This window comes from Dipodomys merriami, unplaced genomic scaffold, assembly GCF_024711535.1.
Source record: "Dipodomys merriami isolate MVZ:Mamm:240054 unplaced genomic scaffold, mDipMer1.0.p SCAF_9, whole genome shotgun sequence".
NCBI classification, from domain to species: Eukaryota; Metazoa; Chordata; class Mammalia; order Rodentia; family Heteromyidae; genus Dipodomys; species Dipodomys merriami.
Window position 1 is genome coordinate 60,218,871 of NW_027206512.1, and position 144,179 is coordinate 60,363,049.

The 144,179-nt window shown below is 40.4% G+C and overlaps 1 protein-coding gene across 3 annotated transcripts; it reads left to right on the forward strand.

Moving 5' to 3' along the window:
- The first annotated feature begins 32,257 nt into the window (after positions 1 to 32,257).
- On the forward strand, positions 32,258 to 98,307 carry Rab28 (RAB28, member RAS oncogene family). Of its 3 annotated transcripts, XM_070012240.1 has the most exons (8): positions 32,258 to 32,553; positions 37,072 to 37,168; positions 42,910 to 42,998; positions 52,920 to 53,049; positions 85,472 to 85,575; positions 89,111 to 89,188; positions 96,076 to 96,170; positions 97,382 to 97,467. In XM_070012240.1, exons 1-7 carry the CDS (start codon positions 32,479 to 32,481, stop codon positions 96,163 to 96,165), a joined length of 663 nt encoding a protein of 220 aa, XP_069868341.1. In that variant the 5' UTR covers positions 32,258 to 32,478; the 3' UTR covers positions 96,166 to 96,170; positions 97,382 to 97,467. The 3 variants fall into 3 exon arrangements, with proteins under 3 accessions (XP_069868341.1, XP_069868340.1, XP_069868342.1); XM_070012239.1 differs by lacking the exon at positions 96,076 to 96,170 and having other exon boundaries at positions 32,259 to 32,553; positions 97,382 to 98,307; XM_070012241.1 differs by lacking the exon at positions 96,076 to 96,170 and having other exon boundaries at positions 32,508 to 32,591; positions 97,382 to 98,307.
- The last annotated feature ends 45,872 nt before the right edge of the window (positions 98,308 to 144,179 follow it).

The window sequence follows — 144,179 nt, forward strand, 5'->3', positions numbered from 1 at the left end:
TGTTGGCCACACATATTGCTCCCCACTGCAGAGCGGAATGGAGGAAGAGGTCATTTACCTGAGAAACATTAAGGCAGACAGCATGGCTAACTGAATGCCCATGATGCTTTGCACTCACTAATTCTCAGGAAGGCAACAAGAAGAGGTGAGCCAACCTGCAGATCTAAACGGCAGCATGGTGTTCAGGCTTTGGAGGAAGAACCAGCCATAGCTCCCACTTGTTTCTTTCCAGCGTTGGGGTTCTGGGGGAGCTCCCTAGAATCTGGCTCTTAGTCTCCCCATGGAACTAGGAAGACACACATTTTCTTGGAGATGAAAGGAGACAACCTAAGGGAAATAAGTAGTTGGCACTTGGATATTTGGGCCCAGGACTGGAATCTGACTTTTTAGGTTCTGTGTCATTTCTATATCCTCCATCTTCAGAAGCTGTAGGAATCTATCACACACTCCCTGCTGGATGGGCTTTAGGGAATGGTGGATTATCTTTGTCTCCAGTGTGTGTGTGTGTGTGTGTGTGTGTGTGTGTGTGTGTGTGTGTGTGTGTGTGTGTGTGTAGGGGGGAGGCAGCTGCATGAAAAGGAAGGTGTCTGAATCCTGCTCCATTTACCACATCTGGGTGACTTGTGGATACTTGTGGTCAGTTGTGGGCCCAAGCCTAGCAAGTCAAACCATTTACACTTTTCTGATTCTAGATGTGTGTGTGTGTGTGTGTGTGTGTGTGTGTGTGTGTGTGTGTGTGTGTGTGTGTGTGTGTGTGTTGCCAGTATTGGGGCTTGGACTCAGGACCTAGGTGCTGTTCCTCAGATTTTTTTTTGTTCAAAGATGGCACTCTACCATGAACCACAACTCCACTTTTGGCTTTTGGGTGATCAGTTGGAGAAGAATCTCATGGACTTTGCTGCCCAAGTTGACTTGGAACCTCTGTCCTCAAATCTCTGTCTCCTGAATAGCTAGAGGATGTCAAGAATGAGCCACCAGTTCCCAGACACATTTCCAATTCTGGTCACCTTTCCCAGCCCAGAGCGGGGAATTTCCAGAAGGCAAGGAGTATCTCACATTGCCAGCTCTCTACTAGTCACTGGCTAGACCCTCTTCTATCCAATTCTCAGAAGAACCCGATACAAGTAGGTAGGATTATCCTTCTTTTACAGGTGAGCAGAGTTCAGAGGGGTCAAGTGCTCAGGGCAGGGTCACACAGCACTGGTGAGGACCCTAGGAACTGGCCCCAGGGCTGGCTGCAACCTCTAGGTACCTAGCCCAACTTCCACTCCTAGGGTGGGGACTTGGGGGACTTGTGCCTGGCAGTGGTTGGGGTGCAGGGTGTGGGAGTGGGGAGGAAGGGGTATTAATTCTCCGAGCAAGTTTCCTATTAAGAAAACACCGGGACTCAGACCCACCTCCTCCCCAGGGCAGCTGCTCAGCCTCCTGAAGGCCGGGCCTGTATATTTGTAGTTTGATTCTGCCCGTCAAGGCTAATTTCTCCCTACAACTTAATGGACGCAGCTTGACGTGCATAATGATTCCTAATCACCAACGTTATTTTCCCTAGGCTGAGACATGTTCCAGTTGTTGTGACAGATCGCGTTTCAGCCATAATGACGGAAAATTACCATTTCTAATTCTCCGGTTTTTGACACCTAAATCCACAGACCATATGTGGCGAAGAGAACTAGGGATGTGTGTGTGTTGGTGGGGGGCGGGGGGAGGATGGTCTTCTCCGCATCTCAGCGCAGCCTTGCTGAAGTCCGGAGCTTCCATTGGCCACAGCAGCTGCACCCAAGCCCAAAGCGGATCCAGCCGGCCTCCCAGCCCCAGGAGCCACCCCCCTCCCTGCCTCCACCACACCCCCGCCCCCCCCCCCCAGTGAAAACCCAGGGCATCTTCAGGCATCCTTCATTTACTGTGAAGGCTGGAAGCAGACAGGGGTGAGACTGTGGTGTCTTTCAGCCAGTGAAAATAGACCTAGTTTCCACCTTTATTTGAAAGCCTCAACAACATCCCTTGTCATAAAGTTGCTGTTGTTGTTTTGTTGTTGTTGTTGTCCTCCTCCTCCTCCTCCACTACAACCTTCTCTTTTTCCTCCTCCTCCTCTATTACCACCACCACCACCTCCTCCTCTACCAACACCTCCTCCTCCTTTTCTTCCTCGTCCTCCTCGTCTTCCTCCTCCTCCTCCTTTTTCTCAGTACTGGGGCTTGAAACCAGGGCCTTGCACTCTGTCATGGCTTTTTCCCATCAAGACTGGTGCTCTACTGCTTTAGCTCTGTGTACCCCCCCTTGCAGCTTTTTGCTCATTAACTGGACTTTCCTTTGGAGGCTGGCTTCACACTGTGATCCTCAGATCTCAGCCTTCTGAGTAGCTATGATTACAGGTGTGAGCCAGCAGCACCTGACAACCAGAGCACTTGAGGGGAAACTCCAATAACTTTGTGTGGGCACAGAGGAGGAAACTGAGGCAAGAGAGTGGATGTGCTTTGCCCAAGAGTACAGTGCCCCTCTCGACATTGTGAGAGCCCAGAAGCCTTGCTTTTCGGGCTTTCTTGATGATATAACTCGCTTTAATCTCACACTCAAAAGCAGCCAGGTGGGACTACTGCTTCTTTAGATATGAGGAAACTGAGTCTAGCAGGTGGAAGGCCCAAAGCTTAGGCCCATGCCCCCATCCATGCATTTCATGGGCCTGGGGGATGCGGTGAGCCTCCTTATCTGCCAACATTATCCGGCCTATTTTGGAAATCCCTTCCTCTTCCCCACAGGTACTACTTCCCGCTGGGCCTTTGGGATGGAGAGGGGGAGAGAGAGCCCTGCCCCCTAGGGTTTACAGCCCAGACTAGCCAACCTAAGCCAACCTAACCGTGGGGGGAGGCATTTTGGAGAGTACCGAGCTTGTGCCAGAGGATTGACAGCCCCCTCTCCACTAGTACTGCCTCGGGATGGGGGGGGGGCAGAGCTTCAGATTCCATGTCTAGGAAGCGGCTGTAAAGACCCTGCCTCTCAACAGAGTTAAGGGGTAGATCCATAGGCCTCGGGTGCTGCCCATTTTCAAAGGCCTGGGTGTGCTGGCAGCAGGCCTCCCTGCTGCGCGGTTGCTTGGAGGATTGCTGCCAGTGCCAGGAGACCCAAAGAGCCAAAGAAGCAGGGCCAGCTGGGCTGGAGACCCCTCAGAGAGTGCCGGCGACTTTCAGCAGGTGTTTGCACTGAGTTCTGAGCTCCACTCGGTGTGGAGTCGATGGGGGAAGGTGTGGTCTGGTTGTTTAGGGCATGACCCAGCCAGGGAGTCTGGATTCTGGCAGCAGTGTGTACCGTTCTGCATTGACACCCTGTTTTGAAGCTGGGCTAAAAGCAATGCTTCCTGCACGGGAGCAGGTTTGACCCAGGAAGGTCAAGGAGACCAGAAACCCAATAGAGAAATGAAAAGGCGGGGAAGTGAAACCACTCACACACCTGTTTCCTTCAGCAAGCTCTGAGAGTCAGGTGCAGCTCTCAGTAGAAGGAGGAGAAGGTGAAGAAGAAGAGGAGGAGGGGGAAGAGGGGAAGAAGGGAGAGGAAGAAGGAGAGAGGGAAGGAGATGGAGGGAAAGGGAGGGATATATACCTATTTATCTACCTCTCTCTCTCTCTCTCTCTCTCTCTCTCTCTCTCTCTCTCTATATATATATATATATATATATATATATATATATATATATATATATCTCCTTCATTAGCTAGATGCCCTTGTATCAGTCATAGCCTCTCTGTCACCTGTCCAAGGAAGACAACTATTTCCACCTGACAGAGGGAGGCTCCAGAATTCCCTGATAGAAAGGGTTTTGGGGTGTAGCTTGTCTTCAAGCCCTTTCTGTAGAGAAAGCAGACTGGATAAGTGTGTGTGGTTTGTGGGAGAGGTATTAGCTATCCACCGCTGCCCAGCCCACTCGGGCAGGACAAAGTGACATGCTGACCTTCCTATTGTAATGCCCTGGGTCTGGGATTGGGGCAGAAAGGCTGCTTTAACATCTGCCTGAGACTGAGTGGGGCATTTGATAATCAATCCTCCATATAATGCCCTTGAAAGGTCAGTATTCACCCAGGGCTCAAAAAGCCCCTTCTGAAATTCCAGAACACAGCCTAACAGAACCATGACTTCTGTGCTGTGGGTCACTGAGATCCTGGAGCTTTTATATAGATTTAGATTCTTAGCATGTAAATGATGGACAATGGGTCCAGCACAACAGTCCTGGAAAAGATAGGAGTTCCTAATATTTAGTCACAGCATAAATGCCTGAAAACAAAAGGGGCCTGAACAGGACTGTTGGGGACATATTCATAAGAAAGCTCAGGTTAATGCTCACTATTCCACTGAAGGATAGCCTGAAGCTGAGAGGTTACTCTATTGGAATTTCAGACTGAGAAGCCTCTTGGCACTTGCTGCCGGATCCCCCAGGGCCCAGGGCTGGCTAGCTTCCAAAACACTGGGAAGAACGAATTGGAGGCACCTGTGGCCTCCCTACTTCCTTTCCCTGCCTCTGACGCTGCACCTGCGCTTAGTTCCAGGGCATTTCCGGTCCATCTCTATCTCTGAAGCCACAACTGGTGACCCAGGGTTGGCTTTCGTGGAGCATGGAACAGCCTAGTGCTCTTCTGGTTCTTCAACCTTGTCTCTTCCTTTTGACCCCTAGGACAGGTTGTTGGCCAGACTGGTGGACACCACATGCAGACATAAACAAGGCAACTAGAGAGACGGAGCAATGGTTGAACTTTCTGATGCAAGCCACTATGTCCATCCATTAGGTAAAGTTGGCGCAGCGGCTCTACAAGGGCCAGAGTCCCACCCCACCTGGCCCCACCCCGCCATTTACATTTGGCTGAAGTACAGAGGACCAAACTTATCCATGGTCTAGTCTGGTTTGAGGTCCTATTGGTAGTTTCCCCGCCTTGGTCCATGTCTCCATGACCAGAAGTGCGGGCACTTCTGTGGATATTTGCGGGAAGAGAAAGATGTTGTTATCCTAGGCTTACCGATGTCCGCACTGAACTTGTAAAGAGAACCTTGCTTGCTGGCGAGCGCCTAGCAGCACCCAGGACGTGCTGCTCGGTCCCCAGCGTCTCAAAGGGCAGAGGCTGCGGGAGGTCTTGACAAACGTCTTCCCTCCCTCGTCCTGGGGGGTGGGTAGACACCCTAGAACAGTCCTCCTCGCAGGACACACCCTGCCATGGGTACCCTGATTCTTCCCTCGGAAGCAGAGCACCCCCTAGAGAAGGGATGGATGATGTCCCAAGCTTGGTTAGGAATGAGCGAGCTTACCTTCATTTCTGGCGCGCTCCAACCGCGCGTGACCCTTCGGTCTGGGGTGCGGGAAGCCGCGGGGTGGTGCGCAGGAATGGAGGATCCTCTCGGGGAAGGGTCGTGCTGTCGGCACCTGCCAGTTCTGCGAGAGCGGGGAAGGACCTGGAGGCCCGATGTGGGGAGGTCGGGCGGGCGGGTGGATGTGGATGGGTGAGGATGTGAGGGCGCTGGTGGGCAGACGTGGCGAGGCCCTCTGAGATAGAGCCAGGCCAAGGTCCTCGCTCTATCCCCCCCCCCCGTGGAGGGAGCAGGACAGAGGGGTCCTGGGTGGGACTGGGGAGGGAGCAAGAGGAGGTGGAGTGGGTTCAAGAACGCAGGACGCAGAACGGGTGGTGGTGCTGATTTTCCTCCCCCCCCCCCCAACCCCAGTCGTTCTTGGCCCCTCGGGGACTCGACTTCCTTCCTTTCCAAAGGAAGCCTCCAAAGTGCAGACGCGGCGTGTGCGGCTCCAGCACGCGTGGGGGAGGTCAGCACGCGTGTGTGCGTGTGCGCGCGTGTGTATGCGTGTGTATGTGTGTGTGTGTGTGCGCGCGTGCGTGCGTGCATGCGCGCGGGTTTGGACGGCTGCGGTGGAGGCGCAGGTGGCTCTGAGCTCTGGGCATTGCCTGCCGAGCTCGGGGGGGGGGGGCAGGCTCCGGGTGGAACCTCCGGTCGTGGGGGCTACTGGGCCCCCGCGGGCTCCCTGATCACGAGGGTGGCCAAAGGACAGGCTCTGGGGTGTAGCAGCGGGGCGCCAGGCCCCGAGGCCCGGGCCGAATTGAAGCTGTGTCAGTGCCAACCGGGCCTTTTCCGCCCCGCGGGGAGCTTATGCGCACTTGTGGGGGACACAGCACGGGTCGTGGGGGTCACAGCACGAGTCGTAGGGGCCGCGCCGTCGATCCCAGGGCCTGGCAAGGAGGGGAATATGGCCTGGGGCGAGCTTGGATGGGGGCGTGGAGAGCGGCTGATCTGGGCGTCTTTGGGGGAGAGTTGGGGGGGAGGGGAGGGGGCGTCGCCTCCCCCGGCCCCGTCTGCGTGCTGGGGAGGGGGTTGGGGAAGAGAGCGAGGGGGGACTTTTGTCTCCCTCGGATCTTCCAGCGCCAGGCCCCCAAGCCCACGACTCCGGCTGGGACCCAAGGCGCAGCCACCACCTTTCTCTTCCCTTCTGGGGTAACAGGGGAGTGGCGGTTTGCAGCAGCCTTGGCGAGGCCAGGCCGGGCTGCCCAAGCCGGCTGGCTAGGTCCGGGTCCCCTTGGCCCCCGTGCGCCCCCGTGCGCCCCCGGCCTCCCCCCGCCCCCCGCGCCCCTTCCCTTCGGGATAGTCTTTTCCAGAATGGTCTAAAATAGAGCGAGGTCATGAAGTGGTCAGGCACGCGAAGCAAACACTGTGTACCTGCCCAGGTGAATTATTTGCGGTAACTTCTAATTTCCTCCCTCCCCCTCGCCCCCAGAAAACCATCCCCTTTCCATCCTCTCCCCGTCCCCCCACCAACCTTTGCCTTCAATGTTTATTTAAAAAGAAATGAATGGAAAAAGACATCGCCAGTAGCCTTTGGCTTCTAGAAAAACAACCCAAGCCCCCAAATCTCACCAGGAATGGTGAGACATTCAAGATGTAAGCCTTTAGGCCAGCCTTCCTTTTACTTTTCAAAATGACAAGAACACGTTTGGACTTCTACAGCTCAGCGTTGGTGTCTGGCGGTTTGATCAAGATGACATAGCAGAGATCTGACTGAAACTGTAGAAGGTCAGTTCCAAGAGAAGGGGAATGTGCAGTCCCCCCGCCCCCGTTTACTTTGGAGAAGCCATGGGTGGGTTGGCTTGCTGAACGATTATGCTAGAATCAAAAGTTCTTGGACAATGTATCGAGAAAGTTTATAAGGGAAAAAGAAGGTAGAATATGGAGCTCATGAAATTCAATAAGAATATATCACTAGAATGTTCCCTTATTTGTCATTCCCGCTTGGTTTCTTTTACATGAAATTCCATATAAAATATATGCTATTTATATAAAATTTTGCAGTGTTTTATTAAGCAGAAAAATACAAGGAATGAAACAATTAAGGAGCACAAGTAGGCATATTAATTAGCCCACCTTGCTCACGAAGCTGCATGTTGTACATGGCGTTTTTCACGACTACATGAGCTGTTAAATGTATAAAAGAGGTATATTTGTGGGCACATTAACACACTATGAGAACTTAAACGTATTCATTTCCTGGCTTTTATGGGCCTAAGCTGTATGGGCATGTTTTACATACATTCATGTGTTCTGAACTCCCACTGACTTCTGGAGACCCACCTCCATGGGTGGAGGGAAGCAAGAAGAAAACCGTACAATTAAGAATAAGCTGGCCAAATCTGACTTGTCTGTATATGCCTGAGGTTATCTGGATCCCACAATGGCCTTGGTGCCAGGAGAGAAGGTGGGCTCGTGGTTCCTCATGTGGAGCTGGGGTCCCTTTCTTCAACCACTGCTCTTTTCATAGGCCACTTGGCAAGCCCAGCATTATGGACTGGAAACTTTGTCTTACCTGGCCTGTCTTCCCGTTTTTCATGATGAATAGGATTTAAAGCTGCCTGGCTCTATCAGCAGACTACCTGGTCCTTTCCCTCTGTGCAAATGGATTTGAAATAATTCTCCTCCCCTCCCACATTCAATAGACCACTGTGGCTTTTCCATCCTCCTTTATTCTCAGTCACAAAACTGAAAATAATTCTAATAAATTAGAATAAAATCTAAAAATAAAATAAATCTCAAATAAAAGAAAACCTAGAAATGGGTTACCCAACGAAGAACAGGTAACCTGGCAGAGGAATAAATCATGTTAGGCTCTGTTATTAAAATAATTTATTTTACTTGTACTGAAAAATTGCTTATGTACTGAACAAGACTGAAGAAAGAAACTGAGCATAGATATGCATACATGTGAAAGGAATCCAGCGAAAGATGTAGTTTGTTTGGATCTTGAATTCGAGTAAAAAACAAGAAGTCAGAATTCTGCTTGACAGTGGTCTATGTAAGGAAAAAATTCAAGTCAGCCTAGAGATGAATCTTAAAATAAGTACTGAAGTACCCATTTGGTTTATATGCAAGTATCAAGAGAAGGAGCAGACTACATTTGTTTTTAAAATGGCAAAATAATTTGAAGAAAAGGGAAAATTTGAGGTCTTTTAAAATCTGGTGTACTTATGTACAGTGACAGATTAACAGGTATTTTGGAAGGTAAAAAATAGTTCTTGTACCTTTTTTTGTGAGTAAAGCATTTAAGAATGATCCGAATTTTCACATTTTATCAGGCTAATATTGACATTTGAATTTAACATTGATAGTTTTAACAGAAATTTGTCATTTTTGATGTAAGATAATTTCTACTTAATAAAAAATAAAAGTAAATATGTAGATAATGACTGAGGGTTTATGATAAGCTAGGCTTTTGCCTGATAACATACAAATGTTATTTTATGACCTTGTGAAAGTTTGTGACATTATCAGCACTTAAGGATTGAGGAAATTGAGGCTTAAAGGGTATAAGTGGCTTGCTTCTGATCATATAGACCGTAAGCAACAAACTTGGGAACAGTTGGCCATGAAACCCAAGTTTTAGCTACTACATTAGGTAGCATCTTACCATTGAAATAGCTGTTTCACTGAAGAGACCTATGAATTCACAGCAGTTCATGTTAAAAAAAAAAACTGTTTACTAAATTAAAATGATTTGGGTTGAAATGGCAGATTTGGCTATGAACTTGGACTTTGAGAAAATTTAACTGGCTTTCAAGAAGGTGGTCTTACATGCTAGGTTCAAGATGTTTTACTTACTTTACTGTTCTGTTTTGAAATATTTTCTTGGAACAGAACCAGTGGGTAAGGTTCAGAAATGAAAATGCCAATATAAAAGATGACATGCTGGAATAATTTCAATTTGTAAGCTGGGGGAGCTTAACTGGAAAGTTAATATGCATATCAACTCCATATCAGACAATTCAGAAGTCTGATAGATTTTGTGTGTTCTCTCTTTCTTTTGGAAAATATATATGCATATTTAAAAATATTTGTTTTCTAAAATGTGTAACTCTGAGGACAAAATTCCTTGGCTTGTGTACTGAAGATATTCAGGGTTTTTGAGTGTTAAGAAGAGTTACGAATTAATCCCTGGGAAAAATTCCTTCCATTTCCACGTCTGCCAAAGCAGGCATTTCAGAAAGCATAGTTGACCAAGGAAATTACTATGCAGATGTCAAGAAAAAGCATGCTTTTCTAAGGAAAGCTGCAAGACAGAGAAATACATTTTCTTCTTGGTATTTGGTATCTAAATCCCTTTTAAGTTTTCGATGAAAGTTTAATTTTTTTAAAGGTTTATCTATACTCTCAAAAAACAAACTACAATGAACACAGATACTGTTTTGGACTGGACTTTAAAGATTGTCCTAGCAATCCAAGTACTCAGTAGAAATTGTTGTGGCAGAAGCTTCTTTATTTAATCGTATTTATTGAATGTGATGAATGCTGACTGAGCAGGCTGGTGTGCTCTGTTTTTGCTAAGGAGGTATTGCTACTGACTCACCTGCCATAGGCATGCGCTCGCAGTTGTTTTGCAGTGCTCTGAGAGCACTGAAGGCCAATGAAGGCCAATTTAAAGCAATTTTCTAGGAGATTGCTGATCAATGCTGTCTGACTTGTAATTCCAACACTTAGGCTGGGCAGGAGGGAGTAGCTAGAGGTTAGTAAATACCATTATATTAATATTGATATTATTTTAGTTACTTAGTGTTCTGTTATCTTGTAAACAAATAGATAAATGACTGGATATGCTCAGAACATGCATTATACCAATAAGCCTCACACTTCAACAGATGTTGAAACTGAATGTATGAGAATGAGTTTTTAGCCGTAGCTTGCTTGTTGCTGCTGAAATAATTTTCTCTCTCTCTCCCTCATTCTCTCTGTCTCTCTCTCCCCCCCTCACATTATCTTTAGTACGTGTTATGTGATGTACATCACTTCTATGTTTACTAAAAATTGTTTTTAATTTTTTTGAGAGCTGGAATCACTCTGTGGAGAGCTGGAATCACTCGTCGTAGATACTACTTTTGACCCCATGTCCTGAGTAGTGTATACTCTCAGAAGCACTTTATGTAATGCAAATACACAATTCATTTAGAGGTAAGTCCAGGGATCTGGGCACAGAAAAAAAGCCAGTAGGTCAGTTGCTCTAGTTCAGTCACTTTATTGCTGCTGGAAGGAAGGAAAAAAGACAACTTTTTCTACACTCCTCTGTCATTCTGTAGCCTCTCAGCCATTTTCAGGTTTCATTTTTCATTTTAAACACAAAAATTCACAGGCTTCTTTTCAAAGAACTTCTAGCAACTAACTATAAAAAAAGGAGTAAAATTGTGCTTCTGGAACCTTTGATAGCTGTTATTACTGCACATATTATTTCCTAGAACTTAATATGGCCTAGGATAATATTTTATGCTTTTAATTTCCTTGAGAAAAATTTGAAATGAATTTCTTTTAGGAATGAAAATATACAGGCAAGTGACTTCAGAAACAATAACTAGAATGTAATGATATTTTTCACTTATTTTTAATGATTTTACTTTGTCTAGCAGAAAGTATAAAGCTTTTGTGAAAAAAGTCTAAGGATACCTAATTTGCAACAAAAATCAATGAATTGGTATCTGTACATTCTTTTACAGTTTTCAAACTGTGAAATGGAGGTTATTGGTTATCAAATACATTTTGTGCCATGTAATATAAAAATGTGATATTGAAAGCAAATATTACCTACCATCTTTATTCTCCAAGTATAGATACATTATAATTTTCCCTTTTCTAGGAATGCCATACTTAGAGATAATGTAAATCTAAATAAGACAATTTGAATTTCTAAGATTAAGTCAGTAGTTCATACTTGTTGAAATAATTTAATTTTTCCTCTTGCAATAATGGTCCAGATAAAACAAAGTGAATTTTTCACCTTGGGTCCCCTTTTTTTTCCAGTTTGTATTTTGACCTCGATACAAAATAAATGCTTTCCAAAATTTACAGTTGTTTGAGTTTGGCATTTTAGGCTTTTTGATTATTAAGAGAAGTTATGTATGTTGTAAACATACATAAGTTATGTATGTTGTAAACATTGTGAGCATTTTCATCTGATGCCCATTGATAAAAAATTTATTTATTTTGATAGTAAAGAATCTGAGAAGATATAATTAAAGGAGATTTTTATAAAGTATGAGAATATATGCTCTGTTCAGAGTTTCATTTTGTCTTTCCATTTACATGGAGAAATAGGATGTAGGTATTATTTATTATTATTTAGAAATCTTATGAATGGTCTTTCTCATATTTCCCTTTTGGAAGCCATTAGACAGATGTGTGTGTGTGTGTGTGTGTGTGTGTGTTTTAATACTGAGTCTAGATTCAGTTTCATATTGTTTCATATTTGTGTTCAGAATACATCGCATAATCATAGGATTATTAAACATATCCCAATTTTCAGAGCTTTCTTTTTTATTGTCAAGGTAATGTACAGAGGGGTTATAGTTACATGAGTAAGGTAATAAATACATTTCTTGCCAAACTTGTACACCCTTCCCTCATTTTCTCTTACTTTCCATCACCCTCACCCCCAGAGCTGTCTTTCTTAACCCAGTGCTTGTGATTCCTGGGCTGAGTTTTCTAAAGTTTGCCAACCTTAATTCTTGTTCTCAAAGAACAAACAAACAAACAAAAAATTTCACCCAAGATGCATGTAAAACATGCATTAAAGGCTTCCCTACCCTGGTTTTGTTTTTACTATTCTTGTACCTTACCACCCACCAGTGTTGTGGATTTAAGAGAGTCGACATAATTGAGTAAGTAAATTACCCAAAACTTAGGCAGCGAATGCAGACACCTAGCAATGGGCTGGTCCTGAGTTCCAATGTTCTCGTATTAGCACGTTACAACAAGCAGAAAGGGGCTCTTAATTATTGTGCTCTTTATGGGAGCTCAATAAATTCCTTTTGTTGACCTTACTGCCGACTCAATGGTGTTTTTGTGCAGTGTTGAATTAAGAGATATCAAAAGTCATAGATTGAAGGATTATTCGGAGTATTTAAGGAACATGTAAGTAGGTAGTAATGAACCCACAGCACAACCAAATCTGCTGTCTGAATGCAAAAGTACCAGTTATTCACTGTTTCAAACTGACAGCTTGTAAATGTAAATTTTATTAAATGCACCACAATAAAAATTTGTAGGTTTCTGTCACTTTGAATTTTAGTGGCTCAAAATGAGGCCTTTAGCCTTTTAAATCACAGCAGGTAAAAGCAGAGCTCTCATGCATTCAGCATTTAAAAAAAAAGAAAAAGAAAGAAAAGAAAACCCCGGGAAGCTTTTCAGGTTTCACTCTGTACATTTGCTCACATAATATCCTTTGCAGGATTCAAGGGGTGTGTTATGTCACCAACAGGCCTGCGTTTCCATTGCCTGAAAAACATTTCCTACAACCCTGGTTTTGTTTTGTTTTTTGTGGGGGTGGGGGAGGAAAGAAGGGACACTAAATGGAAATAAATACTAAAGAGATATAAAGAAAAGATTATTTAAGAAAGAAGAAATAGTATATGTAATAATTCACAGCATGGATGAATTTGTGTATTAGCAAAACAGTCAAGCCCATTATTATGAAGGCTAAGGAAATAGAACACTGAAGTCCTATGAAAAAAAAAGCATATAACGAGAAAATACTATAGGGAATAAATTCTTGATTAAAGTTTTATAAAGAGCTGTAAAACACAGAAGGAAAAATAAAAGCTTGTGCATATCATAGCTCAGTTGCTAAGCAAGATGATAATTAATTTCTATTTCTAATGTTAGGTGTAAATAGCAATTGTTTCTTAATGCTCTAACTTTGCTTAACAACAGATGTGTTTATTTTTGTACTTATTAGACTATTGAGAGCAGTTATAACTGATACCTGACTAATACTAGAGTTTAAACATGATAATTGAATATGCAGTTTGTCAAAGAGTAATATTTTTACTGTGGTAAATATCGTTGCTCTAAATGACTTTTCTGATGAGACCTGGGAAGAAAGCATTTGGCCACCTGCAGTTGTTAAATGTCCCCCTGGCACTTTTTCTAAGAGTTGAAGTATTACCCTGTGTTTTGGCCACATTCCAGTTTGGTCTAATGGCATTCATCCTCTGAAAGTTTCCTTTGCAGTTTTAATTGGATTTGACCCTTTTCTTCAGTTTAAGGAGCCTTCCCCTGAAACATTCCCATTACGGCGAAAGAGCAGACAATCATCCTTTCTTTCACTAACTTTCTGCAGAGCATTACAGAGTTCTGTATATTATCAACATGAATTCCAACACTGTGCAGGTTCAAGTATTAGAGGGTTTTTTTTTAGCATTTAAATTACAAATATTCCTGAAAATATACCTTAGATTCCTAATGGTTTTTAACTTTTAGAGCACTTTAAAGGGTGATGTAAAGCAATGCTTTTAAATGCCAAGACTCAACATCTTTTTTGTTTGTCTGTCTGTTTGTGGTGCCAGTCCTGTGGCTTGGTCTCAGGGCCTGGGCACTGTCTATGAGCTTTTTTGCTCAAAGCTAGTGCTATCCCACTTGAGCCAGGGCTCTACTTCTGTTTTATTTTGTTGTCTGTTTTTGTTTTTGGATATGTTATTGGAGATAGAGCTTCCCAGACTTTCCTGCCTGGGCTGGCTTTGAACCACAGTCCTTAGATTTCAGCCTCCTGAGTAGCTAGGATTACATTAATATCTTATTTTTAAAATGGTAGACAACAAGAATACCTTAAAATAACTTACAAATATTTAAAGAATGTGCTTACCAAGACAGTCATCATTTTAAGAGGCCAACTTTGCTTTCCATATTGAAAGTCAAGTTGGGCGCGGGTGGTTCATGCCTGTGTAATCCTAGCTACTCAAGAGGCTGAGATCTGAGGATGGTGGTTTGAATCCAACCTGGGCAGAAAAGTCGGTTAGACTTTTATCTCCAATTAACCACCAAAAAGTCAGAGTGGAGTTGTGGCTCAAGTGGTAAAATGCTAACCTGGAGTGAAAGTGCTCAGATACTGCTCCCAGCCCTGAATTCAAGCCCTAGAAAAAGCACACACCCACAAAACCAAGTCAAAACTATTGCAAGTCTAGTACTTTTCATTATTGCTACAGCTGCTAAATTGAAACTCAAGTTTACAGGGCATATCAGTTATTATTACATTTATTGTTGTTGTTGTTGTTTTGATCTTAGTAGGGTTTGAATCAAGGGCCCTACACTTGCTAATTGGGTCCTCTACAACTTGATCCCTACCCCTAGACCTCTGTTAAGGAGTTTTGTTTTTGTTTTTTTTTTTTAGATTTTCTTACCAAACAGATTGAAATTGACAGTCACCTTATAAAGATCTATTTTGAGTAGCTCACTGTCTCCCATCACTTCTGATTGAGTAATATGTCAAGGTCAATTTTTAGTCTCCTTAGAGTTACCAATACAATCTGCCTTCTGTATGTGCCAGCTGTGTAGCATAGATTCAAGTAAAGGTAGATGGAAACATTGGGTAGTGGGCCTGTACTGAACAGACCTTTAGTTCTTGTATTATTCCCTCAACAGTGCGGGATTTTAACTGTTTATGCAGGGCTTCCATTGTGTTTGGTAGTAAAAATCGTCTAGAGATGATTGACAGCCCACAGGAGGGTGTGCACAGTCATATGCAAACCCGAAATCATTTTACATAGGGATTTGTGCATCCTTGGATTTTTCTATTCTTGGGGATTCTGAAATCACATGGGCACCAAGTGAAACTGTATTTTGGGGGAACATGTATACATTCACATTTTCTTGATACATTTGTCCATTGAAGGAGACCGGGCCTGTTTCCGCAACTTGGGTATGGGAATAGGTCAACAGTGAACATGGTTGTGCAAGTGTCTTTAGTATATCCTAACTTTTTATCTTCTGGAAACTTGCCCAGCTGTGGTAGTGCTGGGTCATAGAGTAGTTGTATACATATTTTTTGAAACATCTCCAAACTGCTTTCCAGAGTAGTAGAACAGCAGTATACTACAGTTCCTTTCCCCCCACATTTGTGCCAGAATCTGCTGTTGTATTGCTTTGATTTGCGTGTCTTTTATAGCTAGAGATGTTGAGCATTTCTTCATGTTTGTCTATTGGCTACTTTTTCTTCTTCTAAGAAGCCTCTAGCTCCTTTGCCCCTTTGTTAATTGGGTTATTGATTCTCTGAGGATTTTCTTGAGCTCTTTGTATATTCTGGACATTAGGCCTTTGTTGGATACATAGCTGGGAAAGATCTTTCACTTGTACAGGCTATCTTTGTAGCTTAGTAACTATCTCTTTTGTTGTGTAGAAACATTTTAGCTTGATGCAATCACATTTGTCAATTCTCTCTCCAACTTATTCAGAACTGTATTCAGAAAGTTGTTGCCTAGGCCAATAGTTCTAATGTTTCTCTTACTCTTTCCTGTCCTCTCTCCAACTTATTCAGAACTGTATTCAGAAAGTTGTTGCCTAGGCCAATAGTTCTAATGTTTCTCTTACTCTTTCCTGTCCTCATTTCAAGGTTTCAGGTCTTATATTAGGTTCTTTGATTCATTTTGCATTAATATTAGTATGAGGTGACAGGGATCTAATTTCAGTTATCTGCATATGGATATCCTGTTTTCCCAACACCATTTGTTGACAAGGTTGTTTTTTTTTCTAAGCTATATTTTTTGTCTACTTTATCAAATATTAATTTTGGGGTGTTCCATTGGTCTTCAAGACTGTTTTAGTCTCTGGGTGACTTCAGATACAGGATCATAGCATGTGTAAAGACCTTCTCTATTTGGATTCTCTTTGTCACCTTACTGCTCTGGCTAGGAATTCCAATACTACATTGGGAAACAACAGAGAAAATAGATATTCTTGTATTGTTTCTGATCTTAGGGGAAGTGATTTTAGTTTTTGACCACTAACTATGATCTTGGCTGTAGGTTTGTCATAAATAGTCTTTGTTATATCCAGGTATGTTCCTTCTATTACTAGTTTCTTCAGAGCTTTTTATCACAAAAGGATATTGGATTTTAAGATTTCAAGTCTGGGTTTTAAATTTCCTACTCTCGGAAACAGGGATCTTTCCCTACCATGGGCCATCAGTAGAGGGTCTTTACATGCGTTCACATCAATAAGTATTTTTCTCATTAACTAACAAGAATATGGATCTTTGGGGCAAGAACTTTGGCAGAGACAAGCTAGAGTCTCTTGGATCACACAATGGAGCTCAGAGATAGGTGATTTTCCCTGAAGTACTTCATATGTGACCCAAACTACTGGAGTTCAGCTTCGACATAATTGCTGCACAGCGAGGGGTTCCTTCTGGTAACCAGCTGCTTGATTGAGGATTCATTTATCAGGGGGATTATGACTCCAAACATTTTTCTAGACTGTTGTGGCCATTTAAATGGAGAGAGAGAGAGAGAAAAAAAAGAGGAGTCTGGGGAACTAATTAGGAAGGAGTGGCTCCCCTCAGAGTCTTGACCTTAACCCCACTGAGAAAGTATGGGATTTACTTTACGCAAGTAAGGAAAGAACATAAGTAGCAGGCAAAAATGCTTTGTAATATGACTTTCAGTAAGCAAGGCAGCAGCTTGATACAAAGAAAAGGAGGAAGAAAGAACCAAATACGAATGCTTTAACACTCGCAATATATAATATATATAACATATGTATATATATTATATATCATTGTGATACATGTGATTGTTTTACACCTTTCTGGTAACAAGAAAATACATTGCAGCAAGTAATTAGCATATGGAGAAGTGATTACACATTGAGTTTTTTTCAGTCTTTGATCAGGTATGAAGTATTACTATGTATGAGTGTAAGTATTGCTTTAACATTCTGATATATATGCCTATGTATAAACAAATACGTATATGATATGTGCACAGCCAAGGGTTCAACTCAGCATGCTCAGCAAAGTCTCAGCCCCTGAACTGTAACCCCGGGCTAGTTTATTGTTTCTTATTCATGCATTGCAATGTCTTTTTATTTTATTTAAATGAGTTTTGCAACAAAGCCCCATAGTTTGGAAGAGTGTTTCTTCCATGTCTTCTCCGATTCCAGTTGTGTGGTACACCTGCTCATCTGATACTTCATGTTTTTGTTTTTGTTTTGTGCTTCTGGGTTTGAACTCTTGGCAATGCTTTACCTACCACTTGAGCCACATTCCCAGGCTCTTTTTCCTCAGCTTGTTTTTCAGGTAGGGTCTTGTGCTCTTGTCTGGGGCTGGCCTTGAACAGTAATCTTCCTATATCTACCTCCCAAGTGTCTGGGAGCCATGAGCCACTACTTTTGGCTTATTTGTGTGTGTGTGTGTGTGTGTGTGTGTGTTTAAATCCTTTTTCCATGATTGTGTGTGTGTGCACACATGTGTGTGCCAGTCCCAGTACTTGTATACAGGGCCTGAGCATTTTTGCTTAAGGATAGTGCTCTACCCATTGAGCCACAGCTCTACTTCTGGCTTTTTAGTGGTGCATTGGAAATAAGTCTCACAAACTTTTCTTCTTGGGCTGGCTTTGAACCAGCCTCTCGAGTAGGTAAGACTGCAGGTATGAGCCACTGGCACTCAGCTTTTGCCTGAGAAATATTTGTGTTCTATTCTGAGCAATTAATTATATCTATATACTAGCTACCAAGCTCTTGCAAATGTACCATTTTACTAATTCGCTCATATTTTAATTTTGCCGATTATAATTTATACTTCTAAAAGTTCCTTCTAAAAACACCTCTAGAATTTTAGATTTTAACGTTTTTAGCTTTGCATTAAGGAAATATTTTACAGTTTATAGTTTAATAGAACAAAACCTTAGCTTTTGTTGAAGTCTTCCTCTGTTATAATTAAACTGTAGGAAAAAAGAAAATATAATAGCTAGAAAATTTACACAAAGAAACATACATTCTTCAATACATTTGTATATATGAAAGGACCTTTAATATACTAGTATTTAACTTGATCTTTGTAGTATTCTTGTGAGGTGTTTGTTCTTGTCATTTTATACATAACAAAGCTGAGGCTGCAGGCCCACTCAAGGCCACCAAGTTAGTGATAGCTGGACCTGAAATGAAACTTATGTTTTATTACTCTCATTATATTCATATTTTCTCTATTATAAATCATTTAATTTGTATGAGCATGCCACAGGGTGGTGGAAAGTTGAGTAATTAAGGAAAAATATACTTATTCCCTCATGTAAAAATAGAACTTTCTTTAGAAAAAGCTAAGGCTTTTAAAAACATTTTTCCTACTTTTTGTTCTTATTTCTACATTTTCTTAATTTAAACTTTTTTCTATATTTTCAATCTCTTCTTGAGTATTGCATGTTCTGTGAGGTGATTTATACATTACAACTTATAATAATGAAAATCTACTTTTGTTGGAACATTATGAAATGAAATTAAATAATGCATGTGAAAGTTCTTGATTTCTAATGGATGTTCAAAAAGGATCATTATTTTATAGTGCAAAGGAAATTGTTTGGTGCAAAAGTAGGATCAATGCTCAACAAATGAAGTCCTTGTGTCTCTCACAATGTGTATAAGTATTGAAAAATCACTTTCTTAACTGCTTACTAGATTTTTTTCCTACTGGGGATTTTTTTTTTAGTTATAAAGTAGGGTTTATGAAAGTTATTCTAAGTACCATTGGGTTAACAAAAAGTTCCAGAAAGGTTGTTCACTGAAACATTTCTTAGAGTATGAGATAATACAGTGTACCTTTGCTTTTCAGAAATGAGAAAGGTAGAGCTATTTCAAACTTTATTGGAAAAACAAATCATGGGACTAATGTCCTAAAGAACTAATTTCTAAGAGTTACTATTCCCAGGTTAAAAAAAATCAAAACAAAAAAACCAAACACCCTTGATAACATCATCTCACTTGTCTGAGTGTCTGAACACAAAATTCACCAGCATGGATAAACTTGGAAAGCCCGGATGACACAGCGAGATGCCATCATAGGTAAAGCAGGTGTCAACAGGGGAGATGGGTCTAACGCAAGGTTCAAAGAGGATCAAAGGGAAGGATGTTATGTCTTGGAGAACACACTAACCGGCCACAGAATCTGGAAATGCTGTTGCCCTAACATCTCTGAATTTTTTTTCCGCTAGCTCTTGGTGGTCAAACTTTCGGCCAGATTCACGTCCTAAAAGCTCTCACAATCAAAATATTTTGCATGTGTGTTCTAACTTTTGTTTTTCCAAACGCTGCCACATATATGACCTTATTCAGCCACGCCACCCTTGCTGCAGACTTGTGCTATCAGTGTTTTTTCAAAGCTGTAGAGGTGATTTGAGAACTCCCGGGCTCTGCAGTTTTTGGGTCTTGTCTGGAGCTATGCTTTAGAAACCAACGAAGCACGACCCCAAGCAATGAGGCAGAACTGCAGGCAGTTGGGAAACTGTGGCCCCGACCTTGCCTGGAGCCCCCTGACAAGCACGACTTCTTTCTCTTCAAACAAAGACTTTTAGATTGTGAGATTTCTGTGTTGTGGTAGAATATGTTAATTGCAGGAGAGTTCTTCATCCACTCACTGAAAAGGGTGATTGTGAACTGTTACTCCTCTGTTTCTGTCATCTTTTTCTTTTCATTCTTTCCTTGCCAATTCCAAGGCACATATATGTTTATTGTGAAAAATTCATACAACACCAACATATATCACATAAAAATGAAAAATTCCCTGTGGTCTCACTATCATTAATAACAATTAATAATGTGGTTTATGTTCCCCTAGATTTGTTTACTGTGCATTTGCTATCAACAATATATGTATATATTTATAATTTTAGTATAAGCATAAAATGACACAAAATTTAAATGTATATTATTTACTTACATTAATAAATTTATTATTTATTTACTTATTTAGCATCCATCTTGGAACTTGAACTCAGGGCCTGGGTGCTGTCTGTGAGGATTTTTGCTCAAGGCTAGTGCTCTTATTACTTGAGCTACAATTCCTATCTTCAGTTGGAGATAAGTCTCACTGACTTTCCTATTCTAGCAGGCTTTGAACTATTCTCTTCAGATCTCAGTCTCCTAAGTAGCTACGTTTACAGACTGGAGCCACTAGCACCTGGCAACTTTATTTTGAAGATACAAATGAAGAGCCTGGTGCAGAGTGTGTGGGGTGAGGCCAGGAAGTGCAGGCGCTCCAGTGTAAAGCTCCAGATGTCATTGCTCAAGAGTTTTTCATGGAGCTGAATCTCCAGCTGTCATCCTTTCATTCGCTGGAGGTGCTGAGGGGGGAAGGAAGTGCTGATACTTCCAACATTCTGATCACTTGATCTTTCTGTGACCAGCCTAAGTCTGCTCTTCAGTCATCTCATTGGCATGAACTGAGGTAATAAAAAGGGGCTTCTTATAAATACCAAAAGACTGTTACTCAAGAAATGCTAAAGGTTTTAGGTGCCAGGGACAAAGATCAAACGCATTTCCTATTATGTCCCATGGATCATTCAATGTCTTGCTAAGACAATTGCCTCTCTTAGAAGGAAAACTTCGGTCTATGAATGAATTGCCAAAATTGAGGGGCTGGGCATGGTTCCTTGAGCCTGTCATCCCACATACCTCTGAGTTCAGAAATAGGAATATCATGGTTTGAGGCTAGCCAAGGCAAAAATTTAGTGAGAATCAATCTCAAAAGCAAAGCTGAATGTATTGGTGCATATATGGAATCCCAGTTCCTTGGGAGGTAGAGGTAGGGGGCTCATGATAGCAGGGCAGCCCAGGAAAAAGGAAGAAATCCTAGTGAAAAATAAATGGAAAATAAAAAGTTCTTAGGGTATGACTCAAATGGTAGAACACTTCCCTTGCAAGTGTGAGACCCTGAGTAGCACACACACACACACACACACACACACACACACACACACACACACACACATGTCCATATGATAAGTCAAGGAATGGAATATATTGCCAGTATTCCAAAAACTCCTTTCCCCAAAGTCATCATTATTTTGACTTCTGAGACCAGTGGGATAAAGATTTTGTTTTTACATGAATCAAATAATAGAAGTTGTTCTCATTTGTGTCTGGATTTTTTCCATTCAGTATTATACTGATGAGCCATATTGCAACACACAGCAATTCATTGTCGCATAACAACCCATCATATGGTGGACATTTAGATTGGGTCCAAATTGGTGGAGAGGGAAACAACATCTATGTCTGGTATTGTAGATGGCTTTGGTGGAAGGATTGGTCTAATCTAATCTGTGTTTGTTGAAAGAATATGCAGTCCTAAAAGGGGGCTGCCTGAATGTTTAACATTTAAAAAATTTACTTTTGTTATTCAAGAGATGATGTACAGAGGGATTATAATTATGTAAGTTAGGTAAAGAGTACATTTCTTTTTGGACAATGTCACCCCTTCCCTTGCTCTCTCCCTGTTTTTTCACCCCATCCTTACCCATAAGATATATACATCTTATTTTTCAACATAGTGTCCAGTGAGTTCCACTGCTGCATTTGCTCACCCTTTGTCCCTCCATTTCTGCGCCTCCCTTGAGCTTCCCAAGACATATAAACAAACAAACAGAACAAAAAGGAAAGAAACCAAAAATAACAAAAAAAGGAAAAAACTCTCTTGTTTTCATTTCCTAGAATTCATTTTGATGTGTTGTTTTGCGTGATCAGAGGCACATAGCACTGTGCCTTTCTGTTCCTCTCCCAAGGGTAGCTGCCTTTAGTCTCACTGTATAAATTATTCTGTCCTAGTATTTTAGATCTAGCTTCTGGATATGAGAAAAAAATGCACAATTTGTGTCTCTGAGTTTGGCTTGCTTCACTTCACATGATTTGTTCTAGGTTCATCCATTTCCCTGCAAATAACAACTCTTCTTCTTCTTCCTCCTCCTCCTCCTCCTCCTCTTCTTCTTGTCCGTCCTTCTTCTTCTTGTTGTCGGTTGTGGGGCTTGAATTCTGGGCCTGGGCGCTGTCCCTCAGCTCTTCAGCTCAAATAAAGTGCTCTACCACTTGAGTCACTGTCACTTCTGGGTTTCTAGTGACTTATTGGAGATAACAGTTTCACAGACTTTCCTGCCTGGGCTGGCTTTGAACCATGATCCTCAGATCTCAGCCTCCTGAGTGGCTAGGATTACAGCCATGAGCCACCTGCGCCTGGCATAACAAAATACTATTCTAATGACTGTTGAAAATTCCATTGTGTATATTTTTTGGATTCACTCATCTACTGTAGGGCATCTGGGCTGTTTCCACAACTTGGCTATTGTGAATAGTGCAGCAATGAACATGGATGGGCACATGACTTTATGTTATCCTGGCTTGTGATAATTATGACCTCTAAAGAGTGACATAGTCCTTTGAGGCATGGTTACAGGTGTTTGTGGCTCTCCAGGGGGCTGGGCCATGGGGCCACAATGATTATTGGGGCCCACTGATTATTGGGGCCCTGCTGGTTATCACAGTGATGTTCTTGGGTAGGTCCAGGGGTGGTATGGCTGGGTTGTAGGAAAGATCTGTATTTAGTTTTGGGGGGAAATTCCAGATTGTTTTCCACAGTGGTTGTGCTAGTTTACACTCCCATCACATCCCCACCATTTGCGGTGTGCCAGTTCACAATGTTGGCCAATCTAACTGAGATGGACTCTCAGAGTTGTTTTGATTTGCATTTCAAAATCATGCACTTGATCACCTATGTTAATCTACTGAAAATAGTCCCTCCAAATAACTGTATCATTTCTAATGATTAGGACCAGACACCCTCTTGGATGTAAATTCATGGAGCAGGATCTTCCCAGGGTTTGTCCATTTCTGTGTCCTCAGTGCTCAGATTACTTGTGAAGAATATGGCATTCACTAAATGTTAGTTCAGTTAAGCATTAAGTAATACCAAGTCACTATGAGCCATTTTGATCATCTTCCTTTACAATGAGTTTTTATTTGAGAAGGCATACTTTGTGCCACTAGTTAGAATGTATGTGCGCATGTATGTATCTTTGTTTGCCTAGTTATCTATTCAAATTTTTAAATTACTTTTTCTTTATTATAAAGGTGATATACAGAGGATTACAGTTACATAAGTAGATAATAAGTACATTTCTTTTTGAAGTGTCAGCCCCTCTTTCACCATCTCAGTAATCATGCATGAGTTTCTGCGAAGTTTTCTGACACATTCCAAAGTTGCAATGTTTTATGGAGTTGAAGATAGTCTGGTTACATATCCTCTGTCAGACACGTTATTTCCTGAGTGTTTTCTTGTAGAGAGCTGCGAGAGGCCGCACCTGGAAGATGGCGCCGGCTTCCGCCCTCCGCCTTCCCGATGGCGAGTGCTCTCGTGGTAAACAACTCCTTATATGGCTAAGGCAAAGAATCTGGCTTGCTTCCACGCACCTGAACCTATTGGTGGTTCCCACCTGGCGTATCAGGGTTGGCTACCCAGCGGGTACTTAAGGCTGTGGGGAATTCTCCCCGGGGTTGGGGTCAGAAGATTACTCAAAGGTCCTGAATAAACTGCAGAGAGAAGAGTCCGGTGTCGCGTCTTCCTTGCTGGTCGAGGCGGTAGCGACATTTTCTCCCAGTATGTAATTCACCTGTTCATTTTCTTGCTGTTAGAAATAATTTCTAATTTTGACATTTGAACTAACCATGGTATTTTTCTCTATATCTATGCCTGTTTTTGTATCCTACTTTAAAAACTTTTGGCTACTCTCAACTTTTTTATTGTGAAAATACCATACAGAGGGGTTACAATTACATGGGCAAGATAATGAATGCATTTCTTATCAAGCATTGTTGCCTCCTCCTTTGTCCGCCCCCCCACCCCAGCAAAAGCTGTAAAGTTCATTTTCAACATCACATCTTGTACATCTCATTGGTGCAATGGGTAAATACTGGATTTCAAATCTTCATTTCCATTTCATTTTGTGGCTTTCTGGAGAGAATTTCAACCTGTTTGAATTATTTTGAGTCTAACTCCTGTTTTCTGCTGTATAAGATATTGCTTTCAGCTCTGTGTCACAAACCAATTTGGCAAGTTATTGAATTTTGAGTGGGAAAGAAGCTTTTTCAAGTGTAATTTGAAACAAAGATTCCATTTCCTCATTTTATTTTCCAGGATATCATAGGAGACAAAATCAAATGTCTGCCAAAATCAGTGACATAAGGGACTCTTTAACAGTGACCTGTTTTTGCCACTTGAGATTCCTGTTTCTGAGATTTGACATTATTTTCTTGAATTACCTATTAAGAACTGTTTACCACTGGTTTTTCATGTTTTTTTTTTAATTTTATTTTGCTGTAAAGATGATGTACAGAGAGGTTACAGTTACATAAGGTAATGAGTATATTTCTTGTCAAATACTGTTACCCCCTACCTCATTTTTCTCCCACTGCCCCCCAACTCCACCATCCCCCAAGTTGTAGAGTTCATTTCTAAGCTAGCCTCTTGTGAGTATTGCTGTTGCATTAGTTCACCCTTTGTCCTTTGTTTCACCATTTTGTTATTCCCTGTCCCTTCCCCAAGTCAGATAAACATATATACAAGACACAGAGTACAAACACAATGACTACAGGGGATGGGCCAAAGGGAAAAAAAAAAGAACTTCATACAGTACATTAAAAACATCAACAACAAAAAACCCCCTCATTTCCAAATCTTGGAGTTCATTTCAATTAGCATCATTTTAAATGGTCATATGTCCATAGCGATTGATCTATTTTGATCCTCTGCTAGGACATATACTAATGGTTACAAATGAGAGAAACCATGGAGCCTATGTTTCTTTGGGTCTGGCTTACTTCAGAAAATGTGAATGGGGCTTTATGAATGGGGCAATGCCATTCTTTCTGATGGAGGCATTCATCTACTGAGAGGCCTCTGGGTTGGTTCCATATCTTAGCTATGGCAAATAATACTGCAATTAACATAGTTGTAGCTTTAGTGTGGCCTTGTTTGTGATCATTCCTCCTTTCATTCATATTTTCCATAAAAGCAAAGGGATTTGTATTTTTCATTGATGCATACTGTTCCAATGATTACTGTTCCAAGGATTAATATCCACTCTGCTACTGATGGACATATAGGTTATTTCCAGTTTTTCAGTATCATGAATAATACTCCTGCATACATCCCACTACTTCTCCAAGGAAATCTTAGTACAAAAATACCATTCTCTCATAAAAATCCACCATCCACGTTTTCTAGTCTATAGATAGAGGAGACATTCACCAGTCATGGAATTGACTCTTAGATGTACTTTCTCATCACCTGAATTGCAATTTACTTTTTCTTTCTCTCTCTTTCTTTTTTTTTTTTTTTTTTTTTTTTTGGTCAGTTGTAGGGCTTGAACTCTGGGCTTGGGCGCTGTCCCTCAGCTCTTCAGCTCAAGGCTAGTGCTATACTGCTTAAGCCACAGCGCCACTTCCGGTTTTCTATTCCTTTATTGGAGATAAGAGTCTCACGGACTTTCCTGCCCGGGCTGGCTTTGAACCGCGATCCTCAGATCTCAGCCTCCTGAGTAGCTAGGATTACAGTATGAGCCATGGGTGCCCGGCTGCAATTTACTTTTTCTTTCCACTCTTTTTTTTTTAATTGTGAAAATACCATACAGAGGGGTTAAAATTACATGAGCAAGATAATGAGTATATTTCTTATCAAGAGTTGTTGCCTTCTCCTTTGTTTCCCCTTCCCATCTCCCCTCTCCCTCCCACCACAGCAATGTTGTAAAGTTTGTTTTTCGACATAACATCTTGTTCATCTCATTGTTGCAATGAGTCCACCTGTAGCCCTATTTAAACGGTTTGTTTTTTCCCTTCCCCTCCACAAATTATACCAACATCAAAGAGTGAAAGCAGGGGTTATACTGTGGGGGAGGGACATACAAAGCAACAAAGAAATAATCTTATAAATGTTAGAAACAATCGCATGAAAGAAAAAGAAAACATTTGAATACTTATCATGGGGTTCATTTCACCTACATCAACTTATTTTACCTTTTCTACTTGTCTCAGACATATACTAGTTATTGCAAATAAGGGAAACAATGGGACCTATGTTTCTTTGGGCCTGGCTTACTTCTCTTAATATAATTTTTTCCAAGTCTTTCCATTTCCTAACAAATGGGGCAATGTCATTCTTTCTGATGGAGGCATAGAATTCCATTGTGTATATATACCACATTTTCTTGATCCATTCATCTACTGAGGGGCATCTGGGTTGGTTCCATATTTTAGCTATGGTAAATAATGCTGCAATAAACATAGTTGTGCTGGTAGCTTTAGTATGGTCTTGTGATTATTTGGGTAAATGCCCAAAAGTGGGATTGGTGGGTCATAGGGGAGCTCTATGTGTAGTCTTTTGAGGAACCTCCATACTACTTTCCAAAGTGGTTGAACAAGTTTACACTCCCAACAACAATGCAGTAAGGTTCCCTTCTGTCCACATCCCCTCCAGCATCTGTTGTTATTAAAGTTCTTGATTATAGCCATTCTAACTAGGGTGAGATAGGGTGATTTGCATTTCTTTTATGGCTAGGGAGGTTGAGCATTTCTTCATGTGTCTATTGGCCATCCTTCTTTCCTCTTCAGAGAAGTTTCTCTTTAAGTCTTTAGCCCACTTATTTATTGGGCAATTGTTTCTTTGAGGATTTATTGTTGGGGGATTTAATTTTTTGAGTTTCAGGTATATTTTAGATATGAGACCCTTGTCCATTGTATGGCTAGTGAAAATCTTCTCCCAATCTGTGGGCTTTCTATTGATCTTGCTAGCTTTGTCCTTTGCCATGCAGAAGCTCTGCAATTTCATGCAGTCCCATTTGTCCAACCTTTCTTTGATTTGTTGTGTTTCTGGGTCTCTATTAAGAAAATTTCGGCTTGTGCCAAGGAGACTAGGGTTTCTCCTATTCCATCCTGTAATGTTTTCAGAGTGTCTGCTTTGACTCCGAGGTCTTTGATCCATTTGGAGTTGATTCTGGTGCAGGGTGATATATAAGAATCTAGCTTTAGTTTTCTGCAAGTAGTTAACCAATTTTGCCAGCACCATTTACTGTCTTTCTTCCATTCTATTTTTTTAGCTCCCATATTGAAGATTAGATGGCTAGACATCTGTAGGTTCATTTCTAGGTTTTCACTTCTATTCCATTGATCCTGAGGTCTGTTCTTGTGCCAGTACCAAGCTGTTTTGATTACTATGTCTTTGTAATAGAGTTTGAAATTTGGTATTGATATTCTACCAGCAGTGTTCTTTCCGTTGAGGAGCGTTTTTGCTATTTGGGGTCTTTTATTGTTCCATATGAATTTTTGGATTGCCTCTTCTATTTCCTTGAAGAATGAAGTTGGAATTTTGATAGGTAGTGCATTAGATTTGTAGATAGCTTTGGGAAGTATTGCCATTTTCACGATGTTGATCCTTCCAAACCAGGAGCATAGGAGGTTTTGCCACTTTCTAAGTTCTGTTTTGATTTCCTTTTTCAGGTTTTTAAAGTTTTCATCATAGAGGTCCTTCACTTCTTTGTTTAATTCCTAGGTATTTTATTTTTTGTGAGGCTATTATGAATGGAGTTACTTTCCTGATTTCAGCCACGATTTTCTCATTGTTGCTATACAGAAAAGCCATTGATTTTTGAGGGTTAATTTTATACCCTGCTACTTTGTGTAATTTACTTTTGAAGTAAGACATGAAACTGAAATTACTACAAGAAAATATATGGGGAACACTTCAAGATAGGCAATGACTTTCTCAATAAGACTTCTATATCCCAGGAGACAATGCAAGAATTGACAAATGCAACTGAAACCAATTTAAATTTTCTACACAGCAAAGGAAACAATGACCTGAGTGAAGAGATAACCTGAAGAATGAGACAACATTTTTGCCAACTATTCTTCCAACAGGTGTTTACTATCCAGAAGATATAAAGAACTCAAAAAGCCAAGCATGATGGTACACACATGTAATCCAAGCAGTTGGAAAATGAAGTTGAATGAAGCCTTAAAAACTAGAGAAAAACAAGGATAAATATTTATAACTAGAGAAAAACAAGGATAAATATTTATAACCTACAGTGAAAATCCCTTCCCAGGTCCAATATGAAGCTCACGTCACAAAATTAATGGCCGATAATTGGTGGGTGAAAAATTTTAAACATGCTAATCATCCCTGGCCATAAAGGACATGCAAATCAAAACTATCTTGAGATTCCACCTCACCCTAGTTAGAATGACCATTATCAAAAAATGATACAGTAGTTGCTAGTGGGGGATGTGGCCAAAGCGAATGCTACTGCATTGTTGGTGGGAATCTAAACTGCTTCAACCACTCTGGAAAGCAGTATGGAGGTTCCTCAAAAGACAAAGCATAGAGCTTCCCAATGAAGAAGACATCTTTTTTGTTGTTGTTGTTGGTTGTGGGGCTTGAACTCAGGGTCTGGGTGCTGTCCCAGAGCTCTTTTGCTCAAGGTTAGCATTCTACCACTTTAAGCCAAAGCACCACTTCCAGTTTTCTGGTGGTTAATTGGAGATAAGAGGCTCATGGACTTTACTGCTCAGGCTGGCTTTGAACCCCAAATCTCAGCCTCTTGAGTAGCTAGGATTACAGGTGTGAGACCCCAGTACCTGGCAAGTACATATTTCTTGTAGTGTATTAACATGAACCTCAGGAGCAGCTAAGATTAGTTTATCATGACAGAAGTGAGGATGGTAGTTACTTTGAGGGGCAATGTTTGAGAAAGCATGAGAAAGTTTTCTGGGATTCGGAATTATTCTATAAATGTATGTTTGCACATAAAACAGAGAGGCAATTTGAAGAAGACAGGTTTACCTGTTTTGCTTGCTTTTTAGGATTTAAATGAACCAATAAGTGTGTGGCAGTCACTTTTGTGTTTTTCTCATATTTGCAGCAAAAATACCAAAGTCAGACTTGGAGCAGTGTTATTATTTGGCCTCACTCCCAAGTTCTATCTTCACATCATCTTCAGTCATCAGTTCTGCATCTTCAAAAGTATGAAATCCTTCACAAAGATGAAGAACATTGATGGAAAATTACTTCATTTGTTAAGAAGATAGCAGAGTTGGAACTTTCTGAATCAGTTTGCTCTGTAGTTGTCAGTAGTTTTTTTGGGTCTTGTTTTCTTACTTACGTGATGAATAATAATGTTTAGAAAATTTTGTGCTATCCCACTCATCACCTGCTTTATTAAAGTTTTCTTGTTGATTTAATATATATTTCTCTTCTTCTTTGCATTCATTTCCAGTGGCTGTTCTATCAAGTTGCTATAAACTTGGTACCTGAAAACAACCCAAATTTATTTGCTTTCAGTTCTGGGAAGTCCTAAAGCAATGTTGCTAGAGCAAAATCATGATGTGAGCAGGGCAGTGTTCCTCGGAAAGCTCCAGAGGAGTATTTGCTCTTTGTCCTTTCTGGCTTCTGTTGGCTACCAGCATTCCTTGGCTTGTGGGGGAATCACTTCACTCTCTGTTTTTAGGTTATATTGCTTTCTCCTCTTCTGTCTGATCCTCATCTTCCACTTTTCTTTCCCTTGTAAGGATACATGAGATTGCATTGAGGGTTCACTGAGACAATTACAGCATAATCTCCACATTTCAAGATCATTTGCTTGATCTCATATGCTCATCCACTGAAAATAGTCCCTCTAAATAAGATAATCATATCATTTCCAATGATTAGGACCAGACATCCTCAAGGGACTATTCTTCTGCCAATTTACACCCTGCTTCCAGATGTAAACTCCACGGAGCAGGATCTTGCCAGGGTTTGTCCACTGCTGTGTCATCCATGCTCAGATTACTTGTGAAGAATATGGCATTCACTAAATGTTGGAGCAGTTAAGCATTAAGTAATACCAATTCACTATGAACCACTTTGATCATGTTCCTTTACGTTTTGAGCAGGCATACTTTGCGTCATTAGCTGGAATGTATCTGTGTATGTAGTGTGTATGTATGTATGAACAGGCATACTTTGTGTCATTAGTTGGAATGTATCTGTGTATATATGTGTGTATGTACGTATGTATGTATGTATGTATCTCTATCTATCTATCTATCTATCTATCTATCTATCTATCTATCTATCTATCTACTTACCTATCTATATCTATGTGATACTGGGGTTTGAACTCTGGGCCTTGTGCTTGCTAGGCAGATAGTTTAATAACTTGAGCTACAATCAGATATCGTTAGTTTATTTTTTAGCTGGAGTTTCTTATCTAAAGGGCTGGACTTAGACCATACTCTTAGACTTGCCTCTGCCTCCTGCACAGTTAGGAATTACAGGGCTACATTACCATGTCTGGCTATATAATTTTCTTTCTCTGAAACAATATTCTTTTTTTTGGGGGGGGGGTCTGGTTCTGGGGCCTGAACTCTGGGCCTGGGCGCTGTCTCTCAGCTCTTCAGCTCAAGACTAGCGCTCTACCACTTGAGCCACAGCGCCACCTCTGGCTTTTTTTTCTGCTTATGTGGTGCTGAGGAATCGAACCCAGGGCTTCATGCATGCAAGGCAAGCGCTCTACCACTGAGCCACCTTCCCAGCCCCTGAAACAATATTCTAATAACCAAATTTTATCAATCTACAGTCTAGATTGCTTCATAGAGGAATATGCTTTTTGAATGTGAAATTATTCACATAAACTTTGGATGATCATCTATCAGGGACACCAGAAATGATACTTTAAAATTAGGATTCTAGTTCTAAAGAGCCTTATTTTCCTGAAATATCTAGACTTCAGAATTAAAATATCTAGAATAGCTAACAGAACTTAATAGTGTCATTTTCATAGTAATATTCCTAGTAGATGGGCTGAAAACGGCTGGAGTTGTTCAGAAGGGCACGTTCTCACCCAGCAATGACAACAAAGGCAGGGGAAGGAGGGCTCCCTCTGGTTTTCTTTTGTTCTTCACCCACCCCACCCCCTGTTTTCCCCTAAATCATTTACATAGGACTAAAGGTCACAACGAATGTGAAATGTTTGACACTAAGACGGATGGAGTCTGGTGCTGGCCTCCTTACTACACAATTTCCCTGTTAGTCTACAGTTCAGTGTAAGTCTACCCTTTGGACTGAGATAATTCAGGAGAGTTCTCAAACTTTTTTTTTTTTTTTTTTTTTAATTTTCTGGAAGGACTCTTCCAAGCTCTTAAGAATTAACGGTGAACTTGGTGAGGCCTCTCATGAATCACCACCGAGGTGGGAAAAGTTTAAAAAGCAGAGCCACAGGCCGTCCCAGCGCGGAGACTGTGCTGGGAGACGCGGCTCCCGCTTCTGCTGCGGGAGGAACCTTCGCAATCCCAGCGGTGCCGGGGAGGAAGAGCCTGGGAGTTTCGGAGCCCAAGACGAGCCGCGGCGCCGGCGCTGTCCCGCGCATCTCCCAGCCGCCCCGCAGCTTTGCGGCCCGGCAGCGCAGCCGGAGCAGGCGCCTGTGTGTGTGTGTGTGTGTCTGGGGGGTGGTGGGGTGCTGGAGCCCCTTCTCTGCCCGGTCCGCCCGGCTACGCGTCCCCGGTGCCGGGGAGACAGGACCTGCCCACCCCCTGGGCCTGCACTCCGACTCCTGTTTCTATGGCAACTGTGCATCAGCCTGCTCCCCCCCCCCACCTTGGATTAAACCATCCATCCAGGGGGAACCTTTCCAGGCAGGGACCGAAACCAGGGACTTTCACAGAGTTCTCTCAAGAGCCATTCTACGCACGTGTTGGTCTCCTTAACTGAAGTGACAAAGTGCTTCTGTATTCGAGTCAACTGCTCCTGCGAGGGTGGCGTTCGCGTCCCTCTGACCACGCTGGTCCTCCCCCGCCGCGGCGCAGTGGTCCAGTCCGCCGGGTCCCGCCGAGAGGGGCGCCGAGGCCGGGCGTGCGCTACACGTGACGTTTAGGGGGCGGAGCCTCGCGGGAGGGAAGGGGCGGGGGGGGGGCGGGAAGAGGGCAGGCGGGCAAGATGGCGCCCGGCGAGTGACTGTCTCCGGGTCCCTCCAGCGGCTGCGGAGACGCCGGGGCGGGGAGGGGTTCTGCCCCCGTGCTGCCAGCCTTCCTCCTGGCCCCCGCCTCCCCCCGCTCCTCCGGAGGAGGCCTCCTCCTTCCCTGGCCTCCTTCCACCCCCGGGGGGCGGGCCAGGTTTCCCGGGACACCATGTCGGACTCGGAGGAGGAGAGCCAGGACCGGCAACTGAAAATCGTCGTGTTGGGGGACGGCACCTCCGGGAAGGTCAGTCCTCGAGCGGGGCCGCCATGACCTCCGGGAAGGTCAGTGCTCCGGCGGCCTGCCCCCCCGCGGCAGGCCCGACGCCCCCCAGGCCGCCGCCCGCGGTGGGGTCCCCGGCGCCTGGTAGGCCCGGCGCGCCGGCGGCCGGTGGCCCGAGCCGGACCCGCCGCGGGCCGGCCCGCGAGCGCGGGCGAGAGCTGTCCAGCGCGGCCCCCGTTCCCGCCGGGCCGGCCGCGCCTCCGGGCTTGCGCCCCCTCCGCCCCCCACCCGACGCCCGGGCTGCCCCGGGGCTCCCCGCGTTCCGGAATCACCCTCCCTGGATCCGTCGTGGACGGATCGGGTCATTCGAGGGCACGCTGCCCCCCTGTGGACCCAGGGGTACGGGGTGTCGGGGGGGGGGTCACGGCCCGGGGTGGGACCCCCTCCCCCCAGCGTGAACACGTGCACCGACGACGTTAGGGTCCTGCCTGCCCCCCTCGGCCGGACCGGACCGGCGCTGCACCTGTCGCACGAACGCCCGTCAGCCCGGTGGCGCCCAGTGGGAGGCGGGGGCCGGGCGTGGGGCGTGGAGGGATTCCTGCCTTAAAACCCAGCCCCGGGGCGAACCCGCGGCAGCCTGAACCAGTGAATGAATGAATGAGCGCGCGCGGGGCTGGCGATGGGGCCCGCACCCGAGCCGGTTTTCCTTTTGGTGGTGGTGGTTGTTTGTTATTATTATTACTAATCTGGCCCCAAGCGGTGGACCTTCGGACGCTGAGATCCACGCTCCGAGGCGAGGGTCCGCCCAGGGACTGCCCCCTGGCCACCTCCACACCTGTCACTCGTGTCCCAGGCCCCGCCCCTGCGTGTCTGCCTTCTCCCCGCCAGGCTCCTGGGGAATGCGGGGTTCCGCGGCGGCCGGTTTCCCCGCGTCCCTGCTGGTGCGCCGGGGTCCCGGTCTCTGGGAGGCGAAGGCTTCCCTTTGCATCCTTCCGCGTTGGACGCGGCCCAGGCGGCTCCGGTACTGGCTGGGAGAGCAAGAGCTTCCAGAGCTGGATTGCAGAGAGCTGCGTGAATTTCTCCCTTCTTTTCCCAGGGTGCTTTGTTATGAGGTTTACGGCGAGGAAAGCAATTGAACACATGTGATCACCCCTACATATTTGGGGGAGAACTTGGGGGTCACTTTTCTTTAGCGAGTATTATGTGAAATACTTGTTCGTACGGAGCATCACCTAGGTTCTGTGCCCCTTGGACACTTTTTGGAAGAGATGGATTGTTAGGAATAATTCTGCATTATTCCCAACACCTACAGTCAGTAAAAATTGTTAGATTTTAAAAGTATTTTTTTAACTAAGTAGTTGTACAAAGGAGTTGCCATTCGGCAAGGCAGTCTGTGAATACAGTGTGTTTTGGCCAATGTTGCCCCTTTTAACATTCTCATCCCCCCTTACAACCCACCCCTTCCCCCACTTTTCTTAATTTTTAGGTTATGTACTGGAATTTTTTTTTATATTTTTAAACATAATTTTCTTATTCCTTTGAAGGTCACTTAATTTTTTTGGTTCAAACATTTTATTGATTTCAGTTAATTGTTTACTTTTCATTGTAAATTATAATGACACTATAATGCATTGGTGAAAACCCCCCCTCAAATTATCCATTAACCTATGTAGTATAATTCTTTAAACTTTCCTTCAGTTTCTTCTGGTATTTGTTGGGCATTTATTACTCAGTTGAAATTTATTCTCTGTGTTGTTAATGCAATTATTGTTTTCCATCTCTGTTCAAAATTCTAACTTGTATAGGACAATATATTTATATATATATATACTATATACACCATATGTATTAAATGCACCATATATATTATATGCATTGTATATATAGATAAATATTTAACTTCCAAATTGTTGAATTAGGACTATCATTTGTCTTTAGAGAATCAAAGTGATACATTTTTTTTGTGGTTCTTCATCTTCTTGACTAGACTGTTTTAAAACAACTTTTTCCTGCTATAACTTTTCTGAAACAAGCATCTGAAACCTAACCTTCTGTTACCAAGTATTATTTTCTCTGTACCTCATTCAGTGCTCAGATTGGCTGCAAATTGATAGTTTATCTCTTTCTTTTGTTGTGTTTTTCTTTTATGAATTCATACTCCCTTCTTAATTGTATTTTCATTTAAAACTGTGCCCTTTTCTTTCTGCTTCTCCTTCCTGCTGGTTTTAATTCTGGGTATTTTTGTGTGCACTGATGAAGCAATAGACAACAGTACTGGAATGATCACAATACTGGAATGATCACAGTATTGGAATGATCACAGGTTTTTTTTTTTTTTTTTTTTTTGAGAAATTTAGCTTTTTTCCTCCATGTTTCTATTCTTTCTCTGACTCATGTTTATTACACATTTTCTTTTTTTTTAACTTATTTTTATTTTTAATTTTTTATTGTGAAAATACCGTACAGAGGGGTTACAATTACATGGGCAAGATAATGAGTACATTTCTTATCAAGCATTGTTGCCTCTCCTTTGTTTCCCCTTCCCATCCCTTCCCATTATCCCCCCCCTACACATTTTCTTTAGACTATTGAAGCAGACATTTTTTGGTGTCATATCAGTGTTAGTAACTATAATTTGGTTAAAAAATGCTAGAAGTTTTCCAAACATCATGTTTATGTATGTATACACATAATTAAATAAAATGCTTCAGCTATGCTGTATGCTAGCTGGTTGTTTAAGAAGGACATTTACATTGTACCTTATGAAAAATTAATTATAAAAGTTGGCACTAAGTGTAGATACTTGAAGAGAAGCCTCCCACTGATTCAGTTGATTCTGTGAAATTTTTATAGTACGATCTCAGGAGATGATACAATAAAAATACTACTGGATAGCTAGTATTTTTGATTATTACTCTATTATAATTGAAAATCCTGTGATTTTTGAGGCTTAATATTGGCCTCAAATGTTTGAGGGTAGGGCTTTAAATTTTTGGAAGACCTATTGCCAAGAGAAGAACTTTGAGATTTTCTGAGTATTAACAAAAATACTAAAATTTAAATTCTTAAGGGAAGATTACCTCAAATGATGTTATTAGTATCTTAAATTTCTGTGACAGTCTATGACAGTATGAACTACTTATAATAGTGTAAGTAGTGATAGTTATTCATTGGTAGAATTCTGAGCCTCTTCACAGGTGATTTAGTGCTGTTACAATAAGCTCATGCTATAGTTAAGTCTAACTAAAATCCAGGAAGTCCTTACCTTTTTGTTCTGATCTCTCTCTCTCTTTTGATACTGTTATATGATTCAAGGACATAATACCTGGAGCAAGTTTATTTCTGAATGCCTAGTAGAAGAACATCTTTCATGTAGTAGTGCTCAATAAACACTAGATGACATTTCTCACAGGAATTTATGACAAATACTTAAATAATCAAAAAATTGGGTTTAGGTGTGCAAATTGTCATTTGTGTGAAAAATATGGTTCTTGTATAAATGCAATTTTGAGTCATGCTGTTAAAAGGAATTGAAATTGGGGCGAGCTTTTCTTGTGCACTGCTATCCTTACACCACAATTGACTGTAATGAACCAGCTTGGAAATTTTATATTAGTTTTCACAATTGTAAGAGTGGACATCTAATTTTAACTTTAAAAATAACTAAATCTTATAATTGAAGATTATAAAAATGTAGCAAGCTTGCCTTTCTCTCTGGATAGTTTTCAAGTAACAATAGTACATTTAAAATGCTTGGGAACTCTGACATAAGGAGTTATTTCAGTTGATACCAGAATGGTTAGTCTTTTGCTTTGATAAGAAATGGTATTCTGTTAGAAAACTCTAGAGTTCTTAAATGAAACTTTTCGTTACTATTTAAAAAAAAGTAGATGACAATCTGTTTTGGTTATTATATCTTACAGCTTTCTGCATTACGTCCTTGGATAAATGCCATCTTGCCTAATTCATAATAATCCTTCAGAATATTAGCTTCTTTGTTTCAGTGATGCATATGATTAGGGTCATTCTACATAGTTATTTTTATTTATCATCCCTAATACAGAGAAAATGAGATCATAGGGATGCTTTTCTTGTAGGGCAGAAGAACTTCTATAAGCAGCTTTCCTCCTTTGATGAGTGCTGCTGCTGCGTATTAGCTGAGGGCACAGAATATTCAGTCTTCAAAGTGAAACTTAAATTCTCTGCACTTTTTATTGAAGTGATATGTAAAATTCACATCTTTAGTAGTGTCACTGTGTTTTCTATTGATAATTTTCAAAATCTAATTTCCATCAGCGTGAAGGAGCTTGATGAAGAGGGAATCTAAAGAGCTTTAGCTGATTAATTGGTTGTTTCCACTGTTCGCTGCTTGCACGTTTACCTGCTGATATTAATTCCCTCCTCCCCTTGCAAGAGTGGCTAACAGTTATTTGTTGGATTACTCTAAGTAAAATTATAAGGGTTATTTAATATGATTTAGTAGTGGACTTACATGTGCATTTCTTAAATTAATTTTGATATTCCATGCATCAATTTTTTTAGACCTCCTTAGCTACGTGTTTTGCTCAAGAAACTTTTGGGAAACAGTACAAACAAACTATAGGACTGGATTTCTTTATGAGGAGGATAACATTGCAAGGTAAGAGATTAAAAAGTCTTAACATGGGAAACTGTATAAATCTTACAATAAGAAGCATATGGCAGAAATGTGTAAAGTCAGTTCCAGGGCTGCTTCTGCTTGGAAATATATGTAATCAGTAAATATCCCAGGAGGTTAATGTATGTCAATGTCTGCCATGAATATGAAGGCATAGTGTCCGTGGGTGAGAAAAAGTTTATATGTTCTGCTGCTGCTCCCTGTTTTTGGCCACTCTACATTTTTTGAGGATAAACAATAGTTGCATACAGAATTTGAAAGGCTTTTACAGAATTAAATGTTATATATTTGTTAACATACTCTATTAACTAAATGTGAAAAGATTGAGAAGAGTTATTTTTTAAAATATTATTTTGATTAGCTTCTGCTTCAGTTTTTTTGTTTGAAAGTTGGAACAGAAGTATAATGTAGCTATGGAACTTCTGTGCTCTAATATGTGAATGCTGTTTTATGCAAGGCAGCATGAAATTGCTGGCATTTAATAGACCACTAAAATTTAGGGTCCCTAGGCACTCATAAAAATACAGTTTGAGCATTCAAGATGTTTCAGTTCACCATGCAAAGAAACTATTTAGATGCCAGTTGAAGCACATTTAGTGGGAAATACAGGGAAATAATAACACAAAACGAGTGGTTTATGTTTTAAGTTAGTTTCTGAACAATTGGGGCTTTAAAATGCTCTGTTCAAGTCAATTTCAGTGGTTAAATTTTATGATTAGAGTATTTTATTAAAAACAATTTATCTTGATTGACTTTTTAAATAATCTAACCTTTCCTTCATAAAGAAAAATACATTTGTATGACATGGTTGCAAGTATAATTTCAGATTCAGATATTGGAACGTGAGTAATACAATAGAAGAGGTTTGACAGATTGAGTATTATCAAAATATGGTAACCTCTCCAACACCCCATTGATTGTATGACTCCCCATGAAAGTTACAGAACAGCTTTGGAAAACTTGGTAATTGGAGGTAGTCTTCATATCTCATTGCTGATATACTCAATTACCTTTTATGATGCTTTGTATTTGGCTCTACAAAGTGGATTAGAAGATACAGCATGAGAAAAATTATTATTTTTTCATTACTCAGTTATTGTTCAGCAAAAGGTTTAATGAGATGCATATGCACATTCCATCTATATTTTATTTTCATGTTTTTGAGCTTAACATGTTTAATTGCATTAATTTTATTTTTATGAAAAAATTAAACAGAAGAACACTTAAAAGTAGTCATGAGTGAGTGTGTGTACCATCATGTAACATACATGCTGAAAACTAATTTGTGCAAGTTTTTTTTTCCAGGGGTAATAGCTGTTTGTAGAGAACCACATTCTAGTTATTACTAGCTATTTTGTTTTGATGTTTAATTGACAAAAGCATCAAAACATCAACTTATTGTTTCGTTATTTTTGTTTATGTTCCTTACTTTTTTTTTAGTTAAAGGGCTTACAAGAACAAACAATATTGTCAACAAGACAGGTTTGGACATACGTATATGGTATTTGTAGTCATTCCTGACCTGTTGCATAGGACTACCATTTTAAAATTTTAATTACTTGGTGAAAAACATTGGTATTCTTGCAATTCAAATTTGCAGTATAATATGTAGACTAGGTAAATTTAAAAGATGATGTTAGGGAATGTGCATTCTTTTTAAAAAATTTTATTTTATAGTAAAGATGTTGTACAGAGGGGTTACAGTTACATGACTAAGGTAATGAGCACATTTCTTGTCGAGCATTGTTACCCCCTCCTTTGTTGTTCTCCCACTATCCCTTCCCTCCCCCCCCCTTAGCTCCCCACCCCCTCCTGAAGTTGTAAAGTTCATTTCCAATATACTGTCTTGTGGCTATCATTGTTGCATTGGGTCATCCTGTGTTCTTGTTTCAGTGTTTTGTTATTTCCCAAATGAGATAGCAAAATCAAGTACAGTGACAACAGGCCATATACTATAGGGGGAAGAACATACAAAGGAAACAAAAAAAAATCACATAGTACATTAAAAACAACAAAAACTACAAAGAAAGATCACTTGTGTCCCTATCTTGGGGTTCATTTTGCTTAGCATCATCTTATATGGTCATATGTACATAGCTTTTGAGCTTTCTGCTCACCTGATAAAGTTATCCTAGACATATACTAATTGTTGCAAATGAGGGAAACTATGGGATTTATATTTCTTTGGGTCTGGCTTACTTCACTTAATATGATTTTTTTCCAAGTCTGGGAATGTGCATTATTAATATTTAATTTTTCTTAATTTTCTCTTGATGATCATAGTTCCAGAAAATATTCTGTATTTTCAAATTGCAGTTGCTTTCGTGCTAGTTAATGAACTAAAAAAAAGGTAGAAAGTTCAGTAAGAAAAAATTATCTTAGTGTATCTTGACCTTAAATAATTAGTAGGTATGTTAAAAAATGATATGCATAAATTACAAGATTACTTTATGTGCTTTAACATTAAATCATTCTGTCAAATGTAGGATGGTTGGAGGTTGTGTTATTTGCTACATAAAACAGTAAGACAACATTATTGAATTTATGAAATATCACAGTGTATTAACAGAATAGTTCTAGTTTAGTGAGTCTTATAATGAAATATCACAGTATATTAACAGAATAGTTCTAGTTTAGTGAGTCTTCTGGCCAGATTGTTAGGTGTGGAAACCTTCTGCCCATCTATTCACATTCTCTTCATGCAAGTTTTCAAGGTCATTACTTTGCAAATACTCATCCATTTTGGTGTATTTCATGATCCGGCATGGTGTATAGTCTGGATGCAACCACTGTGAAGATTTTCCTGCTTAAAATAGTGTATCTGTTAGTCAGAGCTTCTGCTGATAGAGCTTCTTAAGAGCCTTAGTCAAAATACTTTCAGGAAGCTTGTGGGTACAGTCCAGTAAACAGCGTTCTACTGTGAAAGGGATTTCTAAGTCTTCAGTACAAGAAGTGGGTAGTCTTGTGTTTTTAGTTCCATCTTTACTATGCAGCACTTTAAGTAAGGTTAACCAAGGCACCACGTGTACTTTTACAAGGTCACTTTTGAATCCTTTTGGTGGCTTTGATTCATACAAGAACAGCTTTCTATATTTTATCCTTTTATTTTCCCCTAATTACTTGTCTTTTTTTTTTTTTTTACACAGAGGAGCAGGGATTTTTAAAGCATTTTGTGTTTGGGATTAGGTTGTTATCTAGTTGTTAGAAATTTGTGTTAGATGGAATCTTGATTTAAAAATGTAATATTGAAAAAAATGTAATATTGATTATATGAATAACCTTCTGTGTAATCAAATTGGAAGATTTCATGTTTATATTTACAGAAAATAAAATCAGAATCACTTTCAGTTACATCTTTATTTCTCAATCCTCATTTAAGTTTTATATGTTAATAAGCTTAACTGTAGAAGTTAAAATCTATTTCTTGGTATATGAAATACCTATGAAGTTAATATCACTTGATGGAGGTATAATGATAGCAAATGTCTTTGTTAGTGTTTTAGAAAAGTATATATTTGTGATAATTCTAGTGACTTTTTTAAGTCATTAGAACTTGTATCCTAAAAAAAAACTCAACAAAAATATTCAGGCAAATATCAAATATTGTTTGGGAAGGTGTAGATTTAAAAATGAATATAAATATCCTGTGTTGAACATAATTGTGTGAACTATGGTCTTGAAACTGTTGTAGAAAACTTGGGAGCATTTAATAAAGAACATGCTCTTAAATTTATAGTTGAAACATTCACAATGCCCAATTCAGATCAGTTCCAAATATTAGAATCCAATGAAAGAAAAGGCAAAAAAATTCCTTGTATCTTGATGTGAGATTAAGAAGTAGGTATTATTGACTATGAAGAAAAGGATTACAGTGCTACATAAAATGTAATTATGAGTTAGTATTGTTAAAACACTTTTTTTTTTTTTTTGTTGGTCGTGGGGCTTGAACTCTGGGCCTGGGCACTGTCCCTCAGCTCTTCAGCTCAAGGTGAGCGCTCTACCACTTGAGCCACAGCGCCACTTCTGGCCTTTTCTGCTTATGTGGTGCTGAGGAATCAAACCCAGGGCCTCGTGCATGCAAGGCAAGCACTCTACCACTGAGGCACTTTCCCAGCCCCTAAACACTGTCTTTTGAAGAGTGACTTCAAATGATTGTAGAGCTTTCTGTATGTAAAATGAATAGGTCCCTTCCTTCCTGCTTATCTACAGGCTTCTGAAACTTTCATGTATCTCTACTGATAGCTCCTCACCTGATTAGAGATGATATAGGATAATGACTTATGCTTTGCATCTTACAGAACTGGATAAATTTTAACCTGTGGCAGTTTGTTTTTCACATTCACACAGCTTTAAGACTATTTTGTTCATTACTCTGAGCATGGGAAATGTGTGTCTGTGGGAATGAGGCCAGGTGATAAACTTCAGTAGCTGTCATTGGTGAGAGCCCATAATTAGTTGTCTGCACAGTGGCAGATGCAGCAAGCGTATATCCAGTAATGGAAAGACTATCATACAAACCTACCAAAACAGACTTCAAGATAAACTTTGCCGGTGAATCCAGTAGTATACTTTCTGTTCAGTTTTGTAGTTAAATGATAGCGCATTCTCTGATCTTAGTGTTTTATAGTGGCGTAAAAATCATGTCTTGGCGGGGGGGGGGGGTAGGGGGGGAGAGATGGGAAGGCAGGGATGGTAAGGGGAAACAAAGGAGGAGGCAACAATGCTTGATAAGAAATGTACTCATTACCTTGCTCATGTAACTGTAATTCCTCTGTACGGTATTTTCACAATAAAAAAACTTATTAATAGGAAAACAAATCATGTCTTTATAGTTCTTTTTTGTTTTTGAAGTAAGTAGGTTTCTAAGTTTTAATTTTAGATATTCCTGATTGGCAAATCATTCAGTAGTTGAAAGTTTAGAGAAAACTATAATCTTTTGAGGAGATATGGTTCAAAATGTTAAATGGACATGGACTTTGAGATGTAGCCAAGTCATAAGAGGGACTTGGCATACATTTTTATTTAACCCCAAAATTTTGTAAAATGCACAAATTAATTTTAAGGATTGCCTTTCAGTGTTCTAGTATGCTTTTATAAAGCTTATATAGGGAAGAATATTAATTATGTGATGAGGTTTAGAACACATCTTGTTTGTTTCTATGCACATTCTTTGACCAGATATGAATCATAACATTTAGAGAAATTCTGGGTCTGTGTATCCAATTTTAGTTCTGAATAGGGATATCAGATACGTTTATATTTTAGAGGTTAAATTTACAAGCATGTAATTTCTGATTAAGATTACATGTAATAGCAGGTATGTAAATAGTCTGTTTATTCTGTGAGTTTTAGAATGTACAGAGTTTAGAACAGACAGCAGTGTATGAGGCTCCAATTTTTATTTCTAAAATGTTTCTTATGTCTTACACATGTGTTTTATTCTCTGGGGCTTTTTTCCATAAAGCTTAAGCTTATAAATTAAAGCTTTATTTTCTCTTGTTTTGAAGGTAATTATAAATATGGTTCCATAGAAATGGAAGAAAGGAATAAAGCTAGTTCTATACTGTGATTTTTGACATTTTCACAATTCATATATGTGATCATGTATATTTTCAGAATAAAAGGCAAATTAATTTATCATTGTGACTTAATGTTCTATGAAACCATGTTCACTGGTTTTACTTAATTTTTTAATTTTAATTTTACATTCTCTTATATTCTAGGAAATCTGAATGTTACTCTTCAAGTTTGGGACATAGGAGGGCAGACAATAGGAGGCAAGATGTTGGATAAATATATCTACGGAGCACAGGTATGATATGAGCTCTGTTGTTACTTTAATATTGATGATGTCCTGCTTATGGACACATGTGTGGGCACACATACATATACGTTTCTAATTTGATTTTTATGTGACCTGTAGAGAGATTAATTTTGCATTTATGCCAGTTCTTCTAGTTTCATCTTTCCTAGGTGTTTGGAAGGATTTGAGTGAGAGAAATGGTGACATTAACTATTGGGAATGGGAAAACCTTTCCAGCCCTCACATACTGCTTGCATTTGTAGATGTTATTGTCAGTAGTAGGATAAAAGCAGTGATAATTTTTTTTACATTATGAGCTTATTTGGCTATAGTGACTACTATCATAAACTGAAAAATATTGAAGGGGAAAATTTCAGTTTTCACTTAGAAGGACAGAAGGTATATCTGTGTGTCTATACATTTGGCATATGAATTAAGCTAAGTAATTTTAGCTTTTTAGATTTGTAGACAATAATACTTCATATCAGATAAGTATGACTATATGTTGGAGCACATATAATAGTTTCATAGGATAATGATGTATTTAAGAAGAAAATTTATGTAAAGTGAGAAAGTCACCTGAATAAAAGAATTTGCTGGAAAACTGAGATTGTAATAGACATAATTTGTTTTCTTAAACAAAATTAGGCAAATTAAACTATATATGGTACTAATATACTTTACCGATTAATTCACCCAACATAGTTAGTGAAGAGTAATTGCCTTTTTAATGTTTTTGATTTAACAATAGAGACTTCAGGAATACAGTATTTCCATTGAACATCATGGTCTGAGGAGGCAGACTATGGTATAGTGCTGAAAATAAAGTGCATGTTCTTTATGGAGCTCTGTGCACAGTACTTACTAATTTGCTATTTATTTATTTTTGTCTGCCTTTCTACTTTTAATTAGTCTGTAGTTTCCACATTATTAGGAGACACTGTGAGTGAAGTATTCAAAAAGTTTCATTTAGTTTTCTAATTTGAGTTTGGCATTACGAGTAGCAGAATCATAACTTTTTTCTAAGAAATGAATCTGTGGAACAGAATTTTAATTTTTGTCAAATAGATTCTCACTTATTTTGTAAAATATTCAGAGAAGTATAAATGCTAACATGGTTCTGAAATTTTAAAATTACATATATTTGGTTCTTCAAACATTATTCCTTGACTTTTCTGCATTTGTAGAATTTTCTCCTTTATTTCCTGAAGAATTTTTGCTAATGTTTAACATTTCTACTTGAGATTATATGATCCTGTATTTTATGAACATTTATTTATTTATTTATTTATTTGGTCGATTGTGGGGCTTGAACTCTGGGCTTGGGCACTGTCCCTCAGCTCTTCAGCTCAAGGCTAGAGCTCTACCACTTGAGCCATAGCACCACTTCTGGCTTTTTCTGCTTATGTGGTGCTGAGGAATTGAACCCAGGGCCTCATGCATGCAAGGCAAGTGCTCTGCCACTGAGCCACCTTCCCAGCCCAATCATTTGCATTTTAAAAGGTACATCTCAGACTTTGTGTCTAGCTTATTTTTTTTTTTTTTACTGTTGTTTTAAATTAGTTATGTTTAGAATAGATACTCACCTAAAGAAAGCAGACTGTACAGAGACGTGCAGGAGGCCACAGTCCTTGTTTTATTCATGTCATTGGTTGCATTGGATATAAAATTGGTACTCTTTTCTTTTTTGCTCAACAAAATCTGCCTTTAGGCCACTATAGGTTTTATTAAAATGAAAATTAAGACTGGTGTAACTTCTAGTGACATTTGCCTCTTACTGTCTAATAGAATAGCTTTACAAACCAAGTGCCAGTGGCTGATGGGTATAATCCTAGTTACTTAGGAATTTGAGCTCGGAGGATTGTGGGTCAAAGCCAGCCAGCCTAAGCAGAGTCTGTGAGACTCTTATCTCCAAGCAGCAATAGAGCTGTGGTTCAAATGGTAGAGTGGTAGCTTTGAGCATAAAGAAGCTCAGGGACAGCACCCAGGCTGTGAGTTCAGGCCTTAGGGTGCACGTGTGCGTGCACACACACACACACACACACACACACACACACACACACACACACACACACACACACACACACACACACACACACACACACACACACACACACACACACACACACACACACACACACACACACACACACACACACACACGAGTAGCTTGTCGTGGAACAGTTAATTAGTGAAGAACATTATGTATTTCGGTATAAGTAATTATGGAAATTCAATTTTTTTTTCACTTAAAAATTAGAGGAATAATTCATGACTAATTGGAATCTGTTCATTCTTCATTTAAAAAGTGTATTATATAGGTGTTAAATTTATTTAAAATGTATTACTGTGATTTGAAAAGTGACATTATATGAAAGTCACAAATCATTTAAAGTGCATAAGCAACAGAATTTAGTATGTTTGTAATATTTGTAAACATTCACTTAAATCAGCATAAAATATTTTTTTATTGCGTAGTTGCTTATAGTCAGTAAGCATTTGTGTAAAAACTTTTGTGGGAGATCTTGGATTTCATAAAATGTTTCTGTTTTCTGTTCATGTATTTTTTTCTGTTCATGTATTTTATTTCTTGAAGGTACCTTTTTATCATATGATTATGTTTTAGGTGTTTATACTGTATAAATTCTTCTATGAGCCCATACCCTGTATTAAGCAATAATATGGTACCTGAATATTTTCATTAAATTGTCCTAGGAAACTGGGAATTTTTAGATGATAAAAATGAATTGTCATAAATGGCTTTACAGAGATTCCTAAAGATACGTAAAATACATAAAAATACTCTCCTTTGTATTTTGCTAAACTGTACATATAATTTATCCAGAAGTTCTGATACATTATTGGGGAAAATGCTACTTTTCAATAAAACCATTCTAATACATAATTACGTAATTATTCTCTAAAGAGATCTATTTGCTTCATGAGTTGACTGTTTCATGAATATTTTGGATTTTGGTACACCTTTACATGTTAGAAATCTTTGATAAATAATATTTTGACAAACTGTTTTCAGGATATTTTATGTGTTACTTAGAATTTTGTTTAAGTTTTCCAACAAACTATGTAGTGTATAGAATTACAGATGTTTCAATTATTAAGCCAATAACATAGATGTTTCTTTGTAGGAAAAAAGTTAATTTTGGCCTAAATAAAAATGATTAGTTTCTTTTCCCCTGTAGTTTCATTAAACTATTGAATACTGGTGAATACTATTGAATACTGTTGCCTGAAATCAAATTGAATTGACACCTGAAAAGAATTCCTGAGATATTTTTGACAAGAACTAGTTGTAAGAATTGAAATATGTCCCAGTTAAATCCCCAGATTTTAAATTAACTTGAAAATTTCTAGGAGTCTTCAGAAAGATGTTATATGCTATTTTTCCCAGTGGTTAGAGGCAAACACACAGTACCTAGTGTTTAGTGCCATGTAACTTGTGGCTAACAGAGGCTAATAACAAACCTCAGAGAAGGACTGGATGTTTCATTTTCATAGCTCCTTCCATCCTGGAATCTAAGTGGTTTGCAAACACTGCCCCCACTGAGCATAAACTCAATGAAGTGTAGTCATTTGTGAGGTAGAACATAACTGTTACTGTGCGCCAGTGCCCCACGCAGACCAGCTGCCATCAATGCCAACAAAAGGGGGTGCCTGTGTGACAGCTGGGGGGAAGGCGCATCCCCAAACCAGCTTCCCTGGGGCCTCCTGTTGTATCGTATGGTGAATTCAGTTGGATAGTTGCCAAATTATTGCTGTATTTATATCTTTTTTTCATTAGTGTCTCCTGTAGGTTGTACTTACATAGCAAGTTACTATGTTATGACTGTTGTATAACTAGTATGGATTATAGATCTCTAGATAACTACAAACTAATAGTTGGTTTCTTTTTCAGGTCAGTGTGAAAAAAATATCCTGCATTTTTGGAAATGAGGGAGCCTTTCATTTTTGAGGTTAAATAATGTGTGTACTGTGTTTGGCATCCATTAAATTGTGGAATGAAATCTATGTAATATTTTATCTTTACAATTGTGAAGTGTTGCCACTGGTGTTTTTAATTCAAGACTGTTCTTAACTGTTACTTTGAGAATAGTATCCATTTGATACTTTTATATATGATGATAAGCCAGATGCCTATAATCCTAGCTACTCAGGAAGCTGAGATCTAAGGACCGCCGGTTGAAGCCAGTCCTGATGGGAAAGTCTATGAGCCTCTCATCTCCAATAACCACCAGAAAACTGGAAGTGGCACTATAGCTCATAGTGGTAGAGCACTAGCCTTGAGCAAAAAAGCTCCAGGGATAGCACTCAGGCCCTAGGTTCAAGCCCTACCATCAACAGACAAAAAGGATAGATGAAACAAAATGCCATATAAAGTAAACTTATTTAATATATATAATATATACAAGTCTTAATTTATAGAAAGAGGGGTACTAATACCTTCTTAGAATTAGAGGTGCAGATAATGTGCAGTTAATGCATAAAAATTAAGAGGAGCGTTTTTGTAGAAGAATTAAACGTGAAATCTGATTTCCAAAAGCCATGTAAAAAAACGTGAAATCTGATTTCCAAAAGCCATGTAAAAGTGGAAGAAGAGAACAAGTTCGAGGCTAAATTGAAGGGAGAAAAACACAGTTGTGTTGGGATGAAGACACAGGAAAAAAAATAAAGGGCATGTTAATGGGTAGAAACCAGAGGTGACAGACATGAGCCATATGGGGGGAGGGTTACATGTTTATAAGGTTGGAAAGATTAGATCTCTCAGTCCCCAAGAAGATTGCTTTCAGGCTTCCGTTGCAGTTATGTGTTATGTCTAACCAAGTGGTTGTACTTGTTTGTGGCCAGCTAAGGCTTTGCTACATCTCACAAATTTTGATAGGTCATGCATTTATTAGTTAAGAAAAGTAATTTTGTCTTATGCCTTCTTAGAGATCCTTGTGTTATTTAGAAATACGTTGTTTAGTACCAAAATTCATTTTGGGTTTTATAAGCTACCTATGTAAATTGATTTCTAGTTTTATTATAGTTTGAGAGGGTACTTTGTACAATTTCCAGTTTTGTAAGTTTGTTAGCTTTTAGGACTAGAATATAGTCTATTTTGGTAAATACTCCATGAGAACTTGAGAAGTTTTTTGATGTTGGAGGAAATAAAGTTGATTGTTACTTTTGTTTGAATTTGCTATATACTATTTGCTTGGTGTGCCAGTTAATGAACAAAGGGGGTTAAACCCTCCAGTTACAGCAGTTCTGAATTTGGAATTCCTTGCAGTTCTATCCATTTTGGCCTCATATGTTTTAAGCTCCACTTTTGGGTACATATACACTGAGGATTATTATGTATTCTTGCAGAATTGATCTCTTTCTCATTATGCCAATCTTTATAATTGATATTTCTCCTTATTCTAAAGTTAATATGGCTGCTTCAAGCTTTCTTTTGATTTGTATTTCTGATACTTATTAATTTGCATTTTCTTGATGATTAATGATAAGCATTTTTAATCTATCCATTGACCATTTATATGCCTTTTGAGAAATGCCTATTCAAGTTCCTTGTCCAGTTTCAGCCCCCAAGTGGATATTTAACTCGTAGATATTTTCTCCCAATTTGTAAGTTATCTCATTAACTAGTGTTTTCTCTTCTACATAGATGCCTTTTTGTTTGATGTAATCCTGTTTGTCTACTTTTGCTTTTGTTTCTTATGCTTTTGGAGTCAGATCGAAATCAACTGTTGCCCAGACTAAAGTTATGCAGCTGTAGTTTCTCCTGGTAGTTTTAGAATTTCAGGTCTCATGTTTTAGTATTTTTTTTTCCTTTGCCAGTCCCAGGGCCTGGGCATTGACCCTGAGCTCCTTTTGCTCAAGGCTAGTGCTCTACCACTTGAGCTATCTCTCCATTTATAGCTGTGATTAATTACCCAGGCTGGCTTTGAACCTTGATCCTCAGATCTCAGCCTCCTGAGTAGCTAGGATTACTGGCATGTTCTACTAGTGCCTGGCTATCTCCTATTTTTTATATCAGTCCTGAATGACTCAGAACAACTTGCAGGAAATTACTATTTCAGTTGCAGCTATTTAACTTTGCAGTTTAGCACAAATGTAACCATTGATAATGTTTAAGCAAGTGATTACAACTGTGTTTTAATAATAGCTTAACCATAAATACATATGGGCTGGGTTTAAAGCCACAGTATCCTAATCTCTTTTTTTTAGATCAATAGCTTTAAAGTTTTATTCTATATCACTAGTGTAGCATTGGTCATTAGTAGATGGGTAACTGTGTTCTGTTTATGTGTATCTTATCATATTTATGTATTACTTTACCTGAAGATAAAAGTTTCATGTGTTAATCAGAATGGTTCCAAACGTTTTAGGGCAATATGGGTCTAGATTCTATTTAACAAGCATGAAATCTGTCTTCAAATGGTCATGAAAATGTGATTCTTGTTTTCTAAGAATAATAAAGGATCCTGTGCTATTTTATAATATATTAATTTAAAGTCATTGTTTTAAAAAAGTGAGATAACAGAACATTGTCCAAATAATATAGATGACTTGTCCAGGACTGCCATCTAAGAGAGCTCTTTTCAATGAAAAGTTATGTAGTATCACCTATAGCAACTGTAGCTGGGGTTAGTAAATTGAGAATCTTTCTCAGAGGTCAGTTTTGGAGCTTTATTAAAGAAAGTGCAATTATGCTCCTTATTTCATATAATTCTTTTTTTTCTCTCTTTTTTTTTTTTTCTTTTTTTTGGAGGGGTCTGGTTGTGGGGCCTGAACTCTGGCCTGGGCGCTGTCCCTCAGCTCTTCAGCTCAAGGCTAGCACTCTACCGCTTGAGCCACAGCACCACTTCCAGCTTTTTTTTTTCTTCTGCTTATGTGGTGCTGAGGAATCGAACCCAGGGCCTCAGGCATGCAAGGCAAGTGCTCTACCACTGAGCCACCTTCCCAGCCCTTCATATAATTCTTGATTGAGCATCTTGGGTAAATGTCTGAGTTATCAGAGTGAATCAGACAAGTGATTTTGTATAAAAATTAACGAATATTTATGTTGAGAGATTCTTAAGAGACCATCACATTCAAAAGATTTTAGAAACAAGAAACTTGAGGCCAAGAAAAGCTAGATGACTTAGGGTCATTGTAGTATGTTACTTCCAGCTTGTTCTAGCTTCAGAGAATCAACTGCTAAATTTTCCAGCAATTCAATGATTAAATATATTCAATTAAAATTTTATGTAAGCTCAAAAATTTTGTAGAAATAAAGATATTATGTGTCCAAAATACATTACTTAGTAATTATTACTGTTTATTTCTGCTATACATTTGGTGTATCTGTATGTTAGAAGTGATAACTTATGGTGTCTTCCCCAGTTTTATGCTCAAGAGACTTCACATTGATAGCTAAATATTCCAACACCATTCCCACTGAACCTTGAGCCAGTTGATTAGTACTTACCAGCTTGTTAATGGGGATGACCAGTGTTTTATGATATTTATTAATTTATTTATTTGTCTGGTTTTGCTAGGATTGTAAGTCTTTCGAGATTTAGAACTTTTTTCTTTTTTAAAAAATTATTGTGATGAATAGAGGGATTATAGTTACATAAGAAAGGTAATAAGTACATTACAGTTACATAAGAAAGGTACCTCCTCCCTCATATTCTCTCATTTTCCTGTTCCCACTTCCCTGTTTCCCCAAGTTGTAAAGTTCATTTCCAATATAGTGACTAGTGAGTATCATTGTTGCCATAGTTCATCCTTTGTCCTGCTGTTTCTGTGATTTCCTTTCCCTTCTGTGGATCAGATAAACTTATATGCATGAGAAAAGGTACAAAGGGTACAGAAAACTAAAAAACAAAACAAAAACAAACCCCCAAACTGCAAATAGTACATAATAAAACCTTGTTTCCAATTCTTGGAGTTCATTTTGATAATGCTTTATTTTATATATATATATATATATATATATATATATATATATATATAGTCATATGTACCTAGTGATTCGGCTATTGTGATCCTCTGCTAAAAATATCATAGATATATTCTAGTTTTTTACAAATGAGGGAAACCATGCTATTTACATTTCTTTGGGCCTGGGTTGCTTCACTTAATATTTTTTTTTTCTAACAAGTGGGCTAAAGACTTAAAGAGAGACTTCTCTGAAGAGGAAATAAGAATGGTCAGTAGACCATGAAGAAATGTTCAACATCCCTGGCCATAAAAAAAATGCAAATCAAAACAACATTGAAATTCTACCTCACCCCAGTTTGAATGACTGTAATCAAGAACTCTAATAACAATAGATGCTGGAGGGGATGTGGCCAAATGGGAACACTACTGCACCGTTGGTGGGAGTGTAAACTTGTTCAAACACTCTGGAATGCAGTATGGAAGTTCCTCAAAAGACTACATATAGAGCTCCTCTATGACCCAGCAATCCCACTCCTGAGTAGTTATCCAAATGACCACAAACAAGGCCATGCTAAAGCTACCAGCACAACCATGTTCATTGCAGCATTATTTATTATAGCTAAGCTATGGAACCAACCCAGATGCCCCTCAGTAGATGAATGGATCAAGAAAATGTGGTATATATACACAATGGAGTTCTAAAAAGTCCATCAGAAAGAATGTGGTTTAATTAGAACTTCCATCCCTAGCATCTAACACAGTGCATGTTGTGTAGTTGGCAGAGACCTTTTTAGTTACTTAGTCTGTTACTCAAGTCCTGGATCAATCACTTATCCAGCTGTGTAACTTCAGCTGTTACAACTTCTTTTTTGTGGCGGTGCGGGGGGTGGGGGGCAGTACTGGGTCTTAAACTTAGGACCTTGCATATGAAGATGCTAAGCCTTCAACTGTTACCACTTTTTCAGTAAGATGGAAATAATTATGCCAGCCTCTTGTGAATGTTAGGAGAATAAGTGAAACAACCTAGATATGTGTTTGATACATAGAGGTACAGAAATAGTTGATTATTATTACAACCTAAGCAGTAGAAGTAAATGTTATTATAGTCCAGACTTACACTATATCTCAAACTCTGTATTGTCTGATCCTAAGCTGTATGAGAATCAAGAATGTAGTACTCATATTTTTCTGTATGCATCTATTTCTCATTCTTTCCCCACAAAATAATGGGATAAATTAAAAGTAATATGATATATAAGAGGCAGGAAGCAATCCTTTTGTTATATTTGGCTTTGCTCGCACTCTTATTATGGTATCATGTCCAGTTTTACATTGCTCATTTTAAAGAGGATGTCAGAAAACTATATGTACTGTGTCTTGAGAAGAATCAACAACTATGATTAAAGGAGAGAAAATAGCTCCTTTGAGACAAGTTTAAGAAATTGAGTTTGTTTACTCTGGAAAGCAGACGGTAAGGGAGTTACTTAACTATCTTCAAGAATATGAAGGGTTATAATAAGACGAACAGTCTCAAGTTCTCCAAATGCACTGAGCATCAAAGAAGGAAGCTAATGTTTCATTAAAAAAATTGTGTGAAACACTGAAATTGTCAAGGATGTCAAGGAATATCCATTTTGGTAAAGTATTTTAAAAGATTAACAGCAGATGGTCCATTACTAAAAAGTTTAATGTTTGACCTTGAGTAAGAGGCAGGATTATAGACCTTGTAGCTTTCTTTTCAGAAGTCATTGAGAAACCACTTGGGATTCTGATAAAATTTTATCTTAGCTTGCATTTGCATTTTAATTGCTAGATTTACTGTGAATGTAGACATTCCACATTATCTGCTAGAAACTTAATTTAAATTGAAACCAATCTGCATATAAAACATTTCACTTTGTACTGTTGTGCTGCTTGACCTGTCTGAAGCTCTGCTAAAGAGTATTATTAGTATCTTTTCAAATAATACTTGACAGATATTTCATAACTCTTTTGTGACAGGGGATCCTCTTGGTATATGATATCACAAATTATCAAAGCTTTGAGAATTTAGAAGATTGGTATACCGTGGTGAAGAAAGTGAGTGAAGAGTCAGAAACTCATCCACTAGTGGCTTTGGTGGGCAATAAAAGTAAGTCATCATTACTTATTTGTGTATGGTAAAGGTTATTTGCTGCTATGGACTGCACATTTGTGTCTACCCCCTAATTCATATGTTGAAGTTGGAATCCCCAATATGATGGTTATTATTGGTGGTTGTTTTGGGCAGGAAACTCACTCTTGAGAGTGGAGGAGACCTCTTGAGTGGAATTACTGGTAAGACATACAGAGAGAGATGGTATCTTTTTCTGTCAAGGAGGCACACAAGGTGGTCATTTTCATACAGGAAAAGGTTACCACAGACATCGAATCTACCAGCACCTTAATCTTGGACTTCTTAGTCTCTGGAACTGTGAGAAATAATTTTGTTGTGTAATATATAAGTCTGTGGTGTTATAGTGTTCTGCACTGAAAACATTTGTAGACGTTTGTAGATTATATTCCCAAGAATATTTGGAAACAGCCTTTTTGGAAGTGAGCAGAAAAACTCGAAGGGTGTGAATAATCTTGTTAAAGACTGTTTTCCCCTCACAAATGATATCTATTCTTTGAAATTCACAGTACACCATTTTAGTATACACCACCTTCTGAGAACATCTTTTAAACATGTGAATTAAACCCCCATTTCAGGCATTACAGTATGGTAAAGACCTACCTTCACTGAATTTGTACTGCTCAATAACTGTTTTGATGCTTACTCTGTCGTATTTGCTCTGCTGCTTTTGGCCAATTCCTGTGAAGGTAAGTTCAGTTCTGACAGTGTGTGTTTTGGCTTCCTGTGGTCTTGAGGAAGCAGCATGGACTATTAACAGCAACACAGCTGTAGATTTATGATACTACATTGAAACTTCAGCTCTGTCCCACAAGTTTTTTTTTTTAATTTTATTTTATTTTATTTGTGAACATACTGTACAGAGGAGTTACAATTATATGGGCAGGATAATGCATACATTTCTTACCAAGTATTGCAGCCTCCTCCTTTGTTTACCCTTCACATCCCTTCCCAGCCTCCCCCTTCCCCCCCATCCCAATCCTATTCCTTCCACCCCCCCCCCGCACCGACGTTGTAAAGCTCGTTTTTGTCCCACAAGTTTTGAGATGTATTTTATTAAATGATCCATTTTTGAGAAGGAAGCAGTGTATGCATGGAAATCTGTATCCATTGTTTCATGCTCCTATCTCATAAGCTTTGTTTTCTGAATTTTTGAGGTTTGCTGTAAAACATGGATAATTTTTCTTTGAGAAGGTGTGTTGTATTGGGGGGATGAACAGTCCTTGATAAAAATGATGGGTAGTTAGTTTTTGAGATCTATTTCTTGAGCATAGTAGAGAGAATATAAAAACATAAAACTGAATTCTGTACTAGAATACTATTTGGTACAGTAATCTGGAGAAGGTATTAGTAAAGATGCTCAATATTTGGAGATATAATGTGCCCTGACAGTCTTTATAGTATTAGGAGTCACAAAGATAAATTAAGTTCAAATTATACCATAGAGGATGTATGTATGTATGTATGTATGTATGTATCTATGTTGGTGGAAGGGTTTGAACTCAAGGTCTGTATGCCATCCCTGAGTTTTTCTGCTCAAAGCTAGCACTCTGCCACTTTGAGCTACCACTCCACTTCCAGTTTTCTGGTGGTTAATTGGAGATAAGAGTCTCACAGACTTTCCTGCCTGGGCTGGCTTCAAACCTTGATCCTCAGATCTCAGCCTCCTGAGCAGCTAGGATTACAGGCATAAGCCACTGGTGCCTGGCTACATGGACGATTAGATCATGAAGTTTTTTCTGACTACAGGCTTGTTAAATCAATATCCATATATTATCCAAAATAATTATCTTCTCCAAAGATGTTGAAAAATACAGTTCATTTTTTTCTACTATGTTTGGGAATGTTTTCTGAAGGAAAAACCAAGATTTATGCATTATGTGTTTTACACACTTAGGTGAGCATTAGTAAATCTAAGCCTTAATTTAAAACCATTGCAAAACAGGTGTGAATACTATTTCTTCAGAGAATCAAAAATACTAACGCCATTTATTTTCTAGAGAACAGTATTATATATTACAAAATAATATGATGTGGGTAGAAATTATAGTGTTTTATAGTTTTGCTAAATTTTCTTCATGTGTTTTGTAAGTAATTCTCTTTGACTGAAGCAGCTGCTTTTTAGTTCATTGAAATATTTAGAAATGACAGGTTCTGATGAGTTTAGGTTCTGTGTGCAGCTTCACATTTCAGGAGATAACTTCTTAGTCAGTTGTCATATTATCAATGCCCTGACTTACAGTAAAATTTATGTTTTATTGGAGGGTTCCAGTCACCTGAAGGGGACTAATAGAGGCAGGCAGCAGAGGAATTGAGATTTATTTTCCTCTTTTCAGAATATACTCTAACCACCATCTGAGATAATAGTCTAGTGGTACTTAAGTTACATATTCAAGTTATTTGAATTTTGCAGAAAAATAATAGTGCTGTGTTTGAAAATTAGGATAAAAGTCATGTTTTATCACTTTTTTTTTAGTTTCTTGTTGATTGCTGACTTTTTTTTTTAATTGTGAAAATACCGTACAGAAGGGTTACAGTTACATGGGCAAGGTAATGAGTACATTTCTTCTCAAGCATTGTTGCCTCCTCCTTTGTTTCCCCTTCCCATCCCTCCCCATCTCCCCCTCCCCTTACCAAAGTTGTAAAGTTTGTTTTTCAACATGATGACTTGTACATCTCATTGTTGCAATAGGTCCACCTGTATCCCTATTTAAATGATTTGTTTTTTCCCTTCCCCTCCACAAATTATACCAACATCAAATACAGTGAAAGCAGGGGTTATACCGTGGAGGAGGGACATACAAAGCAACAAAAAAATTTTATAAATATGTTAGAAACAATTGCAAGAAAGAAAAACCATTTGAATCCTTATCTTGGGGTTCATTTCACCTAACATCAATTTATCTGACTGTTTCTGCTTGTCTCAGACATATACTAGTTATTGCAGTATACGGTAAACCATGGGATCTATGTTTGTTTGGGCCTGGCTTACTTCACTTAATATAATTTTTTCCAAGTCTTTCCATTCCCTAACAAATGGGACAATGTCATTCTGATGGAGGCATAGAATTCCATTGTGTGTGTGTGTGTGTGTGTGTGTGTGTGTGTGTGTGTGTGTGTGTGTGTGTGTGTGTGTGTGTGTGTGTGTGTGTGTGTGTGTGTGTGTGTGTGTGTGTGTGTGTGTGTGTGTATCACATTTTCTTGATCCATTCATCTACTGAGGGGCATCTGGGTTGGTTCCATATCTTAGCTATGGTAAATAATGTTGCAATAAACATAGTTGTGCTGGTAGCTTTAGTATGATCTTGTTTGTGATCATTTAGGTAAATGCCCAAAAGTGGGATTGCTGTGTCATAGGGGAGCTCTATGTGGATTCTTTTGAGGAACCTCCATACTACTTTCCAAAGTTGTTGAACAAGTTTACACTCCTACCAACAATGCAGTAAGGTTCCCTTCTGTCTATATCCCCTCCAGCATGAGTTGTTATTAGAGATTTTGATTATAGCCATTCTAACTGGGGTGAGGTGGTATCTCAGTGTTGTTTTGATTTGCTTTTCTTTTATGGCTAGGGAGGTTGAGCATTTCTTCATGTGTCTATTGGCCATCCTTTCCTCTTCAGAGAAGTTTCTCTTTAAGTCTTTAGCCCACTTATTTATTGGGCAGTTGTTTCTTTGAGGATTTGTTGTTGGGGGATTTAATTTTTTGAGTTCCAGGTATATTTTAGATATGAGACCCTTGTCCATTGTATGGCTAGTGAAGATCTTCTCCCAATCTGTGGGCTTTCTATTGATATTTCTAGCTATGTCCTTTGCCATGCAGAAGCTCTGCAATTTCATGCAATCCCATTTGTCCAACCTTTCTTTGATTTGTTGTGTTTCTGGGTCTCTTTTAAGAAAATTTCGGACTGTACCAAGGAGACCCAGGGTTTCTCCTATTCCATCCTGTAATGTTTTCAGAGTGTCTGCTTTGACTCCCAGGTCTTTGATCTATTTGGAGTTGATTCTTGTGCAGGGTGATATATAAAGATCTAGCTTTAGTTTTCTGCAAGTAGTTAACCAATTTTGCCAGCACCATTTACTGAAGAGGCTGTCTTTCTTCCATCCAACACCCCTTTATGATGAAGGTTCTGGAAAAATTAGGAATCCATGGAACATTCCTCAATACAATAAAGGCTGTATATGACAAACCTACAGCCAGCATTATACTTAATGGTGAAAAACTAAAGCCATTTACTCTTAACTCAGGAATGAGACAAGGATGTCACTCTCTCCACTTCTCTTCAATTTAGTATTAGAATGCTTAGCTACAGCAATAAGACAAGATGCAAACATAAAAGGGATCCGAATAGGGAAAGATGAAGTAAAACTCTCCCTCTTTGCAGATGACATGATTTTGTATTTAAAGATTCCCACGGACTCCACTCCCAAGTTACTCAAGCTGATTCAAAACTTTGGCAAAGTAGCAGGGTATAAAATTAACCCTCAAAAATCAATGGCTTTTCTGTATGCCAACAATGAGAAAAGCGTGGCTGAAATTAGGAAAGCAACTCCATTTGTAATAGCCTCATAAAAAATAAAATACCTAGGAATTAACCAAAGAAGTGAAGGATCTCTATGGTGAAAACTTTAAAAACCTGAAAAAAGATATCAAAACAGAACTTAGAAATTGGCAAAACCTCCCATGCTCCTGGATTGGAAGGATCAACATCATGAAAATGGCAATACTTCCCAAGGCTATCTACAAATTCAGTGCGATACCTATCAATATTCCAACCTCATTCTTCAAGGAAATAGAAGAGGCAATCCAAAAATTCATATGGAACAATAAAGGACCCCGAGTAGCATAACGATCCTTAACAGAAAGAACAGTGCTGGAGGAATATCAATACCAAATTTCAAACTCTACTACAAAGCCATAGTAATCAAAACAGTTTGGTACTGGCACAAGAACAGACTTCAGGACCAGTGGAATAGAATTGAAAACTCAGAAATGAATCTATAGACCTATAGTCATCTAATTTTCGATAAAGGAGCTAAAAAATGTTTTTTTAAAAATCACTTTTGACTTAGCTACTTGATAAAGTGTATATAACACTAAGCAGTTATAGCATGTCGTATATAGGAAATGAAGAAGTTATAGATGAACAAATGTTCGTGGATGTTATTTACTGCAAAATCTGTCTCTGGCCCAATTTCATGTCATCATGTAATGAGAGATCCGTCTTCAGTTAAGCTTATTAAGGCTTTAACTCTGAGTCTCCTGAGTACTTTACAACTTTGGTTTCCAAACTGATGTTATAATAGTAGAACTACACATTCTTTTTTTTAAGGGATGATATAATTTAATTAAAAAGCAATAACATTCTTTAAGACTTGAAATTGGCAAAGCAAGAGATACAAGATAGTAGGACACCAGAAGGTAGGTTATTATCTAACTGCTGATTATCTAAATGAGGCCATCTTCTGTTAGATGTGGTTTTAAATTCATCTTTGTGCTTTCTTCTTTGCAACTTAACTCGAAGGCATATATTGAAAGGAGTATGTGTACTCTGAAAATACTAATAGTAGTACCTCAAGTGTTAGTTGGTAGGAAAGTGTATGTGTGAATTTGTTGCAGACTATGACTTTAAAATTGATGTTATAAGGTCACTTGCTTTTTATTAAAAATATTAAACTCAAGAAACTTGGCCTACAAATAGTGGATAGTTGGGATACAAAGGTGAATTGTGGATTATGTTTAAATAGCAATAAGAACTAGAGTAAATTACTGAAGTGACCAGTAGATGAAGATACTTGCTTTAATGGCCTGGACACAATGTTTGATAATTAGAGCATTCATTATTTCAGTATACAATGATTAAATGTGTTCAGCAGTTGAAACTGTTTTAGCCTACATTTTGTTTTGAAAATACCACTGAGTGGTATTTCTTTTTACAATGGAAGGTATTAAATAAAGTACTGAGTAGTAGTTCAGATCATGGACTCTGGATTGAGAGGTACTTCATTTATTAATGTAGTTTTTTCACTTAACAGTGGACTTAGGACCTTGAGCTTGCTAGGCAAGTACGCTACTGCTGAACCATGCCTCAACCCCTTTTTGTACTTATTTTTGAGATGGAGTCTTGCTTCTTGTCTGGATTGTAATGTGCCTTTTTTAGGGTTTCTGTTACAGCTGCGATGACAGGTACAAGTAACCACACTAAACTTACTTTACTGGGATAGCATCTGTGAACTTTCTGTCCAGGCTGGCCTAGAACTATCATCTTCCCTATCTCAACCTCCATGCCCAGCTATTGATTGAAAAAGGATCTCTTGAACCAAAGGTATATGGACTGTATGAGATGGTCTTCAGGGCCAGCTGTTCTACTGAAGTCTACTCTGGTGAATAATATTAGTGGGGATTTTCTTAGGATCGACATCATAGTTATATCAATGCTAGATCATTTTGGAATAAATAGCATAGATTTCATGTCATGTTTTCAGTTAAATAAATAGAAAAGATTTATGAAGTTTACTTTTTCTCCTAGCTTTTGTCTTTTCTATGTTATAAGTGTACATTTTCTATATTTACAAGGTTTTAATTTTTATGTTTAATTAAAATCTTATGATTCACAGCTAAGGATAGTTTTAATTGTTCTTTAGTGTTTCAGTTGAAAATTTAGAAATGTTAAAATTTTAAAGATAAATATTAAATTCACTGTGTTTTATAACCACATGGTATTTTAATTTATCATTTTGTTGTTTTCTATCTTTAATCTGTTAGACTTTTCTACTATCTGATCCATCAGCTGGTTTCTTCTTTGACTCACTAACATTCTTAGTTGGATAGATTATAAACAGAATTAACAGGGGTTGCATAGGAGCTGCCCTGGTCCTGATTTATAGCTTCTTAGTTAGTGGAGGGGTAGTGGTTATCAGTAACTTGCATTGGGGGTAGGAATTATCATGCTCCACTATAGAGTGGATGGATGAATGATTTCTGCTCTTAAAGATATTAACCAGATCCTTTCCCAAATAAAGACTAATAACTCAGCTTTGTAAACAATCTTCATGACAGATGAGGGTATAGAGAAGAGTGCATCAGCACTAATTAACCATGTTGAGTGTATATTCTTCCTAGCAGTGATGGATTGTTCTTGGAGTACTATCTCTGCCAAGGAAGTGATGTTTTACATTGGGAAGTTTAAAGGTTACATTTTAATGTACCCTGTAAGTTGTGTTCCCTAAACTCTGTGGAAATCTACAAGTAAATTTCAAGTTGAAAATTTTACTGATGCCCTCAGTAAAACTATCACAAGGCTTTTAAAGGACCAGTTTTTTTCTTCTAGGAATAGAACAGTACAAGAAGAGGTTATATGTCAGTTTTGAAAGCAACAAATTTGCATAACTATTTATCTATGCAGAGAGTCTGAATCTTCAACAATTCTTATTTTATCTAGAGAGTAGAAGTGTGAAACAATTAAGTAGGTTACATTTCTTATCAAAAGATTTATATCAGCTCCCATAAAATGTATCACATACGAGAGTAGACTATAATTTATAAAACATGAACAATTATTTGAAGATTTGGAAAGTTTATTCTCTTTATACATCATAAACCAAAGCATTTTTTCCCTTCCCTTATTTCTTAGAATGCTTTTCTTCTTATTTGCTTATTTTTTGTAGTAATCCCAAAGCATCAGACTCCAATGTTTTTTTGTTTTTGTTTTTCCACATGATCCTTGTATTTCTGTCAATATTGCTAATACTGCTGCTTCTTTACTTCCTTAATTTTGACCTGTAACTTTTCCAAATAGAGCTATAGCTATATTCTCACTGGAATGAGAAAGATATACACACACAAAAGTGTTCTCTTACATTAAATTTACACTCCTACAATACCTTCAGGGCATGTTGGTAGCATTTTAAGTTTATCTGGGTGAGAAATATGTCTCCCAGTGAGATGCAGCTGCTTCAGGCTGGTGTGATTGACAACTCTTGGGGGAGAAAACATATGGTGAGTGCTGTTTTATAGCATTAATCATTCTTTTCATGAATAGTTGCTGCCCTGATGTTATTTTGTTCTTTCATAGTTACTTTTTTAGGTAGTGTACCTCAAACCATACTGACAGTGTCATAATTTACTTAGCCTAAGAAATATTAAAGCTTTTTATTATTTAAATTTTTTATTGTAAAGATATTGCTTTTGTACTTTATTTCCTTTAGTTTTGAAAGCACAGTGCACCTTGTTTTTTATATTATAAACGTCTGATTTTGAATTTTAGAATAAATTGGATATTAACTATTAAAGTGGTATTAGAGAAAAAAATAGAGATATTAAAGCCTTTAAATCTCTACCTCCATTGTGCTATGTTCCCATGGGGGAAGACAGGCAGTAGAGAAGTAAGTAAAATACATGTCAAATGATAACAAAAATTGTAGAGATGCGTAAGCAGGAAAGGACGAAAATGAAAGTTTGGGAGACACTGAGTTCAAATATGGCAGGGAGAGTGTGAGAGGTGGCATCTGAGCACTGAGGTAAAGGGGGAGGGAAAGGGGAAGTGGAAGAGAAGAAAGGTAGAAAAAGAAAGGCAGGGAAGGAGAGAGAATAGTGACTTGAATAGCAGATGAAATTAAAGATATAAAGAGGGAAGGATTTAGGAAGAGGACGGATTAAGAAGGATTTTGTAGCCTATTCAAGGGCTTTGGTTTTTACATTGAGTGAAATGGAAAGCCACTGAGGGTTTGAGTAAAGTGAAGTAAGTTAACTTATATTCGAAAAGGATTGGTATAGCTCTTGTTTTGGTGTTATGTTATGGTGAGCAAGAATAGAAGCTGGAGGACCAAATAGGAGGCATTGCTATCATCCAGGTGAGAAATAATGGTGCCATGGAACAGGGTGAATACAATGAAAGTAGTTGGCTTTTGCGGTTTTAAATTTTGTGATAGATTGGTTGAGGAGAAGACCAAAAAAAGCCCATATTATCATCTTGAAAGGCTGAAGTTCAGTTCACTGAGATGAGAAGAATGTGGGAGGAATAAATTTAGGATCAAAAGTTTAGTTTTTGACATACTAAGCTTGCTGTGCTTCTCAGGTATCTATGTGGAAATGTCTAGCAGGCAGGTTGGATGTAATAATCTGGAAATTAGGGGAAGATGTGATCAGCAGAATGTGACATTTAAAGTCAGAAGCCTATATGAATTTTATCAAAGGAATGTGTATAAAAAAATAAAGGGGGGGAGCTGGGAAGGTGGCTCAGTGGTAGAGCGCTTGCCTTGCATGCATGAGGCCCTGGGTTCGATTCCTCAGCACCACATAAGCAGAAAAAGCTGGAAGTGACGCTGTAGCTCAAGTGGTAGAGTGCTCACCTTGAGCTAAAGTGCTGAGGGACAGCGCCCAGGCTCAAAGTTCAGGCTCCATGACTGACAAAAAAAATAATAAGGGGATTTAAAGATTAGACTATACCCATGTTTTTAGTTTGAAGTGCATGGGAAGCCAAATGCATAGCTATCTTAAGGAGAAGAGAGTAATCAATAGACAAAGACCGAGAATTATAATTAGATTCAGCCTTGTAGAAGTAATTAATAGTGAGCTGGGCAAGAAGATTATTTGGCCTGGTGAGGGTGAAAGATAAGAGAAAATTAGTTAAAGAGAGATAAAGGAAATAGCAGGCAATGAAGGAATGCAACATACACAGGTAATGCTGTTGTAAAAGAGAAGTAGCTATAAGGAATATGGGTCGGGTTCTTTTAGTTTTTTTTTCTTTTTAAACTTGGAATGGGTCATGGCATGCCTTATAAACATGAACATTTTTGCTTTTTAAACATAGATCTGAATGAGCCATCCTAATCTTTCATCTGTCGGTTACTGCAGTGTTTCTGATTGAGAAGGTATAACATGAAAAGTCTGTGAGAACTTTCCCATTTCCCAAATTATTTATTAAAGGTCTGAGGTCTGTGAACAAGTAGACTGACTGGAACAAATTCTTAGGTAGATTCTTATTAGTTCTAAATATTTTGAAACTTGGGCTGGGAATGTGGCTCAGTGGTAGAGAGCGTGCTTGCCTTACATGCATGAGACCCTGGGTTTGATTTCTCAGCACTACATAAGCAGAAGAAGTGGCGCTGTGGCTCAAGTGGTAGAGCGCTAGCCTTGAGCTGAAGAGCTGAGGGACAGTGCCCAGGCCCAGAGTTCAGGCCCCACAACTTATTATATATGTCTATATCTATATATATATTTTGAAACTTTTTTTTTTAAAAAAACAATGTGATTATTCTGGAAAGGTCAGATCATGATCCTTGCTCATGGTAGACACTTACTTTTCATTAAGCTAAACCTCCAACCCTGACTTTTTTTTGATATGTGAAAAATGTCAGTAAAATTTTGAGAGGAAATATATTGAATCTGTAGATTATGCTGGATGATGTCTCTACTTAGACATTTTAACCATGTGACTTTTTCATTAGTGTCTTTGAAAAGTTTCAACATACCAGCTTTTAACTTCTTGATTAATTTATTCCTGAGAATCTTATTTATTTAATATTTTATTAAGTTTTTTTATTAGCAGATATTAGTAGTATGAAGGGGATTTCATGATGACACTTCCACAAAATAATGCACCCTGATTAAACTAACTCCATCCATTACTCTCCCTCATCTCTCTCCCACTTCTTAGAATAATTTCAACAAGTTTCATTTTTTTATTTTCATATGCATATAAAATACATCGACCAAATTCCTCCTCATTCACTCCCTACCTCTACCCTCAACTGGTATTTTTTGTCAATCATTTTTTAGTGTATATTAATTGTATCATTAGGTTTCACCATCGTACTTCACATGTGTGTATAGTACACTTTAATCATAGTACCCTCTATAGTTCTTTCAGCCCCCTAGCTCTTCTAACGCCGTATCAACAGTTTTCAGTGAGATTCCTTATGCCATCTTTGTGCACAGACATAATGTATTTCAAATTCACCTTCCATTAGTTTCAGTCTCTATCTCCCCTTCCCATGTTATCCATGTCCTCATAGTTCTATGTATATACATACATACACATATGTATACACATGCACAAGTATGTCTTTATGTCTTTTAGATATAAATTCCACAAACGAGCAGAAACATGAGACATTTGCTTTTTGAGCTTGTTTTATCTTGCTCAGTATGGTGTTGTTTAGTTCATCCATTTTCCTGCAAATGATACAGCTTCATTTTTCTTTATTACCATATAATATCTATGGTGTATAGACATATGTATGTACTATATTTTCTTTATCCATTTATCAGTATTGGCACACCAGCTGATTCGTTTGGCTGCTGTGAGTAATAAACCTGCTCTAATAAACATGAGTGTGGTTGTATGAGCCAAATATTAACTTAGATTCCCTCAGAGGTGCCTAAGGTCTGTATGGCGATGTCATAAGATACACTTACTTTTAGTTTGTTTGAAGCAATGCAGAGATACTGCCTTGCATAGTGGTTGTAGTAATAGTCTGCCAATCATGTTTAAGTGTTCCTTTTCTCTCACATCCTCTCAAGCATTTGCTTCTTGTTTTCTTGATGACTGCCAGGCTGACTGGAGTGAAATGTAGTACTACTCAGTGTAGTTTTAATTTTCATTTCCTTTTTGACTAAGGATGTTGAACATTTATTTATTTATTAGCCATTTATGTTTCTTTTTCTGAGAACTATCTTTTCACTTTCTCTATTTAGATTATTTGTTCTTTTATTGTTTAGCTTTTGAGGTGTTGTATACATATTTTGGATATTAATTCTTTACTGATCGTTGTGATTTTTTTTTACATGCAGAAACTCTTTAACTTGATGTGGTCTTATTTGATAACTCCTTATTTTCTGGACAGTTGGAGCCCTATGTGTATGTCTTTCAGAGTTTACCTATGTTTTTCTGTAGTAGTTTGAAGCATTCAAGTCTTTTATTAAGATCTTAGGAGTTGATTTTTGTACAGGATGAAAGGTAGGGATCTAGTTTTCGTCTTTTGAATATATATAACTAATTTTTCCAGCACCATTTTTTGAACAGGCTGTCTTTTTCTCCAGTGTATGTTTTTGGTTTTTTTATAGGTCAGATGACTGTAATGGTGTGGTTTTATTTTTGAGCATTCTATTCTGCTCCATTGGTCTTTGTATCTGTTTTTGTGCCTATTTCGCGCTGCTTTTGTTCCCATGACTCTGTAATGTATTTTGAGTTTCAGTATTGTGTTATCTCCCATGTGTCTCTTTTTGCGAAGAATTACTTCTGGTATGTATGGGTTTTTCATTCTGGATATTTCTGGGAATTGCATTGAAGCTGTTTTTATGATAAAGTTAAAATTTTTGCCCATCTAAAGGCATTACCAAAAAATAAAGATAATTTGTAGTAATAAGAGAAATTATTTATGTCATGCTTCTACTGTGTTTGATATCCTATAGAGAAAATTTAAAATTCGGCAATAAAAGGCAACCTAATTTAATAATGAGCAAAGTACTTGAATATGTATTTTACCAAAGAAGACATAACAGTCAGGTATAATGAAAAATGTTAGAATTAGATAGTGGTAGCAAGTACACAGTTCAGTCAGTACATTAAAAGCTGTACCCTTTAAAATGTTCAATTTTATAATATAGGACTCACTAAAGAAAAGATCTCATTACTGCAGCATCTTAAAGTTAGGAAAAATATAATATTGTTAATATTAAAATAATACTATAATGCAGTACTTTGATTATTATTATTATTTATTATTATTAATTTTCTTTTGTCACTCATGGGCTTGAACTGTGGGCCTGAGCGCTGTCCCTCGGCCCTTCAGCTCAAGGCTAGTGCTCTACCACTTGAACCACAGTGTCACTTCTGATTTTCTGGTGGTTTATTGTAGAGTTTCATGGCCTTTCTTGCCCAGGCTGGCTTTGAACCTTGATCCTCAGATCTTAGTCTCCTGTGTAGCTAGGATTATAAGCATGAGACACTAGTGCCTGGCTTTATATATTATTGAGTCCCTCCCCGCCTTTCGACTGGGTTTCAAACTCAGTGTTTTGTAATTGCTACGCAGGTTCTCTATCACTTGAGCCCCTCTGCTAGCCCTTTTTTTGCCTTATTTTTAAAAAAAATTAAAAAAAATTGTGCTGGTACTGGGGCTTGAACTCAGGGCTTAGTTGCTGTCTTTAGCTTTAAATTAAAAAAAATATCTTTAAGTACAAGGAGGTGCCATATAAGACGGCAATTTCAAATATTATGTTTCTTGAACATTGTCATTGCCTTCAACATTCTCACTCCTCTTAGATGTACTCTTTCCCTTTTCTTCATTCTGTGGTCCATACAGTGAATTCTTGACTGCATCTCCCCTCATCACCCTTTCATTTGTCTACCCTTCTCTCCTTGGCGCCACACCTCGCTCTTGCTTGTACCCATTTCCTGTTGTTGAATTTGTTGGTCTTTGACCAACAAATATAATCTGTAAAAGATTATAGTATAAAAAATTATGCTATTTGAGCTCTCCCTAGAGTCTAGTCTATTATACTTCAGTTAATTCATTTGTAATCACTTGGGAAGCCAAAAAGGAACTTTAATATGTTGGTAAGAATGTAAGCTGTTCAACTATTCTGGAAAGCAGTATGGAGGCTCCCCCCAAAACTAAACATAGAACTGCCCTATGACCCAGCAATCCCACTCCTGGGCATCCAGTAGAACACGAACAAGGTGACAGCAGTGCCACAAGCACAACCATGTTCATTGCAGCACTATTCATTGTAGTCAAGATATGGAATCAGTCCAGACGTCTCTTAATGGATGAATGGATACAGGAAATGTGGTTTATATACACAATGGATTTTTACTCATCTATTGAAAAGAATGTTATGTACCATTCACAAGGAAATTATATTAAGTGAAATAAGCCATACCCAGAGAAACAAAGGTTGCATGGTTTACCTTACCATTTTTTCTCAAGGCTAGTGCTCTACCACTTGAGTTACATTTCCACTTTCAGGTTTTTGTTGGCTAATTGGAGATAAGAGTCTCATGGACTTTTCTGCCTGGGCATGCTTTGAAGTATGAGCTTCACTTTTCAGCCTCCTGTGTAGTAAGTATTACAGGCATGAGCTACTGGTGCTCATCTTGTATTTTTGAGGTAAGGTTTTGCTTTATGTCTGAGGCCAGCCTGGACTGTGATTCTCTTACTTGGGTCTGCTTGTGAGACTAGGATGGCAGTTGTGTGCCACTGTGCCTAGCCATTGTGCTTTCCCTGTAGTTTGGAATAGCAGCCAGCCATTGGTTTAGATAAAGTCTCACAAATTTTTAGGCTCTGCTGGCCTCCAACCATGATCTCCTGGTTTCCATCTTCCAAGTAGCTCAAAGTACAGACTTGAGCCACTGTGTCTGGCTTTTTTTCTTTCTACTTAGGAAGCATATACTAATACAAGTTAATATCATACACTCAAACATTATTATTTGTGGTACAAAACATACCTGATCAAGCATATCAAATGTGCCCCGAGTGCCTTTGCATCTGAAATAATTCTCCAGGACAATCTACTTGAGCAATAGAAAAAAATTAAGAGATTTTTTAAATTAAGAAGTTTACAGATTATAGTAATACTGATTTAACTTCTTATCAAAAAATGGATGGATCTGGAAAAAATATGTTAAGTGAACTGCCAGGTCTAAAGAGGCAAAGTATACAAGTTTCCTTGTACATGTGGAAATCTAATTTTTAAATGTACATGTAAACATATACAAGGTCATATGCGTAGACACACATAAACATATTACTTAAACTATGGTATACACAAGAAAATTCCAATGGTGAAACTGCTTTGAACAACTGTCTAACAAAATGAATACCAAGAATCTGGAACTTGAGGAGGGTGGGGTTGGGGTCAAGGGGAAGGGAATAGACAGGAAGAGTGGGTACATGCAGTTATAATATTCTATGCACATAGGTGAAAATGGAACTAGGAAAGTTGAGGGGATGGGTAGGGCTGGGAGAAATGGGGGGAATGGTAAAAGGGGTAATGTTGATCAAGATACATTGTAGTCATAAACTGACATGTACTGAAACCCCAACTACTTAAGGATAATAAAATACTGCTACTTTTTTTGTGTGGCAAATTGCTTCTTGAATACTAACTTTGTGCTGTTATCTTTCAAAAAGGTGATTTTTCTTATTTTTTTTAAATTAGATTTGAGAAAAAGTATTAGAAGAAACAGATTGTTTCACGAAGCGCTAAAATAACCAAGATTTGGTAATTAAACCTACAATATTCAGTAAAAAAAAGGGGGGGATAGATTTATCATATAAAATCTGCTTCTAAACATTGTATGAAGTATTTCTGTAAGTCACACATTCGCTTTTCTTTTGGCTTTCTTTTTTTTTAAGGGGGGTCATCTTGTTTAGATGTTTTCTTAATTTGCATGCTGTATGCATTTTATCCTACTGATAGTAAAAAAGGTACTTAAATATTTAATATGGCTAATCACATGAAGTTTATATTTTTATATGATAAATATTTAAAGTTCAGGTAAACTCTTATTTTTCATACTCTCAAAGGACTCCAATTTTGGTTTCCTCATTAGTAAATAATAAGTTAGAAGATTTATTCTATGATTCTATGGAATCTCTTTTTTTAAATTTAAATTTTAATTAATTTTTTTTGTTGTTGTTGTGAGAATACCGTACAGAGGAGTTAAAATTACATGGGCAAGATAACGAGTACATTTCTTATCAAGCATTGTTGCCTCCTCCTTTGTTTCCCCTTCCCATCCCTTCCCATCCTCCCCCCACCTCTCCCCACCTGATCCTCCCTCCCCCACCAAAGTTGTAAAGTTTGTTTTTCGAAATAACGACTTGTATATCTCATTGTTGCAATGGGTCCACCTGTATCCCTAGTTAAATGATTTGTTTTTGCCCTTCCCCTCCACAAATTATACCGACATCAAATATAGAAAAAGTAGAGTAGGGGTTATACCATGGGGGAGGGACATACAAAGCAACATAGAACTCATCTTTCTTTCTTGCTTGTTTGCTTGCTTGCTTCCTTGCTTACTTTTTTGCTTTCTTGTTTCTTGTCACGGGCTTGAACTCAGATCCTGGACACTGTCCTTTAGCTTTTGTGCTCAAGGCTAGCAGCACTTTGAGCCATGACTCCACTTCTGTTTTTTTTTGGTGGTTAATTGGAGATAAGAGTCTCATGGGCTTTCCTTCCCAGGCTGGCTTCAAACTAGGATCCTTAGATTTCAGCCTCCTGTGTAGCTAGGAATGCAGGCATGAGCCACCAGTATCCAGGGAGATTTATTTATAATACATTAAATTACAGTGGCTCTGTTAAGATCTGAGTTTTGTTCTATACATTTCCCCTACCCCAGTTCATATGTTGACATACTTACACCTAGAATTTATTTATTTTTTCTTTCTTTCTTTCTTTTTTTTTTTTTTTTGCCAGTTGTGTGGCTTGAACTCTGGGCCTGGGCGCTGTCCCTCAGCTCTTCAGCTCAAGGCTAGTGCTCTACCACATGAGCCACAGTGCCATTTCTGGATTTTTCTGCTTATGTGATGCTGAAGAATTGAACGCAGGGCCTTATGCATGCAAGGCAAGCACTCTACCACTGAGCCACCTTCCCAGCCCTACCTAGTACTTTTAAAGGTGAATATATTTGAAGATGGGGCTTTAAAGAGGAAATTAGGGTAAAATGAAGTCATGCTCATGTCCTTGTAAGAAATTAGGATACAGATATGCATGGTAGAATGACAACATGAGGACAAAGGTAGAAGCCAGTCATCTGAGGCCAGAGAGGCCTCACAAGGAAACCAACCCCACTACCTGAACACTGATCTTGGAACTGTGTGGAAATACATTTATGTTGCTTAAACCACTTAATCTAATGTACTTTGCTAGAGTGTCCTAGCAAAATGACATAGGCTGTAATATTTTTCATTTGTTTAGGTTTTCTAACCTGCTAGTAACATGAAAACAACACCAAAATACCAAAGGTGGAGCTCCTATTTTAGGAAACTCTAGAATGAGTTCTTTGGAGATAAAGATGTATAAAAAGGACTCTAGATCTGTGAATGTGTCACGCTATAAGCTTCCTCAATAGTACTGAGTTTTTGGAAGGCAAGATTCATGAAGTACGTTCATGCACTCACAGAATTTAGTGCTTTATGCATTGATTCTTTTTTTTCTTCTTCTGGTTGTGGGGCTTGAACTCTGGGCCTGGTCTCTGTCCCTGAGCTCTTGTTTGAACAAGGCTAGCTCTCAACCACTTGGAACCACAGAACCAGTTTGGTTTTCTGGTGGTTAATTGGAGGTAAGAGTCTCATGGGCTTTCCTGCCCAGGATGGCTTCAAAGGATCCTCAGATCTCAGCCTCCTGAGTAGCTAGCACGCACTGCAGGCGGGAGCCATCATTGCCCCGCTGCTTGTGTTTGATGTTCCTTTTTTATACTGCTTAAAGATATTTTAAATGATGGAAAACTTAGCATATGCCTTTAATACATATATAAAAAGCATTCTAAAAATCACCTAATTTAGCTTAATGAATTATCTAATAATTCTTTAAAAGTAATCAGTGGACAAAATGCAGACCACAATAGTATTCTTATTTTTCTATTGTTAGCAATATATCTCTTTTACAGTCTACAGCAGTTAATCGCTACCAGTCCCTAAATGATAATGAGAACATATTTTCACAGTAGCAATCTGACATTTCTATAAATCAGTGTGTTACAATGATACCTAAATAGAAGCTTACTTCACTATAATGATGCTTCCAGGCTCCCCTCAAGTCAGGTGGTTACTTGTAGTTAATGGTCTGTGACGTACCACACAAGTAGTCTTAAAAAGACTTATTATCCATTGCATGTGCAACAATATTTGCTTTATGGATGGCTAAATGAATGAAGACATTCAATGTAACTGTAAAAGTAAAATCAAAAGAAAACTTACAAGTAACATGTTTTCTTTAAGTAAAAGGGCTGTGACCATTTTCCATTAATACTTAACCTTTTGCTGGAGCAGTGCAGCCATATATAATGCTCAAATCCAGAAAGTCCAAGAGCCGTTCCGGGTTAATGCTAATTAACTGCCCCCAATCAAAAGAGCAGTCACTTTCCACAAATGTGAGATCATTTCTATTGTTGGCCTCAGAGTCACATTTTGAACCTTAACTACAGTTAAAAAAAGAGAGAGAGAGAGAGAGTTTTCAAGTGTAACTTAAGGGCACATCTTTTAATAAAATTTTTATATATATACATATGATATCAACATGCCAAAAAAGAATTATACTTCACACAAAATGGATCAATCTCTTGTAGGCAATCATATGTTTACCATTTATAATTTTATTTCATTTACTATACTTAGCTTTTGTCCACCACATGTCCACTGTGGATTAACTATTCCCTTAGGTACAATTAAGAGCTTTCCATTTGTTGTAAGAGGAACTAAATATGAAGGACACAGCCAGAAATAACATTTATGCCTCAGCCTAAAACAGAAGCACATTCAAACTCAAATGATGGTTTATGCAGCATCTTTTTTTTATTAGACACATGTCTACATAGCAAAATAAACTTGAGATGAAAATTCATGGCCATAGCACAACAGCTTTCACAATTGAGATTGAGTATCAGAATTATTTTATGTCTATCAATGGAATTTAAACCATTTTCAGAAACTATGCTTTTTAACTGTAAAAGGAGGTTTTGTTTCCAAAAATTGAGTATAGCTCACATTGTAATCATGGTATATTTCCAAGTTATTCCAACAACTTTTCAGCTTGTGCTATTTGAATATTCATAGGAGAAAAATATATACAGGTTGGTACTAACAGTGGTAAAGCATTTACCTAGCATGTCTGGGACCCTGGGTTCGATCCTCAACTCCTAAAAAAAGCTCTTAAAAGAGAGAAAAATGTATTTATCAGATTCTCCAGTTATTTTTTATAAGGAGAAGACAAGATTTGAAGATAAACTTGAAAAGACAATAATAACAACTAATACATAGCAGTATTATGTTTTGTGTGTAGATTGTATTTGTGTATACCTACAGGAGGTAAGTGGAAGGTCTTGACTTCCTAGTTTCTCAATGAAATAGGAAGCATAAGCTTTGTTGGAGGTTGACAAAACATCTGCAGAAACCCTAACCTCCAGTTCCTGTGCATGTGAATGTGGAAGTAGGTCTCTACTGCCATCACCAGCTGAAGTTGAAGTCATAGTTGATAAGGGTGGCCCTCTCCACAGAGGTGGAGATACCTGGGAAGATGGGCCAGAGGTTGGAGTGTTGCAGCTGAGAGCCAGGGAATGCAAGGCTTGTTTGTAAACACATATAAGTAGGAAGAAGGAAGGCCCGATTAGCACCTTGTTTCTAAATTCTAGTCTCTGGAACTATATGAAAATAAATTTTTGTTCTTTTCAGCCGTTCAGTTGGTAATTCTTTGTTATGACAGCCCTACTATAAATCTGTTCTCATTCAGCTGAAAATGAGAATGTTTGTTTTTCTTTGATTCTTCATATAATGGACAAGGTTCTTGATTTTTATTGCCTGATAGGGATTAAATGTGTATGTTTTTATTTATTTATTTATTGTTTTGGAGACAAGAGTCTTGCTATAGCGCTCAAGCTGATTTCAAACTGATATATCACCTCCTTTTAGGCTTGTTTTTTTTTTTTTTTTTTAATTCCTAGAACTCTTACAAATTCTTAGTCTTGATTCTAGCTTTCTCGTCTTCTGTGACAATGGATCTGTCATCTATCATCTTTCTTTTCTTTTCTTTTTTTTTTTTTTTTTTTTTGCCAAAGATGTGATTTTCTTCCAGGTACATTTTAGGGAAACTGACTGGTGAATTTAGAATTGAGAGACACCTCCCAGGCTCCAGAGTCACTTTAGAATCACCTCACCACCATACTGTTTACTTCTCACTTAGATTTTGTATGTGCTCTCCGCATTCTACCACTTGAGCCATACCTCCCAGTCTGGCTTTTTTGCTGGTTAATTGAAGATAGAATCTCATAGATTTTTCTGCCCAGGCTAGCTTTGAACCTCAATCATCACATACTATCTTCTTGAGAAACTAGGATTACCAGTGTGAGCCACCAGTGCCCTACTTTTTTTTTTTTTTTTTTTTGCTTCTTTTAGGTTTAAATTCATTAGTGTATTTTTTCAGTTTCATTATTCACATCACATCACAGATGTGTTTCTAGGGTTTTACTTTAAATAAATTTGAATTCATTTCAAAGTTAGAATGTATCATTTAGCAGTATATCCCAGTTAAAGTAACACTGCTGGTTTCAAGTCAGATATTCTTTTTTTTTTTGGGTCCTGTCGTGGGGCCTGAACTCTGGACCTGGGTGCTGTCCCTTAGCTCTTCAGCTCAAGGCTAGCGCTCTACCACTTGAGCCACAGAGCCACTTCTGGCTTTTTTCTTTTTGCTTATGTGGTGCTGAGGAATCGAACCCAGGGTCTCATGCATGCAAGGCAAGCGCTCTTCCACTGAGCCACCTTCCCAGCCCCACAAGTCAGATATTCTTGGAGTGAGATTTTGGCTGTGTGTTTTCTAAGTCAGAACATTTTCAGTCTTTATGCACAGGCCAGTTACTTTCCAAATATGAATTTAAATTCTTGTTAACAGATAGAGATACTCAGCACAAAAACATTGAATCTTTTGAAAATGAATACCTGAATTTGGAGTTTTATTTTTTTAATTTATTTTTTTAAATAAGTTTTTTTATTGTGAAAATATTGTACAGAGGGGTTACAATCACATGAGCAAGGTAATGAGTACATTTCTTATCAAGCATTGTTGCCTCCTCCTTTGTTTCCCCCCTACCATCCCTTCCCTCCCATCTCCATAACTACAGTAAATGAACTTTACACTTTGGGAGGGGGCATTGTGGGGAAGGGAGAGTGGAGAAGAACAAAGGAAGGGGTAATTATGTATTCACTGCCTTACATATGTAACTGTAACCCCTCTGTACATCACCCTAACAAAAATAAAAAAGAATATCCTTAACAGATCTGAACTTTTTAAAATAAAATTTGTTAGTTCTGCTTGAAAAAAGAGTAAATCTCAAATCCTATTTCAGAATTTTCTGTAATATCAGATTAACCGAAAAGCATATTGTTTTTGAAGGTAACTACTTTAGTCACAGAATGGCAAGTATCTGAAAATGAGCAAAAAACATGTTATCATGATAAAACTTATCAACTGAACTTCCTATTTTGGTCCTGAGGTTTAGAGCTGAGTACCAAAGATGATTGGTATAATTTTGTTTTCTTCCTTGTTCCAGCTTCTTCCCACCACTGCCATTTATATCCATAGAGTTATAATTTGATATGCTAATACATTGTTCCCATGAATTGAATGCTTTTCAGAGGAGAATATTTTTAAGGCTTGAAATTAAAATTTCCTGTTTTTTTTTTTTTTAAGATTTCTTCTTTTTTAAGTACTAAATTTACTGATCACCATTCTATTTTTTAAAAATAAAAATTAGTGAAAATTGATTACATTTTGTGTTTAGTCTTAGGTCATTCCAGTGTGGATTTTTCTTTTTTTGTGAAGAGATTCTTTCTACTTGGAATTATCTCTGTGCTTCTCCTAAGTAGATCCATTACTTTTTTTTTCAGAGAAAACCTTTTATGGACAATTGTCTTATTGATTACTTGGTCCTTGGATTATTGCTGTATTGGTCTAGCATCATCTTTTCAGTTGGTTACTTTACTGTTAAATATTAACACCTAAGGATGTTTTGTAATTAAAAAATGATCATAGCTTTATTGAAATTAAAAAAATAATTTGCTTAAAGTGCATTTTCATTATTTTAAATGTTAGAATTTGGCTGTTAATTATAAAGAATTGCACACATTCAATGTTCTTATTTTACTTACTTTTATTATTTAAGTAGGTGTACAAAGGAGTTGGACTTGCCATTGAAAAGAGCAGTTTATGAGTACAGTTATATACATTCAATCTTCTGTGTACCAAGCTCAGAAGTAGGAGAGCCACTATCATAGTATTATCTTTGAGTGATAAACTTTCTGCAAAGAGAGCTTTACAGAGAAAGTGCTCAGGAGAGATTGAACAGTGACAATAAAGAAAATTTTCAGGGGTGTTCAGGAGTGTCTGATGAGGCATGAGGTTGGACACCAGGGGTTCACATTGTAAAGCTAGCCGCTCAGAAGATTGAGATCTGATGATCTCACTTAACACTGAATAGCTGGAGGTTGGAAGCAGGAATACCTATGAGACTCCTATCTTCAATAAAAGCCAAAGGTGGAGCTGTGGCTGAAATGGTAGAGTGCCAGTTTTGAGCAAGTCAGTGACCAGGCTCAGTACTGGTACAAACCAAATAAACAAACAAAAAAAGGAGGAGTGAGAAAGGGAAGTTTAGAAAGAAGTACAAGAATGAATAAATCTTCAGCTTCAGAAGTTGGGAGACAGTTTGTATTATAAGAGGAACTCTCGATATTTTATCACACCTGGACCATAGGGTACGTGGCAGGAATTGCTGAGAACCATACCAACTCTAGCAAGTCACTATGTTTGTTTGTTTTAGCAGAGGAGTAATTCGAGCAATGATGCAGTGGACAGCACAACCTTAACCCTATTTGAAGCATAACTAAAACAGAAAGCACTGGGCTACAGATCAGGTGGTAGGTGCCTAACTATCAAGTCCAAGGCCCTGAATTGAGACCCTAGTACCACCCAATCAAACAAATAAGAAGTCTCTGGAGTAGCACGGATTAGGGATTGAGCTCTGGCTCTGTGACTTAATAGGTCTGTGGGTTTACATAGTCATTTGTGTCCTCTGCACCTCTGTTTTCTCATTTGTCAAATGATTGTTGTAGTACATGATTAAATATATAACATGCCTACAAAACAGTGTAGTGCTTTGTATTTGTTATTTTTTCAATATATATATTTAATATCTCTAAGTATATGTATATATTTATATCTTAAGGAGTTTCCATTCAACAAAGCAGTTTTTGAAAAAATGCATCTTGATTCTATTGCTATTGAAGAAATTTTGTTTTATGTTCTATCATTTTTCCCTTTTCTAGTAGATCTAATATTACAGCTATTGTTGATAACTGGTAAATAGGAGAAAAGTTTAATTTGAAGGCTACAATTGTGTAAGCAAGTCAATTTTTGTTGTAGCTCTGTTTCTTTAAGATGTCAGATGTACTAATCTCTAGGTAAGAGCACTTTTTTGGGTACAAGCCTATGTATGAATAGTATAAGTGAACTTGGGCCTAATTATATCTACCTGTTACATAGAACTTTTCTAATAAACCTATGCTAATGTGAAATTGCCTAATATTAGTTCCTATGGGAAATGCCCAGCACATGAATTAAAATAAGGGGAAAAGATGATTAATTTTCCAGTTTCTTTAAGCCTTTGATAGATGGACAAAGATTTATACATGAATGTTGCACACAGCAGCAAAATTGTAGTCAGGCACAAATACAAAAAATGTTACTTACTAGATAGTATGCTCTCATTTTGTTCCATTACTGTTTTCAGTTGAGCTTATAAGAAAAGTGTTATATGTTGTCACCAGAGGGATTTAAAAAACTAACAAGACTACACAAGCTGAGGAAATAATAGGAATTTTTACATACTCCTTTTTCTCTCTCCTCTTGGTTTTGGTTGCTGTTGGTATTTTGGTAATTATTATCTGCTCAGAATTCTTAGGGCTTAGTATGTAGATTTGTATGTCACTATACAAATGTGAACACAATGCAAATTGATTAAGCCAATCTTGAAGCATTTTTAGTAGCAAAGAAATGAGCAAATGAGGATTTAGTAGTGTCAGGTAACACGTAGTTGAAAGAAAGATTCATGTTCATGACCTATATAGGTAGGCCAAAAGAGTATGACCAATAGCAGTCTTCAGGCAAATGAAAACTACAAATGTTTTTGCAACAGTGACCTTTTCTTATGACCATAATGAGAAATTAGATTTTAAGAGAAGAATATCATGTATTATCATAATTTTTGGAGAAAATTTTAATGTAATGAGATACACATAGAGAAAAATGTAAAAAAACAAGTATACTTTTAAGAAGTATTCCCAGGTCAGAAAATAGAAAGTACTAGCTCCCTGAAGCTCTGTTCTGGTTGGTGCCTTCCTTTATCTAGTCTCTTCTTCTAGAGGTAACTTTATCCTTTCTCCTGATCTTTTCTTTTTGCTTCACAACCGGTACTTGCCTCCTCTAATAGTTAGTTGTACCATTTTGGAATTTCATATACATGCAATCATTTATGGGTATTCTTTTTGTGTTTTAACTTATTTATGAGATGTATTGTTATCATCTTGTGAAACTATTGATTTCCATTCTTGTGTTGTATTCCTGTAAAAATGAAGGAATAAATATTATTTTGGACAGTTTTTGAATTTATTTTAAAAACTCAAAACACTTTTCTGTACTCAACAATTACTTTGTGAGTGCCTATTTTTCATTCATTTGCTTATTTTTGTTTTTAGCTGCATGTAACATAAAAACAAACATAGTTGAAACAATAATATACATAAAGATAAATATACATAAAGATATACATAAAAATATACATAAAGATAAATAAGATTAATTTCTGTTTCTCAAAAACATCATGAAATATTTTAAAGGATAATCTAAGAGGAATGTTTGGAACATACATGGTAAGTGCCCTTATTATAGAAGCTCCTTGAACAGATTAATGAGCTGAAAGCTTAAACCTAGTAGAAGGTGGGAAGAGGAGGAAAGAGGCATTTCATAAAGAAATGTGGAAACTAGTATGCAGGGCAAATGTGAAACTTCACAGAAGTCTCTAGCTGTATACTAGAAATTCAAATAATTTCTTTAATGACCACTTTTTCCTTTATCTGTTTGTGGAATGTGGTAATATTTAGGCAGTTAGTTTTGTAAGAGTTGGCTTAAGCATTTGCAGTCAGTGTCAAGTTTTGGTAATTTTTTATTTTTTTACATTAGCAATTCTTCTAATATGGCATGATTTACTATGTCATCATAGAAAGACAGCATTAGAGAGTGTACATGGCATGGTAAAATTAAACACATGCTCACAATCAAATTAATGTATTTCATCTGTCTTCAACTAATAACAATCTGTCATGTTATCTATCTGAGTAGGGGCATAAACAGTTTATTTTGTGTTTGGAGTAACTTCCTGGAGGTAGTTAATGTGACAAGTAGTTTGTTTGAATTGAGTATAACCAGATCAACACTCTAGATGTTTCCTTGATAACCTAAAAATTACTGTGACAATCTATACAAGTGCTGTATTTATATTTTGCTTTTACTTCTTTTAAGATACAAACATTTCACTAAGAATTTCAGTTCCTGCTGTTATATAGAGGCTAAGGAGCAAGATGGTTAATATTTTCAATGTTTTCTTTCCATGGACAGGGAGTAGACATTAATTCTATAATTAATTAACATCATCTACCTTCCTTTTTTGGAAACATGAAGTAACATTCTGATGGGAGTGAAAAGTCACATACTTTATAGAATATATTCTTATAGCATGTTGAGATAGACATACTTAGAAAATATGATCGTTATAAAGCCTCAAGCCACTATAAAAACAATATAGGGATTATAGTAATGTGTTTTAGAATATGAAATAATTTAGTCAGATTGGTGTTTGTGATTATATACATTTTATATATTTAGTTGTTGTTGTGGTTCTTCTTCTTCATCTTCTTCCTCCTCTTCTTCCTCTTCCTGTTCTGCTTCCCCTTCCCCTCCTCCTCTTCCTTCCTCCTTCCTCCTTCTTCCTTCTTCCTTCTTCCTTCTTTCTTCTTTCTTCTCCTTCACTGGAGATAAGAGTCTGTGGGACTTTCCTGCACTGGCTGGCTTTAAACCGTGATCCTTAGGTCTCAGCCTCTTGAGTATCTTGGATTATAGGCCTGAGCCACTAGCACCCAGCCATATATTTAATTTAAAAAATAAATTCCAGCCGGGTGCCGGTGGCTCATGCTTGTAATCCTAGCTATTCAGGAGGAGGCTGAGATCTGAGGATCACAGTTCAAAGCCAGCACAGGCAGGGCAGTCTGTGAGACTCTTATCTCGAATAAATCACCAGAAAAACCCAAAGTGGCACTGTAGCTCAAGTGGTAGAGTGCTAGCCTTGAGCTGAATCGCTGAGGGACAGTGCTCAGGCCCAGAGTTCAAGCCCTATGACTGACAAAAAAAAGAAAAAAAATGCCATTTAACAGTATTTTTCATGAGTCTTCATGGTTATAGGTAGGTTCAGTGAAGATTCTGACAGTAAGTAAATAGGACTTAAAAATGAAGTTGTTATGTAGTTGGCTTATTAGTACTAGTGTATGTTTTAAAAGTCAAAATATATACCTTTTAAGTTCCATGTAAATCAAATTTAATACATTATTGAGGGATTTTACTTGTCATGTTTGGGCTAATCATGATGGATCATTTTTAAACATTATACAACTTCACAGCTGGTATATTTAGCTGCAAGTACTTTGTAAAGGACTTTAATGCTTCAAAGGCAAAGCATATCTGATATTCTTCCATAATGGTTATAGGCTCATTTTATGATTTATTGCTATTAACTAATACTCTCAAAGTACTAATGTATAAATAGCCAGCTATGTAACAGTTCAGTTTAAAAAGTAAGGATGGCTATTTAAAGTTTTTAAAATTATCATAATTAGAATTCTAGTCAAAAGAATTAAGTTATCATTATTAAAGCTGATGCCTTTTTTTTTTTTTGAAAAACTAAATTTGAGTAGAATTCACCTGGAATATATGAAATAAGATGGTGAAAAATGTAGTTATGTAAATGTTTTCCTGTGTGAATATCAACTGTTTAGCATCTCTTACAGAACCTTTCTGCTTCGGCCTTGCTGAGCTCACCAGCTCAGTTTCTTTCAGATGCTTTTTGTTCATAGTCTCTTGGCAGACCATGTACATCTTGTCTACCCTCAAGGTCATCGGAATAATTTTTCCTCACTCTTTAGTAGTTGGTTGAAGTACCATATTTTCTGGGAGGTATTTTCTGTCACTCCCACGCAGTTGTGGACATTTTTCATTGCCCCTGTCTTACCTTACCTTATACAGAGCTTTTGGTTCCAGAATTTCATAATAGTATGTTTTTACATGTTTACACATGTCCCAGCATTTAGCACTTGAAAAATGCCAGGGAAATAGTTTATAACTGAATGTGTGGATACATTCAGCACAGCTATTCTGAGAGCCTGTCCCATGTGTGCCTATATATTGCTGTATTTGCTGTGTAGGTATCCTATCTACTCCTTTAGCCTGTGAGGTCAGTACTGCTATTGTCTACATTTTGTTATCTGAGAAAACAGAAAAAGAGATTAAGTGATTTGCACAAAGTCTCACAGTAACCATTGAGGGAATCAAAGCTAGGAAGTAGTACTAAGGAGAGTGCTTTTTTTCAATTAAAAACTTTTTACTGATTATTTTAATTGATAAATATTATATGTATATATATATCTCACATGTAATGTTACGTTTTGATATTTGTCTATCTATCTGTCAGTTTATCTGTCTACCTACCTACCAACCTACCTACCTACCTACCTACCAACCAATCTGTGTAGTAGAATGGCTAAATGGAACTAATTATTGTATGCATTACCTGACCTTTTTTTAATGGTGTACGCACGTTTAAATCTACTCCCACCATTTTTCAGGAATGCAATATATTTTTATTATTATGAGAAGAAATAACAAGTACTAGGCCCAGTGTGGAACCGCATATCTGTAACTGAGGACTATCACAGCTAGAAACCAACCATGGGCAAATTAGCAATCTCAAAACAAAAGGGCTAGGAGCATGGCTTAAGTGCTTGGAGTACTTGCTTACCAAGAGCTAGGCTGTGAGTTAAATTCCCAGCATTGGATGTGGGGAGAGAGGGGAATGTTAGGAAGCAGAGAAAGAGGAGGGACAAGCGCTGGAGAGGAGGTGGAGGAAAGGGAACACTTACTTATACTCCGTTGGGGAAGTGCATTCTTTACTATTATAACCTGCTTTCTCTCCAAATGAGTCAATGAATAATTGAAGGACCATGGGTATATCCAGCCCCAGTTTCTTTTACATTTGCTTTAATACAAACAGTTGAGAAGTTGAGAAAAGTTATTTCTCATATGGGACTTTTTGTATATAATTCATCATCTTTGCTCTGGAAGGAGATATCACCTTTATTATACCAGACAATAAATAAAACTACCCTGTATTCCAGAGGGAGACTCTCTCTCTAGTCTGCCCACCATATACATATCCTTGAAATGCTAAACCAAAAGAAAAGCTATCAGTTTTTTTTTTATCTGATTCCTTTCTGTTTTAATTTAAAAATTATTTTAAAATGTGAATATCTTTGTTATGTATTTATTGGATTGTACATATACATATCATTCTTATAGTCTTACTGTATGCACAATTATCTACTCTAAATTTAACATCTTGTATGTTTCACCTCATACATTTTGCATTTAATAGTCTTTAAGTCTATTACTTTTACTTCCCAGAGAATTATGTTATATAATTTTACTATAATTTAACTGTGTAACTACTTCAAGAAATTTATATTGATTCTAGGATTTTTTTTATTCTACAAACAACTCTTTGAAGGTCTTAATTTATAATTCTTATTATATATCCTGTGTTTTCTTTGCATTAAACCCTTTCAAGGTGTGTTACTTGGTCACAGACTAAAATGTTTGTAAGATTAAAACACATATTTCCACATTGTCTTTCAGAAAGCCACTACCAGCTTTTGTCATTACTACAGATTCTCATTTTTTTCATTTCTGCTAATTTAAAGGTAAACATTTTTTTCAGTTGGCATTTCTTCCCATTTCAGTAAAATTGATCAGTTCCCCCCCCCACAGGTTTACACAAGTATTTAAAAGACCTCTAAGGTACCCTAACATTCTGTAACATATTAGCTATATTTTGAGAAAGTCTTACTGGATTTTAATATTCCATGAAGCCCTGCAATGTGCTTTTGCTAGCATGTTTCTTGCTGAAAACCTAAATTATAAAAAATGTACAATTTATATTTTTAAAATAATTAAATTTTCTTATGTTATTCTTTAGAATGATACTTTTCATGCTAGTTCTTGAATTTAGGGCTCTGATTTGACTTTCTTGCTCAGCACCTTCCAGCAGAATGTGTGCTTGAATAAAATTATAATACTTTAACAAGCTTAAAATCTAGAATGAGTACTTTCAAGTGACTTCTCTGTGTTCCTCACATCCTTCTTCAAATTCATTAACGTATCCTATTATGGCGTGCACATGCTAGTTCCTGGGCTTGAACTCAGGACCTCATGCTCTTGTTTGGCTTTTTCACTCATAGCTGGACTCTACCATTTGAACCAAACCTACAGTCTATCTTGTTTTTTTCCTGCTGGCTAATAGAGGAGTATTCTGTTTAGGCTGGCTTCAAACCATAATGCTCACATCTTAGCCTGCTGTAATCCTAATCTCTTTGCCCAGGACAATGCCTTGCCATAATAGGCATCCAAATATTTGTTGAATGAAGGATGGATCAGTAAAATGGATATCCTCTGAAATAGTTACACACGTTTAAAATGAATTGTACATATTAATTCCATTATCTTTCTACTGTTTAGACATTAAAAAGTTGTACATCAAAATGTTAATTGTCACCTTTTAAGTTATGACAGTTAAATTTTATTTTTCTGATTCCTTTTCTTATATCAAATTTTAATTCTTTGTTCAAAAATAAAATGTAAGATGTAGAAAAATTATGTGATTAAATAAGGTAAGGAAATTGTAACAGTGAGGGTGTTACTATTGGTATGATAGATGTACTAGCAATAATTTTAAGAATGATCCTAAATGTTGAAGAAGAAAAAGATTTTGCCAGTGTCTTACTAAAATTACATCTTCATTTTCATCTGTCTTATTTAGGATGAATTACTCAACTGTCCTATTAGTACTGACATAAGAAAAATCTCTGAAACTGAGTATATTTGTAAACATAGAAATTTATTTCTCACAGTTCTAGAGGCTGAGAAATGAAAGATCAATATCAGGGCCCCATCTCTCCTTCCAAGACGGCACCTAGATTGCTATGTTCTCTTCTGGCAGAAGGTCAGAAAAGACCAAACCCACTCCTTCAAACCCTTTTATAAGAATTCTGATCTTATCCATAAAAACTCAGGCCTCATGATTCAGTTGCATCCTACAAAGTCCTCACACCTTTTGATATTATCACCTGGGCAAATACATTTTGACAGAATTTGATCACTTAAGATAGTAGCAGAATCTTCTTAATGTTGCTTACTGGATCCTAATACATGGGGATAGCTTTGTAGGGAAGTGTTGTGCCTTTTCTTTTATATCTATTATCTCATTTGTGAGAGGGTCAGTTACTTAAAATAATTTTTATAAATCTTAATTGCCTTACCCCTCCCCCCTAAATATTGACAGTAGCTCTTTTTGAAGGAATGGATTGGATATTTTTCATATTGTGTTTCATGGCTTACTATAGTGTCTGGCTCAATAAATGCCTGTTGTTAAATATTTCTTTGATTAAGCAGTGATAGGCATTTCTATTAGAAAAGACAAATGTAAACTGACTTTTATAATACAACTTCTTGTCTTTTTAACTGAATAGAAATTTCACTGGGGATTTTCCATAGTGTCATGGTGGTTCTTATTCTTATGAAACTAGGGAAGTATTCTAGTTTCAAAATTATGACAAACTAGATATATAATTTTGGCAGTACTAATAGCTTAGTATTTTAGTGTTCTACAGGTAGCTGCTATGGCATCTGCACATCTTAGGTCCTATTCCTGTAAGTAAGGTTTCAGTGGTATTTAAGGAACAGCAGCTTGTGGCCAGAAAACAAAACACAACTCCCTATTTTCCAAGGTAAATCAATATAAATAGGGCTCCCGGAGAAAGATCTTTTGAGTCTTCACACTAAAAACTTCCAATATAATTTTAAATAAAACCTTTTATGAAATATGAGAATAGTATTTTAAATTGATAATCAATTATGACTATTATGTAGGCTTACTAGATTTTCAGATATATAAACTTTTACAAGTCAGTTGGGTCCATTCTTCAGGAAATCAGTTTAGGTTTTTTTTTTCTCCCTCATTTACTCAAAGTTGTCCTTAAGTCCTGTGAATATATTTGCTTCATAATTTGACAGCATTGACTCAATAGCCTTATAGGGTTTGTAGTCTTGTAAAAAAGGAAAGTGTTTTCTAAAAGATCACATTTAAATAAATTAACTGCTGGATAAAACCAGCACTGGGTCTGAATTCTGTGCTCTGCTTTGAAGTACTCACATCTGTTCAAGGAAATACATTGGCCCATTACTCTCAAAATGGAGACTGTAGACTTGGGAAGCAGCTGAACTGTATCATTGTAAAATTAAACCATGATTATGAATAAATCATGCAATATAGTGCTGATCTTTTTAGAAGAATATTAGGTTTTTATGATAATGTATAAATTACAAATATTAAAGAACATCTAATTATCAAAGCAATTATTGGTTCAGACAAATATGATTGGATTATGTATACCTTATCTTCAATTTTTTTTTTTCTTTTTTGGTGCTGGTTGTGGGGCCTGAACTCTGGGCCTGGGCGCTGTCCCTCAGCTCTTCAGATAAAGGCTAGCACTCTACCACTTGAGCCACAGCACCACTTCCGGCTTTTTCTGCTTCTGTGGTGCTGAGGAATGGAACCCAGGGCCTCATGCATGCAAGGCAAGCGCTCTACCACGGAGCCAGCTTCCCAGCCCTAATTACTATATTTAAATGCTTGTATTAAGTAGTTTTTTTTTTGAGGGTCATCAAAGTGCCTAAATTTGTAGAGATAGTGGTAGCACCATCTTTTATTGTTTATTGAGGTTACTAGAGTTTGTACTCAGGGACTCACGTTTGCTAAGCTGTTCACCACTTTAGCTGTGCCCTTATCTATTTATTGCTTTCCTTGAGTTTTAGGTAGGGTCTTGTCGTTTTTGCTCAGGACTGGTCTTAGACATGAAAATTTTCCTATCTATATCTCGCACATAGCTGGGATCACAGAGGTGAACTACCACACTTGCTGATTGAGATGGGATTTTGCTTACTTTCTGTCTAGGTTGGCCTTGAATCACCATGCTCCAGACATCTATCTGAGCAGCTGAAATTACAGGCATGCAACATAGTGCCCAGTCTGATAATTCAATTTTTGAGCATTTATATGCTGGCTTTTGCTAATCATTCATGAAATGTTTCTGAAAAAAATGATAAGATATGTATAATTATTATTCCTAACTTGTAAAGAGGATGTAAAGAAGTTAATATTATATACCTAATGTCTAAATTGGAGTATAATATTAGAAAGTAAGTCAAATTTAAGCATGTTAGGAATGTTTTGTTTAATACTGTATTTTCTGTTTTCTAGTTGATTTGGAGCATATGAGAACAGTAAAACCTGAAAAACATCTCCGATTTTGCCAAGAAAATGGTTTTAGTAGCCATTTTGTCTCAGCTAAGACAGGAGACTCTGTAAGTAAAATAATAAATATTGCATATTATAAATGATGTTTCACTTTTATTTTGTAACATTCCTAAGAAAAATATTTCTCTTGAAAGAAATTCATTCTTATTGAAGACAAAGTATCTTGATTTGAAGTAATATGTTTATTATGGTCATATTACTTTTATAGTTATGGTAATTTTCCTATTTTAAGGAATTTAAACATGCAGAGATTTACAAAGAATAGAAAGCATCCATAATCACAACATTCAGAGATGACCACCAAGCCTCATGCAATCCTCATGGCCTCCCTTTCCTGGTGTTCACAGATGTTAGAGCTATGGCCTGCAACAGATGGCACTGGACTCTTACTATCTCCATTGCCCAGATATGCCGTAGGGAGGCCAGGTAACAGGGCCCAGCAGATGCAGCTAGAAAGTTGTGGTAGAGACTGTTTTGTGACCAAGGCAGGTAACATTTCAGGGCTCACTGTCATCCCTGAAATAAAAAGTAAGATCATAATATACAAGTAATTTTAAAAACATTTTTATCTCTGGGAATATTTCTCATTTTCAAGTAGGTCTAATAATCCTTTATGTTCAAAATATATTTAGTCCTGTCCCTATTGTTAGGTAGGTTGTTTCTAAGTTTTGAACATATTTTAGTGTAAAATTTTCATGTACACTTTTGACATTTTGATTATTTTCTTTAAATAGATTCCCTATCAGGAATTCCTTAAAAGGAAAGATATTGCCAAATTTTCACTAAGAAGGCTAAATGAATTTACACCTTTACTGTATAATTTATACCATTGCATTGTGACACTCTTTCCCACATCTTTTTTGAAGTCCTTAATGTTCTGTGTCCTCATTTCATCCTCTTCCTAATTGAGATCTCATGGTAAGGAAAAATTATTGTCGTGTGTATCCTCAGTTCCCTTTCTTTCTCTTCCTCTGTCAATCTGTGAAATCTACTTGGCCAGATCACTTTCAGCATAGTTTCTAGTATCACTGCTGCATTTGTCACCTTTTGTCCCACCCTTTCTATGCACCCCATACCCTCCTAAAGACAGATAAACAAGACAAAAGGAAAAGAAAACAAAAACAGCAACAAAGAAAAAAAAATCTTGTTTCCACTTAAAAAAGACAACTTCTATTAGTTCTTCCATCTTATCTATTGTAGAGTTCCTCTTCCCACCCCACATTTGTTGCCATATCTCTATCTTCCGTGTGGTTTCTGTGGGATCTGTGCCCCTAGCTAGTTCCAATTCTCTGTCTAATTTCGGATATTGCTTTAGTAAGAGAGAGAGAGAGAGAGAGAGAGAGAGAGAGAGAGAGAGAGAGAGAGAGAGAGAGAGAGAGAGAGAGAAAGTGTGTGTGTGTGTGTGTGTGTGTGTGTGTGTGTGTGTGTGTGTGTGTGTGTGTGTGTGTGTGTGTGTGTGTGTGTGTGTGTGTGTGTGTGTGTGTGTGTGTGTGTGTGTGTGTGTGTGTGTGTGTGTGTGTGTGTGTCCTGGGGGCTTGAAGTCAGGGCATGGGTACTATTCCTGATTCCTGAGCTTTATTTTTTTGCACTAAACTACCACTTGAACCACATCTCCAGGTTTGGCTTTTTCAGTAGTTTAGTGGAGAATTTCCCGTTTGGGCTGGCTTCAACCTGGATCCTTAGATCTCAGCCTTCAGAGTAGCTAGGATTATTGGCATGAGCAGCTGGCATACAGATGCTTTATAAAATTCTTTTTCTCCCTCATCATGATGGCTTTTTTTCCCCTTGTCTACTAATTACTCTGTCAAAGACACTCTTGATTCCACATCTTTTTCTATTCTCTGCCTTCTGCCTTTCTTCACTTCTCAGATGAATGCTTTAGAAAAGTTATCTCCTGTTTCTCTCCTCCAGGTTGCTCATAAACAGTTCTAGCCTCACATACATCATTCAGACTGCTGTTATCAAGGTCACCAATGACTTTTTTTTTTTTTTTTTTTTTTTACTGACTTTAGCACTCACTTTTTCATCCTCATCTTACTTACCTTAGTAGCAACATGTAAAATAGTTGATGCATCACTCTTTCAAATACTTTTTTCCACCTACCTTTTAGCACAATGCATCTGTTTTCCTTCAGCCTCGCCCTATTCGATGTTAGGCTGATCCCTTCTTGTTTCTGCACCCACTAAATGATGTACTGTATACTATAGTGCTTAGTTCTGGGGCATCTCATTTCTAAACTTACTCCTTTAGCACTTTCTCCACACATCTTCCTTGAATTCTAGTCCCAACTGCCAATTGAGCATGTCTGTTTGGGTGTCTGCACATCCAGGACTGGGCTATGTATAGTCCCTTCTCAAATACCTCAATTGAATAAATAGCAGATCTATTCTACCAGTTGCTCAGGTCAAGAAAATGGAATCCTTCCTCTGTCAGTGAACGTCCATCCATCACCAACTCCTATTGACTCTTCTTTGAAAATGCGTCTGGAACTTGGTGACTTTCCTATCATTCCCACTGGCTATCACTTTGCTTCAGCATCCATAGTTTCTCATTTTGCTCACAGGCTATTGTGTGATGAGCATGTAGTATTCTACCAGAATGGTACTACCCTCCAGTGGCTTCTGATTCATTCAGAGTAAACTCAGAGTCATCCCAACAGCCCTCATAATCCTATATGATTCGTATGTCCTGCATCTTTTGGCTCATCTTCTTTTATAATCTTTCATTTCTCTCCACACCACCACACTAGTTTTTCTGTAGTTCCTTGAACTAAACAATCAGTGAACTTAAATATAAATAATATAAATATAAACAACATAAGTCTTTTAGGAATAAACTTTTCTTTTTGATTAAAATTCAGAATTAAATTAGTAAAGTTGTGGTAAATATTCGGTAAGGAGTTATGAATAGGACTAGGAATATTGTAGGACACTTGTGAGGCAAAAGTTACACTTCTGTAAATGCCAGGACTGGAGCTCCAGGAATCATAGTCTTTTTACCATGTATGAATGCTGCTTATAGAAAAGTATTTGTACATTTCTGTTTAATTAGAATGCAGTATAGTGCTCCTTTACCCTAAATGGATAAAATGCAGTATAGAGTACCAAAGTTATTTTACCCAAGAGTTTGTTGAAATTGAAAAGAAGCGTAAAAAGGTTGTTGATGGGTTGAAACCAAGAGCTTTTAAAATGGACTAAACCCAGCTCAAAAGACCAGCAGAAAATTGGTAATGAAAAACCAGAGCAATATACATTATTTTTTTTTTTTTTGTTCAGGAGTTCTAGGTATTCATTATGCTAGTAGATATCATGCATTGTTGTGGTTTTTTAAAGTAGCTCTAATTTTCTTGTTAGATCTTTAAAAATGTTTTTAGGAATACATGTAGGTTTAGACAGTAAATTCCATGGATTTTCAAATTATTATTATTTAATCTTTTAAATTATGTTAGTATAAGCTATTTTTGGAATGATCCAATACATCATATTTGTGAACTCCTGCTGTTTATCATTTTTTTAAAGTTGAATTTATTTGAAGGTAAGCATGCCTGTTTTAAATCATTTAAATCTATTTTTTGTTATTTAGGTCTTCCTGTGTTTTCAGAAAGTTGCTGCAGAAATCCTTGGCATCAAATTAAACAAAGCAGAAATAGAACAGTCACAGGTGATGATCTTGAACTTTTTATTTAAAAATTAATATATTTCCTAAAATTATTTCTTACCCAAGAATTTTCCCATATAATATGCATTCAATTTATATATTTCTGAACACTTTGAAAATAGATTGTATATAAAAATCAATGTTCATTGAAGAAATTGAAGAATTAACTTTCTGCAAAATTATAGTACCTTTGAAGAAGTATTTTATTAGTGACTAATTAATGGATTGAGATTCATTTTGTACTTTTTAAAGTTCTTTCAGGGCTTTGTGTTCATCTCTAAAACCACTCCGCTACAATTATAGTGGTTCTTGGTATTATTTTAGAATTGTTATCAATTATTGAGGATTTCTATATGTTTTCACTATTCCTACACAGTTTGAGGCCAAGAAACAAACATAAATGCCAATTGTCAAGAACTTAAAAATACCATTATAATCTAATGCTCATGTTTAACAGAATGAAAAATTAAAGCAAGAGTGGTTTGGATAGAAGCAAAGAACAGTTTTTTCTCAGTATCCTCTACCTCTCTCCTACCCATGCTGCTAAAAGGATTAAGTTATCTTTTTTTCATTTTTAAACTAACTTATTTAGAAGTAGTTTGGTGACATATTCTTATGGTCACTCTGTATTTGATGAATGCCAAAGCAGTTAGGACAAATAACAACTGAAATGCTGTTTCTTAAGATTTCATTAAAATACTTAGAACTCTGGAAATTTGCTACTTTTAATTCTCATCAGAGGCATTTTTTCAGACTTCCTTTGGCCAGACACAGTGGTAAGATATTTTGTCCTTTGTAAATAGCCCAGGAACATTGAAAAAAAAATTACTTGATTTTGGCCTAGAGGAATATATGAAAGAAAAGTCCTGATGATTTGCTTGATCCTACAGACCCCAAGGATCTAAAAATTCAAGTAATTTCTTCATTGTTCATTTCTCTTTCTGAATGATGCTTGTGTCTGGTTAATTGGGCCATCTATGAATGATGATCAAATAATCGTAAGTGATTCATTGGTCATCGGTTGCCTATGAAGTATATTGGTGGGCCCCAAAGGAATTTAAAGTATAACCCTTGCTTCCAGTAAAGGTCATTAATATATATGTGTAGGTACTCTGTTAATTCATTCAGTCATAATAACTCTGAGGCAGGTGATACTTCATAATTGCACCATCAAACCACTGCGGAAAAGCTAAGTAACTTATTACTAGGCTATAATGGCGAAGCCAGATTTGAACATAGGTCTGCCTGATAGTTTGTTTCCACTCAGCCATATTGACTCTGCAGTGCAGAGGAAGAAAATGGCTGAAAGAGGACCTGGATATACAGTATACCTGTATAGAAAAGATTAGGTTGTAATTTGGAAGCTGAAGAGCAGTTTGACTTAAAATCAATGCTCATGTGTAGTCAAGTATAAAGGGAGTTTTCTAACAGATTATGAAGATTTATGAATGCCAAGCTGATGAGTTTCATGTGCCTGCAGAGCATGGGGAAATAATATTTAGACAGGGAAGTAAATGAAAGCAATTTCTAGATAGAGTTTTTACAATGGGTGTCAGTTGCTGGGAAGGAGTTAGAAGGAAGATTACTACTCCTGTGTGGTAGATACCAGAATCAAGGGAAGGGAGAAGGAAGAGATGGATGGATTTAATCCAAGAATTAATAGGGTTTGTTGAATGATTGGGTAGGAGTCCTGAGATGTTTTTTTCTTGGGCTTTATTTTGCACTAAGGATGCGACCCAGGGCCTCAGGCAGGAAAGCCAAGCACTGATCCCTGGGCACCTGTCCTTCCAGCCTTTAACCCTGCAGCTTCAGTTTCATACCTGGAGGAATGGGGACTGGGACTGTCAGTGATTAGGGAGCCATCCTAGAAGGGAGGTGTGCTGGTGTTTCATGGGGGCATTCTGACTGGAAAAGAACCCCTGGTACTCTGAGCTGTGCTGCTGCCTGCTCAGGTACAGGAAATCTTCAGAGAAACTCTTAGCTCCCTCCTCTCAAGCCAGTATCTTGGGCTTAACACCAAGGCATATATAAATTGAAGAGAGGTTAGCTGTGTTTAGTGATGTTACCTGCCTTGTTTATGCTTTGTGATTCAATTCTGTCTTCGTGTATTTGAAGGCTAGAGCCCTCCTCTATGATGTTAGTCCGAATTCTTTGTGTATAGTGGGAGGTCTCATTATCTTTTTTTGAACCCAATTAATTGGTGACTTTACTGATTTAATCATGAGTTTCACAGTTGATATTTCTCAGAAGAAGTGTATTTAAAAGTTTATTTAAGAGAATAACAAGCCCTAAGAGCATGAGATGGCACCGGCCTGCAGTGTCAGCACTTAAGAGTCAGCAGTACAAAGGACACTTCAGCCGGTGAAACTAGGCAGTGTAGTGAGACCTCAGTTCAGAGACAAGAGAGAGAAGAGAGAAGGAAAGAGCAGGTGGGACAGGGGGTGTGTAAGGGACAGAGAGTCAGAAGGGGAGAAGGGAAGGGATTAGAGAATGAAGAAGGTTGAGGGGGGAGGAGAAAGAAAGCAGGGAGTAAAAATGAGTAAGAAGTCCAGGTTGTTTGTTGACATGCGTGTATTTTGCATGTTTTCTGTTTTTAATGATACCTGAGAGATTCACAATGGATTCAAGGTAATGTTTAAAGGTATTTTGTATTTTATAGAAGAGTTAAATGAATGATTCACTAGCCACATGGGAATTGACACTATAATAATTTATCTTGTGACATAAATATTAAAAATGAGGTTTTAGTTTTAGTTCCATTCGCTGATGATTTAGGTTCTGCTATATTAGTTCTAACCCTAGATTGCTTCTGTTTGAGAGTCATATAAAATTGAATTACCAGCACATTTTTGTAAGTTTTACAAGAAGAAAAAGGAGAGAAGCAGAAAAGGAAGTGAATGCAGCAACCTGTAGCCAACTACTTTGAGGCTCTCTCTCTTTAAAGGAGCTACCATGGTGGAATGCAAGGCTACAGAGATGGATAGCTCCTTGTCCTCAAGGAGTGCCCAAATAAATGCACAGACATTTTAACAATTAGATACATGATAGAAGCTTTTTTTCCCCTCACAATCCTAGGTTTAATTGTTTTATTTGCATCGTTTATCCTCCACTCCTGTCCGGCCCCCCCCCCCCCCCGCCTCGCCCCAGGGCCAGGTAGTGTGAAAATCAGGGCCATTGATAATAATATGCCCAATTTCCCAGAGTGTTGAGATTTTTGTTGTCATCTGCAAAGTAGTCAAAGCTTCAGGGAAAAAATACGTTTATAAGTATTGTTTCCTAGGAAAGCTGAATTGAACATGTGAATATTTTGCATAATCTTTGAGGAAAGTAAATACTTCTATGTCTTGTTTCGTTTAGTCTGAATTTGGCCATATATACTTGAGTTATGGTTTATTCATACATTTTAAGCCTTGACAATTTCACTTGTCAGTAAACTATTGAGTTTATATTTGGTTTGAATTAGTTATGCATGAATTTTCTTATAAACAGAAATTTTTGTTTTTTTGAGACATTCACTAAACTTATTAAACTATGTATTGCTTATTGTCTTCTCAGATTATTTTCATATTACCTATGGAAGTGTTTAATATGACCGATCTACCATATGGTAGATATGGGCTAGATGTTAGTCTTATTTAGCATCTATGTACAAAAGTGTCCCGAGCCTAAGGATCTTTGATTTTATCTCAGTATTACCTGTCTTTAAGGCACTTTTTTTTTTTATTGTGAAAATCCCATACAGAGGGGTTACAATTACATGGTCGAGATAGTGAGTACATTTCTTATCAAGCATTGTAGCCTCCTCCTCTGCTAAGGCGCTTCTTTTAACATAGGTACTGCTCTTTGAGTATGTTCTTGAGGGCCCATACTGGAATTCTGTTCTCTTCCCAGATTGCACTTGCTTTCACTCATTTTATATATACAACTCAGACCCTCAGATACTGAATGTTGCCTAATGGGCCTCCATATCATATCTAGTTTTTCTTTTTTTTCCTATTCACCTTTACATAATTCCAAAACCAGATATGATACCTTAGATACCATGTAGATAAGCCTTGCATTTTATACATTAGAAGACTGTGAAGCTGAAGAGGTGAAATCGCTTGAGCAAAGTTGTGAATGTTACTCGCAACATGTAGTGGTCCTGGAAAAGGAGTAGCATAGTTATTTTTAGTTCCTACTACATATAAAGTACTGTGCTTGTTACCAGGTTGTATCCATGCTTCATATGGCAATCTATAAACTATTTTTTTTTTGCCAGTCCTGGGGCTTGAACTCAGGACTGGGCATTGTCCCTGAGTTTCTTTTTGTTCAAGGCTAGCACTCTACCACTTGAGCCTCAGTGCCAATTCCGGCTTTTTCTGTTTATGTGGTACTGAGAAATTGAACCCAGGGCTTCATGCATGCTAGGCAAACACTCTGCCATTAAGCCACATTTCCAGCCCCAATCTTTTTCTACTTCGAATATATATTGATTAGTCAAAATACTCTTTCTTTTTTTTTGTTGGTTGAGGGGCTTGAACTCTGGGCCTAGGTGCTGTTCCCAAGCTCTTCAGCTCAAGCCTAGTGCTTTACCACTTGAGCCACAGCACCACTTCCAGTTTTCTGAGTGGTTTATTAGAGATGAGAGTCTCATGGACTTTCCTTGCCTGGGTTGGCTTTGAACCGTGATCCTCAGATCTCAGCCTCCTGAGTAGCTAGGATGACAGACGTGAGCCACTGGTGCCTGGCTTCAAAATATTCTTTTAAAACCAGTTAACCTCAGTTTTCTATCCTAGACTTTTATGTATCAGAGCTCAGTGTTGTATAATACAGAGAATAATGATATTAACAACATTTAGCAAATAGTTTAGCTTTCATTGCAACTTACTCCTTATGCTGGCCGTGGTGAAGCATGGCTCTTGCATTGGTAGATACTATCTAGATTAAGGCACAATTTTATGATGGATAGAATTTGAGTTTTATTCCTTATACCTTTCAGCTTAGCCCTTGGGTTGGCTCCTTATTTATGCTTTGTCTCTCTACCACTGGCATTTCTATTATCTACTTGGAAATGTGTTGACAAGATCAGAGTTAAGCTGTTGTTAGTGCCAGTTCATTTATATTCACTCCAATTTCAGAGAATAATTGAGTGAACTTTTTTCTACAAAAATAAAGGCCTTTTTTTTTTTTTTTTTGGTAGGTAATGTAGGCTTGTAAACAAGTGAACTGCTGTGAAACCACCTACCCTGAAGTGCTAATGACATGACAATTACATTTTTCTACTCGTAATGAGTAAAGTTTGAATCTGCAGAACCTTATTTATGGCTTTGAGTTTGGAATAGTTATACAAACCTTTAGGTCACATAGAACCCCTATGAAAGATGTTGCCTTGTTAGTTTTTTAAAAATTAATTTGATAAAAATGGTGAAAATTAAATCATGCATGTTAGTACCTTAACAAAATGTCTTGAGTCAGGTCTGTAACCTAGTTGTGTTTATAGGATAGACCTTAAACCAACATTTTGTTGGGTTAATCATTGCTTACTGATTATGATCTCTCTTCTCTTCATTGTAACCCATAGTTTGGCATGAAACAAGTAGGTGGAAGGAGGTCAGATAATGGTGGACGACATTTCACAGATGTGCACTCCTCATGCAGTTGGTAATTCTCTGTCCGTAGCATCAAGCTGAGAGCCTGATAAATCACGATTCTTGTCTAAAGGTTAATACTGCTTGCTAGAGAACATCCAAGCTTGTATATTCATACACTCCAGTATCCTGTTCATTTACTCTCAGCTGTCTGTCAAATCTTTATTTATCACTGTCTTCATAAGTAGCAGCCATAGTGAAGTGTTTTTCTGTATGTGTTAAGAAATGAATAGAAGCTTTTATGAAGGAATATTTTCTGAACAGTCATGGAATTTGCAATCATGGAAAAGTGAGGATACTTTCATATCTAAAAAAGTTGGAGAGGTTCTCTTTATCAGAAATATATGATTCGTATGGTCTTCTCATCCCTAAGTGCACTTCAAAACATGAGACTGTAGTTTCCATTTTTATTTAGAAGAAGCTTTTAAATATTCAAAAGCAATAGCTGTTGTGCTTAAATGTTGTATTGATTTTCTCAACATGTGTCACAACTGTATTTATAAAAATGAGTATAAGTTAATTGAGGCTTTATTACATTGCACATTGCATATAAAAATCCCTATTCTAATCATCTTACCTCATCTCCCCCTTTTAACAGTTTATAGAAGGCTTCCTATGCTATTTTCATACATTTTTGCAATGTTCTGTAAGCCTATAAATCCTGTCACCCTCTCCTTCCCTCCCTCCCTCAGTCTCCCTTTTACATTCACATCCACAACTGCATTTGAACTTGTTTCTTTCTCTATTGAATTTAGAAGTATGGAGATTTGGGTTGGGAGGAATGGTGGAGTGGGTGAGTTACAAAAGGAAATCTTGGTCCAATAGTAAGTATTGTTACATATAAAAATTGCAAAGCCAGAGCTGGTGGTTCACACCTATAATCATAGCTACTCAGGAGGTTGAAATTTGAGAACTGAGGTTCGAGGCTAGAGGAGGCAGACAAATCCAAACTTTATTTCTTCTTAATGAGCAAAAAGCTAATTGTGGTGTTAAAAGCAGAACTCCTAATTTGTCTAGGAAGTTCAGTGTATTTCTCTATTTTAATAATTGAATTGAATTATTAAGAATACTGTTTATAGAGTCTCTCCTTTTTTTCGTTTGTGTGCATACATTCTGCTATTTCTTTTGTGATATGTTTAAACTTATGAGTTAATTTTCCTTTCTACCTTGGTGTTTTCCTTCTTTCAGTCATTAAACATACTTTTCATATTCTCTCTCTTTTCTTCCTTCATCTTTTTTTATGCTGTATGGAATTGACAGCATATTGTCAGGGCAGAAATAGTGAAGTACCCGGAAGAAGATAACCAACACACCAGCTCTTCTCAGAGTAGAATCTGTTCAGTACAGTAGTGCAGGTATTAATGCATAAATTGTTGCAATTTGGGGAGGGGAGGTGGGAAGGACTAGTGAATGTTATCTTGTTCTTTATTCCTTAGGAATAGGGTAGTTCAGATGATTGTTGTATTTTTTAATAAAGTAATACTACATAAGTTCTGTTCTAGAGCTTTGAAAAGTTGATCTTTGGTAGAACACTTAAAAATTAAAGAAGAAACTGAGAACAAATTAAAATAATATTTTAGTTACTTTTAAATGAATTTGTTTTATGGTTCTGTTTATTATATATTACTGAAATAGAGAATTGAAGCAGTTATTTTAGTATTCGTTTCTTAACATTTTTTTTTTTCTGTGAAATAGCCCGGTAGTTGCAAGAATGTTTTTAGAATTTTCCTTGAATTGCCTTTCTTTGTCTGCTTATGTGTGCATTTAGCAATAGGATTTAATACAGTAAAGGATTTGTTGTAATTTAGATTCCTTAGAGATGAATATTAGAGCATTTTACTGAATTCACTGCTTCAGGTTCATTTTAAGGAAGGAAGGGTTGAAAGTATCTGCTTAAGTCATTTTTAAGACATAAATATGAGTTAACTCTCAAAATTCCCCAGTATGCCATGTTTTGTTAGAGTCATTATTCCCAACCTAGTAGTGAGCTATTTGGAAGGAAGTTAGGGATTTGGGAGAAAAGTTTTAAAAATGGGAAAAGTTCAAAAAATTGGATTATGTGGATCTCTTCTGCTTTATTTGTAAATCCTTTTGATATACCTCAGTAATTCACAGACTGCTATAAATTTTCCCAGAAACGTATGGTTGAGGATAGTTGCTCATGTCAGTATTAAAAAATGAAAAATTTTAGCTTGAAGCAAAGAGGTCTGATGTATGAATTATGTGTGGATGGTTAATTTGAATTATTTTGCTTAAATTATAACTGTTTCATTTTTATATTGATTCGTTAATTTTCATTGAGACTTGTTATACCCTCAGTGTTGTAAGACTAGAAGTGACTCAGTTGCTGGACTGCCATTGCTTCCTTAAAAAAAGACAAAAAAACTGAAAAAACCAAACAAACAAACCCTCAACTCTTCATTAGTCCTGGCTGATGCTTTTAAAATCAGCTCCTGCTTCATTTATGCTGTTTGTCATCAGGAATTCACCATAGTTCAGAAAATGAAAATGTGCTGTAAGAAACTCTTTCTGATGTCTTGGTAATAACTCTTTTCTTTTATGGCAGAGGGTGGTGAAGGCAGATATTGTAAACTACAGCCAGGAACCTGTGTCGAGAACTGTTAACCGGCCTAGAAGCTCCATGTGTGCAGTTCAGTGAGCACATTTTTCTTTTGTATTGATGGTCCTGGCTGCCCTTCACCTCTGAGTGGGCCCAGGCTGTCTAGGAGCGTGTTTTATCAGTGACCATCTCCGTAGTTCAGCTCACACTTCCTCCTGCTCCGTCCTCACTAAGTGCTGCCTCACAGCCGCAGACAGCTCCTGGGATGGAAAGAATTCAACTGCGGGACCACACACTTTGAAATGGAGCGCCCATTCTCTGGAGTTAGATTGCATCATTGAAAAAGAGTGATGTTGTTTCTTTATGTCCTCACTTCTTGTTTCCCTGATGTAATTGTTTTTAACCAAATGTGCAAACCCCAGATCTTGATCATCAGCCAGGATTTTGCCATAGCATGGTTTCATTCTCCTCTTGGAACTCAACATATGTCAAGGTATACTTCAGAGTGCAAATATTGAAGAAAGTAATATATTTTATCTACAGTTACTTAAGAAGACATTCCTTTGCTGTTTATTGAGAGTGAAATGTATAAAGTTATATCTAACTAAAAATGCTTGCGATGAGGCTGTAATAGAAATATTTTTTCATTTTTTAACAAGGGGCCTAAATTGTTTATATTGTAGTTTGTAACTCACAAAGTAGCGAGTATTTGATATTGTATTTTTCTTACTGTATCATGGTCATTACATATCGTATCATATTCAGCTTAGATGGCTTTGTGAATTTTGATAAATGTTCCACATGGACGTTCTTCTACACCCTGCATAAAAGTGCTCTCAGAATGAGTCCTGCCACCTTGTTGGATCAGTGTGGAACAGACAGTACCTGATGTCCAGATGTTTTTCTCTCACAAATAAATTGGTTTAAATTACTTTTCTTGTTTGGAATTTTCTTTCAGCCATCTTCCTTTGTGTTATAGAAAAACAAAATGCATTTGGATACCCTCTTGGTGTCGCTCTGTCGCGGGTGGTTTGCTTGGAATGGTTGTAGACTCCACAGGCTGGCTTCAGCAGCTCTGTGCCTGCTTGTGTCTTCCACCCATCCGCTTTGCAGTGCTCTGCTTTCCTCACTGCTCTCCAGGTCCCTCCCCAGCATTTCTCCTTGCTAGTATTTCTCCTACCACCAGATGTTGCAGACATGAGGTCCAGTTCTGTCTGTCTTGGTCATAGTTGTGTTTTGTGCTAAGGCCCGGTGCATGGCATGATGATTGCTCCCGGCTATCTACATTGTGGCAGGAACGAATGCCACCCTGCACGTCCTCAGCTCCACCGCTGAGAGTTCCTTGTCAGTACTTCACGCATGGCTTCACCCCTTCCTGCCTTGCATCAGAGCTGTGTGTGCGCTGTCAGTTACGGCTCCATAAACCAGGAGGGTCCTCACCGGGCGACTGTGGGCCTCATTCACGTTCATCATGCCTAACTTGGTGCTGCCTCTCTCGTAAGAGGTCTGCCACAGGGCATGCAGCAGCTTTGGGCATCTATGTTTTTAGAAAACTCATTTCCTATCTTTGTGTGGCTAAGGAATCTCAGAGCTAGACTTGATAGATGTCTGTCTCTAGGCCAAGAAATTAATTTAAAAATGATCATTGAAAAAAGATTTAAAAGTAGTGACCTAACTCTTTGGGGAGTCCAACATCTTTATTTTGACTTCCATATTTCATTTTATGGCAATTGAACGCTCTTAAGCCCTTGAGGTGATAGGCCCTTTGGTTCACGCTTTTTCAGCTGACCGATCTTTCAGAATCTTCCTGATGCATGCAGCTTGGCCTCTAGGAGAATATAAAGTTGAATAAGAGAGATCTCAACCTTGGGGACCTTGCAGGCTTGTAGGAGAGATGTTTGCCAGTGTTGCGATTGTAACTGCATAACGGGCCCACCTTCAAAGGAAACGTTTCAAGGTTGTGTATTTGTTAATAGGTAAGGGCATGTTCCTTTTGGCAGTTTTGTGTTGTTTTCGCATCTGTGTGGCAATCTGATACAATCTGGTACAGTTACGAGGGTGCTGTATGATAGGACTCCACACGTGTGCAGGTGGAGGGCTGTGAGCACCTAGAGCACATAAAGGTCTACGGCGAGAGCCAACTTCTGACATAGGATTAGAATTGGATCACGGTGAAGGCCTGGACACGGGCAGGTAGGAAATGGTCTTTGTAAGGTTTGTTCTCATCTGGACATTTCTAGGTACCTCCTATGTGAACAGTTTGATTTTTATACTAATCTATGAAGAGAAAAACCATTGTCTTCTCATAGAGAAAACCAGAGCTAAGAGTAAGCAATTATCATAGATAATAGTAGCCTGCATGTCTTCTCATAGAGAAGGTGATTCTCATAGCGTTGGCCATTATTCTTGGATAATGGAGAAATGCTTCTGAGATCGAATGGAATAGATTGGCCTAGGCTGTGGCTGCTTTGCAGTTGTGTTACTTGGCTGATGTCTTTTCTAGACATTGAACAGGTCTAAGTGGTCTGGCCCTCTGCCGGTCCATTTACCCTCTCATGCTGGCTTCCTTGGGCAGCAGCACGTGTCCAGTCTTGCTCTCTAAGCATAGAGATGAAGACAGAAATTACTTCCACTTCCTCTCCGTCCATCCTCGCTCCCATCGGTTTTATGGGACTCTCAGCTGAGTGTGACAGTCAGTGGGGAGCCTTTTGGCCCTAAGAAAGCAGGCCTAGTGAACGTGCAGAACATATAGCCAAGGCAGATTTCTGAATTCCTTATTACAACTTCTCAAATAGCTCAGTTTTAATTTTGAAACAAAAATGTGGGATTTGTGCTTATTTTACTTAGACTGTTACCTCTCCTGTCTATAGTGTTTAATTAAAAAAATTACAAGTTTTTCCATCTCTAGTTTTAGGCACTTGGTCTTCTGAAGACACACGCTAGGTTTCAAACACATTGTGGTCACTTGGGCTGCTTATTGAGCTTTTGAAAAACACAAAGTCTTCAAGCAGAACTGGTCAATGGATGTTGCCTTTCAATTGTTCCTCCAGTGTGTGTGGCAAACTGCTCTGGCATGGCTTCTGGAGAGCTCCAAGGAGCTCTTGGCACGGCTTACTTATTCCAGGGGGAGGCAAGCCAAAGCACTGAAACAATGGGATACGCATAATCATTTGGGTGCTGCTTAAAACCAGGAAAGTTTTCTGGCTAGTAACCACTGAATAGTTGAGAGTGAAGTGCAGTCCCGCTAAGCATTATTACATGTCTATCCTGCCACCTTCTAGCAGCGCTGTCACATCTCCCAACTTCAGCTTCCTGACTGACTGCCTGACCTGGCCCTTCTCACTTTCCAACCACTCCCAGTTCCAAGAATGGATCCTCCAGGGCTTCAGCTCATCAGGGTATAAAACCTCCTTGCCTAAGTGTTTGGCTCAGAAATGGGCTGATAACTTTGTCAGAGATCTATAAACTTCTGGGGACGTTATCTGATGTTTCTGAAAAAGGAAAGAAAAAGTTTGCACCCAGAAGTTTTCAGAAGACCTTCCCCCTGGGTGTGGTTGAGAAAAGACACAGCTCTGAGCAACAGTGACAGCTGTTTTCTACCCACAGGGGAAGCAACTGCCCAAGGACCCATTCTGGGCTGACACCACAGAAGCAGAGTTAGAACGTGGGGCCAAGGATGTATACAGCAGTATCTAGCACCATGTTTGAACTAGCATCTGTAAGGTTTCATTTGCTCATCTGATTATTGTTTCAGTGCTAAAGAATGAACCCAGAGTTAGAATACACAGAATATATCTTGTACGTGGCTAGCCCCTTATGCTCAGGCCACATCTAATAAAGAACTGTTGTCCAGAATATTCAGAGAACTCTTTAGGAGTTAACACTAAACAAACAACAACAACAAAACAAACTCTTCACAATCTGATTTAAAAATAAGCAAAAATATTTTAGTAGACAGCAAGTTACAGAAGATACACAGATAGCAAGCCTGTGACCAAATGTACTATATCACAGTAATCAGTAAAATGCCAGTTCAAGGAATCAATACACACATTGAAGCAACCTAGAAACAAGAAGCCAGAAGTCCAGAACAGTGACAGCATCACATGCTGCAGAGGGGGTGGAGCAACTGGAACTCTTCCTTGCTGGTGGGAAAGCAAATAGTGTGACCACTTCAGAAGTCAGTTTTGTGGCTTATTACAGTATGCTCTTACCATACAGTTCTCATAACTCTGGTATGAAATATTACTTACACAGAAATATCTATAGCTTTATTTATAAATTGCTAAAAGCTTTGAAACAACCAACATGTCCTTCGTTAAGTAAACTAATACATTGTGGCTTGCAGAGACAATGGAATATTTCGGTGCTAGAAAGGATCAAGGCATAAAAATAAAACTCAAATTAGTTATATATTTGTATATATATATATATATATATGTATATATATTTAAATGAAAGAAGCTAATCTGAAAGGACATTCCTTATATGATCACATGGCATTCTGGGAAAGACAAGACCATGGAGACTGTAGATCAGTGGTGGCAAGAAGTTGAGACACATGAGAGATGAACAGAAAATTTATAGAAGAGTGAAAATTCTGTGTATAAACCAGGCACCAGTGGCTCATGCCTGTAATCCATGCTACTTAGGAGGCTGAGAATAGGAGGATTTCGGTTCAAGACCAGCCTAGACAGAAAAGTTCAAAAGATTCTTTCTCAACTCATAGCACATGTCTGTCATGGCAAGCTCTGTAGGAGTTGACGTTGGGAGGATTGTGGTATCAGGCCAAGAAATCCAGGAGACTCCATGTCCTTGGTGGGAAGCTGATCAATGAGAAGGACACAGTGACGGGAATATTAAAAAGAACAGGTGGATGGAAACTCAGACGCCCTTGTGGGCAGGAATGGAGACTTTATGTAAAACACAGCCCTTTGACTAAGGACTGGAGGTAAGTTGCTGCAGCATCTGTACACCCACCGAACAAGCGCCAGGCCCTGAGTACCACTAAAAAAGAAAAAGCTTTATATAATGGATAAATGCCATTATACATGCAAACGTACAGAATTTTTTTTAAAAGGTCAACCCTGATTTAAATCACAAACTTTTAGCAATTTCCAAGCTTGTTTTGCCCCACTGGGGGTGGGGGTGGGGACTACAGGTGTATGGGTAGAAATATACAGTGCCTCGCTGTGTGCCTTAAATTGCTCTATTAAAATGAGATCTTTGAAAACAAGACTCTCCAAGCTCTCAATGACCTGTGATCCTCAAAGGATCCTCCTATAGCTCTCCTCCTCCTCTTCCCCGCCCCACTTCTTCTACTCAGAGAGAGTGCACTCAACTCCGCTGGGATTTCTCTTGGGGAAAGTGAGTCGCTGCAGGAGGCTAGCTCCAAAACGTACTTCTTCTTACTTAGCAGACCAAAGCCTGCTGACGAGTAGGAGCAGCCCAGTTGCTTGGCCTTTCCCACCCATTTTGCTTACCTGAAGGAACCAAGAGACCGGCTCCAAGCAGGGGCACTTACTGTGTGCCATTGTGTGCACTTCATCACCACATCAGGTCTGGTAGCATGGAAGGGTTCTGAGTTCTCGACAGATGTTTTCTCCATTCATGTGTATGGATGACCACCTTCCCCATGGGCCTGATGATTCTCACTGCTTGTAGTCTGTGTCCTGCCTCTCATTAAATCGGCTAACCTGTGACCCACAGAACACTACCAGAATGGGCATGTGTGCTTCCACAGCCCAGCCCTCTGACCTCCACCCTGGCCCCTTGAACTGCTCGCTAGGAGAGGATCCAGACACTGCAGTAAGGACACTCCAGTGATGCCTTGAACTTACAGAGGAGACACTCACCAACTTTGATGAAGCCAGCTTGGAAACAAGTCTCCCAGCCCTTCAGGCCCGTGGACAACTGTAGTGCTAGCTTTTTATCCAACTCCAACTCCAACTATAGGGAAGATGCCAAGCTAAAAGCACCCAGAAACCATTCAAGATAGTAAATCCTTATTGTTGTTTTAAGCTCCTAAGTCTGGCAGCGGGGTGGGGTGGGGGAGCAATTTGCTTCCTCATGGTCTATATGAATATGATGATATTTGTGTTATTTTGGACACATGAGTAAATGGAGTCTCAGTGCAGTTTGGTAACCCAACAAGGTTATGGGGCAGGGGTGTGAACCCAGACCACCCAGGGTGGGAGCCTGACCTCTGCACCATTGGCCACTCTCCTCCATCCCCTACACTTGAGTCCTAGGTAACAGTTTCTAGTGAATGAACACACTTTCTATTACTGAACACAGAAATAAATCATGTGAGTGTGTATTTATAAGGAAGCCTATAAAAATAATGAATTTTTACAGTCTTTTTTATTGCCTGTAACTAATTTTGTGGAAAATGTTCATCTCCAAATCAAAGTAACATCATTATTTGTTCTATTTAGCTCCATCTTGTGAAATAATACAGAAGGGGGAAAAATGAAGGTTACCTCCTCCTTTCATTATTGTTGACATTTTGGTGAAAATTCATCTTCTAAACATCTATATATAAACAGGTCTCCAGAAGCTATCCTTATGTACAAGTCACATTTTGTTCATCTTTTTCACTGAGGGATATTATAAACATTTTTCACATCTATGAACATAAATCATTGTTAATGACCTTATGATTTTCAAGTGTACACTTGGGTGACATTTCATCATTCTATCTGGATATTTTATCTCAAATTTTCACTTTTATTATAAACCATGCTGTGTTGGAGTCCTATGTTTTATATATATATACATATATATGTCCTATGTTTTGCATATATATATATATATATATATATATATATAATATCTCCCCAGGATAAATTCCTAGAAGTAGAATGGCTGCTTCATGGGGGATTTTGGAAATGTGTGTATTTTCACCATTTTTCCAAGATGCTCTTTAGAAATAATATCCTGAGTTCTCTTGCAAACCCTAATGAAAATGACAGCTCTCCTTTGTAACTCGCACTGGAAACAATAAGTTCCAACACTCAGAGTGCCAGCACTAGAAATAGCAAGTTCCTCCTGTAGATTTAGTGGGTGTGCTGGTCTGCCCAGCCTCTGACATCCTGCTGATGAGGACTAGCTTAATCAGCATTCTGGCAAAGGCAGATAGACCTCTCAGACAAGGAAGACCCAGACTCATGCCTGCCACAAGGTTTTCTGTGCTGCTGTTTGGCTTCTAACATAGCTATCCAACTGTTTGAGCAAATTGTTTCAACATTGAATTATATGTATGATATTTAGCATTATAAAGTCATATATAACATATAGTATCATAATAGTGTTATAAACATTAAATTTATACATTATATAACATAGGATAGTGTTATATGTAAAATATATATAAATATGAATGTGTAAATACATAGTCTGCATAAGTATCTAAATATACATAATATAAATTTGTATATATTATATATCCAATATATATGTGTAAAATATATACATATTACATCATATAGTATTTAAATATATGTGAGTGTATATAATATATAATATTCAGTATTATATATAAATATATGTATGTATGCATATGTAATAATATAATATTCCCAAACACAGGGTCCTGGATTCTGTTTGTGGATCATAGGACAGACTCACCTCTTGCCAATCTCCCCTGCTCTTATGGGATGGAGAACATATTACCAGTACAGAGCCTCAGCTCACAAATCTGTAAGATAGGGTCAGTGACCAAGGTTTGAGGCCTGAGAATGTCATGGGGCTAAGGTGAGGCTCTAATGATGATGATGGGTGTCTAGGGGTGGGGGGGAATCTAAACATGGCTCGACTCACAAGGGAACTGGGGTTTGTCAGTGTGACTTGGGGTGGGGTTTGGGGTAACAAGTTCTGACAAAGTCAAGGCTGTCTCTTGTGGAAAGTTCCTCCCTGGCCGAGGCCTGGATTTTTGTGGTTCCCAGGCTTAAGCCAGGTCCGTCTGAATTCCTGCATTTCCTGACACCAGCAGAACTCTAACATGGATGTGGAGGATTGTTTCTTTCCTGCTTTCTAGAGACCTTGCTTTTCAGACAACCTAATCATCTCCTCTCACTCCAGCCCCGCCCTCTCTGCTTGTTTCTCTCTGCTGACTTTCTCAAGATAGTAGTTGGAGTTGGCCAATGGCCCCAAACAGGCCATTTTGCTGCCCTCCACTTTTGCTGCCCTCCACTGGCTCGGGGTAAATATGACATCGTAAAAGCTGAGCAAACCAAGATGTTCTTGCTGTCTCTTTACTGCCCTACAGCTTCAAGGGCCCTGCTTGGTTTGGGTGCTGTCTTTGCAGGTCAGTGCCTGAAAACCACTGAAGGTATGGGGCAGATGAAGGAAGAACAGAAGATAGATGGAGTAGCAGCTGTCTGCCCGGTGCACGCTGTACATTTGGCATGCTGTTGGTGATGGTCAAGCTGTACAGAGCACTTGCTCTGCCGTTCTGATTTACTCCTTGGTCTGGGCTGCAGCAAGAGTTGGTTGTCCTCTTACAGCGCAGGAAGCTGAGACATGGAGCAGTGGATCGTCTCATCCAACATCACGCCACATGGGACACAAGAGGCAGAAGCAGGATTTGAACCCAGCTCCGCCAGCGCCGGAGTCTGGTGCTTCTTCAGACTCCCTCTTACCATTTACATTCCAGGAACAATATTTGAACCGAAAATAGGACTGCCTCAAAGTTTCTGGAGCCAAAATTATTTTAATTTTATGGCTGGGAAAGATGTAAACTTAGATTTTCAGCAGACCAAAGATGATAAAGTATGCATTTGTCAAATAAAATTCTTTGCTGTGATTAAGTAAATCATTCCTTGGCCTTGTAAAAAATTAGGCCTCACTTGAACTGTTTTCACTCGGCCCTTTGCTAATATTTCTGTTATCTCCATTAGGGATTACAATGATGGATGCCCTTTTATTTGCCTCGTTAAGCACCTCGGTGAATGTGTGAACACACAAAGAGCTTCATAATTCATGGAAATGAAGCAACATGGAAAGAAGAAAGAGCTAGAGAGGCTGACAGATGAGCGTTAGCGTTCTGGCTGTGCCACTTGCAAGCTCTGCAATCTCAGCTTCTCTGGGTCTCTTTCCCAGTGTGCAAAACACAGATAACAGTACTCATTGCTATGGGTGATTTAAAAATGGGGTATAATGGCATGCTAGCCCTTGGCCAGTAGAGTTCCAGCTATTGAAGTGAGTGTAATAAAATGTCCTAGAATTGTTGGAACAGCGCCCAAAGTGCCCAGTTGTTTTATGACAGTGCCCAGGGCTCACCACTGCAAGAATATATCTGGGTCCTACTGTCCAGTGGGCCTTAGCTTCTGATGTTCTTGTGTCCCTGTTAGAAATAGCCCAGGCCGTAGGCAGATGAAACACAGCAGTGGTCGTACCTGTTGTGATCCTTTGGGCTGCAAGTTACAGAAGGTCCACATGTCTATCATAAACATTTTAAGGAACTGGCATAGTAGCTAATGCCTGTAATTCCAGCCAGAGATTGGTGGGATGTCATTTTCAGGCCAGAAAGGGATATGACAGAAGTAGGTATGTGTCTGAACTAGCAAACCAGGAGTGGTGGCTCAGCCTATAATTCCAACTGCATGGTAGACATACGAAGTAGAATGCATGAGGCAAGCCTGTGTGTAAGAACCAGGTCACTTATTTGAAAAAGTAAGCAAAAATGGTGAGAGGCATGGCTCAAGTTGTCGAGCACCAGCATCCTCAGGTTCAGTGAGTGCAGGATTACTTTAGTAAGTTTTCCCAACCATCCCATTCTGAGATTCTTTGCTTTTCACCCTGAGTTGTCAGCCTGCCACTGTTAGGCTGGCTCCTTCATGGTCCCAAGATGGCTGCATTCCTCCAGAGCTCTGTTCATTGCAAAATTAGAAGGCCAGAAAAAGGAAGAAGGGTCCATCCTCTTCACAGCTCATTTGATTTGATTTGATTTTAATTTTTTATTTTTTGTCGGTCATGGGGCCTGAACTCTGGGCCTGGGCGCTGTCCCTCAGCTCTTCAGCTCAAGGCCAGCACTCTACCATTTGAGCCACAGTGCTACTTCTGTCTTTTTCTGCTTATGTGGTGCTGAGGAATCGAACCCAGGGCCTCACGCATGCAAGGCAAGCGCTCTACCACTGAGCCACCTTCCCAGCTCTCCCTCTCCCCATTTCATTTTAAAAGAAAGAGAAAAGAACTCCACAAAGACTTCTTATTCTTCTGCCGGATAGAATTTTATCAAATGGTTACTGTAGACCAATGATTAGGGCCAATGACTCTCAGCTCTGGCTTGGAGCAGATGGGGAGCCCCTAAGAAGGTATGTTGATATCTACCTCTCATCCTTCCTTACAGGTGATGTAATTGGGCCTAATTGGAGCCCTGTTTCACAAGCACGTTTGCGTGTATGTGTACTTGTGCACACTCTGGGGAGCTTCAATGGCTTATCTTGGATTAGGGCCCTTGTTTAGACTGTCCACGTCTCACCCCTTGTGTGTGTGTTGGGGGGAGGGGTTGTGTTTTAGTCTTCACTGACAATCACATTGTAGAGAGTGGAGCATGGCTGGGAGGTAGATATCCAAAAGGTTCTGCCAACACAGCTGCCAGCCATCAGGAGCCTAGGAAGGCCTGGGAAAGAAGAAATGAGACTCCTCACTGGAGAGCCAACCTTCCGGTTTCACTCCGGCAAGGAAGGAGACTTCCTGCAGCTCTGAAAGGAAGTGAATCCGTACACTTGCTCTGTATTGGAATGCAGCTTCTAGGATGGAACTACAGATACACAGACACACGGTCTGTCTCTATGAGCCTGTTTTTTCAACAAGCTCTCTGGTTGAGGGTTTTGTTTGTGTGTGTGTGTGCTTGTCCTGGGCCTTGAACTCAGGGCCTGGGTATTGTTGCTGAGCTGCTTTTGCTCAAGGCTACACCCAGCCATTTGAGCCATAGTTCCACTTCTGGATTTTGGAGAGATGTAACGGACAGGTGTTCATCGAGCGGCCTTTAGAGCCTGTGAGGGAAGGCCAGGGGCCAGGGGCCTGACTGTGTGTGGTGATGGTGCCAGCAGGAGCAGTACGCTGTCCACACCTGCGGATGGTTTGCAGATGCCACGTAGCCGGCCCCAGAATGAATGTGGAATGATTCGTGATGGACTCAGGACAGGTGGTTAATTGAAGGTAAGTCTCACAGACTTTCCTATCTTGACTGGCTTTGAACTATGATCCTAGTTCTCAGCCTCCTGAGTAGCTAGGTGTGAGCCCCTGGTGCCTGGCTGGGTCATGTTTTTATTACTGTATATTCTACAGTGTGGGAGATTTCATTGATAATCCCATACATGCAAATAATATACTAGTTGATTTGTCTGTGTACTGCCAATCCTAACTACTGTTGCCCTCCTCCCCTCCGGGGCAGGCCCACATTACTCATAGGAAGGTTAGGAGAGCTTGGGTTAGGCCACAGGTGAGAAGAATATGTGTTAAAGGCTGGCTTCTGTGGCTTGAATGAGCCTTGCAAGTGCAGGGTGAAAGTTCGTTGCCATGGTGGCAGTGCAGATGACTAGATCGCGACGGCTTCCCCCTCATGGACGGCTTCCCCAGAGAGCAGCTTCCTGATAACAAGGCTGCTTTGCTCTCGCGTCCCCACTTGTCCCTTGGCTTCCACTCAGCAATGACATGGCACCGGGTCCTTGCTGCTGCTGGCACTGGACCGCTGCACCGCCTATCCTCCAGAATCACAAGCGAATCAACCTGTATTCTATAGAAATCATCCATCCTTTGGTTCTCTGTGATAGCAGCCTAACTAGAGCCAGACCCCACAGAGCTGAGTGAACTCGACCTGCAGCCTCACCGCTGTGGTTCAGTCGCTGCCCCGAAAGAGAGTAATATCTACTTCTTAGAGTAGTAAATGAGGCCAAGAAGTGAGGGCCATTGACATAAACGACGGCACTTGCGCTGCCCATTAACTTGGCTGGGGGCAGATTCTTCTAATTGGGATCAGAAATGTAATCAGGGTGGCCCTGGGGTCACCCCACCTAGTTAAGACCTCAAATCTTGGCTGACGTTTCATTTGACTGTGCCTCTGATTGGAGCCATTCAGTAAGGCGCCGTAGGTAGCGATGCATGGCATGTTTTCTGTCTATTTGGGGGATAGTGAAGCGTGAGCTGTGGCTGTATTCTAGGTGCTTAACTGCTTAATGGAAGCCGTGGGCATGGCCAGCCTCCTCCCTGTCAACCCGGTGGCCTCTATATCTGCCTACCGTCCAGGAAGAGAGCCAAGTGTAAACTAACTGCTCATGTAAATGGGCTGTCAGGTCACTCAACCAATATGTGATAGTTAACCTGTTAAAACCAGCAAGGTCTCCCCATTTGTAAACACTCCTTGATAAGCTCTTTATAACATACACAACCCAGGAAAATGAATGGTACCCCACCAGCTGGCTGCCAACTCCACTGTTTGTCCAGATAACCTCTCAATTCAGCTCAGCTCAAATCCTTGAGCCCTTTGGCCCCAGAGAGCTCAGATCTGCGGTGCCTTGGGTGGTAGTCTGGGATTCCAAGGAGCATCAGCAGAGGTCTTTGAGCTTACACAGGCTGAGAGAGTGGTCTGGGATAGCTTAGCTACTGCCTGGTGCCAGTGACAATCCTGGATTAAAATTCAGACAACACCAGACTTGAACCTTGTTCCTAAACTTCTCCCTGCTTGGCTTTGGTGAGTTAAAGAGTCTCATTCTGTAAGCACTTAGCACATAGATCTAACTCCATGTACTTGATAAAAGAGTGTGAGAAGGAGGAGAAAGGCTACATAGACAGGGTAGGTGGCCTTGCCTGCCTGCATGTCCAGTGGAGTGAAAGAGAAGCTGGGAGCCGAGCTCACCCCCGGGGTCGGCTGGCCTCCCAGGCCACAGATACCTTGGCTTATTACACTGTCGGCATGTCCCCCCTGCTTTCTGACTTCAGGATCCACGCCCTGTGAAGTAGAGTTCCATCCTACTTACCCAGCAAGCTGACTCTGCTTTCTCTAGATCCATTCCAACATAGGAGGAGAGGATCTCCTAGAGGAGAGATCTGGTCCTTCTCCAAGGTTTTACTTCCCTTGCTCCCCTCTCTCCCAGAATCCAGCACAGGGCCCTAGACTTAATACTACTAAAATTAGTGCTTAGTTCTTACCGTGGGTTTCTTTCCTCCGCCTCATCCTTAAATGGAAGCGCAGAGAACATTCATTGTGATTTACTTTCTCTAGCCAAGTTAGTCAGCTCCAGAGCAAATCCTTCTCTAGGACTACCAGACTGAAGAATGAACTAGAGGCTCGGGAGTGAGAGGTAGAGCCAGGCTGTCTCCATGGCGTTTGCTTACGCGTTCCAAACACCGTCTGTCCTCGAGGATCAGCCTCCTGGGAAGCATTCCACCAGGCTCTTATTTGGGCTGAGGATTAGATCGATCTGTCTTCTCAGATCCAAAGAGGTGGCCTTACAATTGACTACCTTCTTGGGATCTGTGTCAGGGGTGTCCTGTTTCCTTTCTTTTCTTTTCTTCATCTCTGCTCCCCTTCACTTTCTTTCTGACTCTATAGTTTTCTAAAGTACAGATTGTGTGTGTGTGTGTGTGTGTGTGTGTGTGTGTGTGTGAGAGAGAGAGAGAGAGAGAGAGAGAGAGAGAGAGAGAGAGACAGAGACAGAGACAGAGACAGAGACAGAGACAGAGACAGAGAGAGATTTCTTGCCTATGTTCTTTTCCCACAGACTATGTTCTAAATCCATTCCTCTCACATCTTCAACTTGAAAGCCTAAAGAGATGCACCTTTTTTTTTTCTTTTTTCTTGTGTTCTATATAACTCCCTAAAGAAATAGGTAGGTGCTATGGCAGAAGGAAGGATGTGGAGAATCCCAGTGTGTAACTCCCCCCTCCCCCCAACAGAGCAAGATGCGGAGCTCTGGAAGCTGTGAGCATGGCAACATCACAGTCCACTGCGAGATGGACCAGACAGACAGGTGTTCATCGAGTTGCCTTCAGAGCCTGTGAGGGAAGGCCAGAGGCCAGAGGCCTGACTGTGTGTATTGATGGTGTGAGCTGTAGCAGTACTCTGTGCACACACACCTATGGATGGTTTGGGGAGGCCATGTAGTGGCCCCCAGAACGCAGGTGGGATGATTTATGATGGACGCAGGACAGTGCTGCTAAGATCCCTGCCACGGGTGTCCTTTTTCTTGTTCCCTACATTCCAGGCACTTTCCTGCTGGGTAGAAGAAGCATGTCCGATGAGACCAAAGTCACATGGTCATCTCTGGACTGCAAGGTGAGCCAGGACACCTAATGTAGGTGATTATCAGTGAGTAGGAGATGGAAAAGAGGATAGACAATGAAGGTCATGATGCTTCTGTGTTTCCGTATTTGATCTTCTGGCCATGTAATGAGAGCTTCCTGCTCTGGAATATCACCCCTTTGGCCTGACACTCCCTAACTCCCCCATTTCTCTCTCCTCACCTCCATGTTACATCCCAGGGAATTCTGGCTCCCAGCTCCTTTCTAAAGTGGGTCCTACAGAGTCTCCCTGAGGGCTCATGGAGGCCTTTCTCAAAAGCGTGTCTTCGGTGTCTGCACCCCTTCAACCTTCCTGTTTTCCTCAGCCTCTTGTCTCCTCGCACCTGTCTTCCTCACTCACCTCACCTGGTTCTCTAAGGATCTTGTTATTGGCTCCTTTGCTATGCTAGACTTTCTTCCATTCTCAGTTTTAGCCACTCTCACTTTACGAGGGTACTCCAGTGTATCAGAGACAGAGACGGTAGGATATGCTCATGTAGAAATGTACATGAGTGGATCGCTTGTAAAATTGGCTCATGTGATGATGGAGGCCAACTCCCAAGATGTTCTGTCTTCAAGCTGAGGGATTCAGCATGTTGGTAGTATAACCTGGGTCAGGGCTAAAGACTTCAGCAAAGGATGGTGTAAGTCCTAGAGCAGGTGGCGTCAAGGCCAATGACCAGGAGTCCTTGGAGGCATGATGGCGGCACATAATGGATGTCCCAGGTCAAGCAGGAGAGTTTGGCATTTCATTGCCTCTTCTGTGCGGATCTCAATCAGCTGGCTGGTGTCCACCCACATTGGTGGGAGCCCATCTTCTTAATTCAGTCTGCTCAACCAAATTATAATTTCTTCTGGAAACATCCTCTCAGACACAGCCAGAAAGAATGTTTTTTGCCAGAATCCAGGGCATCCCTCACTTACTGAAGTAGACATATAAAATTAACCATCATACTTGGTGAATTACTAACTTCCAAAACTGGGATTTCTGACTCTTAATCCTTTTTGGTTCTCTTATTTCGCAACACTTGTCAAGAGCCTTGTGTGTGTTGGGATTTTTCTCTAGATAGATTCCCAGATAAATCAGCCATAGGCATCCACAAAGATGTGCCTGTCTGTTGGCCATGGTAAACCCCCATCTAGTGAGGTACACTTGTATGGACCTCATTCCATAGTCCCCTTTCTTCTCCACCTGTGCTGAACTTCCAGCACCATAGCTACCTACCGGAACCAGCAACTCAGATATTGCGTTAGCCCTAATCCCAGACCCCATGTACTGTGGTTCTGTTGACAAATCGTTCTGAGTCTTATGGCAGTCACCTGACCTCTCACCACTGCTCTGTCCTTGGTCTGTCTCTCCTGTCCTCTCTTGTGCAGTTAGTGAATGCGATTTAGGGCATCCAGGATGCTTCTGAAACACAAACAGGCCTATGTTCTCCTCTGACTAAAACCTCTGATGGCTTTCCAGTGTGTATGGCATTAAGTCCACATACCTTAGTATACTATGCAGGTACTCTGCAGATCCTGGCCCTTGCTTTCCTTACTAGCTATTTTTCTACCATTATGGGTATTACACTTTAAGTGTTATAAGTCAGTTGGGGCTGCTTGCAGTTTAATTACTTGATTGTCTCGAAGGTGTATTACTTCCTTGTCTGTAATCCTGCTCTACTCCACACTCACCAAGTTCTATTTTCCTTATGTCTAATCTCACCAACGTCTCCTGCAGAAGCTTTGCCCGATTGCTCCCTCCCAATGTCTCCAGCCTGTCACCCCAGGTTCCGTGTCACCCTAGCATCCTGTATATGTCCTTTGTGCTACACATGCCACTTTATCGATTCACATGTCTTTCTGCCTTGGGAATTCAAATAAACATGGAATATATTTATTTTTTAAAAGAACCTCATATATATGCCTTGCCATATCATGCTATTCAAAGTAATTGTGAAGTTCCTCATTATAAAACCAGGAGAAAAGCATCTCTTCAGGGTCACCCGAGGTTCCTCAACTGGATGAATAATTTGAATTTTACCTTTGACTTCCTGACCTTGTTCCACTGGGTGTGAGACCACAGCAAAGCTCCCAGAATTTCAAGGCAGTGGACAGACTCTGCCCAACAGATTAATTTTAGAGTCATTGAAATTCTGCCAGCTTTTGGGGGGAAATGATTGGGAGCCAGGCTGACAACCAGCAGAGGAGGAAATTACTCTCTGTCTGTTTCGAGATGAGAGAGTTGTAACCACGGTGCCTCCCCCCGTGATGCTGTTCAAAACACATAAATTTAATACTTTTATGAAATCCAATCTTCTAACCATAAGTGTTCCAGGGCTTGCTTTGATGTGTAGGGAAAGCAGCCTGCTGCCATGGTCCTTTCCATGGGGAGGATGCCATCTTGCTCATGAGCTGGGCACCTCTCGATTCTCTGAAAGAGCAGTCTTTTGTTCAAATAACTCAGCAAACATTTACCCAGTGCCTACCTTGTTCAAATGCATTGTGTTGCTGGAGAATGAACACAGATTTCCGAAGGAGTAGAAACTGGGTTCAGATCTTGTCTTGGTCTCTAACTGGTCAACGAGCATTGATATACCCCATGGTTCCTCTGAATGTGTTTCACCACCTATGAAATGGTGCTGGGAGATTTAGCTTTAAGGAAAACTGAGGTAGACTATGAAGGAGCTTGCCTGGCTACATGTCTAGTATCTAAATGTCTATTTAAGAAACTAGGAGAGTCTAGTTTTGTGTAATTTGAGTTGATATGATGTCATAGTTCTTATCATGCCACAAGTAATGTGCTCAGACAGAAGACTTTAAAAACCACTGGGCAGATATTTGGCTCAAAAAAATAGAACTACCCTGTGTATAAATAATCTCACTACCGGATACATGCAATGAGGGCGCTGTGTTCTATGCACTCCCATGATCCTTTGGGCACATTCACTCCCATGATTCTTTGCCCAAGGCAGCTGGCCTGGCTGCAGTCCCGTCCCGTCCAACTGTTGTCTAGATTGCTGGCTTCCAGATGGTGGATGCCTTAGACTTGTCTCATTCTAACTTGTTACACTTTTGTGACAGCTACCCTGTGACTAGCTAGGCTCGAGCCCTATGCTTGGAACTCAGGGCCTGTCTGAAAGTTCACATACACAAGCCATCCCCAGATTCACTCTACTCTTGTCAACATACACTTTTCTGGTTATGCATAAAGAAGAACCAAAAAACCCTCTTTCCTTGGGCATCATCCTACCCAGATGATCTTATTTCTCTTCCTTACTAAATTATTCTCTAGGTGTTCCATTGTTTTTCTATCACTATCAGTTGATCAGGCTCAGACTGAGATCTTGACATGGTATTTTGCAGAGAAAATCCACTATATTACCAGTTTCATTTACTCTTATATTAGTTTTTTTTTTTTTTTTGTCAGTCATGGGTCTTGAACTCTGGGCTTGGGTGCTGTTCTTGAGCTCTTCAGCTCAAGGCAAGCACTCTACCGCTTGAGCCACAGCGCCACTTCCGGTTTTCTAGTGGTTTATTGGAGATAAGAGTCTTATGAACTTTCCTGCCCAGACTGGCTTTGAACAGCGATCCTCAGATCTCAGCCTCCTGAGAAGCTAGGATTATAGGCGTGAGCCACTGGTGCCTGGCTAGATTAGTTTTGTTTTTTTTAAATGGCAAGATCTAAGTCTTACTCCTCTGACGAGAGAGTGAAGGCCAACGCACATTAGGCATTTTATCTTAAAATGTCCTGCTATTTTTTAATCTTTTTTTTGTCCTGCTATTTTTTTTTTTTTTTGTCGGTTGTGGGGCTTGAACTCTGGGCCTGGGTGCTGTCCCTCAGCTCTTCAGCTCAAGGCGAGCGCTCTACCACTTGAGCTACAGCGCCACTTCCGGTTTTCTGGTGGTTTATTGGAGATAGGAGTCTCACGGTCTTTCCTGCCCGGGCTGGCTTTGAACCGCGATCCTCAGATCTCAGCCTCCCAAGTAGCTAGGATTACAGGCGTGAGCCACCAGCACCCGGCTTTTGTCCTGCTATTTTTTAAATAGATTTATTTTTGTCAGTTTTGGGGCTTGACCTCAGGACCTGGGCACTGTCCCTGAGCTCTTCTGTTCAAGGCCAATGCTCTAGACTTTGAGCCACAGCTCCATTTCTGATTTTTGAGTGGTTAATTGGAGATAAAGAGTCTCACAGGGATTTTCCCAACTGGCTTCAAGCCATGATCCTCAGATTTCTGCCTCCTGAGTAGCTAGGATTACAGTTGTAAGCCACCTGTACCAGCCTATATAGACATCTCAACACACTCATTTTTCCAATGCTCTTTAGGTAATTATTGATGAGCATAGAAAATGTGTTTGGACTCTTCATGTAATAACTAAAAGAGCAGCCACTGAAAGGTATGTGATATGTATCTTATTCTGACTTCTATTTGGACAATTCCTTGGATGGAGAAGAAACCCGGGACCTGCAGAGGGGGGTATAGTGGGCAAAGATTTGTGCTCACAGAAGAGATATTTCCTTCTAAAAATATATATTTCCTTTAAAAAAAATCAACAACTGGGCTTAAAATTTCATCATAATTAACCATAGGACTGGTTAAATGACAGATCTGCCAGGGGAAGGACCATTTGAAGCCCATCCAAGCTTTTCATTTTATAAATAGGGAAACCTCTCAGATGGGGCAAAATAACCCAAGTTTCAATAGGCATGAAGTTGTAAGAGCCACACGCTGCTGATGCACGCGCACAAAATACACATGCACCTGACACATAGTGACCAGATGGTTCCATGCAGGTCATTCCAGATCATCGTCTGGATCCTCAGACTGTTTGCTGGTGGCTGTTACTGCCTTGTAGAGGCCCCTGGTATGTACATTTCCAAGGTCTAACATATGTGGCAGATACTTTCCTAAACATCCTGGGAAGTACAGAGGTGAATTAGACTTGCATCTTGTATTCATGAAGAATCTTGGCAAGCTAGTTGGGGCTTGTATCTGAGTCCTGACGGGAGGTCAGAGCAGCTGCTCTGTGTGCTGCTAGCACTGTGAGGAGCTTAGATGGTGTCAGGCTCTGGGCTAAGGCTTTATGAGCATGAAGGCTACCCACAGATTCATATATTAGCAACTTCTTTCATACAACTAAGCTATTGGACAAGTACAGTCATCAACTCAGTTTTGCAAATGAAGAAAATCCCACCGGCTAAGTGAATTGCTTAAGAGCTAGTGAGCAGTGGCGGTTCTAGTCAATATCTGAAGTCTGGATGCCTAATTAACACAATAAATGGAAATGAGTGACTCTAGAATTCGATTGAGGATCTGTCTAGCTTCCATGTCAGAGGAAGGTGGCAGTTGGGATTGGGACCTGGTGGGTCAAGCAGAGTGGCAGGAGGAACGCACTCCTTAGCAAGTGTGTCCTTTATGTCATCCTTTACGTGCTGGGCTGCTCTCTATCCACGCAGCCGCGAGCCACACAACTGCTACCCAACCCGGGAAGTGTGGGCTTGTGTGACTGAAGAACTAGACCTCCAATTTTCCCTCATGTAAACGTACGGTGGGGCATGTGACCAGAGGCTGCCATATTGGCCAGCATAGACCTAGGGAGCGTTAGTCCCTGGCTGAAGGGTCATGGAGCGCTGAGAGCCCTTCTTCTAAGAGATGAGTGGGCTGAGTGTGGGACAAAGAGCCGGAGAGGCGGGAGAAGGGAGGCCAGGGCTGTCAGGTCATCAATGTCATGAGGAGAAGCAAGCTTTGCTTTAATTTTAATTCATTACTTGATTTTTATTTTGCATATGCTCGAGCGTGGCTGTGCTAAGGACATGTTTTAACACCGAGGTGTACCACAGCCCCAGGGCTAACTAGCTTTCTTTCTTTCTCTTTCTCTCTCTTTTTTTACTCTCTTTTCTCTCCTTCCCTCCCTTCTGGGGTTTACACTCAGAACTTCAGGCTTGCTGGGCAAGTGCTGTGTCCCACCTGAACCACACCCCAATCTGTTTGCTTTCATTATTATTATTATTATTATTATTATTATTATTATTATTATTGTTAGGTAGGATCTGCTTTTCCTTAGGTCAAGCTGGATCCTCCTACCTCTGCCCCCTGTGTATCTAGGACTGTAGATGTAGAATGATTATGTTCCTCCAGTCTTGAGTTTTAAAGGCAGTAGAACATGGTCAAAATTCTGACTTGGGGAATAATTTGATAAGCCATGTGCTAAGGGAAGAAAGAAAGGTCAGGATGATTTGGAGAAGGGGCGGGATAAGTAGGAGAGCCTAGAGGTATTGCATTCAAATTCTTTCTGAAGAATTTTAGAACTTACTTAAAAATGACTACATGAACTGAGGAAAAATAATGAGACAACCTATAAAGGCTGTACAATGTCTTCCCTTTCCTCTTGTATTCGGTTCCCCTTCTTTCTTTTCTCCTCTCTTCCCCACACCTTCTTCTCTTCTCTTCCATTCCCTTCCCTCTAAGATAGAGGTCCTGCTGTATTGCCCAGACTGGCTTAGAACTGCTGAGCTCAAGTCATTTTTCTGCCTCTGCCTCTAGAGTACCTGTGCTTGTGCTACTGCACCCTGTCTGTTTTTAATTCTTTTGCACAATGTCATCTTGTTTGCTGTCATTATGGGCATTAATTTGTAGCATAGGCTGTTTGTTTCAAGAATCCAGCTTGAGAGGGCTTCAGCAACAACAGAAAGATGGCGAGGTAGCTCCTGGGATCCAAGAACCATGGGGCTCTGGAGGGCATAGAGCCAAGAACTGGAGAATGTGCAGGCCTCCTCTCATCTCCATTTTTCTCTACAGCTAGTGTGTTCTCCCTCACTGGGTGCTTGCCCATCTTCTCTGCAGCATGATGGAACCATGATGACTGTACTCAAGGTCGTACATTTGCATCTCCTTAGTTCCAACCACATGCAAAGACAACCCCTTGTCTCAGAGTCTGGGTTTGGAAACAAGGAGCTTGGGGGCAGGTGTCTGCCTGGTTTCAGCAGCCGCAGCCAGAGATGTAGTCACACATGGCCGCAGGGACAGCCAGGTGAGATCGATTCTCCACGATAGCACACCGTTGCTGTCTGTGCAGAAGCACATAAGCATGTGCCACACTATGCTTTTGCTGCTCCCATGTGAAAATGTTGACTGAGCTTGGGTCCCCGTTGAGAAATGAAGAACTGACAGGCACTAATGCCTACAATAAACACAGACAGGAGTTTAAACATTAGAGTTGGCAGTCGGAATGCAAACACAGCCCAGACTGGTCTGCTCTGCTAATTGTTCTTTCCTGCTGAGCTCATTAGCTTCCCTGTGGCCCAAGTTTTGTAGCATGTACTTTGCTCACAGAAGCAGCACTTTCTCCTGGTTAGGACACAGCAACTCTGTTCTCTGTGTATAGGACATTGAAAGCTACAGGCATTTAATGGCTTAATGCTCAGCCTAAGACCTTAGATGATTTGTTCTTTTGCAACATAATGATAAAAAACATAGGAAAGAATTCCAAATCTGAGATCCCTTCTCACATTCTTGACTAGCTTTTGAAAAGGTGCTGAAACTTAATTGCATAGTAATAATGAACGTAATCCGACATTTGGAGACAATAGCGACCTCTCCAGTCAAACTATCTCAAAACTCCACCTTATTTTGGAGAACACGATCCCCGTGCCACTTTGGATGGTTCCTAACTTTCAGAGCACCAGCTAAAAAGAGTGCTATAGTTGCCACTTACACATCTAACAATGTATTTTTAAAAAATAAAGCAATATAGCTTAGCTGGTTGTGGAGGTGGATAGCTAATCTCAGCGCTCTGAAACAGGAGGTTAGCTTGACCTACATAGCAAGACCCTTATCTCAAACCTCTGCCCCTTCCCACCAAAAGGAATGTAGGTTTTCAGGGTATGAGCTCTGCAAGTGTGCTAGGAAGGGCCAGGCTGGAGGGTGAAGGTCAAAGTTAGAGGACCTGTGTTTCACCCTGCCATATTCACAGGTAGGCCACACATACTTCGAATCAACTTAATTCTCTGTCCAGTCTTTACAAATGGTTTATTTAGTCCTTCCGCAAATGCTTTTTGAGCATCTCCTGTATGCTGGCAGACACGTCCTAAGAAGCGGGAATTACCGGGCAAAATGATTAGATCCTTTTCTCCCTTGTGCTTTCAACTCTAATGTGTGGTAGAAGGATAGTGTAAGGCAGACCACAAGTGATAAATAGATAAAGAGATAATTAAATGCTGGCATGTTGATTCTTTTTATTTTTTATTGTCAGTCATGGGGCTTGAACTCTGGGATTGGGCCAGCTCAAGGCGAGCGCTCTACCACTTGAGCCACAGCACCACTTCCGGTTTTCTAGTGGTTTATTGGAGATAAGAGTCTCATGGACTTTCCTGCCCTGGTTGGCTTTGAATGGCGACCCTCAGATCTCAGCCTGAGTAGCTAGGATGACAGGCGTGAGCCACTGGCGCCCGGCTTGGCACGTTAATTCTGAAGGCGGGGAAGGACTTTTCTCAGTAGAAGGGAAGCGGGTTGTACTTCAGACATGGTCTGCAGGGTTGGACTCACCGTGAAGTTGCTTTTTGAGCTGAGACTTTCGAGGATCTGTGGACATCAGTGGCTGTGGAGGGGAGAGAGGCAGGACCATCAGCTGCATCAAGGAGGCCGACGTCACCGCGATGAGCGAGCAAGATGGAGAATCCAGAATGAAACCAGGGTAGGAGCTATTGGTGTTACTATTCCACGCGTACTTGAAAAGGAAGTATACTGTGACATCGATGGCTGGAGTAAACGCCAGTTAGGTTAAGTCAGTTAATGGTTTCGTTCAACCAATGAAAGGTGCAAGCAGATGGGTGGCAAGATGCTGGTCCTTACCAGGACAGGGCAGGTCCTCTGACCAGGGGCAGAGTTCCTAGAGGTTAAGGAGGATTCCGTCTCCATGATGCTGCCTCTCTCGGTCATCAGGAGGCCCCGCGTGTCCAGTGTGGCACTCGTGTCTGGTCAGCAGGTGGTGTTCACGTGCGTACTGCAACGTACCCCATCCTCACTGGGACATCTTCAGGCCTCGCAACGCCCTGTGTTCACGGTGACTCTCCTCTTCATAATGACTGGTACGGACTTGCCTTTCTCAGAATTCTGAATAGGCTTTTGACTACTCTGGACGCTCCTCCTCACCAAGAACACTTGAGTTTTTGGACAACTTGCTTGTCAGAGCTGTGGTTGGTTTTCCCTAATACCGAGTAAATCAATTTTGTTCTGCCATTCCCCTGCAACATCTTCCCATAGAACCGCGGCATGGAAGTCAGCAAAGCCTCCCCTGTGTACTGAGCCCTGCAAAGCAGTCAGGACTCACAGCTGAGGAAGGTTCAAGGCGTTTGCCACACTCTAAGGAACATTTCATCACGCGTGTATCTCCTACTAGCCCGGGCCCTTCCAGATCTCTGTTTCCCTAATGCCCACAGACCTCTGGCTTCTAATGTTTCTGTTCCAAGCATCTCATGTTAGAGAGGACCCAGAACAGAGGCCAAAAGATTTGACAGTCAAGTCCTGCAAAGCATTGGCCTTTCCTCTTGGGGGCTTCTGGGTCAGCAGGAGATCTGAGGACTCTGAATGTGATTAAAAAATCCCAACCACACCTTATAGTCAGCGGGATTAAAGGAATTCCTCTGTGTTGGCGAATTGTGCCTAGATTCCTGTATTAGAAGAATTCATTTAAGAGCTCATGGAATTAATCCATGATATATCCCAATGCCCATATATTAGGTATATATTTGCTCGTATTGGGCGTGGAACTCAGGGCCTCACGCTTGTTTAGCTTGCAAGAACTCACTGGAGCCCTACCACTGAAGCTGCTCTTCCAGCCCAGTTTTTGGAGATGGAGTCTCATCAACTCTTTTGTTCAGACTTTCCTAAACCATGATTCTCCCTCCAGATGTTAGCTTGCTGAGTAGTTAAGATTATTGACATGAGCCACAAGTACCCAAATAATTGTTACTTTGTTTTTGAACATACACTAGAAAAAAAAATAAATCGAAGGCCTGCGCGCTTTGAGATTATTATTGCTTAACAAAATGTGCCAGTATAAAGACAAACATTAGATAATCATGGTTTGGCGAACAGGACAGGCGGTGAGAAGGAACGATGCGATTGCTGGTGGAACACGATGAGTGCGGCTCACTTGGTTTATAGAACCAGGCTGGGAATGGTGCTGCTCCAGGTCTCACAGCCTGACAGGCAACCCACCCACAGCAATTACGTCTGTGGCCACCCTGCCCTGGTGTCTAGGAGGAGAACTCGCTGCTTGTGCTCCTAGCTCCAGGTGGCTGTAGAGAAGGACAGACTGAGAGTTGGAATTTGGGTTTGGGCATCATGTGGCCCATTTGGAGCTGCCGAAGAGTGTGGGATCTAAAGAGGAAACCAAAGGGAACAGAGGAGGACTGGCTCTGATAATAAGCCTTCAGTTCAGTCTGGGCTGCGGGCACTGGTGGGTGGCCTCCTCGGGTTGGCGCTTCTCTGTGAGGGACAGGGTGGAAGCTTTGCTTCAGAGCCTCCGGCCCTTAGCTCTGCAGTGGTGCGAGGGAGACCCTGCTAACAGAAAAGGGCCAAGGAAGGGACTTGGTGGGGTTTTTTTCATCCATATCCAGACAGTGTCTCTCTTACACCACGTAGTACTCTTTGGTTCCTTTGGACTGGAGGGATGTTTTCATCCTGCTGGGAGACTTTTCTTTTGGAATGGAAATGGAAGGGGTAGAAAAAGAACCCCAGTATCCTCTGTGTGTTGTGTTCCACCCCCACCATCGCCAAAGACGGCAGCAAGAACAGACCTGGCTCCATCCCGAAAGAGCTTTTGGGAGAAATCTGACTTCCTCTGCAGAGGGATCTGTGAACCATCTTTCTGCTGTTTCTCCTTGGAGCTCAGTGTCATTTGGGGTTCTTTGACTTTTCTAGAAAGAATATCTTCTTGGATGATTTTTTTTAAAGCTAAAATTCAATGTAGGAAAACCTGGCAGCCAAGATTCAGCAGCTTGCCTTCCTATACTTCCTTCCCCCTTTCCTCCCTCCCTCCCCGCCTCTCTTCCATTTGTCATTTCTCTTCTATTCACTGTGCACGTGGGTTTCAGGTGCTGTCTCGGGGCCTAGGGACATGATGGAGGAAAAGCAGCCAGGCTCTCTGTTCATTGGCACTCTGTCTGGGGAGACACTGATACACAGTTAAGTTTATGAATAAAGGGTCATGCTACAAAGGAAGGCTGCTAGAGATGAGCTGGAGAACAACAGAGAAGCCTCTTTGGGGGAGGCTGGCAGTGCAGATCTATGTGGAGAAGTGACAGTAGTCTGAGGCTCGCAGAACTTGGAGGTAGCAGCCACATGAAAGTTTTGGGGTGCAGCCATCTTAACAGAGTGAGCAAGGCAGGACTTAGAGAGGGCAGAGACATCAGCATCTTTTCTAAGAGCCACTGTGGCTGGAAGTAGCTGATTGGGAAGGGAACAAAGGAACCTCCAGAGGTGGAGCCCCGTAGCCCTCCAGGCCACGGTGAGGAGGTCAGACTTTCCCAGAAGAGCAGCAAGAAGACTAAGAACTCAACACCAGGCCCAAGGCAGAGGAGGCCGGGGACACAGCTCCAACCACCAGAGAAATGAAACTGGGACTGTGTCACCCTGTACTCCTGTCTGGCCAGGTTCAGACTGGTAGCTCCCTCTTTAATACAAGGACTCTAATAATCATTGTCTAATATATAGTGATTGTGGCTGAAGGTGTAAAGTTTTCAAATGAATCCAGTGCGAAGTTTGCTTGGCAGGCCAATACGAGGAGAAGAGATTCCTCTCCCCCCGTGACAGAAAAGACAGCACGACTTCGGTTTCCTCCCCCTGTGGTTGTTAGACACTCAGAGTGGACTCGATGGCCACCCAAAGCAGCTGTGATGTGGCCTAAATGACCTCAGTATTCTGACTCTTCTCCCCATTTGTGGTATTTTCTTCTGCTTGAAAGAAATAGAGTCCTCGGTTCAGCACGGAAGTTAGCATAAATTTAAATAATGTCCACTCTCCCAGACAGTTCTCTTCACCAACAGACTGTTCTGCTTGGCCCCAGCCAACACCGCTCTCCTTCTCTGGCCTCCCAATCCCTCATTCTTTGAGGCCCAGAAGGGTCCCATGTCCTTCAAGAGTTATTCTAGATGATTCTTCTCCCCTCCAAGCTTCTGTAGCCATGCTGGCAAGGACTCTGCACCTGCACTACTGCACCAATCATGTTGTAGATTTTTTCTGAAGTTATTTCTTGAATGTTAATTTTCTCTCTCAAATATCTTTAAAATCAGGGACCAGTATTTAATAAAACTACCATGGACTGAGTACCTATTCACTGCTAGGTCTTTAAAAAAGGTTGTTTGCTAATGTTCACCTATACAGGAGGGATTGTCACTGTTTCTCAGACAAGGAAACAGAAGCTAAGACATTGACTGGCAACTGTGGACAGAGCGCGAGGGAGGAAAACCAGGATTCACCTCTGCTCGGTTCCAAAGCCCATCTTCCTGAGGCCACACTCCTGGTTACACTTCTGAACTCGCCACAGGTTGCTTACCGGGCCACTACCAGGTCATTTCTTCCTTATCATCTGCAGCTTGAAATTCTTCCCACAGAGTAGATTCTCATTTAGGGAAAGAGTGGATGTCAGTGCACATACCCCTCCCCAAGTAACTTCTAATGTCTCAGCAGAGAGGTCTCAAGCCTGTCATAGTCACTGGATTCCATCCCGAATACCAGCCAGGGGACGGAGGTGCTGGCTAGCACATGGTTCTCGTCCTTTAAGAGTCTGCATGCCAGTCTGCTTCGGGCAGATACTTTCCTGAGGTTTAGGAGAAGTAGGGAAGGAACTGCCCTGGGTGAAGTGGTAGGGAGGTAAAGGAAGGTAGAGACGGTGTTGTTCAACACCTTCGTTTATTTGCGAGCTTTTTGCTGAGCCTGGTGTTGGACAGACAGTTGTAATCCTCATATCATCCTGGGAGAGACATCATGAAAAAAATTGAGGAAACTATTAGGAGATGAGAAGCAGAGGGAAGAAGTAAGTAGGGAAAGGATAGTAGTAGTAGTAGTAGTAGTAGTAGTAGTAGTGTGTGTGTGTGTGTGTGTGTGTGTGTGTGTGTGTGTGTGTGTGTGTGTGTGTGTGTGTGTGTGTGTGTGTGTGTGTGTGGTGCTGGGGGCAGGAAGCAGCAATATTAAGTTCAGGAAGGCTTCATGAACATAGTGTCCTTACACAAGTAAGGATTTGAACAAGAGAAGGGAGTGAGGTCCAGAGATCACTGGAGGAAGAACATTCCAGACAGAGAGAAGAGGGCGTGAAAAGGGCCTGAAGTAGGAGTGATCCTGGTGTGTCAGAAGGACCAGCAGGCCAGTGAGTACTGAGAGAAGTGAGGAGTGTAGCAGGAGGTGAAGGCTCTGTGCCAGGAAGCCACAGGGGCTATCTGATGGCTGACACACCCAAACGATGAGCTTTCGTGGATCGTTGATGGGCAAGTGAAGTCTTGACATCTGCTGGTCTCCAGTGAGCTGGGGTAGGCAGGAGCGATGTTCCGGCTGGGACACCGGAATCGATGCCAAGATCCCAACGCAGCACCTGGGAAATTCCCATGCTCTGGGCTTCAGTGTCCTCATTATGAAGTGGCCACAACATTATCCTTAATGGTGGGGCGAATGAGAAAGGACAGTCTGGACACACGTGTGCGCTCTTGCTCGGAAAGGGTTGTGCGTTGCACAGATGCAAAAGGCCATTACTCCTGAAGCTCACCACTTACCACCCAAGATGTGTCAAGTCATTTAAGGTGGTGCATTTCAAACTCTATCCCAGGTTCTTCCGACCTTAGAATCAACTAGCAAAAGTAATGCAGATTCTTGGCTCATTTAGCTTTAGAGGAATCGATTTTGCTGAAGCAAGTTCTCTGCAGTGCATTTCCTTCCCTCCCCCAGCTAATCTTCATGTACCTAAGTGGTGAAGGATCGTAAGTATGCGGAGAAAAGGACACCAAGATGGCAGAGGGGGATGGGAAGGCAGTGTGAAGCAGGGATGGGCCATGTCTTCTACCGTGCGGAGGAGGCCGGCTGAAGCAGGCTGGCTGCCAGGCGCGGGCGGACTGAACTCCGGGTGGTGGCACGGAGTCGGCCTGGGTCAGACAGGCCAAGTGAGCATACCAGATGAGAATCAGAGCATCGGACCTACCGTGACCCCGTGGCCAAGGCAGGAAATTCAAATTACATCTAAAAAACCGAGCTTGAGGCTAGAAACGGCATGACATTTATTAGGGTGGAACGCGACAGCCAAGCCAAGAAGTAAACCTACGTTCAGGATGAGTCCGGAGAGTGTCGCCGGAGGGAGGCCGGCTGGCGGCCTGGTGCTGGCCACCACCGACCAGGTGCCTGCTGGGGGATGGGCCAAGTTCTGTCATCAGGAGATTAGCCCAGGCCGAGGGTGCTACAGGTACAAGTTCCATCTGTCCAGCCCCAGGCCTCGGAAGGAGGCCTAGAGAATGAGCCGCGCTTTCTTTGTTCTTCCCAGTGGCGGCCCCTCTCCTCCCTTCCCCAGCCCTTCTCACCACCATGTAGGTGGCAATTGATCTGTAATAGACATGTTTTTATTATAGTAATGGCACCACTTTCTGCAGAAAAGAGCAATGCAATTTTGTTAATGAAAGTCATGTGTTGAGACAGGGTTGGATGGGAACTTTTGGGTCTGGTTTGGCCCTGGCTCAAAACCTTCCGGGAAAACACAGATTTTCAGAGCCACACCCATAAAGTCTCCTTTACCTCTGTCAGCCCCAGCTGCTTTGCATTAGAGAAATAATAACCGCTCTCTCCCAGTGCCCTTTTCTAAATATAAAATGTGTCATAAAATGGTTATTAGTAGGTAATCAATGGGGCTTGTGTTTTCTTTGGTGAGGACATTGAGGGTGAATTCCCTGGAACCTATCAGTGCTGGCTCTGCTAGGTGTCCTTCCTGTATCACCGACCGAAGCCCAGCTTGCTTCTCGGCCCTTGGTAGGTCAGCGGGAGAATCCCAGCAAGTGCCCCACACGGGGGGGGGGGGGGGGGGGGGGGGAGGGAAGCATCTCTGTTCGTCTGTGCATCTTACTCCAGCAGGAAGGTCGACCGCGGGCTTCCCCCAGTGAAAATCTACACCTGATGGATAGCTTTAAGGCTGGTGTTAAATGAACTGACACGGACAAAAGATTTAAACTCACTGCGTGTCACACTGCCACAGGTCTGTTTCCCCTTTCCGCACCTCTCTATGTTGCTTTGCTTGAGCTTATTTTTATTTTTATTTTTTTATTATTTCAGGGAAGCGTGTACAAGATTAGAGAAAGTTAAGAATATACTTCTCAAGAAAGTTAAAACCTTCCTCCTTTGAGGAAGCCCACATGATTTTCCCTTTTCCCCTCAAACCATTAATTGGTGATCCCTCAAAGCTTAGAACTTGACCAAATACGCAGCTAGTGTGCATTACTTTATAAAGTTGTGTGTTAGATTATTTAATTTAAACATAATTTAAAAATAATATTATTCTTTATTGCTAGTTGAAAAATCTTTGGAAAGAAGAAGTGTGTATTTTGGTTCCATTTCTATCTTTTTTTTCTATCACATAGCACAGTACTAGGTACATAGCAGTGTTGCCCGGCCAGCAGTCATGGTACTGGGAACAGAGCAGAGTAGTTGCCTGGTGATTAGTGGAAACATTCATGTTTAGTACAAATGCACTCTTTGCTTTAAGTTCAGCAAACCTTTATCAACTATTTCAGGTGCAGAAGAAAATCATAACAATCCTAGCTAACTTATCTTTAGAACCTTCTACCTGCTACAACAGCACGCACACTAGCCCTTTTGAATCCATGCAGTTGTCCAGATTCACAGACCAAGGAATGGGCATAACTTGATTATGGCGCTGTACTGCCATTAGAGCTGCTTGATGAATAAATGAGTCCTGGTCCCTCTTCTCAGAACTTCCCTCTTGCCCGATGGGGTTAGGACCAGGTGTGGAACAGAGGGATGTGTGTGTATGAGCCTGTTGGCTAAACCTCAATGGGACAAGAGGATGTGGACTCAGACAGAGTTTGGATTCCAAGGATCCAGAATGCCTAGGGATAGGATGTGTCAGGAACCTTCTGGAAACCCACAGAATGAGGTCTACAGCATTCAGTAAATATTCTGTTTTAAGTGATAGCTCCAGTCCTCTCTTCTGACGTCATCAGCCCAGGTGAGGGAGCTGCCAGGTACCATGTTGAAATCATAACCCCAGAGCTGCCTGCCCTAGATGCACTAACGCTGGGGAAAATATCCATTACATCTCAGCTTTTATGCATTCCATGATGAAAAGCTCGCTACCTCACCAAGTGGCCCTTCCATTACCGGATAGCTCCAGGGCCAGGCTGGCATAATTTTCTCCCAACACTGACATGATGGCGCTCTGCTGTTTTCGGTGTCAGCTCTTTCTGGCTTCCTCGAGGCAAGTCTTCTTCCAGGACAACATTTGCAGATGCTCCAATTATATCTTGGCATTCATAGTTGCTAGACATCATCCATCCCTTTTGTTCATTCAACAAACACACACAAGGACAGGTTGCTGGTTACGCAAGGAGGGCTCAGGTTCACCGTGTGGATGGGAGTGAGAAACAGAAGCAAAGATTGCCTCGGCAGTGTGCGGGGACTGGAATGGCCACCGAGCGAGGTCCTGCAGAAGCACAGAAGGGAGGCTCTTTCTCCCTGATGCGGGCTTCCGGGCTGCGCTGTTGAATGCGTCCTGTGTTCCCCTCCTTGCTTGCTGCCTCCGCTCTCTGTTCTTCCCTCCCCCTGCTCTCTCAGGATGTCCTTAAAAGAACCAATGGCTTTAAGAAACACTTTATATATACAAATTAACCCTGAATCCTTCCCCCTCCCAAATGCTGCCTCCCTTGAGCTCCAGACCTGGTTGTCCAGGTGTCTCTACCATTGGTGACCTCAAAGCCACTGTCAGCTAAAGGCATCACCAACCAAAATCGTGGTCTTTTCCCCAAAGCATTCCCAGAGAGGTCAAGGAAACTTTCTTTTCATCACACACTGAGCAAGCAACACCAGACAATTCAAACTTGTCTGGCCATTGCCGCAGTCTTTGGGCAGGAAATGGAGACGAACGGTACTCCATTTGCTCCATTATTTGCACACACTTTCTCTACCTCTACACAGCATTTTGTGGTGCTCTTTTTGGGGAAGTTCTTGTTTCGGTAAGGAAACCAACACTGATGACATCTCCTTCCTTCTCGGAGGCCTTCATAGTCAAGGTCTGAAGCTACTTGTACCAACAAGGTGCACTCTGTGAGAACAGAAGCCATGCCAGCCCTCACTGGGCACTCACTCCCAATCACATCCTTCTAGAATCTGCACACCAGTGTTATTCTCCAACATAGCTCTGCATTCTGGGAAAGCACTGGGGTTATAGTTGATACTTAAAACTCAGCTTACTGGTTGAGAATATCGAGTCTCTATTCTGGGTTAAAATATTATTCTTGCATTCACATGCATCTGAAGGTTAGCTTTAGAATGCTAAGTTTGAAATGCAGGCCAGGGATTTGGAATGCATGTTAATACAACCTCCATTCCAACTACAACATACACGGCACTGTGCTGGCTACCGGGATTTCAGCCAGGAGTAAGTCACCAGCCTGAACTTCAGGCAGCTCTCTGGGAATGCGGCAGGAGGTGTGCTTTGGAGCAACACACGAACTGCACAGCAGTGGTATCGATTCGAGACCCAAGAGCTGACACAAGGCAGGAGAGACCGCGGGCGGCCACAGCGGTATGAAGGGATGAGCCAGCCCCACGGACCCTGCCGTCCCCAGCTGACCTCCCAACAACCAAGAGTGTCTCTCCAAGTCTCCTGGGTGGAGATAAAACTCCTTTTAGTCATTTAAAGAGAAGTAAACTAGGGAATTAGAATATTTCAGAGCAAAAGACACAATTGGCCTTTGGTGTGTGCGGGGCATTACTTCAAGGACCTTCCCAGGATGTCAAAACCCATAGCTGCTCAAGCTCCTTACATGGAATGGCCTCGTGTTTGCATGGGTGACACACATCATTCTGTGTACTTAGGTCGTCTCTACAGCAATATTCTTCTTTTTTTTTGGGGGGGGGTCCGGTCATGGGGCCTGAACTCTGGGCCTGGGTGCTGTCCCTCAGCTTTTCAGCTCAAGCCTAGCGCTCTACCACTTGAGCCACAGCGCGACTTCCGGCTTTTTTCTTTTTGCTTATGTGGTGCTGAGGAATTGAACGCAGGGCCTCATGCATGCAAGGCAAGCGCTCTACCACTGAGCCACCTTCCCAGCCCTACAGCAATATTCTTTGTAGTCCTCAGACAATAGGAATGCCGGGTAATTATGTTCGACTGGATTATTTAGGGACTAATGACAAGAAAATATGTATGTATATGTTCAATAAACATGTTATTTTTCCCCCCTGAATGTTTGTGATCTGTGTTGCTTGAAGCCATGTCCTAGGGCTAACAGTTCCCTGGATTTCCAACTTCCTTTTGGTAGCAGAAACTTGAACCTGAATCTTGCTAGGACACCCAGCGCCAAACCTCGCCTTTTCCTGGAAAGGAAAACAAGGACCAAAGCCCCAGAGTGCAGGAATGGCGCAGTTTTAAGGGCCTAGACTCTGGGTCCTGGTTCTGGCTCTGTGTGGGGGTGCGGGAAGTTCAGGTTGAGAGGCCGTGCAATGCTGGCCGGCTGAGATTAACCATCAGGTAGGGGAAGCAATTACATTCGCACAGGCGGAATCTGCTTGTCCCATTCTCTCTCCCTGCAGGCAATGTCAAAACATGAGGGCAGGATCCTGCTTCTTCTCATGTTTTAAAAACATACAGAGGACTTGTGTTTATAGTACTGCGAAGGGATGTGACGTGGGAGGGCAGACCGCACCCCTCCTCCCCTGCAAAGAGCCACCCTGTCCTCCCCGAAACTCTCTCCATAGCACACTCTGGGGCGCCAGCTCCCAGAGCACAGCTTGCCAGGGATGCGTCTGAGCTCCCGCGCTTAAACAATATTATACATTGTGCAAACAAACAGAACCAACCATGATCTGACCTTGGATCAGAGCCTCGTCTGTCTGGGTCACTGAGCCAGTGGGGAAAACAGATTAGGCAGCAGAGTTCCACTTCCAGACCAGGCTTTTCTGCTGCTGTCCGACTCTAGGTGGGCTTGTTAGTTATCCTAGCTTCAGCTTCTGAAAAATGTCAGAAGCTAGGCCACATTGAGCTCATCCACTGGTCTACTGGCTTTCCTAGGACTATGTGTCTGGGTATGTGTGTGTGTGTTGCAGTGAAAACTCACAAGCAGAGAGAGAAAGAGAGACAGAGACAGAGACAGAGAGAGAATAAGTCAAGATGCTGTAATGAAGGTAGGAGGAAGGACCCTCAGAACAAGATGGGGTATATCTTAGCCACATTGGTCGCTCAGGTCCTTACTGGCTCAAGCATCCAATAGCCCATAGGTGTGCTATAAATGTAAGGTCAGAGTTGTTACTGCAAAGTAGGAAAGATGGCGGGGGGGAGGGGGGAAGAAAAGATGACAAGATTACAGATGACAAAGTTTTAATGACATTTCATCTTGTTTTGCTCAAGATATATTTTAACATACTCTCTCTTGCTGATCAATATGACACCTTTATTCTTAGAAAGGAGATGTGTATAAAACACAAACCATCGGAAATTCTCCTCTGAGTTGAAAGACGGCTCTGCCCCTTACAAGCCTGTCTCGGTTGAATGAACTCAGAAGACACATGGAGGCCCCTGGGCACTGGCAGATTGTGAGGGGACCCTAGTTTCTCCTCTGTGCGGCCTCCATTGGTGCTGTAGTGTGAGCCATTTGCTCCTCAAGGCCAGAGAGGAAAGAAGCGTGGTAGACCACTGGGCCTCACGGAATTGAAGAAGATGCCCTTGTCTGCACAGGGAGGGCATGAAAGGCAGGCGCGGGCCCTGCCTCTAAGCTGACTGCTGAGAAAACTTTTCTCTTGTTACCACCTTGGTTTCCTTTCCTTCGTCTCTCTTTTGTCTTTGCTTAGCAGATACTTGGTGTCTTTATCCTGATCCTTGTCAGGCCTACCAATTCTCTCTCCTTCCCCCATTTTCCCAAGCTCACATTCTAGACTTCTAGAGTCCAGGATAGAACGATGTGGCTCTTGTTCATCACAGGGTGAATGGGAAATGCGACCATGGTCATGAAGTATCATCTCTACTCTCACTAGACATGCGGTGCTCTGTAGTTAAGGACTATATTTCCCAGGTTCCCTTGTGGTTGGAGGTCATATGACTTAGAGGTAGATACTAGATGCCTTTGCTTGAGATGTGGAAAGTTGAAGTGGCAGTTCCCCATAATTGAAACCAAACCAAACACTACCAGCCTACTTTCTACAACCTTTAGAAGGTATGAATGAGCTACTTCAGGTCATTTGCGCTACTGGACAATCTCTTTGGGTTTCCTAGGTTTCTCTTAGTTTCCAAGTTTTGTGGTTTCTGAGGGTAAAATAATGATGCACAGGGATTACTGGGCACCTGGTTGGAAGAGTGAGGGCAGATAAACTGAGTTTCTTCTCTGTTTTTCACTCTTCTCTAGACCTTAATCTACCTTACCTGGACAGAGAGATAGTCTCTGCCATAGAACAGTGGTGTCCAAATAGATCCTGAGAATGCTTATTACCTTCTGTTCACACATTAAGGCTCCAAACGGTCATGGAAAAGCTACCCAAGGGAATCCATACTGGAGAGAACCTTAGTGATCACTGAATTTACAATGCCTTACTCAGCTGCAGGGACACTGAAGGCCAAAGCGAGAAAATGCCCCTCCTGAGATTATCTGGCTGAAGACTTGCAGGGGAATCCTGGGTTCCTAATTTTAGGGTCAGGAGAAGTTAGCAAATCTCTTTGCGCCTCAGTCTTCCTATCTGTAAAATGGTTACAATGCCTGTTTTTTTCCTAACACACATGGGATAAAGAATGATAAAACATTACTTGTGAAAGTGCTTACATATATATGCGCATACACATACAGCTGCAGATGTAAATATGCATATACAAACGTATGAATATAGATAAAGATTGAAATTTCTGTACTCACATATGTAGTGGGAAAAGCTTTGCAGGAAGCTGTGACATTATTATTGATCAATATCTGTCAATTATTCAACCAGAGGTTTATACCTATCATATGTCACTTACTGCCTCCGTGCTGGCCACATAATGAAGGATAAGCCAGATGCATGGCTGCCGGCATGGAGCTGACAATGGAATGGGTTAGCGCTAGATGGAAAACACAGAGACAAAGGGAACAAACAGGCCCACAGGGAACACTTGGCGGTGCTAAGATCTCTGACATGAAGTAGGGTCTGTGATCAAGGGCAAGAGGCCGTGTAGATCATGTGATCGTGCCTCACCTTGGCCTTGGCCTTGGATGAGTAAAGGGAAGCAGGTGGAGGATCTGGGAGAGCGGTCCAGGCAGACAGGACTGCACCTTAAATGGACGGCATGAGCTGAGGATCTCTAGGAAGGCCTTTCTCTCTGGAGACCATTTAGCTCAGGGCAGGCAGCGTGGAGGAAAGAAGCAGGGAGGAAGAGCTGGAGGTGTAAGTAATAGTCTGAGATCTTCCAGTGAGTAGCTGCATCGCTTTAAATGTGCCACCACCTGGCCCTGGCCTCAGTTTCCTTATCTGTCAAATGGAAATATAACCCTGCCCTTATCTGGATTTGTGCAGGGAAGGATGCATGGTGTCAGGGTGACCTGTCCTCAAACACCCTATTCCTCGTTGTGGTGATAAACCCCAGTCTGTCTCTGGCCCTTCCTGCAGCTGTAGGGATGGGGGGGTGGGGGTGGGGGCCCAGACCCTCCGTCTGCACGCACCACGTGTGTGCTGTGCAGGCCCCACGGACAGCGGGCGGAGGAGAAAGGGTCTGCTTTTTCTTCCCGTGGACTTGAGCCTTCAAGCTTTTGGACTGAGTGCCAACAATAATTCATCAGGAACGCTTTACAACTCGGCATTACAAAACCTGTGAGGAGACAGATCGCCCACAGGACAGCCTTCAGAAAGGAAACGTGTTCAGGGCCGGTGACCTCGGGATGATTAATGATTTTTAACAGGGTGAACTCTGTCCTCCGCCTCCCATGTGCAGCAGACATTGCCGCCCCTGCGAGCTGAAAGGGGAGGGAAGAGAGGGGGTGGTGGGGCTGGGCGATGCTCCGAGTGGAAGGAAAATGGAGAAATGAGCTCTGTGCTAGAAAGGCATTAACGTCTTCTTGCCATTACCTTTTCTTTTGCAAAAACACCAATGGCCTTTTTGTATTTTGCAATCTTGCAATACGAGTCTTAATGAGCTCAGGACCTTGTGCTTTCAGTCTTGGTTTTTATTACCATCGGCTCTTCATCTCCCTCACTTTGCTGACTATAAGATGCAGTGAGAAAAGAGATTTTAGGTTTTGATGTTTTTTTTATCTTGTCAGATTAAAAAAAAAAAACACCCAAAGGGCGAACCAATGCAACAGTAATACTCACAGGGCAATATGTTGGAAATGAACTGTACAACTTGGGGGAATGGAGGGAGAGAAAAAATGGGAGAAAAATGAGGGAGGGGGTAACAAGTTTGACAAGAAATGTACTCACTACCTTACGTATGTAACTGTAACCCCTCTATACATCACCTTGACAATAAAATTAAATTTAAAATAAAAAACTCACAACTCAACAGCAATACTATTTTGTTTTAACAAACCAAATGTGCGTTATTCACTGAGAGAAAGATGGCCAATTTTCTCCTTACCCTGTGTATTTGCTGCTCTTCCACTGCTGTAACAAATGCCCAGAACAACCAACTTACACAATGAAAAGGTTGGTTTTGATGGACAGTTTTGAAGGTCTGACCCCATGGTGTCTTGGCTTGTTGATGTGAGGCCTTTAATGAGGCAGTGCATCTTGGCAGATGCATGTGGTGGAGAAAAAGCTGCTCCTGTCATGGTTGGAGTGCAGAAGCGAGAAAGAGGGAGGATCTAAGGGGCCTCGATGCACCCCCAGTGAGTAGAAGCAGTTCAGTGCTTCTCAAAGTGGAGACCCAGGCTTTCCTATGTGGCCACTTGGGGACGTTTCCCATCCAAGCCGCTTTAGTCTCACACCCTAAGAGCTCCAACCAGTGCAATCTGTGGTGTTGCCAATATTCATGTTAAACTGGAAATGTCCTCAGTGTCCAGCTACACCGAAGAATAGTAGCCAACCTTCTGAATCGTGGGAGAACAGCAGAGTTTCGTGGGTAGCTAGGGAAGCTAATATTTACCATTGAGGCACAGGTACTGAACTAGAATGTATTATATGTATGATTTAATCCTGTCAAGCCCCCAGGAGAGGTACTCACAAGTATTATCCCCGGTTTTCCTGATAAGATAAAAATGGAAAGGCAGAGCCAGGACTGGAGTCAAGGAAGTCTAACTCAGTCCCTAGGCTCTGCTGGATGAACTTTTCTTAATTTTAAGTTTTCCGCCTATAATCTTTTCTAATACCTTCTTGGCATCTTCAAGAATCAATTTGTAGGTCTTTAGCGGCAGCACAATAAACAAGAAAGGAGCACAGCTCGGCTCCTCTCAGGCCCTTGTTCTAGAGGAGATCTAGTCACATGAATGCATGCATTTTTCTACTCTTAGTTTTTAAAGTCTGATTAGCCATCTAATTACTTCTCAGCATTCTGGATGACGTTCAGGTGTTCCAACCACGTCCAGACAAGGGTGAGAACAAATGAACTTGACCCTGAGGTCTTGCATTGAAGTGTGTGAAACTCACAGTTATCAAGAGTCTCCTGATAATGTCATAGAGCAGTGCGAAGATCCGTTTACAGCAAAGCACTTAGGAGCGCCTGGTTCCGATGACTTGGCCCTGGCTGTAAGTGTTATGCTTCTTCCTTTGGCCCTGGCTGTAAGTGTTATGCTTCTTCCTTGTAGCCATTGTATGGCCTCTGGCCTCAGTGTGCCCTCATGTAAATTGGGGATATTAACACCACTTACTTTATAGAATTAGAATCAGGATTGTTTAATGTCTGTACCTAAAGCCTTTAAAATACTATAATGTAAGAGCTTCTGTTAGTGAAAATAACTTACTATATGTGCTCAAATTTATTATATCAACTTGATGTATTTCCTCATCATTCATTTGGAAGATTCATCATCTGAGATTTACTGGGAGTTCACACTAGATGTGGATTGATATTACATGCCTTTTTAAAGTGTTACAGACATACTATGAGTTGGTATATATGAAGGTAAAAGAAAACAGGACAACTTATAAAACATATTGTATTTTTTTAAATGTCAAGGTGATCTATAGAGGGGTGACAATGACATAAATAATACCCTTTCCCTCATTTTTTTTTCTCTCTCTCTCTAGTTTTTTTTTTTGTCTTTCATGGGTCTTGAACTCTGGGCCTGGGCGCTGTTCCTCAGCTTTTCAGTTCGAGGCGAGTGCTCTACTGCTTGAGCCACAGCGCCACTTCTGGTTTTCTGATTGTTTATTGGAGATAAGAGTCTCACGGACTTCCTGCTGGGCCTGGCTTTGAACTGAGATCCTCAGATCTCAGCCTCCTGAGTAGCTAGGATGACAGGCGTGAGCCACCGGTGCCTGGTTGTCTGTATCATTTTTTTTCTTTTATTGTGAAAATACTGTACAGAGGGGTTACAATTACACGGGCAAGATAATGAGTACATTTCTTATCAAGCATTGTAGCCTCCTCCTTTGTTTCCCCTTCTCATCCCCTTCCCATCCTCCCCCCGCCCCCCAATCCTCCCCGCGGTGCCTCCTCCCCCCCGCCCCCTCCCCCCGCACCAAAGTTATAAAGTTCGTTTTTGACACAATGTTGTACATCTCAGTGAGGCATCAGAAAGGCGAGAGGCCTGGAAGAGGATCTCATCAGTGGCCTCTGGAGGAACTCGTCTTGCCCATGTCTGGATGAGTCAGCCCATGCCTAGGCCAGATTCTCTGAAGTGGATCACTTGCAGTGGGTACCTTAGTTTGTGTGATGGATAAGATGTATTTTTAAAATCTAAAACAATGTTTCTGAACTGGGACACCATTTGGAGAGTGCAGAACTTCAACTTAAGTTTTGGGCATATTCACTGTGTCTCCTGGTCTGGGGAGTGGTAGGTTTCCATAGGTTAGAGGATAGACACCTGTCCAGATGACTATGGTAGTACACTTTGGATCTTAAATGTTCCTCTAAGGCCTGTGTAGGGAGGGCTTGGTTCTCAGCTCTTGACACTATTGGGAGCGGTGGTACTTTTAGGAGGTGTGGCCTAGGGGAAGAAAGTTAGGTCATTGAGGTCATGGCTTTGAAGGGGGTACTGTGACCTCAGCCCCTCCCCTTTCTCTCTTTGCTTGCTGGTCACCCTGGAGGAGAAAAGTTGTTCCACACCATGATACCATGAAAGGCTGCCTCATTAGGCTGAAAAGCAATGGGGTCAACTGATCATGAGTTGGAGCCTCAGGAATTATAAGCCGAAAGAAACCTTTCATCATCATCTTCTTTTTTGTTTATTTTTATTTTTTTGGTCGGTCATGGGGCTTGAACTCTGGGCTTGGGTGCTGTCCCTGTGTTCTTCAGCTCAAGGTGAGCACTCTACCACTTGAGCCACAGCGCCACTTCCCATTTTCTAGTGGTTTATTGGAGATAAGAGTCTTACCGACTTTCCTGCCCAGGCTGGCTTTGAATCGTGATCCTCAGATCTCATCCTCTTGAGTAGCTAGGATTACAGGTGTGAGCCGCCAGCCCGGCTAAACCTTTCATTTTCTTATGTTGTCATAGATGACAAGCACATCTAGTACTGCAACAGTTTTTTTTTTTTGTTGTGCTAATCCCATAGAGGATAGATTATCCCAAATATTCTGCTTTAGCCAGTGAAGAAATATGTTCTTTCTTAAAATGATTTGAGTTTGCTCTCAAATGTATATACTATACATGCTATATGTAATATATAATATAGACATAAATATATACATAATTAATTATAAATTACCTACTATCATAATGTACAAATAGACCTATTATCCTGAGCTCATATCTATTGGTGAGGTAGAAGGAATCTAATTCTATGAATTAAATAGACCTTGTATCATCTTCCTGGAATGGTCATAGCAAACTACCACAGATCGAGTGACTCCAACAACAGATTTATTGCCTCATACCTCTGGAGGCTAGACACGTGAAGAGAAGGTGTGGGGAAGGTTAGATCCTCCCAGGGGAGATCAGGGAGCATTTGTTCCATACGTCACTCTTAGCTTCTGGTGATCTGCAGCGTTCCTTGACTCTGGATGGCCATCTCTTCCCTGCTCCCCCCCATCATCTTTCTGCCTGTCTGCCTTGTGTCCACATCTCTCCTTTCTGTAAGGAGACCAGCCATATTGACTAGGAACCCACCCATCCCATTGATTTCATTTCCACTTGGTCATCTTTGTACAAATTCTATTTCTAAACACAAGGATTGAGATTTCAATGTTTTGAAGGGACAAAATTCAACCGGAAGAGTCATCCTCAATATTTTCAAAAGTGTCCACCTAATACCTACCATATCACCAGAAGTTGCGATTGTTTTTGTCTTTATAATGTGGGATTTTGTAGAGTGTGTATGAAGCGTAAGAGGCATGACCACCTTGCTGTTTTCTTATTGCTTTCTAATACTTGTAGTAGTATTGCTATGTGCTTTCTGTGCAGAAAAAAACTCCATTTTGTGAGGGTGAGTTTCACGATAACTAAATAATACAATCTGTAAATCACTTGGTCAGGTGTTTCATCAGCACAGTTTATGGCAGAGATTCTAAATTTGCTTTTCCTTTTCCTTTTTTCAAAAATTTTTGGTGCCAGTCCTGGGGCTTAAGGTTCCTCTAATCAGAATTCTGATGCACAAATAATCTCTTAAGTGTGAACAAATTTTCTTTGTGCCAGTCCTGGGACTTGAACTCAGAGCATGGGTGCCATCTGAGCTGTTTTTGCACAAGGTTAGTTATTCTATCACTTGAGCCACAGTTTCATTTCTAGCTTGTTTGGTGCTTAAGTGGAGAGACGTCTCCTGGACTTTTCTCTCCAGTTCGCTTTGAACTGTGATCCTCAGATCTCAGCCTTCTGAGTAGCGAGGATTCCAGGTGTGAGCCAGTGGTACCTGATTCCCAAATATTCAAAAAGAAGTTTCAAATGATTTATAACATTAATTCTCTGATACATAAGTGGATTTGAAATTTAGCAGAGTTGTGCAGTGGAAGCTGCGCCCATAAATTATTTGAAATTTTACAAAATCTGAACATATTCACTCATGTAAATGACAAGAGATTGTGAATAAGCTACTTTAGAATGTTAGTTATCACTTGAAAAAACTGGACGCAACCTAAAACTCCAACATGGAGGACATGGCTTGGACAATTTTTGATGTTTGGCCGAATTAAATGAATATTCATGAGCTCACACCTCCTCTTGGTGTCACATAGTGAGTATTCTTCTAGGGTCTCAATGATTTGTTGAAGACACCATAAGTGAACAGGAGCAAGCTTGTCCAGAGGGAAAATATAGGATTCCTAGATTGAAGGAAAGGAAGGCAAATCTTGTAGGGCTTCAGAGAAGATTTCTTGAAGAGAGTTATGAGCTTGTGTTTTTGACCCAGAAGAACATGGGACAGGCCTGGCAGCTAAGGTGAGACACACATTTGGGAAACTGAAAGAGCCCTACTGGCTGTCCCTGAGTGTAAGGTTTGACCTGGCGGTGCTGTCATGGTAAGCCATGTTAAAATATCTTAAAGTTTCCTTGTGAGGAACGGAGAGCCCCCGAAGACTTTGTTTTTCTAATTCCCACTAAGAGATAAAATCATGTTTGTGGAAAACTTTCAGTGGCAAAGAAATATAACTACAGTAGGCTACTAAAACAACAAAAACGTTTACATAATTCGGTATCCAGACTTTGTGTAAAGACTAATAAAACGCATGAGGAAAAACCCTAGGAGAAAAATACGACAGAATGGTTACAGTGGCCACTTCTGGGTGGTGAAAAATGATAAGTCACTTTTCTTTCTGCGTCTTTACTGTTTCTTATACTGTCTACATTATTACTGTTTTTTTCTCCCAGTGAGCATATGGGATTTTGACAGTCATAAAAATAAAGAGAGACTAAAGGTCTGGAGGTTGGTGAAAGATCAATGTTGTGCACATGTTTTGTGGGGCCCTAGGGCTGCCTTGCTTAGCACCTGCCCCGAACTGATTTCCTCAGGGGAGACCTTGGTGGACTCCTCCCCAGGCAGAGTGAGGCAGCCACGGGCCGTCCGTCCTGGCTGTGCTGCGTGGATGAACACAAGCCCAGCTCCTGCCTGGAGAACGCAAGGGAGATTTAGTCAGACCCAGGGCTCTGCTGGGGCATGGTCTGGGTGAGTATAGCAATTGAGGGAGAGGCGGGCAAGAATGGCCACTGCAGATGAGATCTCAGACACGGCTGGTTTGATCCGAAGACAGAGACACACAGAAGTGCCTACAAAGGAGAAGGTTGCGAAGAGAGAGGGGCAGGTTCGGATGTAGATCAGGATGGGCGCTAACTCTGTGTGTGTGTGTGTGTGTGTGTGTGTGTGTGTGTGTGTGTGTGTGTGATTTTTTTTGTTTTTGCTTCTTGATTATAAATCGGGATGATGGTGATGCAATGATAACACGTTTCTGCCCTGACCATGCTTACCTTGTAGTTAGGAAGACAATAACGCAAACACAAAGCTGCTCAGCTGGCCCTTGGGTTTTAGGTGGTATGAGTTTATACACTGGATTCTTTGGAGGTGAGAGTCCAGAATCTGCCTTGCAGTTTCTCTACATTCTGTCCTCTCCCTCTTGGCCTCCTCTTGTCTGCTGCTTGGACTCTGTCCACTATCTTGGATTGGTCTTGGGCCAGTTGGGAAATCGACTTTGGTCCATTTGCCATTGTGCTTATCTGAAATCTCTATTCATGTAGGGAATTTCGAGAGTTGAAGAAGTTGATGAGGACAGGAAGGAGAAGGCAAAGAGTTCTTCCTCTCAGCTCCAAGTTTTCCTTTATGACACAGATTTTTGGTGAAAAAGGCTTGGTATCTTCCAAATCTCACCCCCCCCCCCCCCACCTCCCAGGCTTGTCACTCACGCGGGCATTGACTGCCAGGACACGACATTCAGTGTTTCACCCTGTACTTCTCAACCTTATCCAGTCTTCCCAGGATCTTCTGAAACTGAAGGGGGATGGATGCATTTCCAGTATCACTTTATTGCACGAAGCAGTGAACGCCTCCGAGGTTTCTGTTATGAGGTTCCCCATATGTAGAAGCAAAGGTTGAGGGGGTACCGGGCCCCTCAGGGAAGGGACACTGGGGAAGAACACTAGAGCTGCACTCCCAAAAGGTGCCAAAGGTCTCAGATGGGTGGTGGAAGCACTCTTCCTGGTGCAGCTCCCAGGACTCCAGCCAACCCACGCCATGCTTTCTCTGAGTCAAGCTGACTGCAGTGCATCTTACTGGGCCGGGGGCCTGCAGATGCCCCTGCCCCACACCGCTGGCTTGGGATGGCAGGAGGTGGCAACAAAGCTTTCTCTGCCCACCAGGCATGTCTGCAAACTCTGTTGCAGTCATCTCTCTCTTTCTCAGACCCAACAAATCAGGCTTTCCTCAGATGATGACAGAAAGGCAAAAGGATTCGTGGCATCTGTTTTTCAGCTGCCTTCATCCTGATACACAACCAATGCCTTGGTGTGGATCAAGAGCCACAATGCATGCAGGCCGAAACAGAAAGTGATTGTGGCCCTCCAGGCCTCCTCCTGGGGAGGGGGGACCCAGCTGGGGGCCTGCAGGGTCCTCGGATGTCCGTCTGCCGTACACAGTCCCAGTTAGCGTGCCACCAAGTCTACATTCTCATTCTTTGGTCATTTACTCTGATGCACGGCCAGACATTTGCCCGTCAGAGTAAAGAGGAGGAGGAGGAGGAAGGCTTAAGTCAGAAACGTGAATGAGGGGCTGTTGTTTGTTGTACTGCATAGGCAAGAGACCGCATGTGCTGATGTGAATTATCCAACTTGCTACCCACAGGTAAGTCTTCTAATCCTTAAGTATCTATGTTTTTTTAGAATAATTTTTTTTGTAAAGAGACTATACAGAGAGATTATCGTTACATGAGTAAGGTAATGAGTACATTTTTTAATCAAGCATTGTTACTTCCTCCTTTGTTTTTCCCCTACCATCCCTTCCCTCCCCCCTTCTTTAACTCCTCCCCGCCCCCAAGTTGTAAAGTTCATTTTCAACATAGTGTCTTGTGCATCTCATTGTTACAATGGGTCAACCTGTATCCTTTTTTCGGCTTTGTGTTATTTCCCTTCCCCTCCCCAAATTAGAAAAATGTAGATACAAGATGCAGGGCACCTGAATCAAATACAGTGACAACAGGGGTTGTACCATGGGGGAAGAACATACAAAAAAAAAACAAAAAAAATCACATAGTACATTAAAAACAACTGTGACAAAGACAAAACCCCTTGTGTCCATATCTTGGGGTTCATTTTGCTTAGTATCATCTTATACGTACCTGTGGTTTTTTAAAACTTGTTTAGCTCTTTTTTATTGCTGTTGTTATTCTTACTCTCCAACATTTTTCTCTCCCTCCTTCTCTTTCCCTTCTTCCTTTGCTTCTCCGTTGGTGTCTTGCTGTTTCTCTTTTTCCCTGCCTTAGCCCTCCTCTTCTCTTCCTTGTTTGGCTGGTTCTGCCTTTCTCCTCTCTCACTTCTTTTCTTCTTTAGTTTTTTCTAGTGAGCTGTGTGGGAGAATGTGGGAGCCATTCAGCCATGCTAAAATTTACTTCCCTCTCCTTTCAGAAACCAACCCCAACATATGACTTGCTTGTCCAAAACTGGGGGCCGGTGACTTCTTCATTATTAATGAGCCAAGCTAGCCAGGCACTGGTGTCTGGTATCTGTAATCCTAGCTACTAAGGAGGCTGAGATCTGAGGATCATTATTCAAGCCAGCCCAAGCAGCAGCATCCAAAAGACTCTTATCTCTGATTAAGCACTAGAAAACCAGAAGTGGTACTGTCACTAAAGGGATATAGTGCTAGCATTGAGCAAAAGAGCTCAGGGACAGCACCTAGGCCCGGAGTTCAAGCCCCATGACTGACCAAAAAAAAAATCACTTTGTAGCTGACTTTATAGCCATCCCAGGGGATCAAGACCCAGGCCTCCATCAGATAGAGTGAATAATCTTGAGGATAATTCTTGAGGAGGTGACAGTGAAAGGTTGAGTGCCTGGCTCTCTTGAGTGGTTTGAGAAATGAATCTTAGGTAGAGGGACCAGCATGTGTGAAGGCCCTGGGGCAGAGACGTGGCTGATGATGGAATAGCAGCCAGTGCCCTGGTGGCTGAGGAAAAGGTGGGAGGCAGGAACGGGGGGTGAACATGGGGTGCCTCACAGACCACAGATGAAAAGACCACAAGGAATCATGCGCAGGTGAGCAACGAACCCCCCCCCCCCAACTGTAGCCATCTCTCATGTGTGATGAGGTGAGGAATGAAATGAACATCTTGGGAACGTCGTGGCAGCTGTAGTGTGGAGCGGAGCGGGGAAGGAGCAAGGACTGAAGAGGGAAGATCCGAGAGGGAGGCGGCAGGATAGAGGGCAACAGGTGCAGGGAGTACGTCGGTGACACTGGACAGATGTCACTAGATGCGGGTGAGAGGGACTAAAGTGAGAGGGACTGGGGAGGGAGCCGAGGGCCCGAGCCTCAGCGACACCTCACGCAGCCAGCAACACCTTTGGCACTGAGAAGACAGCAACTGGACAGGAAGACACAAGGGCGGAAGCGTCAACGCTGGCTTTGACGGCTTCCAGACGGATGTCACTTAGGTAGGAGCAACTTCTGCTTTCAGTCAAGAGGGAGTAACTGGGGTTTCCTTACGCCATACTCAGGAGAGGGGAAAACGGAACAAAAAGATAAATAAACAGTTCCCATTCGCTTCAAATCAGGCAACGCAGAGGCGTGGCAAAGCTCAAGGTGAGCTGTGAAGCAGCCACCTGCCCGCAGGGGTTCCAGATGTGGGGCAGGGCTGGAAGAGGCTGGTGCCCTCCCAGCTGAGCAGCAGGAGGTGTGCGCCTGGGCTCTGGTGACGCACCGCAGACTGAGCCGGGCTGGTGGTGGGCACCCTCCCCCCTTCTCCCCCACCCCCCGCCCCCCTCTCCTCTGTCCACTAGCTCAGGCAGCTTCCATCCCAGCTCCGGAGATTCCCGCTCTGCTCCAGGTCTGGACACGCTGAGTTCAGCATGGTCCCGCTGCACTCCAGGCACCACGCACCTCTTTCCATACCAGCTGGGGGCTCCTGGCGGGCTCCGGGCGGCCTCCTGGCTCTATTTCAGCCCCACAGGCCACATTTCTCTCCCCACCAGTTACTGGTGGTTTCTCTCCCATGTGAGCCCCATAGGATGGGTATCTTAGTTTGAAAAGAAAGATTCTGAACCTTAAAGGTCCTTTGCATTTATCTCCTCTTGTTGTTTT

What these genes read in the sequence shown, in the direction of transcription:
- Rab28 (XM_070012239.1), top strand. Translation starts at nt 32,479, where the DNA reads ATGTCGGACTCGGAGGAGGAGAGCCAGGACCGGCAACTGAAAATCGTC. An exon ending in GGCTTTGGTGGGCAATAAAA is followed by an intron (nt 53,050 to 85,471) that starts GTAAGTCATCAT and finishes TCTGTTTTCTAG; the next exon opens with TTGATTTGGAGCATATGAGA. An exon ending in CAGAAATAGAACAGTCACAG is followed by an intron (nt 89,189 to 97,381) that starts GTGATGATCTTG and finishes CTTTTATGGCAG; the next exon opens with AGGGTGGTGAAGGCAGATAT.